Source organism: Salvelinus alpinus, chromosome 35, assembly GCF_045679555.1.
Source record: "Salvelinus alpinus chromosome 35, SLU_Salpinus.1, whole genome shotgun sequence".
Lineage (NCBI taxonomy): Eukaryota > Metazoa > Chordata > Actinopteri > Salmoniformes > Salmonidae > Salvelinus > Salvelinus alpinus.
In genome coordinates, this window is record NC_092120.1 from 22730000 (window position 1) to 22874178 (window position 144179).

The 144179-nt window shown below is 43.9% G+C and overlaps 4 protein-coding genes and 1 long non-coding RNA gene across 7 annotated transcripts; 4 read left to right on the top strand and 1 right to left on the bottom strand.

Moving 5' to 3' along the window:
* Positions 1–16278: 16278 nt before the first annotated feature.
* LOC139564522 (uncharacterized) lies at positions 16279–16926 on the top strand. Its single transcript, XR_011672765.1, has 2 exons — positions 16279–16595; positions 16691–16926. It is a non-coding gene; the product is annotated as an uncharacterized lncRNA (long non-coding RNA).
* A 2673-nt stretch (positions 16927–19599) lies between these two features.
* mms22l (MMS22-like, DNA repair protein) lies at positions 19600–55101 on the top strand. 2 transcript variants are annotated; one of them, XM_071383652.1, is made up of 25 exons: positions 19600–19681; positions 20077–20344; positions 21078–21203; positions 21328–21380; positions 21590–21677; positions 21883–22060; positions 23006–23099; positions 23328–23458; positions 28649–28762; positions 28982–29158; positions 29396–29458; positions 29556–29675; positions 29856–30091; positions 38887–39393; positions 48283–48479; positions 48803–48953; positions 49409–49548; positions 50097–50242; positions 50933–51092; positions 51421–51566; positions 51782–51993; positions 52210–52376; positions 52536–52623; positions 52929–53096; positions 54503–55101. In XM_071383652.1, the coding sequence occupies exons 2-25, from the start codon at positions 20169–20171 to the stop codon at positions 54576–54578; spliced, it is 3714 nt and encodes a 1237-aa protein (XP_071239753.1). In that variant the 5' UTR covers positions 19600–19681; positions 20077–20168; the 3' UTR covers positions 54579–55101. The 2 variants fall into 2 exon arrangements, with proteins under 2 accessions (XP_071239753.1, XP_071239754.1); XM_071383653.1 differs by lacking the exon at positions 19600–19681 and adding an exon at positions 19701–19859.
* A 2944-nt stretch (positions 55102–58045) lies between these two features.
* Positions 58046–102911, bottom strand: LOC139564601 (kelch-like protein 32). Its single transcript, XM_071384261.1, has 11 exons — positions 102698–102911; positions 79617–79714; positions 78371–78551; positions 67104–67211; positions 65484–65582; positions 63759–63974; positions 61319–62045; positions 61169–61227; positions 59882–60074; positions 59491–59585; positions 58046–59274 (listed from the first exon to the last, which is right to left on the bottom strand). The coding sequence occupies exons 2-11, from the start codon at positions 79637–79639 to the stop codon at positions 59113–59115; spliced, it is 1863 nt and encodes a 620-aa protein (XP_071240362.1). The 5' UTR covers positions 79640–79714; positions 102698–102911; the 3' UTR covers positions 58046–59112.
* A 22379-nt stretch (positions 102912–125290) lies between these two features.
* Positions 125291–130773, top strand: LOC139564327 (calcium homeostasis modulator protein 6-like). 2 transcript variants are annotated; one of them, XM_071383779.1, is made up of 2 exons: positions 125291–125458; positions 128132–130773. In XM_071383779.1, the coding sequence occupies exons 1-2, from the start codon at positions 125306–125308 to the stop codon at positions 128567–128569; spliced, it is 591 nt and encodes a 196-aa protein (XP_071239880.1). In that variant the 5' UTR covers positions 125291–125305; the 3' UTR covers positions 128570–130773. The 2 variants fall into 2 exon arrangements, with proteins under 2 accessions (XP_071239880.1, XP_071239879.1); XM_071383778.1 differs by lacking the exon at positions 125291–125458 and adding an exon at positions 126509–127105.
* A 1568-nt stretch (positions 130774–132341) lies between these two features.
* Positions 132342–135051, top strand: LOC139564343 (calcium homeostasis modulator protein 5-like). Its single transcript, XM_071383809.1, has 2 exons — positions 132342–133050; positions 133328–135051. The coding sequence occupies exons 1-2, from the start codon at positions 132508–132510 to the stop codon at positions 133670–133672; spliced, it is 888 nt and encodes a 295-aa protein (XP_071239910.1). The 5' UTR covers positions 132342–132507; the 3' UTR covers positions 133673–135051.
* The last annotated feature ends 9128 nt before the right edge of the window (positions 135052–144179 follow it).

Genomic DNA, 144179 nt, shown 5'->3' on the forward strand with positions numbered 1-144179 from the left:
CAGTGCAGCCACACACAGTATGCCGTTTAGGACCTCTTTTCCCGAAGTTGAGGTTACGTAGAGGGTTGTAGAGGTTTATGATTTGATTCCACCTGAGCTAAGTGGAGAAACGAGAGCATATCATGAAGATACCCTTTTGCAACCCTTGTGACCCCTTCCACAACATGATTTCGACATTTACCCTGACCATCTGTCTCTGTAGTGGAATTGTTCAATGAGGTGGTGGTGCTAAAATCAAATAGCCCACATTTCATCTGGCCAAAACCCAGGCTTTTCATTTCCAAGCCTTATAAACTCAAACCTTTTGACTCGCCTGGGAGACCGAACTAAGTGAAATCTACTTTGTGGCAATTGTGTGCCTTGTACGAGAGGGGGTTGTGTATGTGGACTGTGTGTGTGTGTGTGTGTGTGTGTCTCTTGCTGATTCTATCTTCCTTCAGTTTCATTCTCTCCTATTCTCTGTCCCCAAGGTACATCAGGCCCGAGACTGCCGAGTAAATTGTCCCAAATTGAGTTCCTTTTCCTTGGCAGATGCAGGCTACATCCCCACCGTTTAGAGAGAGAGGGAGAGGAAGATGGAGAGAGAGAGAAACAATATCACAACACACGCTTGCGCGCTTAACAATTTCCTCTAATTTCTCCTTCTCTCCCCATCCCTTTTTCTTCAACATTTTTCTCCCTCCCTGATTTCCCTATTGCCTCTCTTTCTCTTCCCTCACACTATTCTTATCCTCCTCTCTCTATATATCACCCCCCTACGTGCTCTCTTTATCTCCCACACCATGTATCATCTCAGACTTCCCTCCCTCTGCTCCCCCCCCCCCCCCCTCATGAGTCAGTGTTCTCTACTCCCTGTTCTCTCTCTCCTCCTCCCTCTCGCCCTCCCAGGCTGGCTGTACTCAGTGACACACTACCCATCAGTGCAGACCCCCCGGGCAGCAGAGTCCCGCTCTGACAATAATCACACGGTAAGTTTATAATGCTGGCAGTCCTGAGCCCAGCTGAGCTGTACTGAGTCCATGCGCCTCCCCTGGCTCCTGTACACTCCATTAGACCCAGTGGGGGGCAGGCTGGAAAACGGGGACTGCGGATGGAGCTGACTGGGGCCGGCGAGTGAACTGAGACTATAGGATGGGGATGACTAGGGCTGAGGATAGAGTTTGGGATAGGAAATAGGGATAGGGATCAATGGGGATGGGGATAGGGACGGATATGGATGGGGCTGGGTATGACTGGGGCTGGTGATAGGGTATAGAGCTGGGGTTCTGACTCAGGCTGGTGCTGTACGCGAGCACACCACATGGAAGCCAGCCTACATGACACAAAATGACTGCATCCATCTCCCGATGACTCCCAGCAAAACATCCCTACCCAATCCCGCCAAAGTAAACCCAGCCGCCCTGCCAGGGCAGGTTCAGCGGAGAACAATATGAGGACAATCAGAGTTGGAGTTGGTTTGGATCTTCCCCCTGCTAATGAAGGCACTTTGAGAAGGTCATCTAATTCTCCAACAGCAATTAAAGCAGGGAGAGACTTGTCACTATCAATTATCCGCTCCTTCACTCATGTCCTCCAGTGTGGAAGTATAAGGCATATCTTACTCACCCGCAGTATAAGGCCTGCCTTATACACGCACGCACGCACACACACACACACACACACACACACACACACACACACACACACACACACACACACACACACACACACACACACACACACACACACACACACACACACACACACACACACACACACACACACACACACACACACACACACACACACACACACACACACACACACACACACACACACACACACACACACACACGCACACACACGCACGCGCACACACACACCGATGAGAGAGAACACCAATCACGGCAGACAAAGCCTCTGTCCCTACAACCCTCTCTATGTGTTAACACGTCAACTTATCTCATAACCCATCAGCCAACGTATCAGTCCAGCTTCAGGTCGTGTTTTAGTCTGGAGTCGTCAAAATGACGTGTCGTCTCGATAGCCTGATATTGATAGCTCTGTATCTTAAGTGGTGTGAAGCAGAACAGTATAGTAGTGGTCTTGGCCTGCACGGGTCCTTGATGTTTGTGTACTGTATATTAATACAACACGAGCTACATCCTTTATTCTCACAGGGCGACAGCCAAGGACTGACCTCTGCCGTCCAACCAAACTCTCAGCCTTCGCCCTCTGATCCTAGTTTAGAGAGGATACAGCTGATGCTGTGTGTAGAGCACTTCACCTCTCTCCCCTAGACCTGAGCTATGAAAGAAGCACGTATTTCTGCCAGTCCCTCTTTAAGAGAGAAAGGAAAATGTTGCTTTTTTAAAACCTGAAAGAAATCAAATTTTTATTTATGGAGGTGACCTTTTGCAATAAGAACCACCAAGGGGGAAAAAAATATTCACATTGCATAATGGGCAGAAAAAGGTATCCTTAATTGAGTGTGTGTGCGTGCGTCCGTGCATGTGCGCGTGTGCGCAACGGCGTGTCTGCCTGTGTTTATCTATGTAGCATTTAGGTATCGAAACCGTCCTGATATGCTTCTTTATGTGTGTGCGTTAATCAAAGCTTGAAGTCACTGCTCATCATATGCATCACAACATACAGGTGTAGGACCTTGATTTGTCGCCTCATCAAGTTTTTCTGCGCTACAGGAAATGCACACTTGTAGTGTTTTCAAGGTTTGAAAAGTCTTCTAAAGTTTGTAATTTCAACTTTAAAATGTCGGCCTTGATTTGCCCTAATGAAAAATGTATTAACCCTGACATGAATGTCCATTAATTATAACCCACACAATATATTCACATTTCCTGTTGCTGCAGGATTATTTTACCGCTGCGACAAAACTGGCCAAATTAAGATGCTATATCTGTACCATGCCACTGGCATGTTGTGACTATTATCGTTACCTGTCAATCAAAATGTGCACTAACCCAGTGACTACACTACACCATCGAACCTTTTACCTTTTACCGCAGTGGCCTGAATCAAGTGTTTCTTGGTAGTCTGAAACAAATCAACTTTGAAACAAAAGAATACAGCTCACACACACGGTTATGGGCTTAAATAAAAGAAGACACCTGTACCGTGGCAGATAAAGAGTTGAAAGTTTAGTAAATTTTGACTTTGCATTCAATATTACACTTTATATACATCACAGAAGACTGACATAAAAAAAAAAACGCTTGACATAGAAACACTGGATTTTCGGGCAGGTTTTCATTAATCATGAAATTATGAAATATATTAATAACATTCCACCCGTGAGACCACTAGAGGGCAGTTTGATTATTTGAGTGCAGGAAAGGGCTACAAGTCAATGTCTTTGAGTTAACAGGTCACAATACACTGATGCGTAGCAGCCTACCTGTGACTTTATAGCTATGCCTGCCTCCATTCTAAGGCTGCGTCCCAAATGGCACCCTATTCCCTATATATTGCATTCATTTTGACCAGAGCCATATGGACCCTGATCAAAATGAGTGCAGTATAAAGGGAATAGGGATGCATCCTATATCTGCCATAGTATGGGTTTAAACAGCTCTCTGACACATCTATCAAACACGCCGCATGAGCCGCTCCCACTGACAGCCTCCGATAGACAGAGGAAGGGAAGGGGACGGCGTGGAAGAATAACAAAAACAAACAGAGACATCAAGAGTCACCGAGGCAGTGTGCAAGAGCCACGTGTGGCGGGCCCACCCTATGGAGAGAGAGAGACAGCTGGTGTGTATGCTTACTGCTCTACAGGGGTTTAGGCCTGTGGAAGCCAATAGAAGCCATAACTAAGAGATACGACCAGGTGTGTGTGTGCATCTGTGTGTGGAGAGAGGGAGAAAGATTGTGTGTGTGGTGGTGGTGGTGGGGGGGGGGGTGTAATGATGCCCTGTTGGATGGGGTAGGTGGCGTGAGCAGTGATGTCTTGTTGGCTTCAGGGTTGGTAGAGAAATCTGGGCTATGTAGTTGGACAAAGGTGTTTTAGATGAAAGTCTGCTCTGCTGCTAACACAGAGGGACGGGTGGTACTGTGGTAGTGGTTTTGAAACCTCTTTATATCGCCCGCTAATCTAGAGTCCTCCTCACACTGCTTATCCACTATGGTGAAATATTCATTCATTTCTGCCTGTGGTTGGATGAACAATAAATGATGAGCAGAGGAAGACAGCATGCTTCCTTACACTGACCAATCTGAATAGAGTACCATTAATACGCTAATACACTGACCAATCAAAAACACAGAATGTCCTACATGATTAACCCACCAACGAATCAAAATGACCGTTACATGACTTTTACATCACACAGTAAAAAAACAACTTTAATCTAACAAAAATAAAGAATTTAATCAGGTTAGTGTATGTCTTAGTTTTCAGTGCATTTATTTAAGTCTAATTTCTTCCAAATATCACCATTATCTACAGAAGCTATCACAATGCTAAACCCCTTATACTAAAAGGTCTTTACAGCAATATCGCTCATTGCAAGTCTATTTCCACATAGCCTAAGTGCATTGTGTGAGTAAATGTGTTTGTGTGTTTCTCTCTCTCTCCCATCCCCTCTCTCTCTCTTTCCCTCTCTCCTCTCTCTCCTTTTCCCTTTCCTCCTCTCTCCTCTCCTTTCTCCATTTCAATATTGAAGAGAGTTTTATTAAAGGCTGGACTCGGGGGTGCTGAGGCGCTCTCAGTCATTTTCCTACAAAGTGCTTTAATCCATCACACGGCCAACATGTGGCCTTTGCAGCCATACATCATCTCAGCCTAGAGAGAGAGAGAGAGAGAGAGAGAGAGAGAGAGAGAGAGAGAGAGAGAGAGAGAGAGAAAGAGCGAGAGAGAGAAAGAGAGAAAGAGAGAGAGAGAGAGAGAGAGAGAGAGAGAGAGAGAGAGAGAGAGAGAGAGAGAGAGAGAGAGAGAGAGAGAGAGAGAGAGAGAGAGAGAGAGAGAGAGAGAGAGAGAGAGAGAGCACCCAACATAAATTCTGCTCTCCTCGTCCTTCGTTTCTTCCTGGCATTCCCACCTGGAAGGGAGAGACTGGCATCGACATCTTCCATAGTCAGAGACTACTCTTTGCCTCTTTTTTTGTGTCTGTCTGTCCGTATTTCCTCCCTGTCTTTACGGCTGAGCGTGAGGCATGAGTAGGACAGGTGGGAGAGGAGTTAAGAGTGAGTAGATTTAAAATAAACATGGTGCCTTTTATAGTGTGCAGCTGGTGCAGCGGTGCCCACCCTCCTGCCATGGCTATCACCTGCCTCCATTACACACACACACACACACAGAGAAAGAGAGAGAGAGAGCGAGAGAGAGAGGAGTGAACCCTCAGCCCTCTAACTAATGGAATGGGGCCTCACTCCTAGCCATTAGAGTATTGGTGTTCCTCTCTGTGCCCCTAAGTGCCCTGCACAAAGAGCAAAGAGAGGGAGAGGACACAGGAGAGAGGGAGGGGTGGATGGAGGAGGGAGAGGAAAGAGAGGTGTGCCTTGGAGTCTCTTCCATGCCATAGAGAAACCTGGTCATTGCATTTCAGCCACCATGCATATGAACACATGGGGAATGGAGATCGTTCAGAAGACTTACATGTCCATTACTTTGAAACCTTCATAGAATATGTTTAGTTGTGTATTTACCAGAATTGTCTAATAATTTAGCCAGATACTGCCAATATTGTATCTGCTTCAGCACACGTAAGCAGCATTTACGTTTGTCTGCAGTACGCATTTTACATGTCCTGGTTTGATATTGCACGCTCGCTCGGTTGACTGGTCAGTCTGTAACTCGCAGCTTTGTATCTTTTGTTGAAAGGATATTGAGATTCTAAATGAGGTACAGTATACAGACTAAGCCCTGTTCAAAGGTCGTTTTAAGCGTGATTGACAGTCGAGTTGACTGATCTCCGAGCCCTCTGATTTCATTTAGCCCAGTAAATCCAGTTCTCTACATCAATTACATGTGCTTTACTCAGATAGAAAACACACCTCAAGAGTACATGTATGACTGGTAGAGAGAGACAGGTGGAAGGTAGGGTATGTCTAAAATAGGCATGGGAGGGGGGGGGGGGGGGGGGTTGAATCTCTTGATGAGCTGATACAATGTCCACAGACACTAACACAAGCTGTGCTTGGGTAATGTTATGGTAATGTTATGGTAATGATATGGTAATCTGGCAGCAGTATTCCACATCACTAGAGAGAGGGGAATTCTGGGAGGCCTTCCACCACTGGGTGGAGTGGAGGGACTTCCTGGTCTCAGAGTACACAGCAACAACAACACACACACACCACCCACACAAACACACACACACACACACACACACGGTCATATATACTACTATCACATATACACACTATATAGAGTCAGTGAAACAAATAGGACATAACATGATACGACACATTTGCAAATACACATGCAGAATGCATTTGCGCATGTGAGTGCGAGGGCTCTTAAGCCTGTACAGTATTTTGAGTCAGTCTGATGTTCTGTGTAATAAAATGAGCATGAAGAGATTAAGGGGAGTGTGTGTGTGCATGACAAGCTTTCACACCTGCCGGGGGCCATGAGAAGTGTGTGTGTGTGTGTGTGTGTGTGTGTGTGTGTGTGTGTGTGTGTGTGTGTGTGTGTGTGTGTGTGTGTGTGTGTGTGTGTGTGTGTGTGTGTGTGTGTGTGTGTGTGTGTGAAGTGGTTGAGAACGATCCTGTTGTTTTCCATGTCTGAAACCTCACACCAGTAATGTCTGCTATTACCTACCCTGTCTGAGCGTGCTCTTGTCACACACACACACACACACACACACACACACACACACACACACACACACACACACACACACACACACACACACACACACACACACACACACACACACACACACACACACACACACACACACACACACACACACACACTCACGGCTACACAACACAATTATAAACAATGGACAACTGCAATCGTATACTACATGGGTTTCGAAGAGTACCTGTATCACATATTCGGACAATAATCCGTCCTGAGTACACACAAACACATGCACGAGGGAGTTTATGATACTACAACTCACATCCTGATCCTCTCTTGAGAGAACTAAAACTAACTTAAAATGTGTGGGGTTTTTTCTGTTCTATATTTTCACTGCGCCTCAACTGAAGATTTTCTGACGTTCAGACATCTAAAGTACAGGCTTGGTGACGGTTTTAATACCACCCTTCAAATGAGAGGAATCAGCCTCTTTTGAAGCCCCTTTTGAAATGACTGCTCAGGTAAAAATCTGGGAGCCGGTAAGAGAAAAACAACATAATGATGTTTAATCATGGTTTAATCATGATGTTTAATCATCATCCGAAACCAAAGAAGAGCACTGAGAAATCTGGACAGCAAACTGCAAGTGTCCTCTTGAATCTCCCCAGTGACCGACAATAAATTAAATCAAATCCAAAATAGGAAGGTGAATATTCTGCTATCAGTGTTGGGGTCAATATTGCTTTTCAGTCAATTCAGGAAGTACACAGAAATTCTAATTCTTATTTTAAAAATTAAGCCACTCGAAAGCAAGAAGGGAAACTAGAATTTGGAAATGTCAGTTTACTTCCTGAATGACTACAATCTACAACCCTGTCTGCTATGCTGTATTATACAAAGTAAAGAGGCCTATAGTGCATTGTTGTAAAATATATCATGTCAAAAACGCTGTCTCTGTTTTTACCTTTCTGCTTCTTTTTTTTCTTTTTTATATCCCAGTTGAAATGAATATGTCAAGCCAGTACAATACAATACACAGAAACCTGATGACATTCTCCTAGGAGCGCTACTAAATCAAAGAGACCACCGATATGCTGAGTGCTAGCGTCAAGAGACATTTGATTCCCATTCCGTTCGTACAATATTACCACTGGAATGCCAGAAGCAGATATCATCCTCCTCCAAAGCCTACCGTGCTGTCAAACTCTTCATTTCACTTCAATGTTTTCAAAAATATCACAGTCAATTGTGAAGTGCCGGTCTTGATATACAATATTGTATGCATGCAATGAGCAAATCACCGGTGACACAATTAAATTGGATTTGACTTTAACAAAGGGATTTAATGTCATTGACATTTAGCATCAGCCTGTGGCGACAGGTAAAACAGGCCAGTCAGCAGATTGGAGGAGCTACAGGAACCTGACATGGTTGGCTTGGCGTTCCTCTGCTGCTGAGTCCAAAGTTGCTGAGACTATAATATACACAAATAGAGAGAGAGAGAGAGAGAGAGAGAGAGAGAGAGAGAGAGAGAGAGAGAGGTGATTCAAGACCGATCCCACTCTCATTAACCGATCCCACTCTCATTAATACCTGAGAAGAGAGGCTACATTTACACGTGTGTGTGTGTGTGTGTGTGTGTGTATGCGCCCGTGTGTGTGTTCGAGTTCAAGATGGAGGGGCACTGTCCAATAAACTCCTGATAAAGGTCAACTCAATGTATTATTCATGGTCCAGGCAGCAGCGGCCAGAGCCAAGGCTGAGATGTGCTTACGTCCTCAGGGTGAGCATTAGGGAGTCGACCACCAGGGCAAAGGACACGTCTCTGATCACTTATCAATAACCTCACACTCTCGCACCCTCTCCTTCAATTGTTTGACCAGGCAAAACCAGAACTTGGAAACACCATATACTGTACAACACTAGCACTGTACCTCAAACTACAAAAAAAACTGAATATCTTGGCGCATTGACATACAGAATCTACTAAGCCACACAATTACAAAACTTGACTCAAACTCACGTCCCCTCAACATCGATTACATCAGAAACACAAACACTCTGAGTAGGCCTAGACACTTTACAATAGACGGTACTGATATGGTACGAATCAGTCATACAGACAGATGGACAGACGACATGGAAGCCAATAGGCCTAATCATTTCTAAAGACATTCAACTGGATTTCTGCTGTCAGAATTTTAGTATAGGATTCCAAGGTTGGCCAGTGACGGTAAGAGGTAAGAGTGAAAGTGTGCGCGCGTGCGTGTGTGCGTGTGTGTGTATGTGTGTGTGTGCGTGGGTGTGCGGGTGTGTGGGTGAGAGAGGGTCTGTGATCAGATATGAAATATTCAGAAAGGCCGCTGTAATTTGATGAAAGTCAGATACCCTCAAATGGAAATGGAAGTCAGCACTTTCATACATCTCCCGACAAAAAGCCCCTCAGTAAACTGATTTAAAGAATGAAAATTGCAGGTCCATAGGATGAAGTAATAAAGGCACGTTTTAAATATGCACTGACCCGTGATATGAACTGTAGTCCGTGCTGCTCGGCCAGGGCTTGTGCAGCTCTGGTGCCTCCGTCCATCTCCACAGCATAGAAGAAGTGGTGCTTGGTGCCGGGCTGCCCCCCTGTGGTCGCTAGAGGCCACTGCAGCAGGCAGCATAGAGTCAGCAGCACAATCAACGCCCTGTCCATCAAGGCCCTGCAAACATACAGATACACAGAAACATGGTTTAACTCATGCCAAGTTCAAGCCTGAGGCTAGTTACTGTGAGAGAGCAACAACAGCATTTTAGCTTAAATGTCTGAATCCTCAATCCTCAAATCCTCAACATCAATAGTGTTTACAAGTTACACATCATTATGGTTTGTTAACCAGCACCATGCATTGCCATTTTAACTAGCTATGTAACTGCATAGCCAAAGAATAACAAAATGTTGTAACAAAATCAAAAGGTCAAAGGGTAAAACAGTAAGTAAAGTTTGACAGGAAAATGTCTCGGTCAATAAATAATTAGTTATGTATTGAAATTCAGCAATCACTTTCCAGCATCATGAATGCTTCATGAATGCCCGCTTTCAGAGAGTGTGTGACTGGGGAAATGCATGCCTGAGGGCCATCCAGCTGCAGACACAGAAATAGACAGATAGTACCGATAGAACTCAAAGTGAAGTCCTTCCTATTTGTTGCTTTACAAGCAAAAGAAGGTGCCTGCCTGAGCCTGACCGGCTCAACGTAATGAGTTATTAAGTGAGAATAACATTATAATGCATTGTAAGACTTGTCATGAGCAAGACCCCTTTATAATGGCTTATAATCATCTCGGACTAAAGAACAGCCCATTTGGGACAGTTGAAAATGTTGTGCATAGCGAGACCCTAACACATAAGTGTTGTTGTAAGACAAAATAAAGGCTCATACATACTTATAACAAGGTATAAATCCTCTCTCAGAGGCGTGGTGTAGATTTAAATAATCCACTAGCCAAATTCTTGCTGTAAATGTACTGAAACAACCCAACCTAATTCAAGCACAAGCATATAGTGTAGATGTTAGTTCCCCTTCAGCGAATTACTTTTGCGGAGTACCATAGTCCGCAAGTTGTCATATTATATGACAATGCCTATGGCTTTGTAACAATGCAGGAGCAAGGTTAGTAACAGGATCCAGCAACCTCTCCCTAGGTCTATAACATTATACTGGAACATTTAATAATAGCAAACCTTCAACATAGACCCTAATACTTCCCAAATTCACATGCATAGAGTGGATGTAGCCTAGTATACAGTATAAATACCCCCCACCTGCAGGAGCAGAAAGTGTCCGAGTCTGATCCTTCACTGGTCTCTCCCCGTATGCTGCACTGGGTTAGAACTCTGGCATAAGAGCCCAGAGCATGAAAACACACACTTTCACACACACTCTTTCCACACATTTAATCTCTTGGCCTTAATGCAAATGTATCGAATGCAGAAACACAGCACTCTCCTTCTGTGGACGTTAATCTTCATGCAAAACCAGCTCTTTATCAACCTCTTTATGCCGTCCCTCTATCTATCCTCTTTACTTGCGCCACCATTGTGTGGGGCTCACGTTATTACATTGAGTTACTGCAATAACCTACCCAGACCTGTTCACTGAGCCTGAAAGGTCCAATGCAGCCATTTCTTTTTCAATATCAAATCATTTCTGTGACTGTTTTAAACTAGCCTTTTAGCAAAGAGCAATTTCTCAAGCAAGAATTTCGCTAGGACTGTCTGGGAGTGGTCTGAGTGGGGAGGGGGAAACTGAAAACTAGCTGTTATTGGCAGAGAGGTTAAGAACTCTCTTTCTTATTGGTCTATTAACTAATTCACCAGACAGGCCAAAACTCCATCCCACCTAAACAGGCTGAAATTTCACGTAGCCTTTTCAAACAGCTCTTAGAAGGGCATTATAATAATCTTCACAATTTCACAGTATTATTCCAACCTCATAGAGTGGAAATATATATAAAACACAGGATAATCACGTGTTTTAACTGCACTAGGCCTTTAAAGGATGTATAGGAGACTTTAGACGTATCGACTGCATGGAAACCATAAGGATTTCCCAGGGAAAAATGATACATAATATATACAAAAGTATGTGGACACCCCTTCAAATGAGTGGATTCGGCTATAAAATCAAGTACACAGCCATGCAATCTCCATAGAACCATTGACAGTAGAATGGCCTTACTGAAGAGCTCAGTGACTTTCAACGTGGCTCCGTCATAGGATGCCACCTTTCCAACAAGTCAGTTCGTCTGTCACGTTCCTGACCTGTTTTCTCTTGTTTTGTATGTCTTTATTGGTCAGGGCGTGAGTGTTGGGTGGGCAGTCTATGTTTTCTATTTCTATGTTGGGTTTTGTGTTCGGCCTGGTATGATTCTCAATTAGAGACAGGTGTGTATCGTTTGTCTCTGATTGAGAGTCATACTAAGGCAGCCAGGGTTTCACTGGTGTTTTGTGGGTGTTTGTTTCCTGTGTTAGCGTTTGGGCCACACAGGACTGTTGCAGGTTAGTCACGTTTGTTGTTTTGTTAATTTGTTAGTGTTTGTTGGTTTGTCATTAAAATCATGAATACCTCCTACTCCGCATCTTGGTCCGATCCATGCTCCTCCTCGTCTGAGGAGGAGAACGACATTGACAGTCGTTACATCGTCAAATTTCTGCCCTGCTAGAGCTGCCCCATTCAAGTAGAAGGGTTGTTATTGTGAAGTGGAAAAGTCTAGGAGCAACAACGGCTCAGCCGCGAAGTGGTAGGCCACACAAGCTCAAAGAATGGGACCGCCGATTGCTGAAGCACGTAAGAAAACGTCTGTTCTCGGTTGCAACACACACTACTGAGTTCCAAACTGCCTCTGGAAGTAACTGTTCATCGGGAGCTTCATGAAATGGGATTCAATGGCCGAGCAGTCGCACACAAGCCTAAGATCACCATGCGCAATGCAAAGCATCGGCTGGAGTGGTGTAAAGGCTGGGCAGTAGAAAGTGGAAATGCTTTCTCTGGAGTGAAGAATCACTCTTCATCATCTGGCCGTCCCACGGGCAAATCTGGGTTCGGAAGCCTATCCCTGTTCATTGAGAATTTACCTGTAAAGGCGTGAATGGTTTATGCCAGGTTAGGCAGGTCCTTTCCTCGTTCTCCTCATTTTGGGAGAGCTGCTTGTCAGGTAACATGGTGTTATAGCTCTGCCATATACAATTCAGATGTGTGTTTATGGGCATTTTGCCCATTTTGCCCTGTGTTTGAGGTAACAAGAAAAGTGATTATTTTTCATATACTCTCCATACTGTATATTTTGTAAATAACCCGTCTGGATCCAGCCTTCTTCATCGCCTGCACGGTAAAATATATACAAATGTTTTGAACCTCTGACTGAGTCTGAACTCTTGCTGCCTCACATTAACAAGAAATCTTGGAGAAAAAAATGTGTTGCCTAAATGAATAATTTAGCTTTACATTTCCTAAAAGAGTAGCTTACTTAGACTATTACATTTTTTTTATGTTTGTTCTTCATCGCTGCCATTTCAACTTATCCCTCTATATTCACTGAGCAATGATGAAACACATCACTCGGGTTATGCTCGTTCTAATTCACTTCCTCTTTCACATCACTTCCCTTCAAAACCCTCAACAGTCAGCCATATGAAAACGGATACCCACACTGCTCCCCAAACTACCCCGGCAATAGGATCATCGGGGTTCAAATCTACACCATCACTCAGGCCCGATCTACAGTGAGAATACCCTAGCTGAAATCAATGACATCGCCAGGGGACTTAGCCCTAGTCAATCCCTGTGTGGGGCTGGAGGAGCCGGGTCTGCAGGGCAGAGCTGCACAGTACTCCCCCTCTGTAAGCAGGCCCCAGGCACAGGCAGGCTGAACAAGGGGCCAGATAGGTCGTTGAGCAAATGGCGTACAGGCAGCAGCAAACTGAATGCAGATGCGGCCTGGGGGCCTACTGCGACGCTGATAAAGCACCTGTACATTTTTTTATAGACAAACTACTTCTTTCCGTCCTGCATATCGGCTTGGAAAGACTGATAACTTTCTATTCCTCCCAGGCGGAAGGATGAAAGGGCCAGGGGAGAAAGGCCTTTCAGGCCTTTAATTGATCAAGCAGAGGCCACAGGGCTTTGCCGGAGATAAAAGTGACTACCACTATGCTCAGCACAATGAGGAGATCTATTTTGGAGGAGACCCAATGAAGAAGGAGAATGTAGCTCATTATGCAAAGTCATTATGAGGCACTAACTATATGGGACTCATTTTTTTTAAAGAGAGTTTTTAAAGAGAGTTTGTGGTCGAATTGAACATGATTTCTAGAGGTCAGGCCATAGGTCACGCAATACTGCCAGGGTGTTAACTTGTAGACCAGACTTGTTACTTTAAACATAAAAAAACAATGCTGCTCATTCCTTGAGCATGACAAACAGTATCTGTAGATCCCCCGAGTGTCACACCCTGATCTGTTTCACCTGTCTTTGTGATTGTCTCCACCCCCCTCCAGGTGTCGCCCATCTTTCCCATTATCCCCTGTGTATTTATACCTGTCTTCTCTGTTTGTCTGTTGCCAGTTCATCTTGTTTGTCAAGTCAACCAGCGTTTTTCATCTCAACTCCTGCTTTTTTTGTCTCTCTTTTTCTCACCCTCCTGGTTTTGTCCCTTGACTGTCCTGTCTCTGAGCCCGCCTGCCTGACCACTCTGCCTGACCCGACCCTGAGCCTGCCTGCCTGCCGTCCTGTACCTTTCCCCCACTGCTCTGGTTATTGACCCCTGCCTGCCTTGACCTGTTGTTTGCCTGCCCTGTTGCTGTAATAAACATTGTTAGTCCGACACAGTCTGCATCTGGGTCTTACCTTCAAACCTGATAGTATGAACTAGCCATGCCTGACCCAGCAGACACGGGACAGATGCGCGACGCCATCTCCTCCCAAGGAGTCATCCCGGGAAGTCCCCGACGATCCCGTTGCCGAGAGAACCCGAGGCTTCCCGACCTTCCCCGAGAGTCGCCGAAGACGGCTGAGTCCCCGCTTCCCGAGCCTATGCAACTAGGTAGAGCTGTGCTATCGCCAGGGGAATGGCAATACAGGATCAACATGAAGAGTTGTCTGTATTGCGGGACTCTTGGTCATTTTGTGTCCTCTTGTCCTTTAAAGAGATCAGGCTCACTGGTAGGAGCGAGTACTCTGGTGGGCCATATGGAGAACTTTCCTGCTTCCCTTGCTCGCACCCCTGTTCATGCTATTCTGCTGTGGGGAAGCCAGTCTAAATCTCTCTGGGTCCTCATTGACTCTGGGGCTGATGACAGTTTTTTGGATGCTATCCTGGCTTCCGAGCTGAACATCCCCACTCAGCCCCTCTCCACTCCCATGGATGTTAGAGCACTGGACAGGCGCTCAATATGCCTGGTCACTCATATTACAACTCCCATCAAACTACGTTGTCAGGGAATCACAGTGAGACTATTCAATTCCTGCTCATCAAGTCCCCTCATCAACTGGTCTACTGGTGCCATCATGGGCTGGAGGCCGTTCTGCCACACCCAGTGTCTGAAGTCAGCTCAACCTGCCCCGGGGCGTCTTCCTGGGGGCTCGGAAGGTGCCCCGGACCTCTCCGCCATACCAGCAGTACCAGGATCTTCAGGAGGTGTTCAACACTCTGACCGGGGACGACTGTACTTGCTGTCAGGACCGGAGACCAAGGGCATGGACACCTACATTGTGGACTCCTTAGCTGCAGGATTTATACGTCCTTTGTCCTCTCCCTCCGGCGCAGCGTTCATCTTTGTGGAGAAGAAGGACAAGACCCTGCGCCCGTGCATCGACTACCAGGGACTCAATGACATAACGGTGAAGAACTGCTACCCGCTCTCACTCATCTCCTCGGCCTTCGAGCTGCTCCAGGGGGCCACTGTGTTTTCCAAGCTGCATCTACGGAACTCTGGTGTGGGTCGGAATACTCCCGCAACACCCTTCCCTGCTCTGCCACGGGCCTATCTCCTTTTGAGTGTTCCCTGGGGTGTCAGCCCCTGCTCTTCCCCGAGCAGGAGGAAGAGGTCGGCATTCCTTCTGCCCAGATGTTCCTTCTGCCCAGGAGCCCGGTCGGCCCTCCTCAAGACCACGTCCTGGTATCGACGATAAGGGCAGATGGTATGGCTATCCACCCGGGATCTGCCCCTCCGGGTGGAATCCCACAAGCTCTCCCCCAGGTTTATCGGCCCGTTGCCCATTGCCAAAATGATTAGCCCCTCTGCTGTTCATCTTCTGTTGCCCCGTACGCTTCGTATACATCCCACCTTTCATGTGTCCAGAGTTAAACCCATGTCTCACAGCCCTTTGTCTCCTGTTTCCAGGCCCACCCCTCTCCTTCGCCTCATCGACGGCCAACCGGTTTACACGGTGAGGCGTCCCTTGAAGGTTCGACCTCGGGGCAGGGGGTTCCAGTACCTGGTTGACTAGGAGGGTTATGGCCCGGAGGAGAGGTGCTGGGTCCCCGCCAGGGACATCCTGGACCCAGGCCTCATCACATCCAGTACCTTTCCCCCATTACTCTGGTTATTGACCCCTGCCTGCCTTGACCTGTTGTTTGCCTGCCCTGTTGCCGTAATAAACATTGTTACTCCGACACAGTCTGCATCTGGGTCTTACCTTCAAATCTGATACCGAGCCCAGTATGGGGCAGTCAGACAGTGGAGGCAGCTATGCTTTTAGCAGCACGCTGAGCCCCGTTACGGTGGTGACGTGACCCGGATCGACAGTTGGCCTTCGCTCAACGGTCGGGGTTGTCACTGTCTAGCGAGTTTAGAAGGGGTGAGTGTAACGGAGTTAAGAATGTACCATAAGCTCCCTCCACACCTATCTTGAAATGTCGTCGATGGAGCCTTCCAAGGCTCAATCGGTTTGCACAGTGTCAAGAAGGACGGTTACCTGTGTTGTAAAACAGAGGATACTTGGTTTGAGCCCAGCATAGGGTAGTTAAACAGTGGAGGAAGCTAAGCTGTTAGCAGCGCCGTAATGGGGGTCAGCGTGCTGCTAACAGCTTAGCTTCCTCCACTCAGGAGACACTCTTATCAGTTGTCTCCACTAATTTCCATATCAATATGCATTTTCTCTATGCATCCCCCAGTACTCTCTCCCTCTCCGTCTCTCTCTCTCTCTCTCTCTCTCTCTCTCTGTGTGATTGTGTGGGCGGAGACAGGTGTGCTGGAGTCAGAGCAGATCCCCACCAGCTGCAATCTGTTCCATAATCAAGACCTCTACAAATACTCAGCCCTGCCACTTCCACGGTGCCGGATCGTAATCTCTTTTCAGTCAGTCTATGCTTCTAGCTATTTGTCACTATTCAGATCCTGTTACCCTACTGTGCCTGTTTCCCTGCTTGACGCTGTTTTCCTCTCCGCTACAGTTCTGCCCGCTCTGACTCTGGTCCCTGTCTCCTGTCCCACGTCTCGTCATCCTGCTACTCTGTCCTGGATTCCCCACTCTACTACTCCCTTGGATTCCCCACGGACCTGCTTAACCTGTCTCAAACCTTCTCGCTCCAGCCTCAGCCTCCGCACCAGGTCTCCAGCGACCCGCCCAGCTTCCCCTGACCTGCACTCCATCTTCCCCTGTGTTCCAATAAATACCTTGGTTACTTCATCCCCGTCTCCTTGTCTGAGTCTGCTCGTGGGTTCTCCTGTTCCACTCCGCGTAACATATATAGTACCTCAAAATACCCCAATTCATGTTATTAAGTTCAAAAGAATACTAGAACCTTATAGTCCCAAGCTCTTGGCATGTCTCACATGCTGATTATACATGATGATTATATTCACAAGAGGCATTTTTTTATTAAGAGGCAGCTAGGTGGCAGTTATGTCAGTCACTGTCACTCAATTAGTCCATGTCAGCTAACATTTGATAGATTGCTAGGTAAGTTAGTCTAGCCAGCTATCTAAACCTTGTAGTAATCATGGCCGAATTACTGGCTGGGCACCCAAGGCACGCACGTGCCCAGGAGCCCTGAACTCAAGGAGGCCCTCATTGATTTTGTTAGTTATTCTCACTAAGATATCATATGAACATGGCATAAGTCATAAGGAAAATGTGTAGAATTGCAGGAAATTCGTTTTAAAACGGCAACATTTTCTCTCTGTCCCATGGAAAAAGGTGTGGAATTGCATACATTTGCTTTAAAACTGTAAAATGTTCCTTATGCTGCCAAATGTTTTTCCCGGAAAATGGGCCCCCCTTAACAAATCTCGCTTAGGTACACCAAAAAATAGCTAGAAACGTCCCCGAATAAAATGACAGAATTGTTCTCACAATTAAACTACAGAATTGATCTCACAACTGAGCATCTCACAACATAATGGACCATTTGGAAAGACTTAAGTTACACACTCCCTTGTAGGAAGGGGATTTATTAATATACACACGTTGAAATTGCCCTACCCTCTCTCCAAAGAAAGGTTAGCAGAAATGATGGAACCTACCTTCACATCCAAGACAACTCTGTGTGCTTGCTTTTGGGTCTGGGTCTCTTGATGTTATGTAAAACATATTTGTTGCATCACAAGGCAAACAAATCCAATTCAATGTCTCTCGGGCCCTCTTTATTGTCTCTACCTGTGGTGTGTAGGGAGATATTCATACAAATTCGCCCAGTGGTATAAACACGCGGTTGTATGTAGACTTATCTAGCCTATAGACTCCCTAGTTCTCGAGCATGTATCCAAACGAAAGCTAATTAAATCCCGTCACAAACTACTCCAGTAAACGACAACATTCTGCCCCTGTCAAAAATTATTTTAGAAAATATGTGAATATGCATTTGAATGCAAGCGTGGTGAGACGGCGAGACACCGTTTTGCACAGACAGATCTGCATATGGAAATTAGGGTTAGCCTGGGTCCAATTTTATTTCACTGTTGTACTGTTTTTAATGAGACGGGGACACCAAGAGACGGACTGTCGGGGAAGGAAGGGCATAGGACGTGACTTTCATACAAGGCTACAAATGACATACAAATATAATGCATTACATCAACTAATACCAGGGATAGTCAACTTTGACGGAGGTGGGGGCCAGAAAAACATGAACTCATCATGAAGGGCCGCAGTTGCTCGAGGATGTGTATATCCACATGTGCATAACCCCCGACCCCACCACACCAAACCACATTGCGAGCAAAACAATTACCATCCCCCTGTTGTTGTTTTTTAAAGTTTTTGTTAATTTTGTGCAATTCTACACATTTTGCCATGGGTCAGATATGTTTTTGCAATTTTACAGCAAAGACTCTGCAATTCTACACATGTTGCAATGGGGCCGATATGTTTTTGCAATTTTACAGCAAAGTCTCTGCAATTCTACACATTTTACCATAGGGTGGAGAGAAATATTTGTTGTTTTTAATATGATATCTGAGTGAGTTTGACTAACAAAATCAATGGGGGCCCCCGGGTGGTAATTCGACCATGATTACTACATTTAGATAGCTGGCCACTAGACTAATTTACCAATATAAAAATGTTAGCTGACATGGGCTAATTCGGTGACTGTCAGTAACTGACATAACAAGAGAAAAACTGCTGATGCACAAACACATTTCAAAATTGCACTTTGTGTATTCTACTATTCTAACTTGTAAGTTGAGACCCCGAATGAGTTTAATATATATATTGATCAGATGGCCTTCAAAACAAAAACAAAGTACAATGGATAAAAATACAATTAGGCACATATAAAGAAACGTCACAGTTGTTATAAGTTGACAAGCTTTGGCGCAGACATTACATTATTGTTACCTGATAACGTTTTACATCATTTATTATTCTCATCAAGACCGTTAACATTTTCATTTTGCCTGGACAGCTGACAAAAAAATATCATCCCTAATGTCGTTGTATAACCCACAGTAAAGCAAGGTATGAGCTTCAGTTTCAATGGAACCATCGTTACAAAAAGTGCGTACACGTTTATAGGTACACGTTTATCTAGGGACGTGTTTATGTATTGACCAGTCTCAATAGCGAGAGGGACCACTGACAATGACAGGGTTCAGTAGGCTGCATACACCATTAATTATTTTTTAGATTTTATGAATTGGTTCCCAACATTGAACCATTCTTGAGAAGTTTAGATGGCTTTTTCCCCCACATGTAGGTAGGCGTATCATTATTTTATAATCTTGTTTTTTTAATAATTCGAATGATAACTGTAATGTATTTGCTACAATTTAACAGCTACATCACTCCTCCTCAAAACTTCGGACCAATCATCCGGGAGATATCGGTTGCGTTGCCGAATTTGCGCATGCGTAGCTCGTGTGCTCCTTTGCGCGGGAGAGACAGGCGGAAGTGAAAACCCCAAACAGAGCATTCGGAAAGGATTTCAGGATTTCATCTGGAGGTGAGCTAGCTCGTTAACCAAACCAAGCTTTTTTTTGACTTTGCGTTTCATTTGATGGTGTAACTGCAGTTTATTCAACAGTGCTGCTAATATAGGTGTTTTGACGATGTTATTCAGGGCATAAAGTCAAGACTCAGAGTAACTGCTTCTAGTAGTGAACCACGGCACAGATAGAACAGTGAGTTAGTTATACAAATATAACGTTAGTATTTCAGTGAACTGTAACGTTAACTAACTAGCTAAGTAACGTTAGAGGTTGGCCAACATTAGCCCTGTAAGATTACAAGGTTAACTTGGCTAACTACGTGTACGTTTTATAGATGTGTTGTTTAACTGTTTAGGTTGTCATTTGTATCGTTTCAAAAACGATTAACGTTATATTGACACTTCCCCAGCTTCATTTCTCATCTTCCCAACCAAAGTGCCATGGCCAGACTGTTGAAATGGCAGATTGTGTCTTTAATGTCGCTTCTCTAAAGTGAAGACAATGGAAGAGGACATCAGCCAGTCACTGACCCTGCCGGTGTCACCCTTCGCAGGGGAAAGCCAGTGTGAGCTGACCCCAGCCCTGCCACCCTGTTTCTCCTGTGCATCTGACCCGGGTCGGGATGACACCCGGCCACTGTCATCTGACAGTTATATTGGCAGGGGCTCCCTGAAACGGTAACGTCTCTATGAGCACACTGCTGAGGCATATCTTGGCAGGCTAATATTATACCGAACAAAAATATAAATGCAACAATTTCTATTTTTTTTACTGAGTACCAGTTCACATAAGGAAATCAGTCAATTTAAACAAATTATTCCATTCAGAAATACTCCTCAGTACTCCTTTATTCAGTGTATAATCTACTGTATAAGAGTACAGATACATTACATTAGGCACTTGTCATGGTAAATACAGAAGGAAAGTCCCGCCTACTTCATGGATCGTGTCCCACGGTGTTTTTGAATGGACTTCAAGAATATATAATCAAATTAATAAAAAAGTGGTCGTTTAAGATATATGTAATAATTATATTAGTATTTGTGGATTAATTGACTTCTACCCGATGCCTTTCATGAAGATTTCAGATTGATTTAGTAAATTAATCCACAAATATAATATATATCTTAAATTACTGTGTTTTCATGAATTTGACAATATAATCTTGAATGCCATTCAATAACAGCATGGGACATGATCCAGGAAGTAGGTGGGACTTTCATACCGTATGTGACGCATAGTAACTCAAAAGATCGTTAGATTGGACAGCTGACGACAGTGGACAGAAATAATATGTTGACCTTGTTATAATACAACAGAATTGTTACCGACAATATTGTTTGAGGAAAACTCCCTGTCTTCAGTGTCTTTTAGGCTGCAGCAGATCTTAGTTACTATTGTCTTCCATAGGCTGCTGTTACGTCTGGCCCCAGCCCCTGCAGACTATGAAGATGACACAGTGGATATCTTTGGTTTCCCATGGGTGACAGAGACTGCTCTGGTGGAATCTACCAAGCTTTTGTTCGGCCTGTTCAGGTGGGAATACAGCCAGATAATGTGGAGTATCATTCATTTATTTCAGACTATGTATAACTGCCTCACTGTCTCTAATTCTCGGGGTTTCAAGGTCAGTATGTCACAATTTGTTGTCACCTTTCAGGCAAAAGCTTCTTAAATTAGAGACCCTGGTGCAGTCCAGCTCTCATGACTTTGGTAAGCCAACTTAATGTATACCTTGCTGCTCATGGTTTTGTGAGGGGTTCATAAGTTGAAATTTGAGGAAGCTTTGTGGTAATAACCAAGTGTGATGTGATTTGATTTGGTATGGTGGTGGTTTGATTTCTTTTCCCTGGGTTGTTATGATGGGGAAATCTTGTACTGTTTTTGTTGTACTGTATATACTTGACAATGCTATGTTTCAGGCCAAGCCAGCAGCCTCCATTATGAGGCAGAAGACCTGAGGCAACAATGTGTGCTGTTTCTCCAATATGTCAAAGTCTTCCTATACAGGTAATGCTGCTGGTCAGTAATTACTGATTCTCACTGACTGTGTTCCTGGCCTAGGGCATAGGCTATATTTACTAGGCATATACATATCTAGTTCCAGTAAAACAGTGTAAGGATTTGTTTTTTGTTTTAAAAGGTCAAAGGATCAGCATTCAGGTCTGACACCTGACTTTTCTGTGGTTCCCTATGTGACCTCTGCACCCTGCAGGTACCTGGAGCCCACCTGTCGCCTGGAGGAGGGCCCCTGTCACCCCTATGAGGAGCTGGAGGCTCAGCTACCCTCTGCTCTGCTGGAGGAGCTCTTTGGGGTCACCCTCCTCATAGGGCGCCTCAAAGACCTGCCAGCCAACATCCAGAGTGCCCTCACCATACAGCACCAGGGCAAGGTAGCCCCCCCCCCCCCACATACACACACACACACACACACAAAAAGCATGAATATTGTAAGTGAATACCAGACCTGGGTTCAAATATATGTGTATTTGAGTATCTGGTATTTAATATACTTTTTCTGTGTATTTGAATATTCAAATACACAGCCCAAAACAATTATTTTTACTTGAGTATTTGAATGTAAAAAAACAAATTGTCTGCCAAATTGTATTTGACAGTATGTTCAAATACTTATTTCAATTTGACAGTATGTTCAAATACTTATTTCAAATGCTATTTTCAAATACTTGGGTTAAATGCATGAGAGTGTATTTGAGTCAGTGGATTTAAGTTTTTCAAATACTTTCCAAGTGTATTTTTTTTTTACTTGTCTTTTCAAAGAAAATATATCTCAGTACTTACTTCTGTCGTGGAAATTCTACACAGGGACACTCAAAGTCAATCTTAAATTAATCATTCTTTATTATCAGCGCCCTGGGGAGGTTCCAACCAACTCAATTCACCAAGTACACATGTCGATCAGGAGCTCTACCGGGGCAGTCCCGTTAGTTCTCTTATATACTGCAGACAAGTTATATTTGCATGTTTTAGCTTATTCATCGTTCATAATTAATTAATCATTAACGTTTGCTTCATTCATGTGACTGACCAATACTGGGTCATGCATGTGAGAGACCCTACGAGGCAACACAACACCCAACACCCCAGGAGGCTTCTTGTCTAGGCTGAGACCTTGAGATATCTTTTGTTCTCAAATCAAGGGTCTGGGCGTACTGCCAACTTGCAGATACTGATAGTGAGGGTTCGTTCAATTAGTTACATTATTAGAAAAGCACATACATAAAATGTTCCATTACATTTCGTAAGTATGTGAAAGTAATTTAGATATTTGAAAGTATTTGAACCCTGGTATGCTTTTACTGTATATCTCCCCTCAGCTGTTTCCTCCCTCCTGGCATTTGTTACACCTCCACCTGGACATCCACTGGTCAGTGTTGGAGATTCTCCACCTGCTGGGGCAGAGGATGCAAGGTATGTGTTGATTTTATTGTTGTTATTTAGGATCTCGTCTCACCTATCATAGGGTAATCTTCCAAGGCAAAACAAATTACATATGCAGTACTGCAAAAATCGAAAACGGATCTGAAATACACAATATGAAGAGAGAGGAAAAATAAGTTGAGGCTGGTGTTGTCAGGCTGGTATTGTCAGTGTATTGTAGGTCTACTGCATTCTTATTTGTCTGTTTGACCTTTGCAGGTCAGGTGGTGTACGCCCACCAGTTTGTGAACCTGACAGGGGAGAACCTGACCAACAACAGCCTGTTTGAGGAGCATCTCTGCAACCTGCTCTCTGACCTCACTGGCATGGCCATGGGCAAATACAGCAAGGTACTGTGTATGGGGTTATACATGTGTGTTGTGTTCCTTAACAACACTAACCATTGAGTAAGCCATGAGGCAAACCCCTTAAAAATGTTCCAGGGGCGCCACACTATGGCTGACGCTGTGTTCCATCTCTCTGTGGGTAGGTGGTATATTGTTGTATTTTATTAGGATCCCCATTAGCTTTAGCAAATGCAGCACTCTTCCTGGGGTACACATGAAACATTACATAATACAGAACATTAATAGACAAGAACAGCTCAAGGACAAAACGACATAAAAAAATGTTTAGGGCACACGGAGCCTACATATCAATGCATACACACAAGCTATCTAGGTCAAATAGGGGAGAGGCGTTGTGCCGTGAAGTGTTGCTTCATCTGGTTTTTGAAACCAGGTTTGCTGTTTATTTGAGCAATATGAGGTTGAACGGAGTTCCATGCAATAATGGCTCTCTATAATACTGTATGCTTACTTGAATTTGTTCTGGATTTGGGGACTGTGAAAATACCCCAGGTGGCATGTCTGGTGGGGTACGTGTGTGTGTCAGAGTTGTGTGTAAGTTGACTATGCAAACAAGATTTTCAACACATTAATGTTTCTTATAAATGGAAGAGGTGATGCAGACAGTCTCTCCTAAACTCTTAGCCAAGAGAAAGTATTTATAGCAGCCCTCTGATTACAATGAAGAGCAAGACGTGCCGCTCTGTTCTGGGCCAGCTGCAGCTTAACGATGTCTTTCCGTGCAGCACTGGACCACACGACTGGACAATAATCAAGATTAGACAAAACTAGAGCCTGCAGAACTTGCTTTTTGCTGTGTGGTGTCAAAAAACCAGAGCATCTCTTTATTTCGGACAGACCTCACCCCATCTTTACAACCATTGAATCTACAGTGGGGAGAACAAGTATTTGATACACTGCCGATTTTGCAGGTTTTCCTACTTACAAAGCATGTAGAGGTCTGTAATTTTTTATCATAGGTACACTTCAACTGTGAGAGACGGAATCTAAAACAAAAATCCAGAAAATCACATTGTATGATTTTTAAGTAATTAATTAGCATTTTATTGCATGACATAAGTATTTGATCACCTACCAACCAGTAAGAATTCCGGCTCTCACAGACCTGTTAGTTTTTCTTTAAGAAGCCCTCCTGTTCTCCACTCATTACCTGTATTAACTGCACCTGTTTGAACTCGTTACCTGTATAAAAGACACCTGTCCACACACTCAATCAAACAGACTCCAACCTCTCCACAATGGTCAAGACCAGAGAGCTGTGTAAGGACATCGGGGATAAAATTGTAGACCTGCACAAGGCTGGGATGGGCTACAGGACAATAGGCAAGCAGCTTGGTGAGAAGGCAACAACTGTTGGCGCAATTATTAGAAAATGGAAGAAGTTCAAGATGACGGTCAATCACCCCCGGTCTGGGGCTCCATGCAAGATCTCACCTCGTGGGGCATCAACGATCATGAGGAAGGTGAGGGATCAGCCCAGAACTACACGGCAGGACCTGGTCAGTGACCTGAAGAGAGCTGGGACCACAGTCTCAAAGAAAACCATTAGTAACACACTACGCCGTCATGGATTAAAATCCTGCAGCGCACGCAAGGTCCCCCTGCTCAAGCCAGCGCATGTCCAGGCCCGTCTGAAGTTTGCCAATGACCATCTGGATGATCCAGAGGAGGAATGGGAGAAGGTCATGTGGTCTGATGAGACAAAAATTGAGCTTTTTGGTCTAAACTCCACTCGCCGTGTTTGGGTAAAGAAGAAGGATGAGTACAACCCCAAGAACACCATCCCAACCGTGAAGCATGGAGGTGGAAACATCATTCTTTGGGGATGCTTTTCTGCAAAGGGGACAGGACGATTACACTGTATTGAGGGGAGGATGGATGGGGCCATGTATCGCGAGATCTTGGCCAACAACCTCCTTCCCTCAGTAAGAGCATTGAAGATGGGTCGTGGCTGGGTCTTCCAGCATGACAATGACCCGAAACACACAGCCAGGGCAACCTAAGGAGTGGCTCCGTAAGAAGCATCAAGGTCCTGGTGTGGCCTGGCCAGTCTCCAGACCTGAACCCAATAGAAAATATTTGGAGGGAGCTGAAAGTCCGTATTGCCCAGTGACAGCCCCGAAACCTGAAGGATCTGGAGAAGGTCTGTATGGAGGAGTGGGCCAAAATCCCTGCTGCAGTGTGTGCAAACCTGGTCAAGAACTACAGGAAACGTATGATCTCTGTAATTGCAAACAAAGGTTTCTGTACCAAATATTAAGTTCTGCTTTTCTGATGTATCAAATACTTATGTCATGCAATAAAATGCTAATTAATTACTTAAAAATCATACAATGTGATTTTTTGTAGATTGCGTCTCTCACAGTTGAAGTGTACCTATGATAAAAATTACAGACCTCTACATGCTTTGTAAGTAGGAAAACCTGCAAAATCGGCAGTGTATCAAATACTTGTTCTCCCCACTGTATATGTTTTGACCATGACAGTTAACGCCAAGTAATTTAGTTTCCTTAACATGTTCAACAGCCACACCATTCATTACCAGATTCAGCTGCGGTCTAGAATGTAGGGAATAATTTTTTACCAAATGCAATGCTCTTAGTTTTAGAAATGTTCAGTACCAGTTCATTACTGGCCACCCTTTCCAAAACAGACTGCAACTCTTTAAGGGTTTCAGTGACTTTATTAGCTGGGGTTGCTGATGCTTATATGGTTGAATCATCAGCATACATGGACACACATGCTTTGTTTAGTGGCAGGTCATTGGTAGAAATAGAAAAGAGTAGAGGGCTTAGAGAGCTGCCCTGCGGTACACCACACATTACATGTTTGACATGAGATAAGCTTCCATTTGAGTTCTGTTAGATAGATGGCTCTGAATCCACGATATGACAGAGGTTGAAAAGCCATAACACAAGTTTTTTTTCAACAACAGGTTATGGTCAATAATATCAAAGGCTGCTTGAAATCTAACAGTGCAGCTCCCACAATCATCTTATTATCAATTTCTTTCCATCATCAGTCATTTGTGTCAGTGCAGTACATTTTGAGTGCCCTTCTCTATAAGCATGCTGAAAGTATGTTGTTAATTATTTGTTTACAGAGAAATAGCACTGTATTTGGTCAAACACAATTTTTTCCAACAGTTTGCTAAGAGCTGGCAGAAAGTTTATAGGGCTGCTGTTAGAACCAGTTGCTTTACCACTCTTGGGTAGTTGAATTACTTTGGCTTCCCTCCAGGCCAGAGTACAGACTTTCCTCTAGGGCTCAGATTAAAGATATGACAGGTAGGAGTGTCCATGGAGTCAGCTACCATCCTCAGTAGCTTTCCATCTAAGTTGTCAATGCCAGGAGGTTTTGTCATTATTGATCGATAACAATAATTTGTCCACCTCTCCCACACTAACTTTACAAAATTAAAACATGCAATTATTTTCTTTCATTAATTGTTTTCTTGGCTCACTGTTTGTTGTTGGCATTTCCTGCCTAAGTTTGCCCACTTTGCCAATTAAGTAATCAATATGCAGTAAGTCGGCCAGTCGTATTAGCCACTCTTTTTGCCCCGTCTCTTTGAACCAATTCCTCATCAATCTATGGAGCCTTAACATTTTTTTACATTTTAGTCATTTAGCAGACGCTCTTATCCAGAGCGACTTACAGTAGAGTGCATACATTTTATTACATTTTTTTTTTTTTTTTTTTTTACATACTGAGACAAGGATATCCCTACCGGCCAAACCCTCCCTAACCCGGACGACGCTATGCCAATTGTGCGTCGCCCCACGGACCTCCCGGTTGCGGCCGGCTGCGACAGAGCCTGGGCGTGAACCCAGAGACTCTGGTGGCGCAGCTAGCACTGCGATGCAGTGCCCTAGACCACTGCGCCACCCGGGAGAACAGTTCTAACAGTCAGTTTTTTAACATGTGCACGTTTATCAATAATTGGAAGAAACAATTTCATAAATTCAGCAAGTGCAGGGTCTGGATGCTCCTTATTAATCACATCAGACCAACAACTATTTTTTTTAACATCATCCACAAGTCACAGCAAAATCTTTTGTATGATCTCTTATACACTATTTTAGGCCCAGCTGTTGGAACGTTGACTTTCCTGGATATAGCCACTATATTGTGATCACTGCATCCAATGGGTACGGATACAGCTTTAGAACAAAGTTCTACAGTATTAGTAAAAATTTGATCAATACATGTGGATGATCTTGTTCCTGTAGTGTTTGTAAACACCCTGGTAGGTTGATTTAATAACCTGAACCAGATTACAGGCACTGGTTACAGTAAGAAGCTTCCTCTTGAGCAGACGGCTTGATGAAAACCAGTCAATACTCAAGTCCCCAAGACGGTAGACCTCTCTGTGTACATCACATACACTATCAAGCATTTCACACATATAATTTAGATACTAACTGTTAGCACTTGGTGGCCTATAGCAAAACCCCAAAAGAAAGGGTTTTAGATGTGCCAAGTGAACCTGCAACCACAACACTTCAATAAGATATTCTCTAAGCATTACAGAGATATGGCTCTGAATATATATATATATATATATATATATATATATATATATATATATATATAGCAACACCTCCCCCATAAGCATTTCTGTCTCTTCTATAGATGTTATATCCTGTATTGCTACTGCTGTATCATCAAATGAATTATCCAAGTGACTCAGAAATGGCTAGGATATGAATGTTATCTGATGTTAGCAAGTTATTGATTTCATGAACCTTATTCCTAAGGCTATTTTCAGCCCTTTCCTTGGTAGCTTATCAGAGATAGACATAATAGTGAAAAGAGCAAACAAAGCAAGATAAAAAATATATATACATTCAACAGTCCATTAATCAATTGGTGTGTGTGCTGCGGGGTTAAATCTACGAACCCATAGGCTTGGCTCTCTCATCCCTTCCAGGCTTCTGTGAGGGAGGGTGGACAATGTCATGGCGGATGTAAGCAATGTGGTTGTGACTAAGAGTTGGTGTGAAGAAAAACAAAAAAAACAAATTCCTAATAACTTTTCATATGGTTATAATACTGCCTGGAAAGGGTGAAATCGATAGGTAATTTAAAACCCACAGGCGAACATTTACATCTCTGTAAGAGTTAGTAGCCTCTTCCCGAGGGTATTCCTAACGCTTTCCTCTGTTCTAGGTAAGGCCTACTGAGGCCCTGACCAGCCATCACTACCACTGCACCTGCACCAAAGAGCTGTGGATACTACTTATACACTTACTGGAACACAGGAGCAAAGTGTTACACACACAGGTGAACACACAGACACACGTGAACACTTTGTGATAACTCTATGATTCGGTGACCATTGGATTTTATCTGCATTTAATCAAATTTGACATAGGGTTTGTATTTACAACTGTGTGTGTGTGTGTGTGTGTACTTGTGTGTGTACTTGTGTGTGTGTGTACTTGTGTGTGTACTTGTGTGTGTACTTGTGTGTGTGTGTACTTGTGTGTGTGTTTCCCCCAGTCTTTCTGGAACTACATGAACACACTGCTGCGGTCTCTGATCAGTGGCCAGCCTGTAGCAGAGCAGTACGGTGTGCTCCCTACACACTGTAAAGACCCGCTGGGCTTCACCTGGTGGCTTGTCACTCACTTGGCTGAGCTGGGACAATACAGCCGCAACGGGGCCTTCCAAAACGAGGTAATCTACCTGAGATCAGGGGGCTATAAGGAGGGATGTCCTAAACTGTAAAGGGGTGTGATTTTTCCCAATGAATCAGATCTGGCTGAATTTCTGAAATGTGTCCTCCATTTATAGTTGAAACGGTCAAAAATCCAGATTTTTGTCCCGATCGCATCCCCTGCAATTTTGACTTCTTGCCAAGCTTATTAGACTGTATGTTTTGTTGGTAATATAATGTATGCTCTGGTCTCACAGAAACAGCTGGAGGACAACTGGAGTTTTGTGGGTGAGCTGCTCAAGTCCACCTGTAACCCTAAGGTAGGCTCTCGCTCAACGAGGATATTGGTTATGGATGGGCGCATGGTTTCTGTGTCCAGTTATAATTTGTTTGTTGATCGATCTGCGTGTGTTACAGAGAGCGCTACAGGAGGATCAGATTAGAATGCACGTCCACTGCTGCCTGAGTCTGTCTCTGCTATGGAAACCTAACAATAGCACTATCACCACACTCTGGGAGTACTACAGCAAAAACCTGGTAAAGAACACCTCTAACACACCACTCTAAAACGTGGACAATATGTAATGTACAGTATGTTTTGATGTGTATGAGATGTTATGTCTATTCTATACAGCATAATTATGTGCCCATTAACCCCCCCCCCCCCCCCCTAAATATCCCAATTACATTCTCCCCTCCGTCTCCCCTTCCCTTCAGAGCGGTTTGTTCACAGTGCCCTGGTTAGGGGTGTCGGGGCTCGGCAGCGTGAGCAGAACCCCCCTGGCCCTGTTGGACCAGGCCCGGAGCTGCTGCTCCCCCTCCCCCCTTCGTTCCTCCGGCCACACCCAGCTGTACCGCTCAGCCAACTCCTTTCAGATCTTCCTCAGAGTGCTGGCTCTCTACCTGGCCCAGGAGGACGCAGGCGGCGCCCCTTGGAGGCAGATCAAGGGCAGGTGAGGCGTGTGTGCGTGTTGGGATGGGTAACATGGAGGGGTACAGAAAAGGAGGCCAGTTAAACCCCTAAGGTACTCTTTAAATGGAGCTAAATTAGTTTAGTTCAATATTATGTTGATATGAAATATTGTCCCCGAAGGGGGACAGGTGAGTCCACATTCACAGGCACGACTCTCTGTGCCTTGATGTTGACGTGTGTGTATGCCTGCCAGGTGTGGCACAGCCCCTCTCTGAGGCTTTTCTATTTGCTCAGACTCCCAGGGAGAGCAGGTGTCTCAGGAGGAACCGCCACCTGCCTCTCCTCTCCTCCCAGTGGAGACCAGCCTAGTCCCACTGAGTCCCACATAAAACCCACAGCTGTTTCCCAAACTCCCCCAGTTATGGCTCCTCTTTCTGGGGGAGACCAAAGACAATAAGCCCATCCAAGCCCATGGATCCCAACATCAGAACGTGGCCTGGGACTGGCCCGGCTGGGCGCCAGCGAGGAGGATAAATCCGCCTAATGACTTCCCTCTGTCTGGAACGTGCTCAGCCGCTCCGCAGACATGAAGGCTAATTAGCTAACGAGCATGGCGGTTAATTCCCCTTAACGAAGCCGTGTTGGTTTCCAGCACGGATGGGGGTGGGCAGCGGCAGGGAGGTTGCTGGCAGGGACCGGACTGGGCTGGGCCTGGTCCAGATTAGAACACCCCCTCTCCCTCTCTCTCTGCTCCAGTTCCCTCGAGAAGAGCCGGGCATGCTTACGGCGTTCCGGCAACGTTCCCGCTGGCTCCGTGGGAGGCCTGTGGTGGCTGCATTAATGGGATCGACTGGGAGAGCGCTGATCTCTTGTGCCGGGAGTCGTGAGCATCTGCTCGCCTCCGGAAAAAGATGTCCAGGATAAACAAACACATAGACGGACTGTTTGTCTGACAGACAGAAAACACAGGAAAAAGCCTCCCAACCTGTTACAGACAAACTATAAATCCACTGCTGTTTTTCTTTTCTCTAACCACTAGGCAGGTAGCCTAGACAGGTAGCCTGACAAGGTAAAAATCTGTCGTTCTGCCCCTGAACAAGGCAGGTAACCCACTGTTCCTAGGTCGTCGTTATAAATAGGAATTTGTTCTTAACTGACTTGCCTAGTTAAAAAAAAAAGAAAAGAAATCTACCTTCGGTCTCTCTTTCTCACCTTTTCCCTTCTCCTCTTACTTTTTCTCTCTCCGTGTAACATGTAGCAGAACTTTAGAACCAGTCATGGTTAGGGCTGTTACGGTGACCATATTACTGTCACGAGTCATGACCGCAATCAAATTCCGGCCACGGTAACTAAGCTTCTCCGAGCTCTGATGGCCATTAGTAGCCTACCAAACTTGCGAACTGCCTGGTACTCAGCACTCTATTGTACCTCGAATCACTCTGACATCAATGCAAAGGTGATTAAAAATCAAACACTTAATGAGAGCTTATGTTGCTCAAGGTTTCTATAGGCTATGCAATTGTGTGAGATGGCCTCTTAAAAACAGGATCCCATCAGCTTTCTATAGGCTAGGCCTCTATTTATTTATTATCCTAATATTTAGCACATTGCTTCACTTTACAACAGGAATATAGCCTACCTGGCTGGCATGAAAATGAACCACAGGAAAAGCGTCCTCCATTCGCTATTTAAGTGCATAGATGACGGGTGCGTGATAATGGTCCATTGTAAATCAAAACTAATTTCACACATACAGTACCAGTCAAAAGTTTGGACACACCTACTCATTCAAGGGTTTTCTTTATTTTACAATTTTCTACATTGTAGAATTATAGTGAAGACATCAAAACTATGAAATAACACATATGGAATCATGTAGTAACCAAAAAAGTGTTAAACAAACATATACAGTACTAGTCTTCTTCAAAGCAGCCACCCTTTGCCTTGATGACAGCTTTGCACACTCTTGGCATTCTCTCAACCAGCTTCATGAGGAATGCTTTTCCAACAGTCTTGAAGGAGTTCCCACATATGCTGAGCACTTGTTGGCTGCTTTTCCTTCACTCTGCGGTCCAACTCATCCCAAACCATCTCAATTGGGTTGAGGTCGGGTGATTGTGGAGGCCAGGTCATCTGATGCAGCACTCCATCCCCACTCTCTTTCTTGGTCAAATAGCCCTTACACAGCCTGGAGGTGTGTTTTGGGTCATTATGTTAATCATTTCAACCTATACTGTGTGAGTTTATGTATTTCTGTGTGATCATTTAGTTGGTTAGTAATTAAATAATTAAGCCAATTTGTGTAGGCAGGGTCATCATGTAGACTAGGGTTTGTGCAAATGTATAGAATATTACGTCGTTCAGAATGAGACGGATATGAGGAAAGGATTAATGGATGACGGGTAGGATCAAGATATGCTGATATATTCTTGAGTTAATTCGGGAAACAGTAACTCCATTAAATAAACTTTTACCGTGGTGCCCCAGATTACTAATGAATTAATTGTTGCATGATTAATTGAATTGCTTAATAATTAAACGTGGTATGTTATTATTCAATGAATAGCCTTCATCACATACAGTGGGGCAAAAAAGTATTTGGTCAGCCACCAATTGTGCAAGTTCTCCCACTTAAAAAGATGAGAGAGGCCTGTAATTTTCATCATAGGTACACTTCAACTATGACAGACAAAATGAGAAAAAAAATCCAGAAAATCACATTGTAGGATTTTTTATGAATTTATTTGCAAATGATGGTGGAAAATAAGTATTTGGTCACCTACAAACAAGCAAGATTTCTGGCTCTCACAGACCTGTAACTTCTTCTTTAAGAGGCTCCTCTGTCCTCCACTCGTTACCTGTATTAATGGCACCTGTTTGAACTTGTTATCAGTATAAAAGACACCTGTCCACAACCTCAAACAGTCACACTCCAAACTCCACTATGGCCAAGACCAAAGAGCTGTCAAAGGACACCAGAAACAAAATTGTAGACCTGCACCAGGCTGGGAAGACTGAATCTGCAATAGGTAAGCAGCTTGGTTTGAAGAAATCAACTGTGGGAGCAATTATTAGGAAATGGAAGACATACAAGACCACTGATAATCTCCCTCGATCTGGGGCTCCACGCAAGATCTCACCCCGTGGGGTCAAAATGATCACAAGAACGGTGAGCAAAAGTCCCAGAACCACACGGGGGGGACCTAGTGAATGACCTGCAGAGAGCTGGGACCAAAGTAACAAAGCCTACCATCAGTAACACACTACGCCGCCAGGGACTAAAATCCTGCAGTGCCAGACGTGTCCCCCTGCTTAAGCCAGTACATGTCCAGGCCCGTCTGAAGTTTGCTAGAGAGCATTTGGATGATCCAGAAGAAGATTGGGAGAATGTCATATTGTCAGATGAAACCAAAATAGAACTTTTTGGTAAAAACTCAACTCGTCGTGTTTGGAGGACAAAGAATGCTGAGTTGCATCCAAAGAACACCATACCTACTGTGAAGCATGGGGGTGGAAACATCATGCTTTGGGGCTGTTTTTCTGCAAAGGGACCAGGACGACTGATCCGTGTAAAGGAAAGAATGAATGGGGCCATGTATCATGAGATTTTGAGTGAAAACCTCCTTCCATCAGCAAGGGCATTGAAGATGAAACGTGGCTGGGTCTTTCAGCATGACAATGATCCCAAACACACTGCCCGGGCAACGTAAGGAGTGGCTTCATAAGAAGCATTTCAAGGTCCTGGAGTGGCCTAGCCAGTCTCCAGATCTCAACCCCATAGAACATTTTTGGAGGGAGTTGAAAGTCCATGTTGCCCAGCAACAGCCCCAAACATCACTGCTCTAGAGGAGATCTGCATGGAGGAATGGGCCAAAATACCAGCAACACTGTGTGAAAACCTTGTGAAGACTTACAGAAAACGTTTGACCTCTGTCATTGCCAACAAAGGGTATATAACAAAGTATTGAGAAACTTTTGTTATTGACCAAATACTTATTTTCCACCATAATTTGCAAATAAATTCATAAATCCTACAATGTGATTTTCTGGATTTTTTTCTCTCATTTTGTCTGTCATAGTTGAAGTGTACCTATGATGAAAATTACAGGCCTCTCTCATCTTTTTAAGTGGGAGAACTTGCACAATTGGTGGCTGACTAAATACTTTTTTGCCCCACTGTATATGATAGTTAAGTCACGACAGCGGTCACTTTTGAGAATGATGTTATCCCGCTAAGTGATAGCATTTTGGTACATTTGTGCTTAAGGCCTACATTGCTGTGCATTGCTGCGCTTATAATGTGAAGAAGTAGCCTAATAGTTTATCAACGTTTCAAGCTAAATGTTCTAATCTGTTGCATCAGCCTCATTGCTATTTAAAACATATATATTTTACCCCCTTTTTCTCCCCAATTTTATGATATCCAATTGCGATCTTGTCTCATCGCTGCAACTCCCCAACAGGCTCGGAAGAGGCGAAGGTCGAGTCATGCGTCCTCCGGAACATGACCCAACAAACCGCACTTCCTATAACACCTGCCCGCTCAACCCGGAAGCCAGCTGCACCAATGTGCCGGTTGTTCAACTGACAACCAAAGTCAGCATGCAGGCGACAGGCCCACCACCATAGAGTCGCTAGAGCGCGATGAGCCAAGTAAACACCCCCCCCTGGTCAAACCCTCCCATAACCCGGATGACGCTGGGCCAATTTTGCGCCTCCCGGTCACGGCCAGTTGTGACACAGCCTGGGGTCGAACCCGGGTCTGTGGTGACACCTTAGACCGCTGTGCCACTCGGGAGACCCAGCCTCATTGCTTTTGAAAGGTTTTTTGTTGCGAGTGGTTGTATTAATTTGGGATTTATCGCATCCCACAACTGTCCCTGTGTATGTTTGGAATATTTATTTCTCGCACAAAAGGACTAGTTGACCAATAGAATAGGTCAACTTTTGTACTATGGGGGATAGTAGATTGACATAGGCTAGTGGTTTTGCTGTTCGTTAGGCCTGCTCATCTTGTTGGCTGACGAAAAGTAAATGTGGACAGTTCTAACATCTTCAATATGCGCTTCGGAATTCGGTAAGGACACGTGCAGTTGCGTCCCCAATGTGTCGGTCTTTACTTGTAGCCTACTTTGGAGCTGAGATGCCTGTGAGAAGGACCCAATCACGTGATGGGCATTGGCTAATACGAATTGATTGGCAGTCGGGAGAAGGGAATTATGATTATTATATTCAGCCCACTACGGACACTTTGGCTGCAAAAGGCATGGAATTTTATAGGGGGTATTACGGCCACACAAGGGGGATGCCGAACGGAAATTCGAGGCCTGGTGAGAATATTATCAAGTGCTTGTCATATTGTGAATGAGAGACTGATGAAGTGTGTACAGCCTGCAGAAAAAAAACAAAGCAGAGCTCGGCAACCTTTTTCAAATCATCATTAGAGTCGCATTATGCAGCCTTAGAATGGTTTACCAAAACATTTCTGTAGCATTGAAGGTCCCCAGGAACACAGTGGACTCCATCATTCTTAAATGGAAGATGTTTGGAACCACCAAGACTCTTCCTAGAGCCGCCACTCAGCCAAACTGAGCAATCGGGGGAGAAGGGCCTTGGTCAGGGAGGTGACCAAGAACCCAATGGTCACTCTGACAGAGCTCCAGTGTTCCTCTGTGGAGATGGGAGAACCTTCCAGAAGAACAACCATCTCTGCAGCACTCCACCAATGAGGCCTTTTATGGTAGTTTGGCCAGACAGAAGCCACTCCTCAGTAAAAGGCACATGACAGCCCGCTTGGAGTTTGCCAAAAGGCACTTAAAGGACTCTGACCATGAGAAACAAGATTCTCTGGTCTGATGAAACCAAGATTGAACTCTATGGCCTGAATGCCAAGCGTCACTTCTGGAGGAAACCTGGCACCATCCCTATGGTGAAGCGTGGTGGCAGCATCATGCTTTGGGGATGTTTTTCAGCGGTAGGGACTAAGACACTAGAAGGGATCAGCGGGAAGATGAACGGAGCAATGTACAGAGAGATCCTTGATAAACTTGCTCTAGAGCACTAACAACCTCAGACTGGGGCGAAGGTTCACCTTCCAACAGGACAATGATCTGCAGAGAAGAATTGGGAAAAACTCCCTAAATTCAGGTGTGCCAAGCTTGTAGCGTCATACCCAAGAAGACTCTAGGCTGTAATTGCTGCCAAAGATGCTTCAACAAAGTACTAAGTAAAGGGTCTGAATACTTATGTAAATATCCTTACTATTTTATTCAGCTATGCTACATTTTATTCTTCATACTATAAAATAATGCCACGGAATTCTAAGCAAATCTTGTCTGCTAAATAAACTAGTGTAGCCCACAGCCGTATCAGGGCCTAACATAAGGACAACTCAGAGTATGCTATTCTGTTCTGAAATAGACTATATTTCTTAGACTTACATTCTTTAGATCTGTCTAAAATAAATAATGGCTTTGTTGTGATGGTGTAGGCTATGTTAAATGGATTTATTCGATTTTTTAAAATGTACAGTACCAGTCAAGTTTGGACACACCTACTCATTCAAGCATTTTTATTTATTTTTGTTATTTTCTACATTGTAGAATAATAGTGAAGACATCAAAACTATGAAATGGCACATATGTAGTAACCAAAAAAGTGTTAAACAAATCAACATATTTTAGATTTTTCAAAGTAGCCACCCTTTGTCTTGATGACAGCTTTGCACACTCTTGGCATTCTCTCAACCAGATTCACCTAGAATGGTTTTCCAACAGTTTTGAAGGAGTTACCACATATGCTTTTCCTTCACTCTGCAGTCCAACTCATCCCAAACCATCTCAATTGGGTTGAGGTCGGGTGATTGTGGAGGCCAGGTCATCTGATGCAGCACTCCACCACACTCCTGCTTGGTCAAATAGCCCTTACACAGCCTGGAGGTGTGTTGAAAACAAATGATAGTCCCACTAAGCTCAAACCAGATGGGATGGTGTATTGCTGCAGAAGGCTGTGGTAGCCATGCTGGTTAAGTGTGCTTTGAATTCTAAATAAATCACAACAGTGTCACCAGCAAAGCACCCCCACACCATCACACCTGCTCCTCTGTGCTTCACGGTGGGAACCACACATGCGGAGATCATCCGTTCACCTACTCTGCGTCTCACAAAGACACGGGGTTGGAAGCAAACATTTCAAATTTGGACTCATCAGACCAAAGGATAGATTTCCACTGGTCTAATGTCCGCTGCTCGTGTTTCTTGGCCCAGGCAAGTCTTCTTATTCGTGTACTTTAGTAGTACAGCAATTTGACCATGACGGCCTGATTCGCGCAGTGTCCTCTGAACAGTTGATGTTGAGATGTGTCTGTTACTTGAACTATGTCAAGCGTTTTATTTGGGCTGCAATTTCGGAAGCTGGTATCTCTAATGAACTTATCCTCTGCAGCAGAGGTAACTCTGGGTCTTCCTTTCCTGTGGCGGTCCTCATGAGAGACAGTTTCATCATAGCGCTTGATGGTTTTTGCGACTGCACTTGAAGAAACTTTCAAAGTCCTTGAAATTTTCCGGGTTGACTGACCTTCATGTCTTAAGGTAATGATGGACAGTTGTTTCTCTTTGCTTATTTGAGCAGGTTCTTGCCATAATATGGACTGGTCTTTTACCAAATAGGGCTATCTTCTGTATACCACCCCTACCTTGTCACAACACAACTGATTGTCTCAAACACATTAAGAAGGAAAGAAATTCCACAAATGAACTTATAACAAGGCACACATGTTAAATGAAATGCATTCCAGGTGACTACCTCATGGGGGCGGCAGGTAGCCTAGTGGTTAGAGCGTTGGACTAGTAACCGAAAGATCGAATCCCCGAGCTGACAAGGTAAAAATCTGTGGTTCTGCCCCGGAACAAGGGAGTTAACCCACTGTTCCTAGGCTGTCATTGAAAATAATAATTAGTTCTTAACTGACTTGCCTAGTTAAATAAAGTTTTTTTTTTTTAATTTTTAAAGGCTGTTTGAGAGAATGCCAAGAGTTTGCAGAGCTGTCATCAAGGCAAAGGGTGGCTACTTTGAAGAATCTCAAATATAAAATACATTTTGATTTGTTTAACACTTTTTTTTGGTTACTACATGATTCCATATGTGTTATTTCATAGTTTTGATGTCTTCACTATTCTTCTGCAATGTAAAAATGAATGAGTACGTGTGTCAACTTTTGACTGGTAGTGTAGATGTTCCAAAGGTCTGCATCAGTGGCTTGTAGGCTATGCATGAAAGCCAGGAGATGCTAAATGTGTTTATTTAAATGAACGGTCAATTACCGTGAGACCGGCAGTTATTTGCTTGACAATCACCGGCTGCCAAACTTTCATGACCGCCACAGCCCCGGGTGGTGTGTGTGTGTGGGAGTTATTGATCTCTAACTGGTGTTGCAGTAGATTGGTTCGACTGCAGAGTGGACGACTGCGTGCCTACCGCTGAGTGTCTGACATTTTAACATGTTCTCTAAAGGCATTTGTTCACGGTGCCCGTAGGATCTAACGACGATGCGCTGGGTGTTTTTCTCACACACACACCTGGCATGCCTCTCATCAGCGCCAGAGAAGGAGTGATGGAGGAAGGTGCGGGTGGGGAGATCTACCCATAAACATTTGAAGACTTGAATTTTGGTTTGGGCAGTCTGATCTTGACTCGAGCAATGCAAAGTCTCAGTGAAAGATTACTAATATGTCACACACTCAATTTGAACTGTGCCACTACTGTCTCTTCATCTTATTATGACCAATGGGAACTCATGTCCCTTATTTCTCATCCATCCATTTCTCTCCTCTCCAGGGTGTACTCCAAGTTCCACCGGCGGCGGATGCAGGAACTATCCGAGGCTGGGCTGATGAATTTCCTGCTGCTGTTCGTTGTGGTGGCCCGGCAGGCCGAGCTGGAGGACGTGGCCGGCCGGGCCTGTGAGCTGCTGGGCCTGCTCCCTCCGGACTCCCCCCCTGCCCAGCGGAGCCTGGTGTGGAGGGGCCAGCTGGCTCTCTTGCTGCTCTTCCAGGAGAGGGGCCTTGACGTGGGGGCCCAAGCTAGCTGGCTGGCCTCCTCCTTCTCTCAGACAGCCAAGGAGTTCTACCTGAAGACCACAGAACCGTCTCGCCGCCTGGCCCTCTGGGGCCCCCTGGGGTCCTACCTAGAGGGCGTGGCCGAGGTGTTTGAGACGAGCGCGAGTCTCAGTCTGTCGGAGGAGAAGCTACTCAACGAGGGGTTCGGTCTGCTGCTGCCTGCCTGCCGCCAGTCGGAGCTGAGCTCTGCCCTGGGCTTTCTGCAGATCGTGCTGAGGGAGCTACGGTGAGGGAGGGGAGACAAACACTCAGCAACTCACTGAGACACACTTAACACAAATGCCCACACACACTATATATACACATTGACGAGCAGACAGACATGCTTTCAGGCATTGGCCTTAAACTCCAGGCTCTAGTTGTAGGGTCTTTGCTGGCATGATCACGTGAAAAAACTCCTGGCACTACCTATCAATGCTGAGATCTAGAAGCAGTAAAGGGGTCAGTTAGGCCCCAGTACTGACACCTACAAAGGCAGGATTGTGCTGTCCTCTGTCCCCCCCCTCCATCCCTACGGTAAACCCAGCCCATCCATTGTGTACAGAGGCCCCTCGCTGTCTCTTGGGACCCCGTGGCCCCCAGGTCACCTTCAGCAGGTGCTGGCAGAGGCTTGAGTATAGTTACGGCCCCTAGGGGCCCCAGTGCGGTCACCATGGGTATAGCGGCAGGTCGTGAGTATGTGGAGTGGCGGAGAGTGGAGACGAGTCTGGGTGAGTTCATCGGCGGGCCACGGGTGTTGTGTTACACGGACAAACCCGATCAGAGGTCAAAGGTTTAGAGAGAAAGGCACAGGTGAAACAGGTGTCTGTTTGGTGAGTAAAAGGGTAGGAAAGTGGCGTCAGGAGTGAGAGGGTGTCTGGTGCTATCTGAATGGACCGAACCACTACAATGTTGTGTTATTGTTCGGTTTGGATTACCCTGAGTCAGCGCTAATGTAGCAGTAAGCTGCCAGCCTGCAACAATCCTCACTCATAACTTATATGAGTGTGTGCTTGCTTTGACTCTCCTGTGTATACATGCACACATTCCCACAGACACACACACCTCCAAGGTGAAACAGTAAGTGTGCTAGTGAATCACGATACTTAAGTGCATATACGATATAAAAAAGAATTGTGCGATATTGTCGATACGATATATCGTTTAAAAAAAAATCCTGATATGTAACTGTAGATTTTTCCCCCATCACTAAAGTGTGCTCTTCTCTTATTTCAGTCCAGGCTCCCATAACGCGGGATATCTCGTTAGCTTCGCTAATTCAAGAAACTTCCCCATCTCATATCTCGGGGTTGGAGGGCACTCATTTGCACAAACTCCCAAAGGGGACAGTGTTATGGCTGAGATCATGCTGACCCATTTAACTAAATAAAAAGAGCTCTCTCGAATTCGTCCTGCCAAATTACGCTTAATTCTCCTTCCTGGCTGTACTTGGTATCTCTGTGATTAATGCGTTTGTGACACAATTAACAGGTAATTATGTAGTCCTGCAAATTGTGCCTCGCCGTCATTATGTTTATTAAGAGCAGAGCGGAATCTGCACACATTACGGGAATTATCCCGCCAGAGGCTGCGACAGAGGTGTGTGTGTGTGACAACCACTGACTCGGATGGCCGTCGCCAAGGCCGGCCGGCCGCCCGCCCAACAGCCAACCAGGAGGCTAATTCCTCACATTTCATTCCTTCCCATGATCCTGCGCGTGGGAGCTCGAGACCCCTGTGTCGCCAGAGAGTGTGTGTGTGAGGTCTCAGTGGTACACATTCAGTATTATATTGGGGGGGACAATTATCTGAGATCTTAATGAAGTGCTCTCCTCCGTATCTAGACCTAGATCTACACCTTGGCCCTCCATTGGACCTTGAGTCGCTCTCTTAAGGAGCAGCGGATGGGCATTATGGAGGTGGTGGGAGGCAATAGTTGTTTTCCCCTGTCATTATTTAAGGCCCAGTGCAATCATAAACATTTTCCTGTGTTTTATATGTATTTCCACACCAAGGTTGGATAATACTGTGTAATTGTGAAAAGAATGAAAATGCCCGTTTAGTGTAGGAGCTGTTTGAAAATACCAGCAGAAATTTCAGCCTGTTTTGGCCTGCCTAATTACATTAGTTAATAGACCAATAAGAAAGAGTTCCAAACCTCTCTGTCAATAACTGCTAGTTTTCAGTTTTTCCCTCTTCACGCAGGCCACTCCCAGACAGTCCTTGCAAAATAGTTGCTTGAGAAATTGCTCTTTGCTGAGAAGCTATTTTTGTTTATTTTTATGGATGGGTATTTTACATATTTTCACTATTACAATAATGACATTTTTTCAGATATCCAGATAGTTGAAAATAGAGGTCGACCGATTATGATTTTTCGATACCGATACCGATTATTGGAGGACAAAAAAAGCCGATACCGATTAATCGGCCGATTTATAAAATAAATAAATATATATATATATATATATATATATATATATATATATATATATATATATCATACCCACACACACATTTTTGTAATAATGACAATTGCAACAATACTGAATGAACAATGAACACTTTTATTTTAACATAATACATAAATACACACACGCACACAGCTCTGAAGTGACAATGATACTGAAGAGTCTGCTTAGGAGACAAATACTCTCAACTGTTTGAATAAAAATAGAGTAAGTTACCCGTGATGAATGTTGAAAACAAAAACTTTAATTTCTATATGCAGGAAATCCTATTTTAATAATGGGCATGGTAAGAATTGACAACCAAAGTGCGAATCATAATTCCCATGACACCTAGCAAAATCTGAAAAGCGGTTCCTTCATTTATTCCATAGGATATTTTTTAGATTCACTTAAAATAAGGTCTGTGTTTCGTGTAGGCTTACATCACCGTGCCAATTTTATAACTGTGTAGATATCCATAGGACAAGGTAACTCTGATCAATATTGGCTAAATATAAGCGAAGATAAAAAAAATTGTAGAGTGGATTTATGAAAATATGTTGACAAACGTTACCTTATCCTAGTGAGATTTACACGGGTATCAAAACGTCGAGGCGGTTTAAGCCTGCACGAAACACAGACCTTATTTGAAGTAGATCAAGACATTCTCTATGGAAGACATGAACGGTAAAATAACGAAGGAACCCCTTTCAAATTCAGCCGCAAGTTATTACAGGAATTATAATGCGTCGACCATATACCTTTGACTAATCAGGAAACTATCACCTCGAAAACAAAACGTTTATTCCGTTCCGTATTTTATCTAACGGGTGGCATCCATGAGTCTAAATATTCCTGTTACATTGCACAACCTTCAATGTTGTCATAATTACGTAAGGTTCTGGCAAATTAGTTCGCAAAGAGCCAGGCGGCCCAAACTGTTGCATATACCCTGACTCTAAATGCGTGCAATGAACGCAAGAGAAATGACACAATTTCACCTGGTTAATATTGCCTGCTAACCTGGATTTCTTTTAGCTAAATATGCAGGTTTAAAAATATATACTTGTGTATTGATTTTAAGAAAGGCATTGATGTTTATGGTTAAGTACACATTGGAGCAATGACAGTCATTGATTGATTGTTTTTTATAAGATAAGTTTAATGCTAGCTAGCAACTTACCTTAGCTTACTGCATTCGCTAACTTGCAGGCTCCTCGTGGAGTGCAATGTAATCAATGCAAGATTGGATCCCCCAAGCTGATAAGGTTAAAAATCTGTTCCTAGGCCGTCATTGAAAATAAGAATGTGTTCTTAACTGACTTGCCTAGTTAAATAAAGATTAAATAAAGGTGTAAAAAAAAAAAAAAAACGGCAAATCGGCGCCCGAAAATACCGATTTCCGATTGTTATGAAAACTTGAAATCGGCCCCGATTTAATAAGCCATTCCGATTAATCGGTCGACCTCTAGTTGAAATACTATCTAAAAATGTTTTAAACACTAACGGGGCCTCCCGAGTGGTGCAGTGGTCTAAGGCACTGCATCACAGTGCTAGCTGTGCAACTAGAGATTCTGGTTCGAGTCTGTCACAGCCGGCCGCGACCGGGAGACCCATGGGGCAGCGCACCATTGGCCCAGCATCGTCCGGGTTAGAGGAGGGTTTGGCCGGCAGGGATGTTCTTGTCCCATCGCGCATTAGCGACTCTTGTGGCCGGCTGGGCGCGATGCACACTGACACGGTCGTCAGGTGTACGGTGTTCCCTCCGACACATTGGTGTGACTGGCTTCCGCGATAAGCGGGAATTGTGTCAAGAAGCAGTGCGGCTTGGCTGGGTTGGGTTTCGGAGGATGCACGGCTCTCGACCTTCGCCTCTCCCGAGTCCGTACGGGAGTTGCAGCGATGGGACAAGACTATAACTACCAATTTGATTCCCCAAAATCAAATGTGGAGAAAAAGGGATAAAAAAAAACTTGAACTGGCTTGCAGTCTTCAACTCAATTTAGATTAAACAACAGCCTACCTGATGGTTGCTCGTTGTAGTCTACTCCTTATCGTTTAACGAACTTAATTCCGTAATTTTAATTCAACTTTGCATTGATTTAAAGATCTACGTTGTTTGCTACACATGGAGCCACTGTAGACGGTGCCCCTTTGATTAGCCAACAATAACAACAAACACATTCAACCGGTGTAGGCTACGGTATGTCTTAACTACACTGAACAAAAATATAAACACGACATGCAACAATTTAAAAAGATTTTACTGAGTTACGGTTCAAATAAGGAAATCAGTCAATTTATTTAAATTCATTAGACCCTAATCTATGGATTTCACATGACTGGGGAATACAGACATGCATGTGTTTCTCACGGATGCCTTTAAAAAATAAAAAAAAGTAGGGGCGTGGATCAGAAAACCAGTCAGTATCTGGTGTGACCACCATTTGCCTCATGCAGTGCAACACATCTCCTTCGCATATAGTTGATCAGGCTGTGAAATGTTGTCCTACTCTTCTTCAGGTCAAAGGTCAAAGGTTATTTTTAAATGTCTTATTTCACCTTTATTTAACCAGGTAGGCCAGTTGAGAACAAGTTCTCATTTACAACTGCGGTCTGGCCAAGACAAAGCAAAGCAGTGCGAAAAAACAACAACACAGAGTTAAACATGGGATAAACATTCGTACAGTCAATAACACAATTGAAAAATCTGTATACAGTGTGTGCAAATGAAGTAAGGAGGTAAAGCAATAAATAGGGCAATAGTGGAGAAGTAATTACAATTTAGCAATTTACACTGGAGTGATACAGTTGAAGTCGGAAGGGTACATACACTTAGGTTGGAGTCATTAACTCGTTTTTCCACCACTCCACAAATTTCTTGTTAACAAACTATGGTTTTGGCAAGTCAGTTAGGACATCTACTTTGTGCATGACACAAGTAATTTTTCCAACAATTGTTTACAGACAGATTATTTCACTTATCGTTCACTGTATCACAATTCCAGTGGGTCAGAAGTTAACATACACTAAGTTGACTGTGCCTTTAAACAGCTTGGAAAAATCCAGAAAATTATGTCATGGCTTTAGAAGCTTCTGTTAGGCTAATTGACATAATTTGAGTCAATTGGAGGTGTACCTGTTGATGTATTTCAAGGCCTACCTTCAAACTCAGCGCCTCTTTGCTTGACATCATGGGAAAATCAAAAGAAATCAGGCAAGACATGATCTCATACAGCTCAGTAAGGAGACGCGTTCTGTCTCCTAGAGATGAACGTACTTTGCTGCGTAAAGTGCAAATCAATCCTAGAACAACAGCAAAGGACCTTGTGAAGATGCTGGAGGAAACAAGTACAAAAGTATATCCACTGTAAAACGAGTACTTTATCGACATAACCTGAAAGGCCGCTCAACAAAGAAGAAGCCACTGCTCCAAAACCGCCATAAAAAAGCCAGACTACGGGTTTGCAACTGAACATGGGGACAAAGATTGTACTTTTTGGAGAAATGTTCTCTGGTCTGATGAAACAAAAATAGAACTGTTTGGCCATAATGACCATCGTTATGTTTGGAAGAAAAAGGGGGAGGCTTGCAAGCCGAAGAACACCATCCCAACCGTGAAGCACAGGGGTGGCAGCATCATGTTGTGGGGGTGCTTTGCTGCAGGAGGGACTGGTGCACTTCACAAAATAGATGGCATCAAGAGGGAGGAAAATTAGGTGGATATATTGAAGCAACATCTCAAGACATCAGTCAGGAAGTTAAAGCTTGGTTGCAAATGGGTCTTCCAAATGGACAATGACCCCAAGCATACTTCCAAAGTTGAGGCAAAAAGGCTTAAGCACAACAAAGTCAAGGTATTGGAGTGGCCATCACAAAGCCCTGACCTCAATCCTATAGACAATTTGTGGGCAGAACTGAAAAAGCGTGTGCGAGCAAGGAGGCCTATAAACCTGACTCAGTTATACCAGCTCTGTCAGGAGGAATGGGCCAAAGTTCAACCAACTTATTGTGGGAAGCTTGTGGAAGGCTACCTGAAATGTTTGACCCAAGTTAAACAATTTAAAGGCAATGCTACCAAATACTAATTGAGTGCATCTTAACTTCTGACCCATTGGGAATGTGATGAAAGAAATAAAAGCTGAAATAAATAATTCTCTCTACTATTATTCTGACATTTTACATTCTTAAAATAAAGTGGTGATCCTAACTGACCTAAGACAGGGAATTATTACTAGGATTAAATGTCAGGAATTGTGAAAAACTGAGTTCACATGTATTTGGCTAAGGTGCATGTAAACTTCTGACTTCAACTGTAGATGTGCAGATGAGGATGTGCAAGTAGAAATACTGGTGTGCAAAAGAGAAGAAAAACAAAAACATATGGGGATGAGGTAGGTAGGTAGGTGGTTGGATGGGCTATTTACAGATGGGCTGTGTACAGCTGCAGCGATCGGTAAGCTGCTCTGACAGCTGACACTTAAAGTTAGTGAGGGAGATATAAGTCTCCAACTTCAGTGATTCAGTCATTGGCAGCAGAGAACTGGAAGGAAAGGTGGCCAAAGGAGTTGTTGGCTTTGGGGATGACCAGTGAAATATACCTGCTGGAGCGTGTGCTACGGGTGGGTGTTGCTATTGTGACCAGTGAGCTGAGATAAGGCGGAGCTTTACCTAGCAAAGACTTTTAGATGACCTGGAGCCAGTGGGTTTGGCGACGGATATGTAGCGAGGACCATCCAATGAGAGCATACAGGTCGCAGTGTTTGGTAGTATATGGGGCTTTGGTGACAAAACGGACGGCACTGTGTTAGACTGCATCCAATTTGCTGAGTAGAGTGTTGGAGGCTATTTTGTAAATGACATCGCCGAAGTCAAGGATCGGTAGGATAGTCAGTTTTACGAGGGTATGTTTGGCAGCATGAGTGAAGGACACCTTGTTGCGAAATAGGATACCGATTCTAGATTTAACTTTGGATTGGAGATGCTTAATGTGAGTCTGGAAGGAGAGTTTACCGTCTAGCCAGACACCTAGGTATTTATAGTTTTCCACATATTCTAAGTCGGAACCGTCCAGTAGTGATGCTAGTCGTGCGGGCAGCGATTGGTTGAAGAGCATGAATTTCGTTTTACTAGCATTTAAGAGCAGTTGGAGGCCACGGAAGGAGTGTTGTATGGCGTTGAAGCTCGTTTGGAGGTTTGTTAACACATTGTCTAAAGAAGGGCCAGATGTATATAGAATGGTGTCGGAGCGACATCATTGATATATATATACAGAGAAAAGAGTCGGCCCGAGAATTGAACCCTGTGGCACCCCCATAGACTGCCAGAGGTTGTTGTCGGGAACTGGAATACCCTGTGATACACGTTGATACACGTTGATCCAGAGCATCCCAAACATGCTCAATGTCTGAGTATGCAGGCCATGGAAGAACTGGGACATTTTCAGTTTCCAGGAATTGTATACAGATCCTTGCGACATAGGGGCGTGCATCATCATGCTGAAATATGAGGTAATGACAACGGGCCTCAGGATCTCGACTCTGTGCATTCAAATTGCCATCGATAAAATGCAATTGTGTTTGTTGTCCGTAGCTTATGCCTGCCCATACAATAACCCCACCGCCACCATGTGGCAATCTGTTTACAACGTTGACATCAACAAACCGCACGCCCGCACGACGCCATACACACTGTTTGCCATCTGCCCGGTACAGTTAAAACCGGGATTAATCCGTGAAGAACACACTTCTCCAGCGTGCCAGTGGCCATCGAAGGTGAGCATTTGCCTACTGAAGTCAGTTACGACGCCGCACTGTAGTCGGGTTAAGACCCTGGTGAGGACGACGAGCATGCAGATGGGCATCCCTGAGACGGTTTCTGAGAGTCTCTGCAGAAATTCATCGCTTGTGCAAACCCACAGTTTCATCAGCTGTCCGAGTGGCAAGTCAGTCTCTGTGTGTGATAGTGGCTGCATTTGGGGGAGGGGTTAAGTGGGGTCTCTAATGGTGTGTGTACAGCTATAAGAAGCGGCAGTGGGGAGGATTAAGTGAGGTCTCTGACTATGTCTTGTACAATGAGCCTTGATGGGTGTGAAAGTCCCATTCCGCCGTAGTAACGAGGCTAATGAATTCAGACTCTAATCGATTGTCTCAGCTCTCTCTGGATTAGATGCAACCTTGCTGGAAGGCGCAGGCAGAGACGAGTGGGGAGTGCAAGGGGAGCTGAGGGGGTGCCAGTACTCACCCCTGCCTCCCTCCCCTCCATCCCTCTCTCCCTCGCTCCATCCGGGCGAATGAGGGTACAGGAGGATCATCTCCAGTCTAAATGAGATTACAGCTCCTTCAGCTGCTTATCTGGGCTAATGCCAGCCGCCGTGGTGCCAGGCAGACACAGCAGCCAGAGCCCGGTCTGTGTACAGGGGATCTGCCCTGCCCTGCTCCTCTCTACCCGGCACCGCACCGCATGACCTAATCCCCCCCAGAGATGGGAAGAGTGAGAGAGCGAAGAAGAGGGAGGAGAGAATGTGAAAGAGGAAGGAAGTGGAGTACAGATGGGGATGGAGGTGGAGAGGTGGTGTGAAAGAGAGGGAGATGCTGTGGTTCTGTTGAATAACGATGTTATTGGTGTGTGTCCGTGTGTGTTTTCTCTCCTGTGTGTGTGTGTGTGTGTGTGTGTGTGTCCTACAGGAGGGTCCATCAGTGCAATGTCCAGCCTGGCCACTCAGCATGTCCCCCCGGTGCCTGGCTGCCTCCTTCCAATGCCAGCGTGGGTAAAGACCGCCACCTAGCGGTTGCAGCAGCTCTCTGGGCCCACTTTTTCCCCTTCCTCCGCAGCCTGCGCCTTTCCAACACCCCTCCTGCCCAACTGGCTGATGCTGCCGCAGGTCAGAGGCTCACACAGAGAGTTGGAGGAAGGAGGGAGGAGGATAAATGTTCACTGTGTACAACAATTTCACACTGTGGGTTGCACACACTGACAATTGTCTTTCTCATAAGATAATATACACTGTCTGCCTTTGTTTCACTGTTTTTCTCTCTCTCGCTCTTTCTTTCTCTGTCCGTTCTTTTACTCTCAATATCTTGCATCTTTGCTTTGTCTTGACCATGCGGTGAAAAATCTTTCCATTAAAGTATGACTCTCTCAAACGTATTTTCCATGGTAGTTACCGTAAGGTAACATGGTATGAATGTTGACTCTCTTTTCCAGGATTTACACTGCTGGCCTTTGACCTTCCTAGCTCTGCCCCCCAAGACCTCCAGCCCAACCCCATCCAGTCCATCATGCAGTGCTTCAGCTGGGACGACATGCTTCACCCCCTGCTAGTGACTCGCTACCTACCCCACCTGCTCCAGAACAGGTAACATTACTCCAGTACATTACCCTAGTAAGCAGGGTCTGAACTTGTCCAATAGAAATGCTTGTTTTTATTTTCTGTTGCTAAACACTTCGCTACGGAGTGCACTAATGAATATGAACCATGTGTGGTGGCACACATTCTGAGCAAGGTGCTGCACAAAATCATAGCTCGACAAATCACCTTTGCATTCCAAACTACTATCCATCAGGTGAGCCTCCCATATAGAGATTAGCACATTTGTGCAGAGCCTTGCTCCGGTGGAACATAGAGATTGAGATCCACTACATTGCGGTCAGACTGCACAGAATCACTGATCTACAAATCACATCGCTTCCCAAACAATAACTAATTATTCGATCAAGATTATAAACTCTGTGCCTCACCTTACTCTAACTTGTGATTCCCTTGAACATATTTGTTGTCTGTTCTTTGTCAAACTGACCTCTCTTCCCCAGTGAGCTGGTGTATTCAGTGAGCTCCAGCTGTGGGGGTTCCGTGTCGGGCTCAGCCCAGACCCTGTCTGTGAGAGCCTGGTTCCGCTGTGTTCTGCAGCAGCACATCCACAAGAACCCAGATGGCACCGACAGCAGAGCAGGTACAGGACCTCAACCTAGAACCCTGGACATCCGTCCATTTATCAACCGCTTTTGTCCGTAGATACGTGGTCATGCGTGCACACACTGGCCAGGCCTCACTGGTTTCCGTTCAGCAGTCAGCAATGGAACGACATCCTCAGTCAGGCCACATTAAAACACTACACTCACACTTCTTGTCTATTGCCTATAGTTGTCTATAGTTTCCCCTTTTTTAAGTATGTGTATTTCTGTACGTTTATTTCAGTGTTTTGTTGTGGAGATGTAAAGTGTGTATGTGTGTGGCTCGGTTGGAAAGAGGGTGGCGCTAGAAACACTTAAGGTCGTGGGTTCAGGTCCCGTAAGGAACTAATAACACATTCTAAAAATGGCCAGCATTTACACAGGCAGCCCAATTTTGATATTTTGCCCAATCGGATCAGATATTTTGACAATAGATTGGGCAAAAGATCCGAATTGGGATACATGTGTAAATGCGGTCTTTGGATAAAAGTGTCTGCTAAGTGGCATGTGTGATTTATTTATGACGTGTTACTGATTTTTTCCCCAGGCAGGGCTCTGGAGGAGCAGTTGTCGGAGCTCACTAGGCTCGTATTAAGGCTCCCTGAGGTGGACTCCCTACTGCAGAGGGCCGGGCTGCAGCCTGGAGCCGGCAGCAAGCTAGTGCCCAGGTCTGCTCTGGAGATGTTCATCAAGGTACTACACACAGACACCTCATCACACACACAGTGTAACAGGGTAGCTTGTCATCTCGCACACGCATGTGCACAAAGATATTTGCAACATGCACGATACATACAGGTAACCGCCAAAATAAAGGAAACACTTGAGTAAATGAGGGATACAAAGTATATTGAAAGCCGGTGCTTCCACACAGGTGTAGCTCCTGAGTTATTTAAGCAATTCATCCCATCATGCTTAGGGGTCATGTATAAAAAAAAAATAAAAAAAAATGCCCAGTTGCCCGTTACTTTGGCTACCATGTCTAGAAGAAGAGAGCTCAGTGACTTTGAGAGGGGTCTCAAATGAGAAAAGGGGGTTTAAAGGGTGTCTGTGTCTCACTCACCAGATCTCAATCCATTTGAACACTTATGGGAGATTCTGGAGCGGTGCCTGAGACGGCGTTTCCCAAAATTGAATTTTCTCATGGAAGAATGATGTCGCATCCTTGCAATAGGAATTCCAGACACTTGTAGAATCTGTGCCAAGAAGTGTTGAAGCTGTTCTGTCTTGTGGTGGCCCAATGCCCTATTAAGACACTTTATGTTGGTGTTTCCTTTATTTTGGCATTAACATGTATATCAACAGCACACGCTGGAAGGCAAGTCTGCATTTCCATACAAGTACAGCTTAAATACGTTGTCCCTTTGTGTTTTTCTCTCTCAGGCTGTGGGGCGTGTGTACAGTGGGCTGCAGGTGTTGTCTGAGCGTTCTGCCATGGTCACCCGTGCTCTGGACTACACAGGGGACATCATGAAGTATATCAAACACTACCTGGTCAATAAGAGTCCTCAGGAGGGGCTGCTGCTGGCCTACTGGGCTGTGGGTGGGTGTATGCATCACGGAGGTCTGCCCCTATCCCCTTAGGCTGTTGTGTGAATCTCTAAGGACGGGATAGGTGTAAGGTGGAGCTATAGCCATATTGCTTATACCTATCCAATCATTTCAGATCTCTACAAGTGCATAGAAAATATATTGGCTAGAGGTCAATTTGGTATTGGGTGAGAAGGAATCGGCGTGTTTACGAGGGATCAGGATATGATCAGGATGAGCAATTCATTCTGCCCAGCGACTTGCTTCGAGCCTATCGCCTCAAACACGTTGAATGTCTGTCATCCTTGGTGTTGTGTGTGTGTGTGTGTGTGTGTTCTCAGGGTGTGTTGTGAAGCACTGGAGCCCCCTGCTTGCCACCTCCAAGGCCCAGCAGCTGCTGTTCAACATTGTCAACGGGCTGCTCCTCCCTAACTCTCTGTCTGGGCTGGACAAGGCCTTGAGGGACAGCCTGCCCCTCTACCTGCAGGTGGGCCGCATGCACACACACCCGCCAACACACACACTCCTTCTACCTAAAGATGATGTTACTGACTACTCCACTTTGGATACTTCTGAAAGTACTAGCAGAGGGTTGGAGGGGAGGAAAGAAACATCCAGAAGTATTTTCCGTGAGCCTTAATAATACTATACTAACTGACCTCTCTCTCTCTGTGTCGCTGTCTCTCATTTCCGCCCCTCCAGGGTCTGTCTATAGCAACCAGTATGTCTCAGTCGCAGGGCGCCTACCTGAAGAAGCAGCTCCGGGATGTCATCTCCAAGTACCTTGACCATTTCCTGCCTGCCACGCCATTGGTTGGAGCCATAGCCAATCACCCGGTGCTGCTGGCGGCCTGCGAGGCCACGCCCACCCCGCGTGGGGCAGCACTGAGAAGGAGCATCCTGCAGGTGATCAGGTAGAATTCTGACGCTCTGGGTAGAGATTGCTCTTAGGCACAGAATCAGGATGAGTTAACCCTACCCAAATAATTAGGTACGGGAATGCGAAGTCAAACTGACCTTGGAGCAGTGTCTCAGGACAACTTCATCCTAATCCACCTTGACAGAACATCTACTAAATGGCCAGACATTACTGGCTCAGTGTCATACCTCGTCTGTGTCTGTCCCTCTAGTGAGAACTTCCTGCATTTCAAAGGCAACGCCCCTCCTCCCCGCCTGGTCACGGTCCTGGCCTTCCTATTGGAGCTGCTGAGACGGAACAATGACAGTGACCCCGCCCTGCTCACCATGCCCCTCCCCTCTCTGCTCCGCTGCCTGAAGCTGGTCAACGAGCCTCACGGTGAGAGTCCACACACAGAAAGACACGTACACACAGTAATCATATTTGTGAACAATATGCCGAACAGGCTTGCTGCTATGGGTTGGGTTTTTTTTCTAGGTTTTTCGTGTGTGCAATGTGCGTGTGGTAACTAGTCTAAAAGCAGCTGTGCGTTCACAGTGAGGAGGACCAGTACAGAGGCCCTGCAGCTGGTGGTGGAGAGATGTTCAGGCGATGCACCATGCGACCAGATCGTCGCTGTCCTACGGTGAGTGACACCAACTGCCTTTTCTCTTCCTTCTCTCTGCATTCAGCGCTTGGGTCGTGTCTATTACTGTACACCGTAGCAAAATGTTTTCAGATGTCGGACGAAGTTCATGTAATGCTTCCCTGTTTCACTCAGTTCAGGACATTTCCTTCCGTTTCGCGTCTACTGAACACGACACTGTTCTAGGGCAGCCGGGCTTTTTGAACCATCACGTTTGGAAATGTACATGTATGCGATGCTTTGTGTGTATAAAGCGTGTACGTCGGTGTTACAGTATCTCTGTCTTGCTGTGTCTGTGTGTTCAGGTCCTTTGTGGAGGAGAACGAGGGGTTGTATGACAGACAGGTGTACAGTGTTCTGGAGACGATAGCTGTTCTGGACAGTCATGTGGTCCAGGTGCTGATCCCTGTTCTGTCGCTGAGTCTGAGGAACACAGAACACAAGAGAGGACTGGGCAAGAACACCACACTGAGGTAGAGTTCTAAACCTGACCGTAATTCTAGTCTAACCTAACCGAGACATAATCCTATTTTTAAGGTTAATTTATATTTGGAGAGATGCGGCACAACTAAGTACTGTTGCATTATGGAGGCCTTTTTTGGATGCCTTTTTATCCGTTTCCCCTCAGAGAATCTCGTCACCCGACGTGATATAACGCTACGTTGACACACACCACGAGGAATCATTATCGCACGGTGTAAAATGCGTGTTGGCCTACGTGGGGAAAACATCTGAAGTGTAGGGAATGGGACTTTCGTACAAATGTCGATTCTATTGAAATGCTTTACAGTAGTCATAAAACCATGAGGCCAGTGTGTGACATGTCAGATATCAAACCACATCACTAATAAAAGAACATAGCCCCAACACAAAAATAATTTCGTCAATTTTAGAATAAGGCTATAACGTAACAATGTCGAAAAAGGGGAAGGGGTCTGAATACTTTCCGTGTGTGTATACCGTTCAAAAGTTTGGGGTCACTTAGAAATGTCCTTGTTTTTGAAAGAAAATCTTTTTTTTTTGTCCATTTTTTAAATAACATCAAATTGATCAGAAATGTAACACTGTATGTAAATACTAGACTAGTTGAGTATCTGGAGCATCAGCATTTGTGGGTTCGATTACAGGCTCAAAATGGCCAGAAACAAAGAACTTTCTTCTATTCTTGTTCTGAGAAATGAAGGCTATTCCATGTGAGAAATTGCCTAGAAGCTGAAGATCTCGTACAACGCTGTGTACTACTCCCTTCACAGAACAGCACAAACTGGCTCTAACCAGAATAGAACGATGAGTGGGAGGCCCCGGTGCACAACTGAGCAAGAGGACAAGTACATTAGAAAGTCTAGTTTGAGAAAGACACCTCAAGTCCTCAACTGGCAGCTTCATTAAATAGTACCAGCAAAGCACCAGTCTCAACGTCAACAGTGAAGGGGCGACTCTGGGATGCTGGCCTTCTAGGCAGAGTTGCAAAGAAAAAGCCACTTGTGAGGCGTCTGTTTCTCAAACTCGACACTCTAATGTACTTGTCCTCTTGCTCAGTTGTGCACTGGGGCCTCCCACTCAGGTGTGTCAACAAAGTACTCATATTTTTCTTTTCTTTTTATCTACAAAAATGTCTAAACCTGTTTTTGTTTAGTCATTACGGGCTATTGTGTGTACATTGATGAGAGAGAAAAAATTATTTAATCCATTTTAGAATAAGGCCGTAACGTAATTTTCTTGGGGAAAAGTCAAGGGGTGTGAATAGTTCCTGAATTCACTGTGTACATATACAGTGTTCAGTGACAGTCAACTCTGTATGAAATATACTGGATCTTGTGCTGTGACATCTTTGAGTCATTTTGTGACCTCACTCTCTCTCTCTCTGCGTGTGTGACAGGAATGCTTACAGGAATTTGCTGACCCTGCTGGGGGACGGTGGTCAGGCGGAGATCATCAGCCTGGAGGAGGACTGACCCTTGACCCCCCCAGGACCAGGTCACCATGCTGTTGACCTCAACACCACTGGGCTTCATGTATATACATTATGTATAGAAATTGTCCTGTTGGTGACACAGATCATCATTTACGGTCAAGTTTCCATCTTCATATTGAAATATTTTTCAAAAAGGTGTTACGAAATACAGTAAGATCATGTGGAAGTGCATGTGTTGTATTTCAGTTTCCTAATTTCACAGGCATGGAACGAGTGTGTGACGCATATAGACACGTGTATAATATTTTGACAAATAGGATCTGTGTGTGCTCATGCACTCTTTTGTTGGCCCAACTTTATAGGCAGAACATCCTCCTTTCATGACACTGTATCCCTCAAGATACAGCCAGAATCCGAAAGATTACTTCTGCTCGATCCATTCCCTTTTTCCTTTGCAATCTTCGTGCAATCAGGCTTAATTTCGTCAGTCAGAATTTCACGCCTGGTCGAACTTGTCATAAAAATAAATGCACTCCCCAACATTAAAACATATTTTCACATGACCCTCCCCTTGTACTGTAGTTTATATGTTGTTGCATACCCTCCCCCGCATAGAATTAACTCAAAATAATGTTTAACAACCACAAATCAAGTGACTATAGCAACCATGTGTTTATAAATGTGGATGTTGACTTTTTCCATTTCGGCATGCTTTTGTGGCACAGTTGATGTCACGCAGGGCTACGGGACAGAAGGTTGAGGGTTCGCCGACCACTCATTCTCCCTGTCTGTTTTATTACACTACGATCAGAGCCGGCTGCAGACAATGATAAGCTAGGGGGAAATCTGATATATATATTTTTTTACACCTTTTTCTCCAATTGGTAGTTAGTCTTGTCCCATCGCTGCAACTCCCCTACGGACTCGCTTAACCCGGAAGCCAGCCACACCAATGTGCTGGAGGAAACACCGTCAAGATGGCGATCGAAATCATCTTGCAGGCTCCTGGTCCGCCAACAAGGAGTCGCTAGAGCGCGATGGGAGAAGGAAATCCCGACCGGCCAAACCCTCCCCTAACCCGAACGACTCTGGGCCAATTGTGCGTCGCGAGTCTCCCGGTCACGGTCGGCTGTGACACATCCTGTCAAACCCGGGTCTGTAGTGACACCTCAAGCACTGCGAAGGAGTGCCTTAGACCGCTGCGCCATTCGGGAGGCCTGGAAATCTGATAACAATTGTGATGCTATAATTCTCTAAAATATATGTAACGAATGATCCACCAACAGGTTTCTGTGCCAATGCACAACACAATCAATACGTGAAGCATACTGACTTCAGGCGCTTCAATATCATGGTTGGCTTTTTAAACACCACATTCAAATAGACTGTCATTCTCGACAAACAGAAAATAGGCCTACATCCATCCTTTACTTGTAGGTCTACCCAGTATCGAAAGCTTGGCTTGACAGTCTCGGCATGTCATTACATTTTTCTGTTTTTCCATTCATCTAATGGACACTGCACAGTTTGGATGCTGGAATTCTATTTTGGACGAAAGTGCGCAGGTAGCCTTCAGGAGACTTTTGAAGTAATCAGATTAGAACATTGTGACTGGTTGTGTGTTTATGCCACATATAAAAGGTCATTAATAGATTTTAAAAGTAAAATGACAAATATTTAGGCTATATTGAAGCGTTAAGACTCTAGACGAGCGAAGAACAGCTGCTCAGATCGGAGAGGAGGCAGAGCATGTGTTGAGCTTTCCTGCATAACTGGGCCTGCTGAGAGTCCCATTATTATAAGACGATGTGCGAGAATGATGGTCCGCAACAAGACAGCGCATCTCAGTACCAGAAGTAGATATACAGCCAGACTGACCTGCTACTGTACCTTTCGACCTTATAAACTGTCCAGAGTAGACTCACGACTTATCCAAACGGAATGAAACGTTCAAATCACAGGGCTTTTGCACCATTATTCAAATGCCATTTTCACTGCAGCCTAGGGTAGAATATTGTACCTACTTAAACAATAATGCAATTATTGATTGCATTGCGGTGTTGTAGGCTACTATAGTCTAGGTAGGAGAATTGTATTGTCCCTAAACAAGATCAATAGGGGAGTTTTTTGAGTTGCGTGTCTCGTCTATCATGCGTAGTGATGCACCTGGCCTATCCCACTTCCTATCAGCTATTCCTCTTTATGTGGATTTATTGAATATTGGTGCAGCTTTGAATGATTATGTGTGTGCCATGATTGCTAGTTAGCCTATTGAGTACCACAGTATGAGTCATAAACCCCAGAAATGGTTCCAATAGTTTTTTTTCACCATTCATTTTTCCATCTGGGATTTTAAAACTACTTCATATAAGGTCTTTGTTTCGTGTAGGCTTACCCTGACGTGACGTTTTGATAACCGCGCAAATCTCAGACAAGGTCACTTTTATCAATAATTAGATTGAGGCGAATATATTGATAAAACTTGTCCGAGAGAGAATTACACGGCTCTCAAAACCTCACAATTAATTGCATTTAATTGTAGACTCCACGATGTGAAAAATAAATGGCGGAATAAACATTTCCATTTTTTAGCGGTATTATGTGCTTCCCACAGTTGTCAAGTTGGCTACTTGGCCTTTGGGTAGGGGACCATTGTTCATACCCAGCAGCATTACAGTTCTTGACACAAACCGCTGCGCCTGGCACCTAACCTGTTCAAAGGCACTTAAATCTTTTGTCTTGCCCATTCAACATCTGAATCGCACACATACACAATCCATGTCTCAAGGCTTAAAAATCCTTCACCTGTCTCCTCCCCTTCATCTACACTGATTTTAAGTGGATTTAACACGTGACATCAATAAGGGATCATAGCTTTCACCTGGATTCACATGGTCAGTCTGTCATGGAAAGAGCAGGTATCCTTAGTGTTTTGTACACTCAGTGTATACCTGTGGTATAGTTAAGCAATAAGGCCTAAGGGGGGTGTAGTATATGGCCAATATACCACTGCTAAGGGCTGTTCTTACACACGACAACGCAGAGTGCCTGGATACAGCCCTTAGCCATGATATATTGGCCATATACCACAAACCCCGAGGTGCCGTACTGCTATTATAAACCACTTTCCAAGTAATTAGAGCAATACAAATACATGTTTTGTCATACTCGTGGTATAGGGTCTCCTATACCATGGCTGTCAGTCAAACAGAATTCAGGGCTCGAACCACCCAGTTTATAATAATAGTTAGTGTGTGGAAAAGCGTACTACATAAGGGAAGTACCAAAACACCTCGAAATAGGGGATGTGCATGCAAGCAGATGAGACAATTTGCTAAGGATAGAATAAATGAGATCGTAAATCCTGCAAAAGGGAGAATGTAAACCAGGGAAAAAGCACACTACCCTCCCCTGTGCCCAATAGGAAAAAACACAACTCTCCCAAAAGCACTTTTTTTTTTTTTTTTAACAACACTCCCCTATTTCATACTAAGACAATACAGCGGATTAACTTGCTCCATTCAACTTGTTATGGGCTTTATTTATACAGTACCTCTTTATTCTGAAAACAAGACATGTTTTTTTCCTCACATCTCCTCTCACTGCTGGAGGCTGGTGGAGTTACAGAATGACTTTTGTCTTAGTTTTTTGCTCAAAGTAAAACAAGACGTTTTGAAAATGGCATAAGACAGGGGCAACACATAGCTTAGGTTCTCCTACATACAGTATGTTGAGTATATGCACTGTACGATAACAGTGGTCAGACATTCATTGAACTGTTAAAACAGTCGTAAATCCTGAGCTTGAATAGAAAATACACGCTCAAGAAAGAGTAAGACGGGGTCCACAGTTCACACAACAGGTTTCAATTGAAATGACCTTGGATGGGTCCATTGGCTTTGGATGGAGTAGATGGGTTATGGTAAGTAGTAAGTACAGCTAGTTAGAGTGCCAATAGCCCTAGAGTGCATTAGTAAAAGAGGGAGCCATTTCACTCCGTAGAGAGCTCTGCTCCCCTTGAGTGCTCCAGCATTGCGATCTTCTGTTTTGCACCATTGACTAGAGCAGCCCCTTTACTCAACCAGTCATCTGAGCAGGGTTGGGGTCAATTCTATGTCAATTCAGGATATATTATTCCAATCGAATATCTATTATTCTCAACGCTTTTCAATGATCAAAATTGTAAATCAGAATTTCTGGTTTACTTCCTGAATTGACCCCGACCCGACAGCTGATGGAAGATCAGTCCATCATCACAGGGTAGCTGAATAGGGGAACCTCCTCAATGTCCTCTTGAGGTCCCTCCTTTCATTCAGGGCCACGTTTTTGTTCAGTTTATGGGTCGTGTCAAGGCCTCAGGATGGGCAGTGACGCCTGCACTTGGAGTGGTCAGGTTGGGATCCTGAAACTGGCGAAGACGCGGGTAATCTTACCTGGGTGGCAATAGTGTGTGAATGCATTTAGAGGAAGAGTGGGGGTGTTGTGAAGGAGTTATTTTGGGTTACATAATTGTATGTCCATAAGAGCTGCATGATGTGTCTATGTAGACATTTACTGTAGTCTCTATTAGTGTGTTAGACAGGCCCTATCCTGTGATGGGGCACTTGTAGAGTCTGGAGGTTGGGGCAGGTGAAGCAGGGGGCAGGGAGGAAACACGTTGCTATTCCATTGGAGGCGAACGGTAGAGTTGGCCCATAGAACACTTCCTCCTTCCCCTCCGTGCTCACGTCCAACACCTGGACAACAGGACGTGAAAAAAAAAAAATTCAAATACATGAAATAATAAGAGATTTTTAGTAAGATAACATTTTCTATTAATTCCCTCTTTCCTCATAATGGATTATAAGAGCATTCGAAACACCTTAAAAAAAAACGATGCATAAATTATTTATGTACAACATAGTTTAATAAGACAATTTTTCAGGTTACTTAACTCTGTCAAGGTCACTCACCTGGATACACGCTAGGGGCTCATTGGTCCAAATAGAATATCCACCGACAACATAGATTCGGTCATCATGGACTGCCACTCCAGATTCATTCTGACCTGCGGAGGATAGAGAGGAGAGAGCGAAAACAATGATTCACTGTGCCAAAGAGAGGCCATATGACTCAATGTCATCTGAGACACAGGGTGCGTTGGGAAAGTTTAGAAAATAACTCCCGACTTCACCTTGAACTTATTTGACAACTTCACGGGGAATCAAGTCGGGAGGGGTGGAGAGTCACACGGGAAAAAGGAGGACAGTGATCTTATCTAGTGTGTGTGTGTGTGTCTGCCTGCCTGCCTGCCTGCCTGCCTGTGCACGCGTATGCATGAGCGTGTATGTGCAGCCCGCCCACCCGTGAGTAGGCTGAAGGTGCAGCGGGTCCACTGGTCCATGTCTATGTCATAGGAGTCGATGTGGCGGACCAGGATGCGGTCGTTGTTGTAGTCCAGGTCATTTCCTCCCAGCACATACAGCTGCCTTCTCACCACGGCCATGACATGGTACACTCGCCTCTGTAGCATGGGACTGCGGGCCAGCCACTGGTTCTGTCAGAGAGAGAAGGAGGGGGGGGGGGGGGGGCAGAGAGTGAGAGAAGGAGAAGGTGGGGAGGAAAAAGGATGGTGGGAAGATGTTGAATAGATGGATTAATATTTTAGCGTATCCCTGCTTGGGTAATTGATGTATGTTCAGTGCTGGATAAATAATGTGACACCAGAACTATGATTTTTCCTAATGATATCTCCCCATTCCTAATAATACACTTCACCCTCTCCATTTTACACGGATGTATCCGACTGTGCACATTTGACTAAGTGTGTCAATGGTTGTTTTGTATGTATGTATGTGTGTGTGTGTGTGTGGGGGGGGGGGGGGGGGGCAGAGAGTGAGAGAAGGAGAAGGTGGGGAGGAAAAAGGATGGTGGGAAGATGTTGAATAGATGGATTAATATTTTAGCGTATCCCTGCTTGGGTAATTGATGTATGTTCAGTGCTGGATAAATAATGACACCAGAACTATGATTTTTCCTAATGATATCTCCCCATTCCTAATAATACACTTCACCCTCTCCATTTTACACGGATGTATCCGACTGTGCACATTTGACTAAGTGTGTCAATGGTTGTTTTGTATGTATGTATGTGTGTGTGTGTGTGTGTGTGGGGGGGGGGTGAGCGTACGTGACCATGTTTGTGTGTGTACGTGAGCGATTGTGTGCGTGGGCGCGCGATTGTGTATGTGTGCATGCGTCCGGGTGTGTGTGCGTATGTCTGGTAGGACCTGACGGGTGGCCATCTGTTGAGGGTAGTGTGGGTGGGGGGTTGGTGTTCCTGGCAGGTGAATGTAGCTCCACGGTGAATACAAATGAGACTTTCTCAGTCTCCTGCTCTCTCTCTCTTGCTCTTCCTTCCTTCCTTCCTTCCTTGCTCTCCTTCCTTGCTCTCCTTCTCTCCCTATTGCTCTCCCCCTTGCGCGCGGGCTCTCTGTCTCACGCGCACGCAAACACACATGTTGCAGTAAACAAGCGTATTACTCAGCTATCACATAAACATAAACTGTTCTGAAACCATGGTTTTAAATGTTTTGATGGCATTTGTCTTACTTTTTGCTTATTTCTCTGTACTACCTGTTCTTCAGTTACCTGTTCTGGGTCGTACACCATCAGTCTATTCTGGTACTGAGCTGTGTTTGTGACTCCACCTGTAACAGAGAAGAGTATTACACACAGGTGGCGTGCATGTGTGTGTGTTCAGTCTGTTATGCTCTATTCTCCATCTGGGTGTGTGTGTACCTGAGACCCAGAGCAGGTCGTCAGCCACACAGCCGGCGTGACAGGACAGCGAGCGGTCAAAGGACTGGACGAAGGTCCACTTGTTCCTCTTCGGACAGTAGCGTTCCACGGTGGGCAGCACCTGTCTCAGCTCGTTCCTCCCCCCCACCGCGTACAGGTACTGGCCCAGAGCTCCCAGGACAAAGTGTTCCCTGCACGCCTTCATGGAGGCTATCTCCGTCCAACGGTTCCCCCGGGGGTCGTACCGACAGGCGGTCCTCACCGCACACGTCCTCCCCGTGGAATGCTCCACCTCGCCGCCCGCCACAAACAGGAAGTGACCCATGACGGCCACGCAGTGGTGGCTGCGCCCGGCGGGCATGGGCGCCAGCTCGCTCCAGTTGGAGCACCCGGCCACGCGCACGTTCTCCTGGGCGGCCGGGTTGAAGTAGCGCAGCTCCCGTACGCGGCTCACCTCGCGCTTGCGCCCGCCGGCGATGTAGAGGGTGAGAGACTGGAAGCGGGGCTTGGTGTGGGCGGTCTGGCGGAGGGGTTGGGCGTAGGTGGCACGGTGGTACTCTAGAGCCTCGTCCACTAGGGCGGCGGCGGTGGCACTGGACTGGACCAGCGGGTGGCACTGTGCCACGTGGTGCAGGGCGGCCACATCCATAAGACCGTAACGAACGTGCTGTATCAGGTCCTCGGTGTACTGGTACCGACAGTCATGCTCTAACCAGCACACCACCAGCTAAAGAGGAGAGGGGGAAGAGGAAGGCAGAGGGAAGCGATTCATACTTATTAGTATTCTAAATGCCTACAGAGCAGTGTTGCAAGAACAAGACGAGTGTGTTACTGTATACACAAACACACTTATACAAAACGTGCGTACACACACTTATACAAACGTACACACACACACACACACTAGTGTGTTGTGTGCAAGCATCATGAATATCCACCGGTACATTCCTTTGTTGAGGACCGGGAGAGGAGAGAAGCAGAGAGGGGATTTAATTGAACTTGAGAGCAATCGGAGGCTGTTTAGCTGTGGCGGTGGCGTGTGAATGTGGGCGAGATGGCTGAAGATCGCTGATACCATTATCAGGGAAACAAAGTGGCTTTTAACACAATCAGTACAGAGACAGGGAACTTATTACAGCACCGCACGATTACCGAGCTGGAGCAGTTCACTGTCAGCGTCTCCTCCTGACTCGCAGGCACACTGGATACACACTGAAATCCTATTCAAACACTACGCTGGCTCGTATATGCGTTCAAACCACATTCTGTACAAACAGCACACCAAAACACACATTTACATAGACGCAGACATATTCCCACATCAATCACACACGCACTGTATATATTGTCCTACTACTGTCAATGCCACTCCTTTTTCTCTTCCTTCTTAAATACATCCTAAAATGATGCCAACACAACAATATTTACCCCCCCCCCTTCCACTCTTTGCTTTGTCCTATTCTCGGTCTTGCTATCTACACCCCTCTCCTTCTTTCTCTCTCTTTCCCGCTCCCTCCTCCTCCTCCCACCTCTGAAGTGGCGGAGGGGTGTGTGTGCTCCGGTAGGCTGACTGTGAAGGTCACGCTGGATCAGAGAACTTCCTCGGGGCAGAGAATAAATCAACTTCCCCTCCTCCCCAAAGAGAGAGACAGAAAGAGAGAGGGAGAGAGCAGCCAGAGAAAGGCAAACGCGCAAAGAAGAGGGAGAAAAAAAACAAAGACCCAAGAAAATGTGATTTCCAGAGCGTGAGACTCGGAGAGAAGTCGGTGTGACGATGATTGACGGGCAAACTATATCGGCTGTGTATTGGCGCCCGCACGTTTTTTTTCCCGGGCGGATGCCCAAATTAACCTTCTCGGCAGAGTGAAGGAGGCCCAAAGCAGCCTAATCAGGGTATGATTATGGCAGCATCGCCTGGCTAAAGGGTCAGGGTAATTGTGCCATCAGAGGCCTGATTGTTTTCAATCAGACGGGCAGCCGGAGTGACAGCTGGGGGATTGGGGCGCTGATGAAGCCGCGGTGGGCCTAATCAGAGAGGGGGGAGAGAGAGAAGAGGTGGAGAGGGGGGCCTGATTGGTGCAAATGAACAGTCAAAACACATAGCCCCCCTCCACACTTCACCCATCCATCCATATATACACACACACACACACACACACACACACACCTTCCTTTCCTATTCACTCCTATACATAAATAGTGTATTTTGGTGCAGGCAATGAAAATGGACCAGTTGATGTTTAATGACACACTGTGTGATGTAGTATATCAAAGTCTGTGTGGGTCTGGCTGTGTGGGTTTATGGTGTGCATATATATAGTGTGTGTGTGTGTGTGTGTGTGTACGTGTCTGTATAAGTGCATGCATTTGCGAACATGTGTGTGTTCCTTCCATTGTGTGTGTGTGTGTGTGTGTGTGTGTGTGAGACTGTGCAGTGTACCTGCCAGATCTCCTCCTCGTTGAGGGAGGTGAGGCGGTCGCTCTTCAGCACCTCCCTGAGGAGGCGGTAGGGGAGCAGCAGCATCTCCTCCTGGCGGCTCTGCTGCAGCTCACACAGGTGTTCTACCAGGAAGCTGACCACAGCCTCTTCCAGAGCAGGGAGGTGGAACAGATCAGCCACACGGTACAGGTCCAGGTAGTTAACACTGTTCAGCTCCTGTTGTGGACACATGGGCAGGTACAGACTTCATAAGGTAAATACATTTACATCTGAGTCATTTCGTAGCAGAGTTTCTAAACGCCACGATATATACCATCGCAACGGAGTTGAGCAGCGACGACTGTGGGCGGCCTGAACCACCGACTACATCGAGTCACTGTCAGTCGAAACACTTTTCTCAAACATATGTTAGTCCTGTGTAAAAGCGGGCCTTTCTTCGCTGAAATCCATACTTTTTCGTAAAACTTTTTTCAAATACAACCACCAACTGTTTCCTCGTATCACATGACAGTCGTCGCAAACCCAACTCCGAGATCTACATGTCGCGGAGTTGAGAAACCCAGCTAGTCATTTAGCAGACGCTCTTATCCAGAGCGACTTACAATTAGTGCGTTCATCTTAGGATAGCTAGGTGAGACAACAACATATCACAGCCATGGGACTGTGATCTTCCCACAATAAAGTAGCAGGAAAAGACAAGTGCATGTTTTTGTTTCCCCTGGGATATATTTAAGATACTCTTTGAGGAGGAACGGTTTCAAAACATTTCAGAAGATGAGCAGGGACTCCGCTGTCCTGACGTTAGGTGGAAGTTTGTTCCACCGTTTGGGTGCCAGGACAGAGAAGAAGTTTGAGCAGGAGCTGAGGGCCAAGAGACCAGAGGTGGCAGAACAGAGGTGCTCGGTTGGGGTGTAGAGTTTGAGTTAATACATACAGTAACACACACGCAGACATACAGTTGAATATCCCTCACACGCACGCACACACTCTGGGTCCCACACGTTCCTTGGGGTGTTTTTGAACTGCAGAATCTATTGAGATGAGACCACATTGTTATTCAAGCAGATCACAGAGTAAGAGAGAGAACAGGAGGAGAGGCAAGAGAATAGAACATGGAGATCGAGAGTGGAATAAGACTGCCATCTGCTGGCAATAAGCAGAACCATGTGCAATGTCCTGCATGGCTCTGAGAAATCAGCTCAAACAAACACTCGCACACAAAAATAACCTGTTCAATACCCAATTTCATACAGACAAAACACATATAGAAAGCTAGTGAATCTATATGTTATGTTAACCTGGGTCTTTTCTCTGCATCTTCAGCTGTGATCTTAACTGCTATCTTAATTGTATAATACAGTGTTTACAGTGAGCAGGGAGTATGTCTATAGGTGCAGTGAAATCAATGGTGTGCAACAGTGTCCATTTCTCTCTCTAACAGCAGATGGTGTATGAGAGCACTGTTCACCATAACATGATGTAACGGTTTGCCCACTGCCATGCTAATGTATCTTACTGGTAGTGACAGGGGGGTTTAATGTGTGGTCTTGTGTTGTTAGGAGGTACCTTGAACATATGGAGAGTAGACCCTCCATATACACAATAAATTGCAGTGTGCGTGTGTGTGTGTGATACGTATGTGCTTATTTGACTGTACTACTGTATATGACTATGTGTGAGTATGTAATATATGTGAGTGTGTGTGTCCATGTCTTGACTCCTCACCTGGACGAGGTAGTGGGAGCAAAGACTGAGCAGCTCCAGCAGCTGAAGGTGACTTCCTGCCGACAGAACGTCCTGAATCACCCCTGGCTCCAGCATTATCTGAGGAGAGGACCTGAGTGAGACCACTTCCTGTCCATCTCACACACTGCTCACCTCCCCAGGCAGACAGGTTCCCATCCCAAATGACACCATATTCCCTATATAGTGCCCATAGGGTTCTGGTCAACAGTAGTGCACTGTGTCTGGAATAGGGTGCCATTTGGGACGCAACCAAATGACAGAAGCACTCGGGGACCAGTGGTCGCTTTATATAATGCTGCTGATTCATGTGTGTGGGTGTGTGACTGTGGTCTCAGGCCAGGCGTGTTTTTCGTGCGCAATAGCATGTCAACTAATGTGATTTCACTCATGTGTTACTGAAAGCATTTGAGAGGCATTATTTGCGCTGGGTGTTCTTCAATAGACTACACGTGTTGGTCCCGCTTTATATTCAGTGTCTATAAAACATGAATTTAAAGGGTCATTACATTGCGGTTAGAGTGGTATTATACATTGTTATTCACACACACTGTTATTCTTCTTATAACTGTGATACATACCACATTTCCATGTAATTGCCATGCAAAATACATGATTTGAAGCAACATCAAATAAAAAGTACGACTATTATTTATAATATGCGTGCGTGCGTGCTCTCAGTGTAGACTATATAGCAACAGCGTGTCTGCTAACCCCATGGCCCCTGACATGTGGCCCATGGATTTCAGCAACTAGCTCTGTGGTTGTTTACTGAAATAAGCATATTGCTCACGTCTCATCATCTCAGCAGACGGAAACGGACCGGCGGCCGGCTGCTGACCTACATCAACACAACTCCCCCTGCTCATTTCCACTGTGGAAATGCAATTAGGAATAATTACGAGCTAGCCAGCCTTTCACTGCTGGGCCACAGGGCATAGATCTCCTGACTCCTCACCGCAGAGAGAGAGAGAGGGAGAGGAAGAGAAAGATGGGGGGGGGGAAGAGAGATCGGCAAGAGAGAGAGGGAGGAGAAAGAGTGGGGGGGGGTCACTGGCATACTGTAGGATCAGGCTAGGTTAGATATCACATCCATGTATAGGCTATAGCAGGTGGACTCAACCACTATTTAAGAAGGTCCAGTCACACAAATGTACTAGATGGCAACGGTCCCGGATGGATACTGTCATTTATCAGCATAGTAACAAACCCCCACATCGCGACTCATATGACCCCAAAATGCTCAAACTGTTCACATCCCTTTCCTTGGCGGAGAGAAAACTTCAAAGCATTTTAAAGCAAATTTCCTGAAATTCTACACATTTTGTCATCTTTTATGTGCGTTCATATGATACCTGAGTGACTCAACAAAATCAATGGGGGCACCCTAGGGGTCAAGTATCGGGACCGCGATCCGCCAGTTGAGTATGGCTGGGCTATAGCTTTAATCAGCTAACGAAAAGCTGAAAACTGTCACTCTTAGTTAGTGTAAGCCTGGACAGTTGTGAGATGTGTTTGTGCGTACAGTTCAGTACCTGTGTGTGACTCGAGGACATGTGGTGGGTTGGCTAGCTGCAGATGAAGGCGCTACTGTGGACTCACCTGTCCCGTGTAGGCGAAGTCTAGTGCATGTTTCAGTCCCACACTGGTCACTCCCTGAAGAGTCACCTCGTCTGCCTCACTCTCCACCATGCACAGACTGAACATGGCCTGTGAACACAGACAGACAGAGACAGAGACAGAGAGAGAGACACACACACACCTCTGAGACATAGGCACAGCAAACCTGAGCTATAAATAGGCTGCCGCACAGCTGAATTACAAAAACAGCCTCATAGATTCGGGAAGTAGGGGTGCTGAACCACCCCCTGAAATATCATAGTAATAATAAATACGAAAAATAGTGCACAGGGCCTTTACTAGTCCTATATTATTGTACCGATATAGCCATCTGTTCCGCGAAAAATAATAATACTTTATTTATTGTCTTCGAGAGAACAGAAGTTATTGTTGCTTGATCAGCACACACAAACGAACAGACAGACAGGAGACACCCCCCCAAGGGGTTGAAAGCACAAGGACTACCATGTGATTCCACACAGCAACTGCCCTCCAGTTGAAGGCCCACTCTTGGCCTATCCATAGAGTTCATTGGACAGAGATCATGTGTTTCTTTGACACCCATTTTCCAAGCTATATTTATCACTATCCGACACACAGACTGGTTACTTCCTGATCTTTTTCTGGGAAACACTGCATTAATACACACACACACACACACACACACACACACACAAACACAAAGGCAAAGTGAAATCAAAGCCCCAGAGAGAGCAGTCGCCTGGCCCTGAGCCTGCTGTGCTGTGCCTGATGCTGTGTTGTCCCCAATCAAAGCAATTGATTGGTGTCACAGTATGAGATGATGGCAGAGCCATTGATCAGGGATGGAGGAACAGGGGAAGCGGCAGGGTGATGGATTAGTCATGTCTTTAATTCACAACTAAAATAATCAAGGACTCCTAAATCACACTAGCCTGGGTACCAATTTGTTTGCGGCTTCATGCCACACCTTGTCATGCGAAGGAGTTGACATGATAGCACAAACAGATCTGGGACCAGGGCTACAGTCACACCACTACAACCTCAGAGCAGAGGATACTCCTGCCCCTTTTTTTGATTAGGACCTGTATTTTTTGGGTGTAAGCACTAGTGTTGCTCTAGGTAAATTGTGTTTCCATAGCTAACGCAGTCTCTACTCTATAAGGGATTGGGACAACCACTTTTCATTTACAAAAGCCGCAGGGCCAGACGGATTACCAGGACGTGTATTCAGAGCATGCGCAGACCAACTGTCAAGTGTCTTCACTGACATTTTCAACCTCTCCCTGACCGAGTCTGTAATATCTACATGTTTCAAGCAGACCACCATAGTCCCTGTGCCCAAGGAAGCGAAAATAGACTGTTTTCTCTGCTACCGCACGGCAAGCGGTACCGGAGTGCCAAGTCTAGGCCCAAAAGGCTCCTCAACAGCTTCTACCCCCAAGCCGTAAGACTGCTGAACAATTAATAAAATCGCCACCGGACAATTTACATTGACCCCCCCCCCCTCCCTTTTGTATACTGCTGTCTATGCATGATCACTTCACCCCCATCTACATGTACAAATTACCTCAACTAACCTGTACCCCCAAACACTGACTCTGTACCGGTGCCCCCTGTATATAGCCTCGTTATTGTTATTTTTATTATGTTACTTTTTATTTTAGTCTACTTGGTAAATATTTTCTTAACCAACAGTGCAGTTCAAGAAGAGTTAAGGGCTTGTAAGTAAGCATTTCAAGGTACATTCTACCCTTGTTGTATTCGGCACATGTGACAAAGTTTGATTTGATTTAATTTTGTGCAAATCTATGCATTTTCTTATGATTTAGTTGAGTATAATTGTGTTGTTGTCCCGGGGCTCTGTAGGGTCTGTTTGTGAACAGAGCCCCAAGACCAGCTTGCTTAGGGGGCTCTTCTCCAGCTGTATTTCTCTGTAGGTGATGGCTTTGTTATGGACGTTTTGGGAATTGCTTCCTTTTAGGTGGTTGTAGAATTTCTGGATTTTGATAATTAGCGGGTATCGGCCTAATTCTGATCTGCATGCATTATTTGGTGTTTTACGTTATACAGAGGATATCAAATTTGTCTCCACTAGTGTGGATTGGGATGATTAGTCTTTGGTTCCAAATATTGGGGAATATGCCAGAGCTGAGGCTGATGTTAGAGAGTTTAAGTAAAGCCAATTGGAATTTGTGGTCTCTATGTTTTATCTTTTCATTTAGGATACCATCCACCCCACAGGCCTTTTTGGGTTGGAGGGTATTTTGTCCTGTAGTTCATAACATGAAATTGGAGAATCCAGTGGGTTCTGGTAGTCTTTAATAGTTGATTCTAAGATTTGTATTTGTTCATGTATATGTTTTTGATGTTTTCTCTTTGTTATAGAGCCAAAAAGATTGGAGAAGTGGTTTATCCATACATCTCCGTTTTGGATAGATAACTCTTTGTTTAGAGTTTTCCCAGAGGTGGTTAGATTATATGGATTCTTCAATTACATTGAGCTGATTGCTGACGTGCTGTTCCTTCTTTTTCCGTAGTGTATTTCTGTATTGTTTTAGTGATTCACCATAGTGAAGGCGTTGGCTCAGGTTTTCTGGGTCTCTATGTTTTTGTTTGGACAGGTTTCTCAATTTCTTTTTTAGCATTTTGCATTCTTCATCAAACCATTTGTCATTGTTGTTCATTTTCTTAGGTTGTCTGCTTGACATTTTTAGATTTGATAGGGAAGCTGAGAGGTCAAACATACCGTTTAGATTTTCTACTGCCAAGTTTACACCTCCACTATTACAGTGAAGCATTTTGTCCAGGAAATTGTCTAGAAGGGATTGAATTTGTTGTTGCCTAACTTTCCTTCCATCTATTGCATTTCTTAATATTATTCAGTTCCTTTGGCTTTGATGTCTCATGATTGAGCAAAGCTCTGTTCAAGTAGAGTGTGATTTTGCTGTGACCTGAGAGCGTTCAGTCAGAGACTCTGGGCTGAGTTCAGTGATAAAGTAGTCTATACAGTACTACTGCCAAGAGATGAGCTATATGTGTACCTACCATAGGAGTCCCTTCGAAGCCTACCATTGACTATGTACATACCCAGAGTCCGACAGAGCTGCAGGAGTTGTGTTTGTTGTCATCGTTGTGTCTAGGGGGGCATATGAGGGAGGTGTTTGTCCCCGTGTGTTGAGGGTGCCAGGTTCTTGTCCAGTTCTGGCATTTAGGTCGCCACAGACTAGTACATGTCCCTGGGCCTGAAAATGGTTTATCTCCCCCTCTAGGATGGAGAAGCTGCCATCGTTAAAGTATGGGGATTCTATTGGGGGGGATATAGGTAGCACACAAGGAGATTTTTCTCTGTTGAGATCATTTCCTTATTCATTTCTAGCCAGATGTAAAATACCATGTTTCTCGTAGGATGACAATGTCTGTATTTCCATTTTCTTTGATGAAGTCTGGGCTCCTGTTCTGTAGGCCAAAAGCAGATGACCTCAGACCTTGTGTATTCCAGGATGCGATAGTAAAAGCTTTGTGTTCCATAGTGTTGTTTTCATGTGGTTCGGACCATTACAGTAGGTGTGAGCAGAGCATGTTGAGCATCTGATACATATCTCTTAGTTCGCAGGATGGAGCTTGGGCGGGTGTATTAGTGGGGGTTGGGCCTGTTGCTCTGCTTAAGGCCTAGGCATATGTGCAGCTTTATTACAGTAGACTAAAAACAGCTGCATGCATTCGTGAATTGCGATGTATTTATTGTTCAGGCTAATTATCCAAAGCTCCCTTTGTCATTCATTTGAAAACTAAAATGATTGATTGCATTTCAAAGCATGAATGTCTCGGATGCTGTGTGATGGCATGAACTGATTGATTGATTAGTACAGTAGCCTATATATTGAAATATAGGAGTAAGTAAGTTATGGTATTTCGTCTAAACAGGACTTGCTCTTAGGCCTACATCTCGATAGTGGTTATACAAAGCCTGCTATTGATAATGACATTACATATTATTATAACCTGGAGTTCTTTTTTTCTAGGCGAATATATTTCAACAAGTCCAGGCGATAACAGGGCTACAGTGATAACTCGAGCTTGGTTCCCAAGTTTCTAAACCATACCAAACCATCTTCGGTATAGTGTCTCCTAAATATTTGAATTGAGGAAATGTGATAATCATTCGAATATTTTAGCAGTCCCCAGTAGACGTCCTAAATACCCCCCAGCCTTCAGATGTGAGCTACACAGTGCACTTGCACTTGAGATGCGTTTTAAGGCTAAGGATGCGAAAGTGAACTTATCATTTCCAAACGTTTAAGTCAGTTGTATGCTGATTTGCGATCTATTAACAGCATAATTATTAGGATATTAAATAGGCGCTACAGGCGCTATATTTTTTATTGATGCATTATTCAATTCATACGCACAACAAAAATATATTAACAAAAGCATTTACTGAGAAAGTTGATACATGTATGCACTTCATATATAGGCTATGCAGAGCAACTTCGTTCAATTTATCAAATCAGTTATTGTTGACCAAAAGAAATGACAGATGTGGTGTTTTGTGCTTGTGCACATAATTACATTACCCGACCACCCCCAGTAAACTTGATCCAAATCAGTCAGGTTTCAAGACTAGTCACTCAACTGAGACTGCTCTTCTCTGTATCACGGAGGCGCTCCGCACTGCTAAAGCTAACTCTCTCTCCTCTGCTCTCATCCTTCTAGACCTATCGGCTGCCTTCGATACTGTGAACCATCAGATCCTCCTCTCCACCCTCTCCGAGTTGGGCATCTCCGGCGCGGCCCACGCTTGGATTGCGTCCTACCTGACAGGTCGCTCCTACCAGGTGGCGTGGCGAGAATCTGTCTCCTCACCACGCGCTCTCACCACTGGTGTCCCCCAGGGCTCTGTTCTAGGCCCTCTCCTATTCTCGCTATACACCAAGTCACTTGGCTCTGTCATAACCTCACATGGTCTCTCCTATCACTGCTATGCAGACGACACACAATTAATCTTCTCCTTTCCCCCTTCTGATGACCAGGTGGCGAATCGCATCTCTGCATGTCTGGCAGACATATCAGTGTGGATGACGGATCACCACCTCAAGCTGAACCTCGGCAAGACGGAGCTGCTCTTCCTCCCGGGGAAGGACTGCCCGTTCCATGATCTCGCCATCACGGTTGACAACTCCATTGTGTCCTCCTCCCAGAGCGCTAAGAACCTTGGCGTGATCCTGGACAACACCCTGTCGTTCTCAACTAACATCAAGGCGGTGGCCCGTTCCTGTAGGTTCATGCTCTACAACATCCGCAGAGTACGACCCTGCCTCACACAGGAAGCGGCGCAGGTCCTAATCCAGGCACTTGTCATCTCCCGTCTGGATTACTGCAACTCGCTGTTGGCTGGGCTCCCTGCCTGTGCCATCAAACCCCTACAACTCATCCAGAACGCCGCAGCCCGTCTGGTGTTCAACCTTCCCAAGTTCTCTCACGTCACCCCGCTCCTCCGCTCTCTCCACTGGCTTCCAGTTGAAGCTCGCATCCGCTACAAGACCATGGTGCTTGCCTACGGAGCTGTGAGGGGAACGGCACCTCAGTACCTTCAGGCTCTGATCAGGCCCTACACCCAAACAAGGGCTCTGCGTTCATCCACCTCTGGCCTGCTCGCCTCCCTACCACTGAGGAAGTACAGTTCCCGCTCAGCCCAGTCAAAACTGTTCGCTGCTCTGGCACCCCAATGGTGGAACAAACTCCCTCACGACGCCAGGACAGCGGAGTCAATCACCACCTTCCGGAGACACCTGAAACCCCACCTCTTCAAGGAATACCTAGGATAAAGCAATCCTTCTGCCCCCCCCCCCCCCCCCCTTAAAAGATTTAGATGCACTATTGTAAAGTGGCTGTTCCACTGGATGTCATTAGGTGAATGCACCAATTTGTAAGTCGCTCTGGATAAGAGCGTCTGCTAAATGACTTAAATGTAAATGTAAATGTAAAACTAATCCCATACGAATAGGGTTTAAGGCAAGGGCTGTTTCCTCGTCTCTGACGCTGATGCCTCCGCCATTGTCCTCAATCCAAATATGCTGGTTCATTTTGCTATTATGCACATAGCAACATAGGGAAAGGCGCCTATTCACTGAAGATGATGTTTCGTAACCACGGACAACGATCATATACAACGCTGCAGAAAGCTCATGTTATAAAATAATATTTGGTTGATTAGTGTTGTACCATTATTTATAATATAACCATACGCATCTTAGAAGTGACGGACTGTGCCATCCCTGTGGCCTCCGCAATGGAGTAGTCCACTGAGACATGCGCGAATCAGACAGGTGTCTTGACTAAAGAAATCTCGGTCGACCAACAGCCTATCGACCAAACAACTAAATGCCAGCCCTAAGATTTTCACATGGGGATTATTATAAAAAGAAAATGTACATGTGAAACGGAAAATGTGATTTTCAACATGAATCTATTCAAAACAGTTCCCTCGCAATGAGGTTTTCGCAGTAGGCTATTGGCCCTAAACATTATCACTGCATATTGGCTTTGCTTGAATTGCCCTGCCAATGCATTGTTGTTCTTCTCAGACCATTTAAAGAATATACAGTACCAGTCAAAAGTTTGAACTTTTACATTGTAGAACAATAGTGAAGACATCAAAACTATGAAATAACACATATGGAATCATGTAGTAACCAAAAAAGTGTTAAACAAATCAAAACATATTTTATATTCTTCAAAAAAGCCACTGATTTAATGTCCGCTGCTCGTGTTTCTTGGCCAAAGCAAGTCTATTCTTCTTATTGGTGCCCTTTAGTAATGGTTTCTTTGCAGCATTTTGAACATGAAGGCCTGATTCACACAGTCTCCACTGAACAGTTGATGTTGAGATGTGTCTGTTACATGAACTCTGTGAATAATTTATTTGGGCTGCAATCTGAGGTGCAGTTCACTCTAATGAATTTATCGTCTGCAGCAGAGGTAACTCTGGGTCTTCCTTTCCTGTGGCGGTCCTCATGAGAGACAGTTTCATCATAGCGCTTCATGGTTTTTGCAACTGTACTTGAAGAAACTTTAATAGTTTTGGGAATTTTCCGGATTGTAATGATGAACGGTCATTCCTCTTTGCTTATTTGAGCTAATCTTTTACCATGTAGGGCTATCTACAACACAACTGATTGTCTCAAATGCATTAAGAAAAGAAATTCCACCAATCTTTTTTTTAAAACAAGGCACACCTTTTAATTGAAATGCATTCCAGGTGACTACCTCATGAAGCTGGTTTGCGTGATTGACTAATATACACTACATGACATAAAGTATGTGGACACCTTGGCGGTCAGCACTCGGCTGTCCCGTTCTGTGAGCTAGTGTGGCCTACCACTTCGCGGCTGAGCCGCTGTTGCGCCTAGACCTTTTTCCACTTCATGATAACAGCACTTACAGTTCACCGGGACAGCTCAAGCAGGGTAGACATTTGACAAACTGACTTGTTGGAAAGGTGGCATCCTATGACGGTGCCACGTTCAAAGTCACTGAGCTCTTCAGTAAGGCTATTCTACTCCCAATGTCTGTCTATGGAGATTGCATGGCTGTGTGCTCGATTTTATAGACCTGTCAGCAACGGTTGTGGCTGAAATAGCCGAATCCACTAATTTGAAGGGGTGTCCACATACTTTTGTATATATAGTGTATGTGCAGATATACTGTGTAGATATACTGTGTAGATATACTGTGCATGCGGACTGTACTGTATAGGTTCCATGTCCTCCGAAGCCAGATGTGCACATTACACTGTAAGGCGGCTATCTTTCGAGTTCCGACCTAACTTTGCTTCTTTTGGCGTTTATCTTTATTTTTTGGGATGAAATGTATCCACTATCAGTTCATTATGATCGACAAGAACTTTTGAACATCAGATTGGCATTTATTAACCTCAATTCCGGCTTCAACTTCGACTCATCTGCTGTTAGTGTAATTCCGACCCAATTTTCGGGCTACCCAAGGCGAAACGCCGGGCGAAACAGATTGCAGGAGAAGGGGAGTCCTGGCAAGATTTAGGCGCAGGGATAACCGGCCACCTCTTCCCTCCATTTTATTGGCCAGACACTTGATAATAAGATGGGTGACCTCCAATCGTGAATTTGATATCAACAGGACTCTCGAACTGCAATATTATCTGATTTTCTGAAACATGGCTTTCGGGAAAAGATACCCATGGGTGGATTCTCCATTAACCGAGCGGACAGGACATTGGATTTAGGGAAGTCCTAGAGGGGGAGGGTATGACTCTTCATCAACAGCAAATGGTGTGCCGACTCTAGCCCAGTGGAAGTCTTGACACATTGTTCACCCGTCTTAGAATACCTGATGGTCAAAATGTCTTCTATCACCTGAGAGAGTTTTCAGCTGTTATCATGACTGCTGTATATATTCCACCCCAGGACAAGAAAAACAACAAGCTGGCACTTAAACTGTACAAGGCTATAAACAAGCAGGAAACCATGAACCTGGAAGCTGCTTTTTTGGTTGCCGGTGAATTTAAGACACCCAACTTCCAACTTCCATCAACACGTCTCCTTTGCCACTAGGGCTGATAAAGTCCTAGACCACTGTTACTCTACTCACAAGCAAGCATACAAGGTCCTCCCTCATCCCCCGTTCGGCAATCAGATCACGACTCTATACTCCTGCCTACAAGCAGAAGCTCAAACAGGAAGTACCCGTGACGTGCTCCGTAGATAAATAGTCCTCTGAATCAGAGGCTATGCTACAGGACTGCTTTGCTAGCGCTGACTGTACCCGGACTCGGCAGATAGCATTGACAACTAACCACCTCCGCCACCGGCTTCATTAGGAAATGCATCACCGATGTTGTCCCCACAGTGAAGGTTCGCTGCTTCCCCAATCAAAAGCCCTAGATTAACACCAAGGTTGCAACTAAATTAAAGGACAGGGCTACCACACACAGGTCTATCGCAGCCAACCCAGAGACTACGGCTGAGGACAAGAAATCCTGCTACGACCTCCGCAGAACCATCAAACAAGCAACAGGACAAAATAAAAACGAGGTGGAATCCAATTACACAGGTTCCGACGCCAGCCGCATCTGGCCGGGGCTACAGTCCATTACAGATTAGAAAGGAAGAACCAGCAGTGATCTGCCTAACGATGCGTCTCTACCAGACGAACACAATGCATTTTATACATACTTCGACAAAAACACCAAGCCGTGCATGAGGGCCCCCGCCGACCCAGAGGACTGGGTGATCTCGATCTGCGAGGCCGACGTGAGTAAGGTTTTTAAATCAGGTCACTTGCATGGCCGCAGGCCGGACAGTATTGCAGGACGTGTTCTCAGAGCATGCGCAGAACAGCTGGCAGGCATATCTACGGTCATTTTCAACCTCTCCTTGTCCCAGTCAGTAATCCCCACATCTCAAGCTGACCACCATCATTCATGTTCACAAGAACTCTAAGGCATCCTGCCATAAAGACTACCACCCTGTATCTGCTAAAGACTTGTATGTGACCAATACAATTTGATTTGAGTACTTTGAAAGGCTGGTTATGGCACACATCAACGCCATCATCCCAGACACCCCTAACCCACTCCGATTTGCATACCGCCCCAACAGATCCAAAGACGCAATCTCAACTGCACTCCACACTGCCCTCACCCACCTAGATAAGAGGAATACGTGAGAATGCTGTTCATTGACTACAGCTCAGCATTCAACACCATAGTCCCCTTCAAGCTCATCACCAAGCATGGGACCCTGGGACTGAACACCTCCCTCTGCAACTGGATCCCGGACTTTCTGACGGGCCGACCCCAGGTGGTGAGGGTAGGCAACATCACCTCCGCCACGCTGACCCACAACGCGTGGGCCTCACAGGGGTGTGTGCTTACTCCCCTCCTGTACTCCGTGTTCACCCACAACTGCGTGGTCATGCACAACTCCAACACCATCATCAAGGTTGCTGACGACATGACGGGGGTAGGCCTGATCACCGGGCGAAAATGGGAAGGCCAACAAGGAGGAGGTCAGTGAGCTGGCAGTGTGGTGCCAGAACAACCTCTCCCTCAATGACAGTAAGACCAAGGAGTTGATCGTGGACTACAGGAAACAGGGGGCGAGCACGCTCCTATCCACATCAACAGGGCACTAGTGGAGCAGGTCGAGAGCTTCAAGTTCCTCACGATTGTGCCACCTCCCCCTCGGGAGGTTGAAAAGATTTGGCTTGGGCCCTCAAATCCTCAAAAAGTTATACAGCTGCCAAACTGAGAGCAATCTTGACTGGCTGCATCATTGCTTGTTATGGCAACTGCACCACCCTCGATCGCATTGTGCTATATAGGGTGGTGCAGAACACCCAGTACATCACTGGGGCCGATCTCCCTGAGATCCAGGACCTCTATATCAGGCGGTGTGAAAGGGAGGCCCGGAAAATTGTTAAAGACTCCAGCTACCCGAGCCATAGACTGTTCACTCTGCTTCCGCACGGCAATCGGTACCGGAGCAACAAGTCTGACCCCAACAGGCTCCTAACCAGCTTCTATCTCCAAGCCATAAGACTGCTAAATAGCTAACAAAATGGCTACACGGACTATCTGCATTGACCCTTTTATTTTTGCACTGACTCTATGCACACTCACAGTACTGACTCTACACACACACACATACTCATTCTGACACTCCAACACACACACACACGCCTCATTTGCTCACACACACATACACATTACACACAGTCACATACAATCATCAAATACGCTGCTGCTACTCTGTTTATCATATATCCTGATGCCTAGTCACCTGACACCCTATACATATCTACCCTTACCACTCCAGTATCCAGCACATTGTATGGTATTGGCACTGACCCTGGATCTGAGCCTGTATATAGCTTACTTACTCTCTCCTGTTCTTATTGTTTCTATTTCTCGTGTGTTTTTGTTCTAATTTACTTTATAGTACTAGTGATATTGATTATTGCTTTGTTGGGAAAGAGCTTGCAAGACAGGCATTTCACTGTACTTGTGCACGTGACAAAACAACTTGAAACTACACTCTTAGAAAACAGGGTTCCAAAAAGGGTTATTCGGCTGTCCCCATAGGAGAACCCTTTTTGGTTCCAGGTAGAACCCTCTGTGGAAAGGTTTCTACATGGAACCCAAACGGGTTCTACCTAGAAGCTAAAGGGTTCTCCTATGGGGACAGACAAATAACAATTTTTAGTAGTGTCCTCCCCAGGTCCAAACTCACCCGGAAGTAATCGCTGCACGCCGCCAGCACTGCTTTATGGGCGTGGAACTTCTGGTCGCCGGCGACCAGGGTGACATCACAGAGTAGGCCATCCTTCCTCTGCTGGTTGAGGGCGGAGAGGACGGAGTCCTGGTGAGACTTGGACTGGCATAGCCTCTGGTCTGTTACCAGCTCCTGCCCACTGCGAGGGAGGGAGGGAGGGACAGAGGGAAGGAAGGAGTGGGGGAGAGAGAGTGAGGGAGAGATATCAGTCAAGAGGGTGGGAAAATCTCTGTCTCTCGTCTCTCTGCTCATCTCATTTGAGTCATTTAGCAGATGCTCTTATCCAGAGCGACTTACAGGAGCAATTAGGGTTAAGTGCCTTGCTCAAGGGAACATGGACAGATTTTTCACCTATTCAAGTCAGGGATTCAAACCAGCGACCTTTCGTTACTGGCCCAACACTCTTAACCGCTAGGCTACCTGCCGCATCTCATTGTTTGTCTCTCTTGTTCTCCTAGCTGTCCATTTCATATGTCTGTTAATTAGTCAACTAGCTGTCAGTCCTTTTTCCTGGTCTGCAGTTTGGTCTGTCACTACAAATAACTAAATACTATTGAAGGTATGTGAACACAAGTCTGGTGTGTGTGTGTGTGTGTGTGTGTGTGTGTGTGTGTGTGTGTGTGTGTGTGTGTGTGTGTGTGTGTGTGTGTGTGTGTGTGTGTGTGTGTGTGTGTGTGTGTGTGTGTGTGTGTGTGTGTGTGTGTGTGTGTGTGCATTCTCAGGGTTCGTGGTAGAGCACTGGAGTCCCCTGCTGGTCACCACTAAGGCTCAGCAGCTGTAGTTCAACATTGTCAACGGGCTGCTCCTCCCTAACTCTCTGTCCAGGCTGGACAAGGCCCCAAGGAACAGCCTGCCCCTCTACCTACAGTGTGTGTGTGGCCCTGACAGAGAAATACCCCGGGAATGAGGGACACGTCGCCACAGGCTGAGAGGCAGAGTCAGGATTATAATCTGACAGAGAAGTGTGTGTGTGGAGGGGGGGGGTTGACCACACCTGCCAACATGCTGCTCCACTGAAGCTCAGACCAGCCATGCTTAACCAAGGTTGGTCAGAGGTTAGTTAGCTCACCACATATACTACAGTTAACACTGCAGATGGCATTGCAAACTCTAAGGGAAAAATGAGTCTCACACCCAATTACAAAACACTGGAAACAGTTGTAGAGCTGTGTGTGTGTACGGATTCACCGGTTTACAGATTTACCTGACACAAGGTTCAGATGGCATGCTCCCGGAGAAGGAGAGAAGAGGTGGAACAGTATTCTGTGATTCCTGAGGGCTGCAGTTACTTCCTGCATTAGCCTGGAAAGAGAAACAGATGAGGTACATTTCAAATCAATCCATTTGGATCAACTAACTGCTAATCCCGAATACAAAGCAGACTGAAAATCCACTTGAAAACGGCGAGGCACTTCAGCTTAATGAATAGAATGAAGCAGACACTTTGTGAATTAGCCATCGGCCAAGAAAGACCACGACCTGAGTTTCCAACTGACTCTCTGTGGTTAAGAATAGAATATGTTTCTGAACACTTCTACGTTAACGTGGATGCTACCATGATTACGGATAACCCTGAATGAATCGTGAATAATGACGAGTGAGAAAGTTTGACGCACAAATATCAATGGTGAGAGGTTAGCGTTCCATTGGAGGTTTTTTACATTTGTTTTTATTATGGATCCCCCAGCTACTCTTCCTGGGGTCCAGCAAAATTAAGGCAGTTTATACAATTTTAAAACATTACAATACATTCACAGATTTCACAGCACACTGTGTACCCTCAGGCCCCTACTCCATCCACTACCACATATCTACAGTACTAAATCCATGTGTATGTATAGTGCGTATGTTAGCTGTGTGCCAGTATGATATTTGTGCGTCCAACTTTCTCATTATTCAGTATTCACTTCAATTCAATTCACTCAGGATTATCCGTAATAATGGTAGTGTCCACATTAATGTAGAAGGGTTTAGAAACATATTCTATTCTTATTTAAATCACACAACATATTATTTACCATTCATTTCTATTGGGCACAAAATGATCTGAAACACAACCAAAACAAACAGAAAATGCATCCAACAAATGTGTAGAGTAACACGCTTGATGTGGTCAATGCGTGCTAAGAATATAGGACCAAACACTTCACTTTTTACTACTTTAATACACATAAGTGAATTTGTCCCAATACTTTTGGTCCCCTAAAAATGGAGGGGACTGTAATTTCTAGACGGTTCACACGGAATGAATGAAAATACCCTCAAATTAAAGTTGACAGTCTGCACTTTAACTTAGTCATTGTTTGATTTCAAGTATAGAGCCAAAAGATGAAAAAAATGCTTTCACTGTCCCAATAATTATTGAGGGCACTGTCAGGGCAAAGCCACTGCATGGCCTGGCGGGGCTATTTTAGATTCAGAATTAATAAAACAATGTTTTTAGTAGCCTATTCGCCAATAATACGATGTGTGCACTTGATTCAGTGTCCCTGCATCCCGGGTAGGTGAAGTGTTCCCATTTTGAACCATTTTATTTGTCTGAAGATACAAACTCTTTAATCTCTTTTAATAATTTTATCTCCCCAGAGAGCTAAATCAGATGCACCTGTAGGCATATCGCTGGCCAATCAGATAGCTTAGATCACCGTGTCGACAGCAGCTACCACAAGCCCACAGCAAATTTAATTGGAAATATAACTTTGCCCTGTGGTTCTCCGCCCATGCACTATAGTTAGGCCATTGATCATTTAATTGATATCACACAATACACTGTAGGCCCACTTGATCTCCTGCGCCCAGCCGAGAATTGCACTTGGCTTTGCATTTTGACTAAGAAAGTGATCTTGACTAAGAAAAGGCTGTTGGCCACTGTTGTAGTATATACAGGCTATAGTATGGCCTATTATGTGTATTAATTAGCATACTGTTATAATTTACGCTTCCTTTGATGTTGTTTAATATGCAGCGTGTAACCTAACGCAAACCGGATCTACTTTGATTGGCCTCCGTGACAGTGGTTAAATTTGTGGCCGCCTAGCCTACTATCTCCTGGTCGCTGAGCCAGTGATCTGATAGGTTGCCAAGTCATAGCAGGGCATTATGTTCTAGTCTCAGTCTCATTAAATAAAGTAGGCCTATGGTTTATTATGTGTCTAGTTGCATGTTTAAATTAGGTTAGTAAGATTCCCATTAGCTACTGCGCGTGCAGCAGCTACTCTTCCTGGGGTCCACATAAAACGTACAAATACATGACAAACTACAGAGCAGTAATGGACAAGAACAACAAAAGATATTACATTGAAATAAAGAGTTACAAGAAAGTCACCAAGAGACAACAAAAAATACAATGTACACACTACTTATATACACTGAGTGTACAAAACATTATGAACACCTGCTCTTACCATGACATAGACAGACCAGGTGAATCCAGGTGAAAGCTATGATCCCTTATTAATGTCCCTTGTTAAATACACTTCAATCAGTGTAGATGAAGGGGAGAAGACAGGGTAAAGAAGGATTTTTAAGCCTTGAGACAATTGAGACATGGATTGTGTATGCGTGCCATTCAGAGGGTGAATGGGTAAGACAAAATATTTAGCTGCCTTTAAACGGGGGTATGGTAGAAGATGCCAGGCGCACCGGTTTGATTGTGTCAAGAACTGCAACGCTGCTAGGTTTTTCATGCAACAGTTTCCTGTGTGTTTCAAGAATGGTTCCTACCCAAAGGACATCCAGACAACTTGGCACAACTGTGAGAAGCATTGGAGTCAACATGGGCCAGTATCCCATTCCCTGTGGAATGGTTGACACCTTGTTGAGTACATGCGCCAAAGAATTTAGGCTGTTCTGAGGGGAAAAACTCAAAATTAGGAAGGTGTCTTAATATTTTGTACACAGTATATACACATAAGCATATTCTTATATACAGTACAGTTAAATTAGATCTTTAGAAAAAGGCACTGTGATACATGTTTTTATCCGTTTTCTTAAGCTAAACTTGCTTTTTGCCCAAGTAACCTCTTGTGGCAGAACATTCCACGATGACATGGCTCTATACATAACTGAGCGATGCATTAAATCTGTTTTTGGTTTGGAGACCGTGAAGAAACCTGTAGTGGCGTGTCTGGTGGGGTATGTACAGTGCCTTCGGAAAGTATTCAGACCCCTTGACCTTTTCCACATTTTGTTACGTTACAGCCCTTTTCTAAAATAGATTAAATAAAAATCCTCAGCTGTTGTGGATCTTTTAAATGTTTGCAAATTTATAAAAAATTTAAAACAGAAATACCTTATTTACAAAAGTATTCAGACACTTTGCTATGAGACTCGAAATTGAGCTCAGGTGCATCCTGTTTCCATTGATCATCCTTGAGATGTTTCTACAACTTGGAGTCCACCTGTCTATATATTTTGGGCTCCAGAGTGGCACAGCGGTCTAAGGCACTGCATCTCAGTAGACACATGCATCCCAATAGACACATTTACTGGTTACACTAGTGATTACACCTGGTTACACTAGTGACCATATCCCCCGCGCATCCCGCAAAGGCGGAGGTGTTGCTAACATTTACGATAGCAAATTTCAATTTACAAAAAAAAAAGAAGACGTTTTGGTCTTTTGAGCTTCTAGTCATGAAATCTATGCAGCCTACTCAATCACTTTTTATAGCTACTGTTTACTGGCCCCCTGGGCCATATACAGCGTTCCTCACTGAGTTCCCTGAATTCCTATCGGACCTTGTAGTCACAGCAGATAATATTCACATTTTTAGTGACTTTAATATTCACATGGAAAAGTCCACAGACCCACTCCAAAAGGCTTTCGGAGCCATCATCGACTCAGTGGGTTTTGTCCAACATGTCTCCGGACCTACTCACTGCCACAGTCATACATACTCTGGACCTAGTTTCGTCCCATGGAATAAATGTTGTGGATCTTAATGTTTTTCCTCATAACCCTGGACTATTGGACCACCATTTTATTACGTTTGCAATCGCAACAAATAATCTGCTCAGACCCCAACCAAGGAGCATCAAAAGTTGTGCTATAAATTCTCAGACAACACAAAGATTCCTTGTTGCCCTTCCAGACTCCCTCTGCCTACCCAAGGACGTCAGAGGACAAAAATAAGTTAACCACCTAACTGAGGAACTCAATTTAACCTTGCGCAATACCCTAGATGCAGTCGCACCCCTAAAAACTAAAAAGATTTGTCATGAGAAACTAGCTCCCTGGTATACAGAAAATACCTGAGCTCTGAAGCAAGCTTCCAGAAAACGGAAATGGCGCCACACCAAACTGGAAGTCTCCTGACTAGCTTGGAAAGACAGTACCGTGCAGTATCGAAGAGCCCTCACTGCTGCTCAATCATCCTATTTTTCCAACTTAATTGAGAAAAATAAGAAAAATGCAGAAGGAACAAAAGCATGGATGAATTTTTCTATGTTAGACTACTGCAATGCTCAACTTTCCGGCTACCCGGATAAAGCACTAAACAAACTTCAGTTAGTCTTGACTAGAACCAAAAAATGTGATCATATCCCTCCAGTGCTATCAGCAAGGGCTGATTTCAAGGTTTTACTGCTAACCTACAAAGGGCTTGACCATCTTCCATCTTTCCGAGTTGGTCCTGCTGTACATACACGTACGCTACACGCACGCCTCCTAATTGTCCCTAGAATTTCTAAGCAAACAGCTGGAGGCAGGGCTTTCTCCTATAGAGCTCCATTTTTATGGAATGGGCTGCCTACCCATGTGAGAGACGCAGACTTCTCAACTTTTAAGGTCGCAGGTCTCAACTTTTAAGTCTTCATTGAAGACTCATCTCTTCAGTAGGTCATATGATTGAGTGTAGTCTGGCCCAGGAGTGTGAAGGTGAACGGAAAGGCACTGGAGCAACGAACCACCCTTGCTGTCTCTGCCTGGCCCTCTCCCCTCTAACCCTATTACAGGGGCTGAGTCACTGGCTTACTGGTGCTCTTCCATGCCGTCCCTAGGAGGGGTGCATCACTTGAGTGGGTTGAGTCACTGACGTGGTCTTTCTGTCTGGGTTGGCGCCCCCCCTTTGGTTGTGCCGTGGCGGAGATCTTTGTGGGCTATACTCAGGATGGTAGGTTGGTGGTTGAAGGTATCTGTGCTTTGGCAAAGTGGGTGGGGTTATATCCTGCCTGTTTGGCCCTGTCCGGGGGTATCATCGGATGGGGCCACAGTGTCTCCTGACCCCTAATGTCCAGTATGTATGCTGTGTCAGGGGGGTAGGGTCAGTCTGTTATATCTGGAGTACTTCTCCTGTGTCCTGTGTGAATTTAAGTATGCTCTCTCTAATTCTCTCTCGGAGGACCTGAGCCATTCCTCAGAACTACCTGGCATGAGTGGACTGTCCCCAGTCCACCTGGCCGTGCTGCTGCTCCAGTTTCAACTGTTCTGCCTGTGGCTATGGAACCCTGACCTGTTCACCAGACGTGCTACCTGTCCCAGACCTGCTGTTTTCAACTCTAGAGACAGCAGGAGCGGTCGAGGTGCTGACCTGTTTGCACCCTCGACAACTACTGTGATTATTATTTTATCTTTATATAACTAGGCAAGTCAGTTAAGAACAAATTGTTATTTTCAATACCGGCCTAGGAACAGTGGGTTAACTGCCTTGTTCAGGTGCAGAAGGACAGATTTGTACCTTGTCAGCTCGGGGATTTGAACTTGCAACCTTTCGGTTACTAGTCCAACGCTCTAACCACTAGGCTACGCTGCCGCCACCATTATTATTTGACCATGCTGGTCATTTATGAACATTTGAACATCTTGGCCATGTTCTGTTATAATCTCCACCCGGCACAGCCAGAAGAGGACTGGCCACCCCTCATAGCCTGGTTCCTTTCTAGGTTTCTTCCTAGGTTTTGGCCTTTCTAGGGAGTTTTTCCTAGACACCGTGCTTCTACACCTGCATTGCTTGCTGTTTGGGGTTTTAGGCTGGGTTTCTGTACAGCACTTTGAGATATCAGCTGATGTAAGAAGGGCTATATAAATACATTTGATTTGATAGAGGCGTCACTACAGAACCTGGTTCAATTCCAAGCTGTATCACCACGGTCCGGGTTAGGGTTTGGCCGGAGTAGGCAGTCTTTGTAAATAAGAATTTGTTCTTAACTGACTTGTCTAGTTAAATTTGATTCACTGTTTAACGGATTTCCCCCCCAGAAAAGTGAGGCGAGCGAAAAAAGAAAAAAAAATACATTACATTTACATTTACATTTAAGTCATTTAGCAGACGCTCTTATCCAGAGCGACTTACAAATTGGTGCATTCACCTTATGATATCCAGTGGAACAACCACTTTACAATAGTGCATCTAACTCTTTTAAGGGGGGGGGGGGGGGTTAGAAGGATTACTTTATCCTATCCTAGGTATTCCTTAAAGAGGTGGGGTTTCAGGTGTCTCCGGAAGGTGGTGATTGACTCCGCTGACCTGGCGTCGTGAGGGAGTTTGTTCCACCATTGGGGTGCCAGAGCAGCGAACAGTTTTGACTGGGCTGAGCGGGAACTGTACTTCCTCAGAGGTAGGGAGGCGAGCAGGCCAGAGGTGGATGAACGCAGTGCCCTTGTTTGGGTGTAGGGCCTGATCAGAGCCTGAAGGTACGGAGGTGCCGTTCCCCTCACAGCTCCGTAGGCAAGCACCATGGTCTTGTAGCGGATGCGAGCTTCAACTGGAAGCCAGTGGAGAGAGCGGAGGAGCGGGGTGACGTGAGAGAACTTGGGAAAGTTGAACACCAGACGGGCTGCGGCGTTCTGGATGAGTTGTAGGGGTTTAATGGCACAGGCAGGGAGCCCAGCCAACAGCGAGTTGCAGTAATCCAGACGGGAGATGACAAGTGCCTGGATTAGGACCTGCGCCGCTTCCTGCGTGAGGCAGGGTCGTACTCTGCGAATGTTGTAGAGCATGAACCTACAGGAACGGGTCACCGCCTTGATGTTAGTTGAGAACGACAGGGTGTTGTCCAGGATCACGCCAAGGTTCTTAGCACTCTGGGAGGAGGACACAATGGAGTTGTCAACCGTGATGGCGAGATCATGGAACGGGCAGTCCTTCCCCGGGAGGAAGAGCAGCTCCGTCTTGCCGAGGTTCAGCTTGAGGTGGTGATCCGTCATCCACACTGATATGTCTGCCAGACATGCAGAGATGCGATTCACCACCTGGTTACATTAACATTAACATTAAGTGGATAAGGAATAACAGTACTTTACCACATTGTCCTAGGCTATATGGACATGAACAATAGGATAAATATTCGATTTCAGACTGATTTGCAGATTATTAATACACAAATTAACATTAATAAACATTCACATAGAAATTGCATTCTATTGTACATCCTATCATATTAAAACATTTAGAAAATAAAAGTAATGTATGAATGTATCAGTTCATTAATCTACTTAATTGTATAGCCTAACAAATTAAAGAATGATTGACAAATAATTGTAATCAAATAAATGTTGACGCATAATAAAGAGTTCTCTACCCGAATGCATCTCTATAGCCTAGGCATTAACAAAATGTTCATACAAATATGATTAGGCCTCTCAGACTAACCCTTGTAGAAAGAGGGTCAATCAAGTTAGGTCTGCCAAATGAATGTAGCATTGGAGAAAAAAAATACATAAATCCAGCCTTAGAGTATAACCTATCATCATCAACAACAAAAAAATGCTTATAACATGCACCATTAGAATCATCAATCTATAGTCAGCGAGCGTAACTAAATTCGAGCCCAGTAACTTCGCTCACCGCATCCTCCTTCGTTTGTCTCGTCTGGCTACCATGAAAAGCCCCCACCTTCTGATCAGCAGTGCGTTCCACTGGCGATGTACTTTGCTGGACACGCTAGCTGTTCTCGGCGGCGCATCATCACTTTAAACGCATTCCGTCGTGGTTATCGGTTGGCCTACTACTATTACTGGTAGTACCGGTAAAATGTAAGTTATGAATCGCAAATCACCATACAGCTGACACACTTCGATTTCATCAATCATTTTGACTTTCATTTGGTTGTCCAAAATACTATCAGCTTGCACTGCGTATTTGCCGATGAATGCCCTGATCTTTGGCCAGTCAATTGATTAAATTACACTGTTGTTTTCGTCTATTATATCGCTTCTAACCTGAAAATGATGCAATAAACATGAATTTAACCGACTGTTTGTTTATAACGAGGGATGTCCCACGTTTAACCTCGACACAAATAGTAGGAATTGTGCTGGCTTCAGCCTTGACAGCATGAGAGACATATGAAACATCTGCACGTGGCCTGCAGGTGCGAGGGTGTGTGTTTCATTATAAACAAAGAGCCGCATATATTGGCCAAAGAAGAACACACCAGATTTCTTATTTTTAGTATAATATTTTTTTTTGGGGGGTGGAGAAAAGAGAGGCGGGGCATCCGTTAAACAGTAGTTCAACTTTGTCCAGCCTAAAGGTTAAATTTAAAAAATATGGTCCCACAGTTGACAGTGCATGTCAGAGCAAAAACCAAGCCACGAGGTCGAAGCAATTGTCCTTAGAGCTCCGAGACAGGATTTTGTCGAGGCACCGATCTGGGGAGGGGTACCAAAAAATGTCTGCAGCATTGAAGGTCCCCAAGAACACAGTGGCCTCCATCAATCTTAAATGGAAGAAGTTTGTAACCACCAAGACGGAAGCCACGCCTCAGTAAAAAGGCAAATGACAGCCCGCTTGGAGTTGCCAAAACGCACCTAGAGGACTCAGACCATGAGAAACAAGATTCTCTGGTCTGATGAAACCAAGATTGAGCTCTTTGGCCTGAATGCCATGCGTCACATCTGGAGTAAACCTGGCACCATCCCTACGGTGAAGCATGGTGGTGGCAGAATTATGCTGTGGGGATGTTTTTCAGCGACAGGGACTGGAAGACTAGTCAGGATCGAGGCAAAGATGAATGGAGCAAAGTACAGAGAGATCCATGATAACCTGCTTCAGGAGAACTCAGGACCTCAGACTGGGGTGAAGGTTCACCTTCCAACAGGACAACGACCCTAAGCACACAGCTAAGACAACGGAGGAGTGGCTTCGGTACAAGTCTCTGAATGTCATTGAGTGGCTCAGCCAGAGCCTGGACTTGAACACGATCCAACATCTCTGGAAAGACCGGAAAATAGCTGTGCAGCAATGCTCCCCATCCAACATGACAGAGCTTGAGAGGATCTGACGAGAAGAATGAGAGAAACTCCCCAAATACAGGTGTGCCAAGCTTGTAGCGTCATACCCAAGAAGACTCAAGGCTGTAATCACTGCCAAAGGTGCTTCAACAAAGTACTGAGTAAAGGATCTGAATACTTATGTAAATGTGATATCATTTATTTTTATTTTTATAAATTAGCAAACATTTGTTTTGCTTTGTCATTATGGGGAATTGTGTGAAGATTGATAAGGCGAAAATTGTGTTTTAATAAATACGGCTGTAACGTAACAAATGCTTTCCGAATGCAATGTAAATATGTTTGAAGTGTACGTAAATAGATTAAACAAGTGGTTAGGGATTTTTTAAACTTACAAATGTTTATTAAAAAGACTAGAATAGAAGTAGTCAATTTCTCTACAACCATGAAAGACTATCATGCATGTTGATGATGTTAGTTCTGTGTGTGCAGTTAAGTGCAAGGTGTGCTGGTTTGTTTTGAGCCAGCTGCAACTTTGCTAGGTCTTCCTTTGCGGCACCTGACCATATTACCGGATAGTAATTGTGGTAATTTACAAAGATTATCCACACGCATTTCAATGTTCATTGCAAATAACTAAATAAAGGGGTACAGCCATGTACAAACGGTAGAAAACCAGAGAGCGATATACCCAACTCAACATAAGGTACTGTCCTCTTAATGCTGTGCCAACTCTGGGTGATGACATCACAGCCAAGTAAACAACAATGTCCATAATAACCATGCGCCCATGAATAGTAATACTACTATACTTCCGTTAAGTACACCACCTATTCAGTAGGAAATATTTATATAGTGTCCACACCATAACAAGACACTCCCCTTAATGTATTTTCCTCACAGGGGGACTGAAATTAAGCACACAAGTCAACAACAACCGTGCTTCCTGTTCTTTTCTTCACAATACTTTAGAACTCATGCTAGCGCTACTGCAACGGTAAACAAACAAAGGTAAGACCTTTTTCTTTCAACTATGTCTGCTTTTCAAAAACTAACCCCATGAGTCTCCTAGTCTCAACTATAGTGTCGGTCTGTCTGGAGCCTTGTGACTACGCTGTGATCTGCGCAGTACTCCTGGTGTCCCACTAGACACAGGTGAGGCGTGTCCCAGTGGAGCTGGGTCTGAGGGCACAGGAGTGGGTCAGGTATTTGAAAGAGAGTCCATCACCCTCTCCTGGAGCCACTGAATGCCGTTCCTCAGAAACTGTTAAAACTCTTCCCTGTGGTGTTTGAACTTGTGCACTATCGCCCACTTTGGAGCAAAGCCCTGTTGCATTGGTGAAGATATCCGCTTGATCATATCACAGATCCAACACTATTAGAATAGACTCTAATTGGTTGAGTGATAACCTGGGTCATGTTACAGGTATTAGTCACAGTTCCTCTTGAGCGCTTGGTGGCCTATAGCAGCACCCTAAAAGAAGAGGCTTCAGATGAGGCTGGTGAACCTGCAACCACAGCACTTCTACTTAATTTGTCATGAGATCCTCTCTGAGCTTTACAGGAATATGGCTCTGAATATATACAGCAACACCTCCCCCGTAGACATTTTATAGATGTTATATCCTTGTATTCCTACTGCTGTATCATCGAAGGTGCTGTAAAAGTGAGTCTCAGAAATGTCTAATACTAAATATTGATATTACCTAAGATTAGCAAATGACTAATTTCATGAACTTTCTTTGAGGCTACATACATAATCAGTGCACGCAACAGAACAGTGTACTGTCTACACTCGGTTTGTTGTTTTTATGAAATTGTTTTCTTTTAAAATCATAGCTAAAGTTATTGCTATGGATTCCGCGACGCGGTTAGCCTTTAACTTCTTTGGGCTGCAGGGGCAGTATTGAGTAGCTTGGATAAAAGGTGCCCATTTCAAACGGCCTCGTACTCAATTCTTGCTCGTACAATATGCATATTATTATTACTATTGGATAGAAAACACTCTCAAGTTTCTAAAACCGTTTGAATTATATCTGTGAGTAAAACAGAACTCATTTTGCAGCAAACTTCCTGTCAGAAAGTGAAAAATCTGAAATCGAGGCTCTGTTCCAGGGCCTGCCTATAAATGTGCTTGATATCTATTAGTATACATGCACTTCATACGCCTTCCACTAGATGTCAATAGGCTGTGAGAGGTGAAATGGAGTTTCTAGGTATTTCTATGGTCAAAAGAGAGAGCTTGGAATGACATGACCCCAGAATTCCTTTGTTCAGCAAGAGCATAAAGGTCACCAGTATTGGCTTCTGAAAAGCATTCGTTATAGACGTCTTATATCTCCGGCTTTGATTTTATTTGATAATATCATCGTAAAGTATGTTTTTTCAATATAGTTTTATTAGATTATTGAATTTTTTCCGGGAGTTTAGGCGTGTTGCGTTCTTTGCGTTTGGTGACGAAGGAGAGCTTAGCGCCACTTGGCTAGTTTTGCTTGCTCATTCGAGAGGGAAAAATGCCATTCTAAAACCAAACAACGATTGTTCTGGATAAAGGACCCCTTGTACAACATTCTGATGGAAGATCATCAAAAGTAGGACCCATTTATGATGTTATTTCATATATCTGTCGAACATGTTTACTTTTAGTTTGCGCCCAGATTTTGGGCGCGCTCTCGCTATAACGTAGCATGTCGTAATGAAGTTATTTTTAGAATTCTAACATGGCGATTGCATTAAGAACTAGTGTATCTATCATTTCCTATACAACATGTATTTTTTAGTAAAGTTTATGAATAGTTATTTGGTCAGAATAGGTGAGTGTCAGAAACATATATGGAGATTCTGGAAAATAATTGCTACATGGTCACATTGTATAACCACGGATTTCAGCTCTAAATATGCACATTTTCGAACAAACCATATATGTATTGTGTAATATGATGTTATAGGACTGTCATCTGATGAAGTTTATGAAGGTTAGTGAAAAAATTAATATCTTTTGCTAGTTTATTCGCCATCGCTAACGTTGAATTGAATGAATGGGGTTGTGTGGTAGGCTATTGTAGTAAGCTAATATAATGCTATATTGTGTTTTCGCTGTAAAACACTTAAAGAATCGGAAATATTGGCTGGATTCACAAGATGTTTGTCTTTCATTTGCTGTACACCATGTATTTTTCATAAATGTTTTATGATGAGTATTTAGGTATTTCAATTTGGTCTCTGTAATTGTTCTAGCTGCTTCGGTGCTATTTCCGATTGTAGCTGCAATGTAAAACTATGATTTATACCTCAAATATGCACATTTTTCGAACAAAACATAGATTTATTGTATAACATGTTATAAGACTGTCATCTGATGGTTAGTTTGGTTGGTTTTGTGCATGCTACCTGTGCTTTTTTGTATTTGGTGGTGAGCTAACATAAATATACGTGGTGTTTTCGCTGTAAAACATTTTTAAAAATCGGACATGTTGGCTGGATTCACAAGATGTTTATCTTTCATTTGCTGTATTGGACTTGTTAATGTGTGAAAGTTAAATATTTCAAAAAAATATATTTTGAATTTCGCGCCCTGCACTTGGACGGGCTGTTGTCATAAGTGTACCGACACCGGCCTGCAGCCATAACAGGTTTTAAGGCTGGGACCGCATGTTTGTGTTCCCGGATTCCTGTTAAGTAGCAGTTAGTTGCTAGCCGTCATGAAAACGAAGCAGGCTAACGCTAGCAGTGCTAGCCCACTGGTGTCTTTATCCACGGCTGGGCACAAATGCTTTAGGTGTGAGATGATTTCCACACAATCACAAGATGAAGATGAGGTGTAACTGAAAACTGGACGGGGATTTGTCAGCACTAAATAAAATCAAATGTGTCACATGCGCTGAATACAACATTCAACAGTGAAATGCTTACTTACAAGCCCTTAACCAACAATGCAGTTTTAAGAAAATACGAACACAAAAAAGTAAGAGAAGAATAACAAATAATTAAAAGAGCAGCAGTAAATAACAATAGCGGGGCTATATACAGAGGGTACCGGTACAAAGTCAATGTAATTGAGGTAATATGTACATGTAGGTAGAGTTATTAAAGTGTCTATGCATAGATAATAACAGAGAGTAGCAGCAGCATAGAGGCAATGCAAATAGTCTGGGTAGCCATTTGATTAGCTGTTCAGGAGTCTTATGGCTTGCGGGTAGAAGCTGTTTAGAAGCAACTTGGACCTAGACTTGGCGCTACGATACCGCTTGCCGTGCGTTAGCAGAGAGAACAGTCTATGACTAGGGTGGCTGGAGTCTGACAATTTTTAGGGCATTCCTCTGACACTGCCTGGTATAGAGGTCCTGGATGACAGGAAGCTTTGCCCCCGTTATGTACTGGGCCATACACACTACCCTCTGTAGTGCTTTGCGGTCGGAGGCCGAGCAGTTGCCATACCAGGCAGTGATGCAACCAGTCAGGATGCTCTCGATGGTGCAGCTGTAGAACCGTTTGAGGATCTTAGGACCCATACCAAATCTTTTCAGTCTCTTGAGGGGGAATAGGTTTTGTCGTGCCCTCTTCACGACTGTCCTGGTGTGCTTGGACCATGTTAGTTTGTTGGTGATGTGGACATCAAGGAACTTGAAGCTCTCAACCTGCTCCACTACAGCCCCGTTGATGAGAATCAGGACGTGCTCGGTCCTCCTTTTCATGTAGTCCAGAATCATCTCCTTTGTCTTGATCACGTTGAGGGGGAGGTTGTTGTCCTGGCACCACACGGCCAAGTCTCTGACCTCCTCCCTATAGATTGTCTCGTCGTTGTCGGTGATCAGGCCTACCACTGTTGTGTCATCAGCAAACTTAATGATGGTGATGGTAAATGCACCACCATCAAGCAGCTTAGGGAAGAGATACTCCGACTGCTCGCTGGGCTGCGAGAAAAGGATAACCTGCTTTCTAAGTACACAACCTTGCTGTAGCCCAGGCAAACCCAATCTCAGTTACAAAATGTATCCTATAGCAAAGCTGTTGATAAGTCGGGTGGAGTTGATATGCCCCAATCCAACAGACAGATGTTAAGCTTAACTCCGCAGCTCACAGGAGACTGGACACTCGGAAGGCGTAGGGGATAGGAAAGGCAGTCTGGCTACCCTTCATCTATCCGAGAAGATCCAATCCAGCTATCAAACAGTTTTGGCCCGCTTGAGACGGACCTACCAGCCCCAGGAGTCAGCATGGATCCTGGGAGTATACCACCAGCCGGTGGCCGCCTAGGCACCCTTCCCCCATGGCCACCACAGTTCAGGAGGTTGCTGACTCAAGACTGAAGGGTCATGTGCCATCTTCCACCTTCCTATTTTTTTCCAACGCCATCGGAATTTCGTGATCATCGTCTTGTCTCATTGCTGCAACTCTCCAACGGGCTCGGGACAGGCGAAAGTCGAGTGATGCGTCTTGCGAAGCATGACCCGCCAAACTGCGCTTCTTAACACCTGCTCGCTTATCCCGGAAGCCAGCTGCACCAATGTGTCGGAGGAAACACCGTTCAACTGACGACGAGGTCATCCTGCAGGCGCAAACGCTTGCCACAAGGAGTTGCTAGAGCGCGATGAGCCAAGTAAAGCTCCCCCGGTCAAACCCTCACCGAACCCGGACGCCGCTGGGCCAATTGTGCGCCGCCCTATGGGACTCCCGGTCACGGTCGGTAATGGCACAGCCTGGGATCGAACCCCAGGCTATGGTATGGCCGATGCAGTGCCTTAGACCGCTGCGCCACTCGGGAGGCCCATTCACGTAGGTTTTAACGACCTTCGCTTTAGGCGATCTGAGGGAGGACTACAAATATATATTTTTTAAACACCTCGCTAGCACAGGGAAGAGAATAATTATCTCCTGCCCCCTCCCGTGCTATCGGAGGGATTCGGAACATTTCAGCCGACTCGGTGCTCTAAACGAGTACCTGAAGAAACTTTGCAATGACAGGAATGTCTCCTTTTGTGACAACTTTGATTTGCTGTGAAAGCAATCAGCAGTTTTTTTTAAAAGAGACGGGATTATCCTAACCGCAGGGGTTCCAGGATTATTTTCAGTAACATCACAAACTGTTTTAGAGACTGACTAACAGGGTCTGGTAGTGCTCCAGTCCTCCCTGTCAGATTAAACCACAAAAGACTTGGAAAGCATATCAACTCCTGTAGAAATGGCACTATGGTTATTGTGAGTAACCTAATTTATGTTCCTCTAACGTCACCTTCTAGTGAGTTTATACAAATTGTTATATCCTACCATTCTGATCGATTAGAGACTGACAGAAAACATGGCTGTAATGTTCATAATTTGGTTGTTATTCCATTGGTTACCTTTCCAGGGGCAGAGTGGCCTACCCTCATTGAATATGGAGCTTTTAAATGTTAGAGAAATCACTAGTAAAACCTTTCTCGTGAATGACCTCATTACTGAGCGCAAAGTTGATTGCATGTTCCTCACAAAAACATGGCTGTCTTCAGACTGTAGTGCCACTCTTATTGAAGCCTCACACCGGGACTACAGCTTTTTACACTATCAGAAAAGGGAAAAAGGGTCAGGGGACAGCCTCTATTTTTTTTTACATTTCATTTAGCTTTGGTCTTTTGAGCATCATGCTATACTATTTAAATGACCTCATTACTGAGCGCAAAGTTGATTGCATGTTCCTCACAAAAACATGGCTGTTCAACGCTGGTCCGATCAATCTGATTCCACACTTCAAGACTGCTTCGATCACTTGGATTGGGATATGTTCCGCATTGCGTCCAACAACAACATTGACGAATACGCTGATTCGGTGAGCGAGTTCATTAGAAAGTGCATCGGCGATGTAGTACCCACAACAACTATTAAAACATTCCCAAACCAGAAACCGTGGATTGATGGCAGCATTCGCGCGAAACTGAAAGCACGAACCACTGCTTTTAACCAGGGCAAGGTGACCGGAAACATGACCGAATACAAACAGTGTAGCTATTCCCTCCGCAAGGTAATCAAACAAGCTAAGCGTCAGTATAGAGACAAAGTAGAGTTGCAATTCAACGGCTCAGACACAAGAGGTATGTGGCAGGGTCTACAGTCAATCACGGATTACAAAAAGAAAACCAGCCCCGTCGCAGACCAGGATGTCTTGCTCCCAGACAGACTAAATAACTGCTTTGCTCGCTTTGAGGACAATACAGTGCCACTGACACAGCCCGCTACCAAAACCTGCGGACTCTCCTTCACTGCAGCCGACGTGAGTAAATCATTTAAACGCGTTAACCCTCGCAAGGCTGCAGGCCCAGACGGCATCCCCAGCCGCGTCCTCAGAGCATGCGCAGACCAGCTGGCTGGTGTGTTTACGGACATATTCAATCAATCCTTATCCCAGTCTGCTGTTCCCACATGCTTCAAGAGGGCCACCATTGTTCCTGTTCCCAAGAAAGTTAAAGTAACTGAGCTAAACGACTACCGCCCCGTAGCACTCACTTCCGTCATCATGAAGTGCTTTGAGAGACTAGTAAGGACCATATCACCTCCACCCTACCTGACACCCTAGATCCACTCCAATTTGCTTACCGCCCCAATAGGTCCACAGACGACGCAATCGCAACCACACTGCCCTAACCCATCTGGACAAGAGGAATACCTATGTGAGAATGCTGTTCATCGACTACAGCTCAGCATTTAACACCATAGTACCCTCCAAACTCGAGACCCTGGGTCTCGACCCCGCCCTGTGCAACTGGGTACTGGACTTCCTGACGGGCCGCCCCCAGGTGGTGAGGGTAGGTAACAACATCTCCACCCCGCTGATCCTCAACACTGGGGCCCCACAAGGGTGCGTTCTGAGCCCTCTCCTGTACTCCCTGTTCACCCACGACTGCGTGGCCATGCACGCCTCCAACTCAATCATCAAGTTTGCGGACAACACTACAGTGGTAGGCTTGATTACCAACAACGATGAGACGGCCTACAGGGAGGAGGTGAGGGCTCTCGGAGTGTGGTGTCAGTAAAATAACCTCACACTCAACGTCAACAAAACAAAGGAGATGATTGTGGACTTCAGGAAACAACAGAGGGAGCACCCCCCTATCCACATTGACGGGACAGTAGTGGAGAGGGTAGTAAGTTTTAAGTTCCTCGGCGTACACATCACGGACAAACGGAATTGAATTGGTCCACCCACACAGACAGCGTTGTGAAGAAGGCGCAGCAGCGCCTCTTCAACCTCAGGAGGCTGAAGAAATGCGGCTTGTCACCAAAAGCACTCAAACTTCTACAGATGCACAATCGAGAGGCTCTCCAGAGGGTAGTGAGCTCTGCACAACGCATCACCGGGGGCAAACTACCTGCCCTCCAGGACACCTACACCACCCGATGTCACAGGAAGGCCATAAAGATCATCAAGGACAACAACCACCCGAGCCACTGCCTGTTCACCCCGCTATCATCCAGAAGGCGAGGTCAGTACAGGTGCATCAAAGCAGGGACCGAGAGACTGAAAAACAGCTTCTATCTCAAGGCCATCAGACTGTTAAACAGCCACCACTAACATCAAGTGGCTGCTGCCAACATACTGACTCAACTCCAGCTCACTTTAATAATGGAAATTGATGAAAATTGATACAAAATGTATCACTAGCCACTTTAAACAATGCCACTTAATATAATGTATATGTATATACTGTACTCTATCATCTACTGCATCTAGCTATCTTTGTAATACATGCATCACTAGCCACTTTAAACTATGCACTTTTATGTTTACATACCCTACATTACTCATCTCATATGTATATACTGTACTCGATACCATCGACTGCATCTTGCCTATGCCGTTCTGTACTATCACTCATTCATAGATCTTTATGTACATATTCTTTATCCCTTTACACTTGTAGTTGTGGAATTGTTAGGTTAGATTACTCGTTGGTTATTACTGAATTGTCGGAACTAGAAGCACAAGCATTTCGCTACACTCGCATTAACATCTGCTAACCATGTGTATGTGACAAATACAATTTGATTTGATTTGAAATGTCAGTCATCAGTGCTGGCCATAACCCTCTATAGGCCACCAAAGTACTGCTCTAATTTCTTTACTGATTTCTCTGAACTATTGTCCTTGAGAACTATGATAAAATTGTGTTGGGCGATTTTAATATTCATGTTGACAAAGAGACTGACCTCAAGGCCATTGAAGTTATAAATCTTTTGAGCTCTATGGACTTTATCCAACAAGTTACCTGGCCCACCCATAACAGTGGCCATACTCTGGACCTGGTTATTACCAAGGGGCTTCTATTGACATATCCTCTATTGATGATGTTGCTTTCTCTGATCACCACTGTGTATTTTTTACTACCTTGTTGCCCATAGCACAGTGTAATACTGAACGCATCATTAAGAAATGCTATCTTACCTCTGAAGTTGCTACAGATTTTATTGAGCGTATGAACAATACATCACCTATTCTGCCTTCCTCTTGTGATAATTTAGTTGATAACTTTAATAGCAAATTAAGGGCAAACATTGATGCCATAGCTATAGTAAGGTTGAAAAAAGGCCACATCGAAATTGAGAACCCCTTGTCTGAGTGAGGAAACAAATCAATTAAAGAGAAATTGCAGAAAGGCACAAGGCAGCCTACCACGCAAAGGCACAATGGAGTTATTTTCCCTGCTTGACACAGACATACTCAGGAAAGTCATATCACAATTTAAGCCTTCTACCTGCCTTCTTGATCCTATCCCCACCACCTTCAAAACAGTTTTTAATTGCATATCTGAAGAAGTGCAAGCTATTGTTAATCACTCCCTGTTCACAGGAACTTTCCCCACTGCACTAAAAACTGCTATGATGAAACTCCTTCTGAAGAAAAGTCATCTAGATTATTCAGGTCCAATCTCCAACCTTCAAAATTCTGAAGAAATTGGTTTTCAAACAGCTAAATGATTTAAGTGCAAACTGTATTCAAAAAATAATCATATCTGATTTCCGTGCCCACCACAGCACAGACAGCCTTAGTTAAAGTGGTAAATGATCCAAGAGCCAACACAGATGCCAAACAGCTCTCTGTCCTTGTATTCTTGGGTTTAGGTGCTGCATTCAACACAGTTAACCATGATGTTCTTCTGGACAGAATGGAGAGGTGGGTTGGCCTCTCTGGTCCAGTTTTAAATTGGTTTAGGACCCATTTAACAGGTCGAGAGTTTGCCACCCTGGGTGAACAAAACTCAGAGAAAATAGATATCACGTGACATTCCACAAGGTTTATTTTTGGATCCGGTACTGTTCAGTTGCACACACACACACACACACACAGTTGAAGTCGGATGTTTACATACACTTAGGTTGGAGTCATTAAAACTCGTTTTTCAAGCACTCCACAAATGTCGTTAACAAACTATAGTTTTGGCAAGTCAGTTAGGACATCTACTTTGTGCATGACACAAGTAATTTGTCCAACAATTGTTAACAGACAGATTATTTCACTTTCACAATTCCAGTGGGTCAGAAGTTTACATACACTAAGTTGACTGTGCCTTTAAACAGCTTGGAAAATTCCAGAAAAGTATGTCATGGCTTTAGAAGCTTCTGATAGGCTAATTGACATCATTTGAGTCAATTGGAGGTGTACCTGTGGATGTATTTCAAGGCCTACCTTCAAACTCAGTGCCTCTTTGCTTGACATCATGAGAAAAATCTAAAGAAATCAGCCAAGACCTCAGAAAAAAAATTGTAGACCTCCACAAGTCTGGTTCATCATTGGGAGCAATTTCCAAATGCCTGAAGGTACCACGTTCATCTGTACAAACAATAGTACGCAAGTATAAACACCATGGGACCACGCAGCCGTTATACTGTTCAGGAAGGAGACGAGTTCTGTATCCTAGAGATGAACGTACTTTGGTACAAAAAGCGCAAATCAATCACAGAACAACAGCAAAGGACCTTGTGAAGATGCTGGAGGAAACAGGTACAAAATATCTATATCCACAGTAAAACAAGTCATATATCGACATAACCTGAAAGGCCGCTCAGCAAGGAAGAGGCCACTGCTCCAAAACCACCATAAAAAAGCCAGGCTACGGTTTGCAACTGCACATGGGGAGAAAGATCGTACTGTTTAGAGAAATGTCCTCTGGTCTGACGAAACAAAACTATAACTGTTTGGTCATAATGACCACTTATGTTTGGAGGAAAAAGGAGAAGGCTTGCAAGCCGAAGAACACCATCCTAACCGTGAAGCACGGGGGTGGCAGCATCATGTTGTGGGGGTGTTTTGCTGCAGGAGGGACTGGTGCACTTCACAAAATAGATGGCTTCATGAGGGAGGAAAATTAGGTGGATATATTGAAGCAACATCTCAAGACATCAGTCAGGAAGTTAAAGCTTGGTCGCAAATAGGTCTTCCAAATGGACAATGACCCCAAGCATACTTCCAAAGTTGTGGCAAAATGGCTTAAGGACAACAAAGGCAAGGTATTGGAGTGGCCATCACAAAGCCCTGTTCTCAATCCTATAGAAAATATGTGGGCAGAACTGAAAAAGTGTGTGCGAGCAAGGAGGCCTATAAACCTGACTCAGTTACACCAGCTCTGTCAGGAGGAATGGGCCAACATTCACCCAACTTATTGTGGGAAGCTTGTGGAAGGCTACCTGAAACGTTTGACCCAAGTCAAATAATTTAAAAGGCAATTCTACCAAATACTAATTGTGTATGTAAACTTCTGACCCACTGGGAATGTGATGAAAGAAATAAAAGCTGAAATCAATCAATCTGCTATTATTCTGACATTTCACATTCTTAAAATAAAGTGGTGATCCTAACTGACCTAAGACAGGGAATTTTTACTAGGATTAAATGTCAGGAATTGTGAAAAACTGAATTTAAATGGAGTTGGCTAAGCTATATGTAAACTTCCGACTTCAACTGTATGTTCCCCTTGGCAGCGTTATCAGAAAGCATGGCATTGATTTTCACTGCTACCTAGACGATACACAACTTTACATTTCTGTGTCACCAGAGCCATTTCTATCTCAGGCTGATACAGAGAGACTCATCCATGATTTTATTACAAGCTGGCTTGACTACTTTAATGCTCTCCTGTCTGGTCTAACCAAGAAAGCCATTGGTTAACTGCAAAACATACAGAATGCTATAGACATTACACCGGTTTCAAAGTCTCTGCACTGGCTGCCTGTGCATTTTAGAATACATTTTAAAGATTATTCCATTGGTTTTTAAATCAACCCACAATTGTGCACCCCAATACATATCAGTCATGCTTTTGAGTTATGTACCCAGTAGGTAGCTCAGGTCCTCTGGCACTGGCATGTTAGCTATCCCAAAGCCTAGGACCAAGAGGCATGGAAAGGTAGCCCTTTGCACCCAGCCTCTGGAATAGCCTGCCAGAGAATCTGATGGGGGCTGAAACTGTGGACAGATTTAAGAGAGACACCTTTTTAGCTTTGCTTTTTCTTAGGGTTCTTTATTTTATTTTATTCAGTTAGCCCGTTTTTCTTGTTATTTATCCTCATGTATATATGTATAAGCTAACTTTAACCCTTTCCTGGGTAGCTTATATAACACTGAAGTCATTATAATAGGGTGTATTTCTAATGATTGTATTTCTCATAATAACAAATTCTATTTAGGATTTTATTGCAGATAATGTTCAGCAGATGCCTTATCTGGTTGAGTTCAGCTGCCGCAGGGTGCTCTATTCTTCGTGACACTTCTGCATAGATGTCTTGCTGGGCTGCTGGTCTCTTCTGACTAGGGTGTTTTCCTGTTAGCATGGGTGGGTAGTGAGGTAAGGGATGCTGTCCACTCTGGAAGGGGCCCAATTGTGTAGGGTAGAGTGGTGCCGGTCTCTCTGGGTGGCTGATGGTCATGATCTTGGAGGATGTGTGGCATACTTCCTCTTATTTTGGTTTTTGCTTTGTCCCGGAGCAGTTTCTTTCAGTTTCCTAGCAAAGACGTTGACACCTGTTTTTTTTTCAAGTGTACTAGGTCGTACATCAGCTGGGGGTGAATATCACAGTGATTGTTCTTTAGGTAAACATTGTCCAAGAGAGCTCAGCTTTGTAGCTCTGAATAACGGGGAAGGGCACATCTCCATGTGGCAACAGGGTGGACATAGTGATTTTGGCTGCCACATGCTGCATTGCAGGAGCTACATGTCCTCTCATTGCCATCAAATCCTTGTTAAATCATGTTAAATGCAAGAGTCATGGATTTACAAAGGCCTACAATACTATTTGGTCTGTAACGTGAAATCACATGTTAGATGGTTTTGTTGTGTGCGATCGAGTACATCAAGGTAGGATACGCTATTTGTGATAATTTAGTGATTATCTGTGTGCCTCATTTTTGGCCCACCTACATTTTTGCTGGCCCTGCCATCAATAGATTTCTGTCTACACCACTGGTTTACGGAGTGACCTTCAGATGCATGACCATAGGCACCAAGAGAACGAGAGAGAGTGACGGGATATCACATTACACATCTGTCCTGTCCAATTCCTGCCTTTAATGCTGCTCCAGTGAAAATGCCACTTCTCGTTTTTCAAGCTTTGGATAAGTAGCCTAGGCTTGATATATGCTAACCTACTTTGCTGAACCATATTTTATTGCCAAACATAATGTCCATACATGACTCGCGAATTGAACGATGTTTGATGGTTAACATGATATGGCCATGTTTATACGTGGATAACGTAGTCTACATCGCAATTGACATCGCATGAGAAGTACGCGCGGTAGATTAGATAGACGCAGGCCGGCGGTGGTGAGTATTTAATCAGTACGGCTTGAGCCTGTTTCAGCCGAGGAGTCCGCAGGCCTTGGTCATTCCCTCTTGAATATCAGAGCTGTCAAACGTTTCCTAGCAACAAGGCAGCGGATCGTTCGGCGGAGGAGAAAGAAAAACACGGGGTATTTGGGATAAACCCCGGTCTCACCAAAGTGTCCTGACCGCATAAACCTAGTCTCCGACTTGAACCCAAAACATATTTCCCTGTATAAATATGCACTTCTCGCATTTAATAACCATCCAAACCATGTATGCAGTAAGATTCTCCTGATGTTGCACAGCCAACGAGCTACGCACCTCATATGACTGTTCTCTGGCCCTGTCCCCTCAGCGGTTCCGTTTTGTTGACAATCTGTTTTCTCCCATTAGAAATCCGTTTCGGTTGCATTTGTGGTGAGCAGTTGAAACGAGTGCTGGTAAACAAGTTGGTCTGCGGTTTTACAGGCGGTTGTCTTGGACACTTGAGATGGTTACATTGTATTAGCTAAATTGTCACATTCAAACCCCGCCTCTTGATATGGTCACATGCATTCGGTCATGTGGTACACAGCGCCATCAAGTGGTGGAATTGCTGTATGAGTACGTCAAGTAGGTTATGGGGCTTAGCCGTTATATTTTATAGGCTAGTGATAGTCTATGGGCACAATCGAGAAATGGGTGGCATGATCCCAGTTTGCGCTCTTGATTTGAATCGATTTTTTTATTTGATTTTACCATTTAAAATACATGAAATGAAAACCAGGCAGATACATATACCTACATTGGCAATGATTATATACACAAAAAAAGTAAATACTTCAAATCAAATTGTATTTGTCAAAAGTGCCGAATACAACAGGTGTGAAATGCCTACTACAAGCCCTTAACCAACAATGCAGTTCAAGAAATACAGTTAGGAAAATATTTACTAAATTAACTAAAGTAAAAAAATTAAGAAAATGACATAACAATAAGTAGGCTATGTACAGAGGACACAGGTTAGTCGAGTTGTTTCCATTGTGGTCCTCTAGCCTACTCCGTTGTCATTGTGAAGCTAAATATTCCATAAAGAGTTGGCAAGAGAGCAGAAACAGACTGGAAACCAGGCTAAGAAACGGGGCCTATCGAAATTGGTAAGTCTTTATGTCCAATACAACGTTCACTGCAGTATGTTTGAATAGTAAGGCCTATGCTAATTACCGGTTTATTTTGTCTCCAAAATAATGTCAACCCATTTACTTATTTAGCCTAGAACTATGTGTTTGGAGAATGAGCTGACCGCCCAGCCTAGAACTGGCCTCCTGGCCAAACTGAGCAATCGGGGGGGAGGGCTTGGTCAGGGAGGTGACCAAGAACCTGATGGTCACTCTGACAGAGCTCCAAAGTTCCTCTGTGGAGATGGGAGAACCTTCCAGAAGGACAACCATCTCTGCAGCACTCTACCAATCAGGCTTTTTGGTAGAGTGGCCAGACGGAAGCCACCCTCAGTAAAAGGCACATGAAAGCCTGCTTGGAGTTTGCCAAAAGGCACCTAAAGGACTCTCAGACCATGAGAAACAAGATTCCCTGGTCTGATGAAACCAAGATTGAACTCTTTGGCCTGAATGCCAAGCGTCACGTCCAGAGAAAACCAGGCACCGCTCATCACCTGGCCAATACCATTCCTACGGTGAAGTATGGTGGTGGCAGCAGGGAGACTAGTCAGGATCGAGGGAAAGATGAACAGAGCAAAGTACAGAGAGATCATAGATTAAAACCTGTCCAGAGCGCTCAGGACCTCGGACTGGGGCAAGGTTCACCTTCCAACAGGACAACGACCCTAAGCACAAAACCAAGACAATGCAGGATTGGCTTTGGGACAAGTCTCTGAATGTCCTTGAGTGGCCCAGCCAGAGCCTGGACTTGAACCCGATCGAACATCTCTGGAGAGACCTGAAAATAGCTGTGCAGCGACGCTCCCCAACCAACCTGACGGAGCTTGAGAGGATCTGCAGAGAAGAATGGGAGAAACTCCCCAAATACAGGTGTGCCAAGGTTGTAGCATCATACCGAAGAAGACTCGAGGCTGTAAGGACTGCCAATGGTGCTTCAACAAAGTAAACTGATATCAGTTTTTTATTTTAACGCATTTGCAAAAATATCTAAAAAACTGTTTTTGCTTTGTCATTATGTGGTGTTGTATGTAGATTGATGAGGGAAAAACAATTTAATCAATTTTAAAATAAGGCTGTAACTAAACAAAATGTGGAAAAAGTCAAGGGGTCTGAATACTTTTAGAATGCACTGTAGCTAGGCTAGCTAGCTAGATTATTTATAGCTAAAAAATAATAAGGATCCACTGCAGGGAAAAATATTAACTCACTATGGACAGACCCCAGCCAATGTAAGTTAGTCTTTCAAATAATTTAGCTAGTTAGTTCCTGAACATTAACCCCTTATTCTTCATCTGGTGTGGAATTGTTTTACTGACTCTGTCTCTGCATTATCCACAGGGTCAACTTGTGAGTCTGAAAATGGACACAGGAGGTTAAGGAATCTGCATTGTTAGTATCAATTTGATGTTCACGATTATTTGTCACAACCTGGTTAGGTCGGGCTACCTGATTTGGTCGGGGTGCATTGTAGCTTTACCCTAACCTTTATCTAATTATTCTAACATGCCACATGAATTCACATACCCTGGCACGTTAATTAACTTAACCTGCTACGTTAATTATCCTTACCTGCCAATTTAGTTATCCTAACCTGTAATTCACATAACCTACCAACTTCCATTGCATTTGACATGCATTTAATTACATTTCTTGTACATACAGTTGAAGTCGGAAATTTACATACACCTTAGCCAAATACATTTAAACTCAGTTTTTCACAATTCCTGACATTTAATCCAAGTAAAAAATCCCTGTCTTAGGTCAGTTAGGATCACCACTTTATTTTAAGAATGTGAAATGTCAGAATAATAGTAGAGAGAATGATTTCTTTCAGATTTTATTTCTTTCATCACATTCCCAGTGGCTCAGAAGTTTACATACACAATTAGTATTTGATAGCATTGCCTTTAAATTGTTTAACTTGGGTCAAACGTTTTGGGTAGCCTACCACAAGCTTCTCACAATAAGTTGGGGGAATTTTGGCCCATTCCTCCTGACAGAGCTGGTGTAACTGAGTCAGGTTTGTAGGCCTCTTTGCACGCACACACTTTTTCAGTTCTGCACACAAATTTTCTATAGGATTGAAGTCAGCGCTTTGTGATGGCCACTCCAATACCTTGACTTTGTTGTCCTTAAGCCATTTTGCCACAACTTTGGAAGGATGCTCTGGGTCTTTTGGAAGACCCATTTGCGACCAAGGTTTAACTTCCTGACTGATGTCTTGATGTTGCTTCAATATATCCACACAATTTTCCTGCCTCATGATGCCATCTATTTTGTGAAGTGCTGCTGCAAAACACCCCCACAACATGATGCTGCCACCCCTGTGCTTCACGGTTGGGATGGTGTTCTTCGGCTTGCAAGCATTCTCCTTTTTCCTCCAAACACAACGATGGTCATTGTGGCCAAACAGTTCTATTTGGACTCGTTTTACTGTGGATATAGATATATAGATACTTTTGCACCTGTTTCCTCCAGAATCTTAACAAGGTCCTTTGCTGTTGTTCTGGGATTGATTTGCACTTTTCGCACCAAAGTACGTTCATCTCTAGAGGACAGAACACGTCTCCTTCCTGAGCGGTATGACGGCTGCGTGGTCCCATGGTGTTTTAACTGGCTTACTATTGTTTGTACAGATGAACGTGGTACCTTCAGACGTTTAGAAATTGCTCCCAATGATGAACCAGACTTGTGGAGGTCTACAATTTTTTTCTGAGGTCTTGGCTGATTTCTTTTGATTTTCCCATGATGTCAAGCAAAGAGGCACTGAGTATGAAGGTAGGCCTTGAAATACATCCACAGGTACACCTCCAATTGACTCAAATTATGTCAATTAGCCTATCAGAAGCTTCTAAAGCCAGGACATCATTTTCTGGAATTCTCCAAGCTGTTTAAAGGCACAGTCAGCTTAGTGTATGTAAACTTCTGACCCACTGGAATTGTGATACAGTGAATTATAAGTGAAATAATCTGTCTGTAACCATTGTTGGAAAAATTACTTGTGTCATGCACAACGTAGATGTCCTAACCTACTTGCCAAAACTATAGTTTGTTAACAAGAAATTTGTTGAGTGGTTGAAAAACGAGTTTTATGACTCCAACCTAAGTGTATGTAAACTTCCGACTTCAACTGTATATCACCATATATTATGAACAATGTATATATAGTTATATATATATATATATTTTAAAAATGTATTATTCATATATAAATATATTGACCATAAATAATCAAATCATACATACTGTTAAATATATTTGAACCAAATACAGTGCCTTCAGAATGTATTCATAACCCTTGGCTGACTCCAATATTTGAACATTATTCTTTTAAAAATTCGTCAAGCTCTATCAAGTTGGTTGTTGATCATTGCTAGACATATATTTTCAAGTCTTGCCATAGATTTTCAAGACGATTTAAGTCAAAACTGTACCTAGGCCACTCAGGAACGTTCAGTGTCGTCCTATATTTGGCCCTGTGTTTAAGTTTATTGTCCTGCTGAAAGGTGAGTTTGTCTCCCAGTGTCTGTTGGAATGCAGACTAAATCCGTTTTTCCTGTACAATTTTGCCTGTGCATTTTTTTTATTCCATTAAAAACTCCCTATTCCTTGCCAATGACAAGCATCCCATAACATGATGCAGCCACCGCCATGCTTGAAAATAAAAAGAGTGGTACTGAGTGATGTGTTTTATTGGATTTTAACCCAAACATAACGCTTTTTATTCAGGACATACTGTATATGCCATGGGTTATGCGGTATGTGTAGGTCTACTTATGTTTTTTTAAATGTATGTTTTATTGAACCTTTATTTAACTAAGCAAGTCAGTTAATTAAGAACAAATTCTTGTTCACATCAGTAGATGTCAACGTGCTATACAGAAACCCAGCCTAAAACCCCAAACAGCAAGCAATGCAGATATAGAAACACGGTGGCTAGGAAAAACTCCCTAGAAAGACAGGAACCTAGGAAGAAACCTAGAGAGGAACCAGGCTCTGAGGGGTGGCGTCCGACGGTACTCCCGGAAAGGGCCAACCAGACATGATATAACCCCACCCACTTTGCCAAAGCACAGATCCCATACCACTAGAGTGATATCAACAGACCACCAATTTACTACCTGAGACAAGGCTGAGAATAGCCCACGAAGATCTACACCACCGCATGCTCCCTCCTATTTTTGTATACAACATGTGCTAACATGAAAGACTCAACCATGGACACTCTTACTGATAGTTGTGGCTGCTTCGCATGATGTATTGTTGTCTCCACCTTCTTGCCCTTTGTGCTGTTGTCTGTGCTCAATAATGTTTGTACCATGTTTTGTGCTGCTACCATGGTGTGCTGCTGCCATGTTGTGTTGCCACCATGTTGTTGTCATGTTGTGTTGCTGCCATGCTGTGTTTTCATGTGTCTCTGCCATGATATGTTGTTGTCTTAGGTCTCTGTTTATGTAGTGTTGTGGTGCCTCTCTTGTCATAATGTGTGTGTTGTCCTATATTGTTATTTTTTATTTTATCATCCAACCCCCATCCCCACAGGAGGCCTTTTGCCTTTTGGTAGGCCGTCGTTGTAAATAAGAATTTGTTCTTAACTGACTTGCTTAGTTAAATAAAGGTTCAATAAAAAAAGTTTAAAAAAAATTGCTTTAAAAATACATTTGACTGATCGATTGATTGATTGCTCACCCAGTAGATCAGGCATCAGTGGAGCAAGGTTGGCCACTGCTGGTATGGAGTTTTTTTTTGTTCACCTAAAATGATGCTTTAGTAATACTAGCCTACTTACTACACATATTTACATACACTACCGTTCAAAAGTTTAAGGTCACTTAGAAATGTCTGTCACGGATCCCTCGGGAACTGTGTCATTACACACACCTGGTCCCCATTCCCACTGATTGTATTTGTATAAATGCGCCCTTTGTTTCACCATTGGGCTGTCGATTATTGTTCCAATGTCCGTTGGTTGTGTGAGTGAGTACCTGGGCTGTGCTGTTTTGGCTTTCATGCCACGTGTATTGCGCAGATTATTACAGGTCTCGTTCCGTGTGGTATCATTGTGCGCTTGTGTATTTATTCGAGGTACTCCTCCCTCTTTTGTTTGGGTCTCAACCCTGTGTTTTGTATACGTGTTTGTTTTGTCTTCGTCCCTGTGCCTTTACATAGCACGCTGTAATTTGGGTCAATAAAAACCCCTATTATGCATTCCTGCGCCTGTCTCCCGATCCTTTATACCAACGTGAACGAATAGTCAACCAATAATCGACCAGGGAGACAGCGGGAATGGCCCGTCCGACGATGCTGCGACTGGTCCGTCCAGCTCCACCGCAACGACTCTGTATCGGGTCCTGATCGACCCGCATTGCGTTCCTGTGATCGTCCTCGGGGCCGGTGTCGTTGTGCTGTTAGTGCAGCACGTCAGGTGGGGGGGTACTATCACGGATCCCTCTGGAACTGTGTCATTACGGACACCTGGTCCCCATTCCGACTGATTGTATTTGGATAAATGCGCCCTTTGTTGCACCATTGGGCTGTCGATTATTGTTCCAATGTTCGTTGGTTGTGTAAGTACCTGTGCTGTGTTGTTTTGGCTTTTGTGCTACGTGTATTGTGCAGATGATTACGGGTCTTGTCCCTTGTGGCATCATTGTGCGCTTGAATATCTACATAGGCGCCCAGAGACCCATTATTAGCAACCATCACTCATGTGTTCCAATGGCACATTGTGTTATCTAATCCAAGTTTATCATCTAAAAGGCTAACTGATCATTAGAAAACCCTTTTGTAATTATGTTAGCACAGCTGAAAACTGTTGTTCTGATTAAAAAAGCTATCAAACTGGCCTTCTTTAGACTAGTTGAGTATCTGGTGCATCAGCATTTGTGGGTTTGATTGCAGGCTCAAAATGGCCAGAAACAAAGAACTTTCTTCTGAAAAGTCGTCAGTCTATTCTTGTTCTGAGAAATGAAGGCTATTCCATGCGAGAAATTGCCAAGAAACTGAAGATCTCGTACAATGCTGTGTACAACTCCCTTCACAGAACAGCGCAAACTGGCTCTAACCAGAATGGGAGGCCCCAGTGCACAACTGAGCAAGAGGACAAGTACATTAGACAAGTACATTGAGAAACAGACGCCTTACAAATCCTCAACTGGCAGCTTCATTAAATAGTACTCGCAAAACAACGTCAACAGTGAAGAGGCGACTACGGGATGCTGGCCCTAGGCAGATTTGCAAAGAAAAAAACATATCTCAGACTGGCCAATAAAAATAAACGATTAAGATGGGCAAAAAAGCACAGACACTGGACAGAGGAAGATTGGAAAAAAGTGTTATGGACAGACGAATCTAAGTCTGAGGTGTTCGGATCACAAAGAAGAACATTTGTGAGACGCAGAAAAAATGTAAAGATGCTGGAGGAGTGCTTGACGCCATCTGTCAAGCATGGTGGAGGCAACGTGATGGTCTGGGGGTGCTTTGGTGGTGGTAAAGTGGGAGATATGTACAGGGTAAAAGGGATCTTGAAGAAGGAATGCTGTAACTCCATTTTGCAACGCCATGCCATACCCTGTGAATGGCGCTTAATTGGAGCCAATTTCCTCCTACAACAGGACAATGACCCAAAGCACAGCGTCAAACTATGCAATAACTATTTAGGGAAGAAGCAATCAGCTGGTATTCTGTCTATAATGGAGTGGCCAGCACAGTCACAGGATCTCAACCCTATTGAGCTGTTGTGGGAGCAGCTTGACCGTATGGTACGTAAGAAATGCCCATAAAGCCAATCCAACTTGTGGGAAGTGCTTCAAGAAGCATGGGGTGAAATCTCTTCAGATTACCTCAACAAATTGACAACTACAATGCCAAAGGTCTGCAAGGCTGTAATTGCTGCAAATGGAGGATTCTTTGACGAAAGCAAAGTTTGAAGGACACTTATTTCAATAAAAAAATCATTATTTATAACCTTGTCAACGTCGTGACTATATTTCCTATTCATTTTGCAACTAATTTCATGTATGTTTTCATGGAAAACAAGGACATTTCTAAGTGACCCCAGACTTTTGAACGGTAGTGTACAAGTTAGCTTATTTGTAAATTTTGTAGTGATGAAATGTTGATTCTTAGAAGTGAAGTGTTTAAACTTGATTTAATTGTTAAACTATTATTCAAAATGAACTAGTGTCGATGTTGATTAATCAGATATCACAATCCTGCAATAAATACGGGTTCTGTTCTAGCTCTAATGTTCTGTGTTTCTGTGTTGTATTCTCAAATGAACATTTCTTTTTTGTCTAGTTTTATTTCATTGTCACTCTGTTTCAGTATATCAGCTATCTGAATCCCTTTAGTAGCTTATCATATGACATGCATCACCAATGCATCCATGGGCCTGGCATTATGGAGATCTGTTATCTGAAGCAGAGAATAGCTGAACTTACTAACTCACTGTTTATATGTTAAGCTACAGTACCAGTCAAAAGTTTGGACACAGCTACTTATTCAAGGGTTTTTCTTTATTTTTTTACTATTTTCTAGATTGTATAATAATAGTGAAGACATCAAAACTATGAACTAACACATAGGGAGTCATGTAGTAACCAAAAAAGTTTTAAACAAATCTAAATATGTTTTATATTTGAGATTCATCAAAGTAGCCACCCTTTACAGTTTTGCACACTCTTGGCATTGTCTCAACCAGCTTCATGAGGTAGTCACCTGGAATGCATTTCAAAAGATGGCACCATAGAGATGGCAGCTTCGCTTCAAGTCCCTTAGTATCTAGTTTTTTATGTATTATTTCTTACATTGTTAGCCAAAAAAAACGTACGTGTTATTACATACAGCCAGGAAGAACTATTGGATATCAGAGAGACGTCAACTTACCAGCACAACCAGCACTACGACCAGAAATACTTTCCCAAAGCGGTCCTTTGTCTGCACTTCCCAGGGAATTTGAATTGATTCCAGAGGCCGACCCAAAACAACACCGTCGGAGGAGAGGGTGCCGGAGCGGTCTTCTAGTGAGGCTTCGGATGCACACACACCACCCACTGCTTCCGAGTATATTACTCGCTAATTTCCTGTCGCTAGTTAACAAAGTCGACCAAATTAGGGCAAGAGTTGCTTTCCAAAGAGATATCCGGGATTGTAAAGTACTCTGTTTCACGGAAACATGGCCTGCTGGGGACATGATGTCGGAGTCCGTACGGCCAACAGGATTTTCAGTGCATCGCGCCAACAGGAACAAACATCTCTCTAGTAAGAAGAAGGTCGGGGGTGTATGTTTCATGATTAACGACTCATGGTGTAATTGTAACAACATACAAGAACTCAAGTCCTTTTGTTCACCTGACCTAGAATTCCTCACAATCAAATGCCGACCATATTATCTCCCAAAAGATCTCTCCTCAGTTATCATCACAGGCGTGTATATTCCCCCGCAAGCGGATACCAAGACAGCCATCAAGGAACGTCACTGGACTTTTTGAAAACTGGAAACCATATATCCTGAGGCCGCATTTATTGTAGCTGGGGATTTTAACAAAGCTAATCTGAGAACAGGCTACCTAAACTCTATCAGCATATCGATTGCAGTACATGAGCCAGTAACACACTTGACCACTGCTACTCAAACTTCCGCAATGCATACCAGGCCCTCCCGCGCCCTCCTTTTGGCAAATATGACCATGGCTCCATCTTGTTGCTCCCCTCCTTCCGGGTAGCCTCAGACAATAACATTGACGTATACGCTGACTTGGTGAGCGAGTTTATAAGGAAGTGTATAGGAGATGTTGTACCCACTGTGACTATTAAAACTTTCCCTAACCAGAAACCGTGGATTGATGGCAGCATTCGCGCAAAACTGAAAGCACGACCCACCGCATTTAATCATGGCAAGGCAACTGGAAACATGACCGAATACAAACAGTGTAGTTATTCCCTCCGTAAGGCAATCAAACAAGCAAAGCGTCAGTATAGAGACTAAGTAAAACATTTTAACGTGTTAATCCTCGCAAGGCTGCCGGCCCAGACGGCATACCTAGCTGCGTCCTCAGAGCATGCGCAGATCAGCTGGCTGGTGTATTTATCAATCCCTATCCCAGTCTGCTGTCCCCACATGCTTCAAGATGGCCACCATTGTTCCAATTCCCAAGAAATCTAAAGTAACTGAACTAAATGACTATCGCCCCGTAGCACTCACTTCTGTCATCATGAAGTGCTTTGAGAGACTAGTCAAAGATCATATCACCTCCACCCTACCTGTTACCCTAGACCCACTCCAATTTTCTTACCGCCCCAATAGGTCCACAGACGATGCAATCGACATCACACTGCACTATCCCATCTGGACAAGAGGAATACCTATGTAAGAATGCTGTTCATTGACTACAGCTCAGCCTTCAACATCATAGTACCCACCAATAAGCTTGAATCCCTGGGTCTCAACCCCGCCCTGTGCAACTGGGTCCTGGACTTCCTGACGGGCCGCCCCCCCCAGGTGGTGAAGGTAGGAAACAACATCTCCACTCAGCTGATCCTCAACATTGGGGCCCTACAAGGGTACGTTCTCAGCCCTCTCCTGTACTCCCTGTTCACCCATGACTGCGTGGCCATGCATGCCTCCAACTCAATCATCAAGTTTGTAGACGGCACTACAGTGGTAGGCTTGATTGCCAACAATGACGAGACAGCCGAGGTGAGGGCCCTCGGAGTGTGTTGTCAGGAAAATAACCTCTCACTCAATGTCAGCCAAACAAAAGAGATGATCGTGGACTTTAGGAAACAGCAAAGGGAGCACCCCCCTATACACATTAATGGGACAGCAGTGGAGAAGGTGGACAGTTTTAAGTTCCTCTGTGTACATATCACCGACAAACTGAAATGGTCCACGCACACAGACAGTGTGGTGAAGAAGGCGCTGTTCAGGAGGCTGAAAACAAAAATTGGGCTTGTCAACGAAAACCTTCACTAACTTTTACAGGTGCACAATTACGAGCATCCTGTCGGGCTGTATCATCACCTGGTACGGCAACTGCACAGCTCACAACCACAGGACACTCCAGAGTGGTGCAGTCTGCACAATGCATCATCAGGGGCAAACTACCTCCCCTCCAGGACACCTACAACACCCGATGTCACAGGAAGGCAAGAAAGATCATCAAGGACAATAACTACTCGAGCCACTACCTGTTCACCCCGCTTCCATCCAGAAGGCGAGGTCAGTACAGGTGCATCAGAGCTGGGACAGAGAGATAGAAGCTGTTTTTCAATCTCAAGGCCAGATTGTTAAACAGCCACCACTAGCACAGAGGGGCGGCTGCCTACCTACAGACTTGATATTGTCACAACGTGGCCCTTTTGGGGTGTATATCGTGCCCCCCCCCTCTCACTCTCTCTCCCACATCAGGTTTTACAACGGTCATAAGTACCTGGTAGAAACTGCCATTGAGGGAAAGAGTCTCCTAATCCCCAAAATGGGAGAATTAAACAATATTTCTATTTTTGAGTATGTGGGAATGGTCCGTGGACACTTAAGGGACAGTCATGTCGACTGTCTTTCATTTGGTGATCTCATGAAGGCCAGGAATCACACGTAACTATGTCTCTTAATGTGTATATTTCCCAGCTGTCAGGTTTACATCTGAAGGTTGTATAAGATGAATGAATAAGTAGAAGAATAGTTTTGAAAAGATAACAATGTGATTTAGTATTCTTAATGAAAATTGGTTGTTTTATGGTAACTTATGCACAGTCAGAAGCCACGCCCAGGTGGGCACAAACTTGATGACACGGCCCTTTTCTACCCAAGTATAAAAGCCCCCGTGACGCAATTCACACCAGGCCACGCAAACCACGGAGTAAGCTAAGGTTGCAAATGGTTGAATTTCTAAGACCATACAGCGTGTAGCGTTGGCTACACGGCTAGAAATGGTTAAACTCTAAAACTAGAAATTGTTCAACTCTAAAACATTGCCAAAGAAGGAGTAAATCTTAGACGAGGTCTTTTCAGTCTGCAGCTGGAAATGTACGTAGCCTAGGACGAATAATACCGACAACCGCCGAAACACCTTTTCTATGGTGCCCCGACTTCCTAGTTAATTAAAGTGACATGATTAGTTTAAATGCATAATTAAATTACACATAGATAATTGATTTGATAATATACAGTCTTCACATTTAATGATAGTCCAGACATGACAAGATCATTGGCCACTTTAATAAATGGAACACTCTAGTCACTTTAATAATGCCACTTTAAGAACATTTATATATCTCGCATTACTCACCTCATATATATATACTGTATCCTTCACTATCTATTGCATCTTAGCCGCTCTATCGCTGCGCATCATATATTTTATACTATATATATATTCTCATCCTATTCCTCTACTAGATTGCGTGTATTGTGTTTTGTTGTGGAATTGTTAGATATTACCTGTTAGATACTGCTGCACTGTCGGATCTAGAAACATAAGCCTTTCACTAGATTCGCAATGACATCTGCTAACCATTTGTATGTGACAAATAAAATGTTATTTGAATTAACAGGTGTACCTTGTTAAAGGTTGATTTGTGGAATTTCTTTCCTTCTTAATGCATTTGACTTGTGTTGCAAGAAGGTAGGGGTGGTATACAGAAGATATCCCTATTTGGTAAAAGACCAGTCCATATTTTGGCAAAAAAAGCTCAAATAAGCGAAGGAGAAACGACAGTCCATCATTACTTTAAGACATGAAGGTCAGTCAATCCGGAAAATTTCAAGAGCTTTGAAGGTTTCTTCAAGTTCAGTCGCAAAACCATCAAGCGCTATGATGAAACTGGCTCTCATGAGGACCGCCACAGGAAAGGAAGACCCAGAGTTACCTCTGCTGCAGAGGATAAGTTCATTAGAGTTACCAGCCTCAGAAATTGCAGCCCAAAGAGATGCTTCACAGAGTTCAAGTAACAGACACATCTCAACATCAACTGTTCAGAGGAGACAGCGTGAATCAGGCCTTCATGGTCAAATTGCTACAAAGAAACCACTACTAATGGACACCAATAATATGAAGAGACTTGCTTTGGCCAAGAATCACGAGCAATGGACATTAGAGATTTTTGATTCCAACCGCCGTGTCTTTGTGAGACGCAGAGTAGGTGAACGGATGATCTCCGCATGTGTAGTTCCCACCGTGAAGCATGGAGGAGGGGGTGTGATGGTGTGGGGGTGCTTTCCTGGTCACACTGTCAGTGATTTATTTACACTTCAAGGCACGCTTAACCAGCATGGCTACCACAGCATTCTGCAGCAATATGCCATCCCATCTGGTTTGCGCTTAGTGGGACTGCCATTTGTTTTTCAACAGGACAATGACCCAACACACCTCCAGGCTGTGTAAGGGCTATTTGACCAAGAAGGAGAGTGATGAAGTGCTGCATCAGATGACCAGACCTCCACAATCACAGCAGATTTGAGGAAAAGCAGCCAACAAGTGTGACGTGGTATGGTTCGACCCAGGTGCAGAGAAGAGACCAGACGAGGAATCACAGGTTAAGGATAAACATAATACTTTACTGAGAAATAGCAAAGCTGTCATTATTGGTTGTTTAAAGGGTGGTTATTTTGAAGAATCTCAAATATAAAATATATTTTGATTTGTTTAACACTTTTTTGATTACCACATGATTCCATATGTGTTATTTCATAGTTTTGATGTCTTCACTATTATTCTACAATGTAGAAAATATAAAAAATAAAGAAAAACCCTTGAATGAGTAGGTGTGTCCAAACTTTTGACAGGTACTGTATATGTTCTCAACTTAAATTTATACCAGTAGACAATGTATATGAGGCAAACTATATACCATATTTTGTACATGCCCTTTAAGTGCTGTCATACATTTATTTAGTGCAAATCCAACCCTTGTAATTTAGGTAACAGTATAAAAATAAGGAGATGACAATTAGGCTACAGGAGATGAGCGTTACACTTAACATATTTTGAGGTTCATTTGATTTTATTCATTTTGAAAACCAGCGTGCTGCAAATGTTCTAAAATATTGCTTGTTTTGTTTATATTTTTAGGGGGCTTTCACACCAAAATGGTTTGGTGTTTTTTTTTGAACACACTAAACAACGCACCGTGGTTGGCTCAAAAAGGGTGGTCTCAGTCAGATTTAATTTGTACCATGGTGCGGTTCGTTGCTGGTGAGAACGCAGTCCTGACCAAACACAAGAAAAGAACCAGAGTACCGCATTATTATTGGTTGTTTGACTGAAACATTTTAAAGAGTTTTTGTCCAATAAACAAATTACTTGCATGGACAGACACAGGGTTTTGTTTAGGAATTTTAGAAAAAAAATACAATGTAACAAATAGTCAAACTCTGATTTAAACTATAGCTCAAACTATGTGTCAAAACACCCTTAGTCCTCACGCACTGTTGATCCTAAGGCACTAATCTGGTGAGCACCTTTGGAGCTCTGCCCAAGCAAGATATTTGATTGGTTTGACATGTTGCAAGGCATCACTGGTTCGCGATGAGACTAGAGATTTCTACCCCTAAACTTTGTTTCAACAAGTCAAAATACGTTTCTATTTACTCCTCAGATACCCTAAAATGTAATCAAAGTATAATATTTCTTACAGAATGAAGTATGTTCAATAGGAAACTTTAGCAGGTGCATCCTGTCTTCATGGCGAGCGCAAACACAAATTTCCAAGACTATGTCACTGTGCTAAAACTGATATTTCTTATTCGTTTTTGAAGTTACAAGCCTGAAAACTTGAACATAGACTGCTGGTACGCTGTGGAAGCCATATGAATTGCATCCAGGGAGCAAATTTTCAATATGACCTTTTACTTGCCTTTCTAAGAGGATGATCTCTCAACAACAAAAAAATCAGGTTGGTTTTTCTTTGGATTTTATCCTACTATATCTATTGTGTTATATTATCCTACATTATTTTAACATTTCTGCAAACTTCAAAGTGTTTTCTTTTCAATGGCATATGCATATCCTGGCTTCAGGGCCTGAGCAACAGGCAGTTTACTTTGGGCACGTCATTCAGGTGAAAATGAAGAAAAAAGGGGCCTAGCCCTAAGAAGTTTTAATGTCCATCTTAATTCTGTATTGTTCCACTTTCTGTCCTTTAACATGAAAAAGTGAATAAGCATGTCCCTCTTTGTTGTCAATTCCCCCCAGAAAATGTGGATCACTGACCTTTATATTGTCCCTGTATTACATTTTTCCTTGAAGACCGCTGCTGTGGCATTTGCGGGCCAAGTGCTCCGTCTCGTGGCATGAATTGCACACTGTATCCACAAACCTACAGTCTGCAGCACTGTGGTTCCCGCCGCTACGTTAATATCCACCAGTTGTAGCAACTCGCTCGGTGCTGGACTGAATTTTGATTATGGGGCACACTGACCCCTGCTGTTGCAGTTCTGCCACGTCCTTCGCAGCTGTCTCCATCGACTTGGCCAGCTCCACTGCTCATTTCAATGTCAATTTCAATCTCTTTTGAATATGATCTTTGTTTATACCACACACTAGTCTATCTCAAATCATGTCATCAAGTCCCAAGCCAAACTCAGAGAATTCCGTGAGTCTGCGTAGTTCAGCCACAAGTTATGCCACTAATTTTCCATGCTGCCGTACTTTCGAGTGAAATTTGAAATGCTGTTGGAGTGTAATGGTCATTCCATTTTTCCAGTAAATCCTTCAATGGAAGATGCAACAGTGTTTCTGTCTGGCACAAGTCTTGTAACATGGCATAAACTTTACCACCTCATATACTGAGAAAAATAGCCCTTTTCTTCCTGTCATTGGTCATTTAATTTGCCTCCAGTCATCCACCTCCGGCTCATATTCACTAATCTTTCTAGCTAGCTCGTTCACTGTCTGAGATAATTATTTGGTTCAACAAGTCTTTCACCCGCACAGAGCTCTGTACATCCTCGTCGCCAATGTATTAAAGTGAGAGGGATGAGTTAATTCAGTTCCACACAGTGTCTGTCTGTTTGTTATGCTTTAATGAAAATGTATCCGTATAAGGAAAACCCAGTAGTTTTCCCGGCTAAAACCAACTCTGAATTAACAGGACCCCTACACAGTTATTTACTTCTATTTAGGTGGGAGTCATAATTCCTGAATAGAAACACAAACCATTTACCACATTAGAACACCATCTATATTGGGAGGTGTGAATTGCAGACAATTACCAAATGCCATGTGCTCAGGTAGAAGCCGTTAGCCATAGCCATTAGCCCAAACAAAGAAAAACCACGTTTCAAAGTTCATAGACGTGCATCCAGGTATACTAATTTGGGCGAGTCAACTTATTTGAAAGACATTTCGTCGTCCCCATGAGGAAATCCGTCCATCCTTCCGTTAGTCACACGCGATATCTCAGATAGCACTGGCGCAATTTTTTTGGTACATAAGACTAGTACATAGAACAACATGGCTGCTATCAACCGATAAACATTCACGTGGGCGTGGTCTGACACATAAATACATAGAAATCAGTCAAGGATATTCATATTGTAACATACTTTGGTACACATGTTGAAAACACTGTCAAGACTCAACGTATGCAAGAACATTCATATTGACCACACGGTGGCACTATAATAGGCACATGTTTATATCTCTTGATCTGTTTGACTCAGAGTGCTCACACATGCTCAGGGATATGAGTCCAGCTAACCCACACTATATCTCAGACACCACTGGCCTGATGTTGATGAAACTTGTGTGAATGATGTGTCTTGCCATAGAGATCTGGCATTTACAAAATTACACTGATAGGCCCAAGGCACTATAGTAATCAACTGCAATTCCAAACTTTGAACAAGCATATATCCTGTCCCGTTTAAGCTTGAATTGTTGTCACTAATTGGCCCAATAATTGGCCCAATGTTGTGGGGGACAACATGTCTACTGTTGCCTTGTTTTATATGACTTAGTACACGTTATTAACAAAGTCTATTCCATTTGAAGTAGAAAATCGAAAATAAACTTTATTAGGCTAGGTAACACAAAATGTTTAATCATTTTGAAAGTACAGGACATAGGTTGACTTTTATGTTAAACCCCCTAGAGTTGATGTCCACGTCCCTGTGGAAATCTAATTAGCATAATAATAACATTCCCATCAAAATCCATCTGCTGGAGATCTGTTTTTTTGTTGCAGCCTTCCGCATCTGCGGGGGAAGGTGGATGAGCTACAGCAGTGTTTGTCAGACCATAAGACATGCCGATGACGATATGCCAACTTCTGTCTTTATCATCAGAATGGTGGATGCCCTCAATGGCAATGTCCATGTAAAAACAGGTTATATCCATGATGAGTCCTCTATGTATCTCTATGAACGATGCACAATTCAGGCCATTTCCAAAGACAGTACAGCATGAAGATAGGCAGAAACTGCTACTCTAATAGAAATCCCTGATCACGCTTGTAGGCGACGTTGGCTATCTAAGCTCAGGCGCAGAAACACGTCATCGGGTCTAACGGTTGTCTCGCGACGAACTGCGCATGTACAATCAATCAATCAATTAAATGTATTTTTAAAGCCCTTTTACATCAGCAGTTGTCACAAAGTGCTTATACGGAAACCAAGCCTAAAACTCCAAAGAGCAAGCGATGCAGATGTAGAAGCACGATGGCTAGGAAAAACTCCTTAAAAAGGCAGGAACCTAGAGAGAAACCTAGAGCAGAACCAGGGTCTGAAGGCTGGCCAGTCCTCTTCTGGCTGTGCTGGGTGGAGATTATAAAGCCTTGTTCACACTGCAGGCCTTAATGATCAAATCCGTTTTGTTTTTCAAATCCGTTTTGGAATACTGACTGTCCAAACATCTTATCTCAGTTACTAATTAGCATGCACCATGTAGAAAATGACTGTGAAAACTGTTAAATCCCCCGTGGATTGATGAGGAATTGAAAAATTGTATGTTTGAGAGAGATGAGGCAAAAGGAATGGCAAATAAGTCTGGCTGCACAATCGATTGGCAAACGTACTGCAAATTGAGAAATCATGTGACTAAACTGAATAAAAAGAAGAATAAACTACACTACTGTATGAAACAAAGATAAATGACATAAAGAATGATAGTCAAAAGCTTTGGAGCACCTTAAATTGTCACACCCTGATCGGTTTCACCTGTCCTCGTTATTGTCCCCACCCCCTCCAGGTGTCGCTTGTTTCCCCCAGTGTATTTATCCCTGTGTTTCCTGTCTCTCTGTGCCAGTTTGTCTTGTATGTTCCAAGTCAACCAGTGGTTTTCCTGTACGCCTGCCTTTGCTATTCTCTTTTTTCTAGTCCTCCTGGTTTTGACCCTTGCCTGTTCAGGACTCTGTACCCGCCTGCCTGACCTTTTGGCCTGCCATGACCCCGAGCCTTTCTGCTACTCTGTACCTCCTGGACTCTGATCTGGTTTTGACTTTTTGCCTGTCCACAATTATTCTCTTGCCTACTCCTTTTGGATTATTAAACATTGTAAGACTCCAACCATCTGCCTCCTGTGTCTGCATCTGGGTCTCGCCTTGTGTCATGATATAAATACAATTTTGGGGAAAAAAGGCAAACTCAGCTCCACCATTCACTGAATTAGGTGTCTCATTCATCACAAAACTGACTGAAATTGCCAACTACTTTAATGATTTTTTCATTGGCAAGATTAGCAAACTTAGGCATGACATGCCAGCAACAAATGCTGACACTACACAACCAAGTATATCTGAACCAAATTATGAAAGACAAGAATTGTACATTTGAATTCTGTGAAGTGGGTGTGGAATAGGTGAAAAATTGTCTTACAACAATGACAAGCCACCGGGGTCTGACAACTTGGATAGAAAATTACTGAGGATAAGAGCGGACGATATTGCCACATCTTCAATTTAAGCCTACTAGAAAGGGTGTGCCCTCAAGCCTGGAGGGAAGCAAAAGTAATTTCGCTACCTAAGAATAGTAAAGCCTCCTTTACTGGCTCAAATTGCCAACCAATCATTTGTGTTACCAACCCTTAGTAAACTTTTGGAAAGGCACAGATCGAGGCACAGATCTGGGGAAGGGTACCAAAAAAATTCTGCGGCATTGAAGGTCCCCAAGAACACAGTGGCCAAACTGAGCAATCAGGGTAGAAGTGTCTTGGTCAGGGAGGTGACCAAGAACCCGATGGTTACTCTGACAGAGCTCTCGGATTCCTCTGTGGAGATGGGAGAACCTTCCAGAAGGACAACCATCTCTGCAGCCCTCCACCAATCAGGCCTTTAAGGTACAGTGACCAGATGGAAGCCACTCCTCAGTAAAAGGCACATGACAGCCCGCTTGGAGTATGTCAAAAGGCACCTAAAGACTATCAGAAATTGAGAAACAAGATTCTCTGGTCTGATGAAACCAAGATTGAACTCTTTGCCTAAATGCCAAGCGTCACGTCTGGAGGAAACCTGGCACCATCCCTATGGTGAAGCATGGTGATGACAGCATCATGCTGTGGGGATATTTTTCAGCGGCAGGGACTGGGAGACTAGTGAGGATTGAGGGAAAGATGAACGGGACAAAGTACAGAGAGATCCTTGATGAATACCTGCTCCAGAGCGTTCAGGACCTCAGATTGGGGTGAATGTTCACCTTTCAACAGGACAACGTCCCTAACCACACAGCCAAGATAACGCAGGAGTGGCTTCGTGACAAGTTTCTGAATGTCCTTGAGTGGCCCAGCCAGAGCTCAGACTTTAACCTGATCGAACATCTCTGGAGAGACCCGAAAATAGCTGTGCATCAACGCTCCCCATACAAATTTACAAAGCTTGATAGGATCTGCAGAGAAGAATGGGAGAAACTCCCCAAATGCAGGTGTGCCAAGCTTTTAGCGTCATACTCAAGAAGACTCTAGGATGTACATGCTGCCAAATGGGGCTTCAACAAAGTACTGAGTAAAGGGTTTGAATACTTATGTAAATATGATATTTCTGTTTTTCTAGAAACCTGTTTTGGCTTTGTCATTATTGGGTATTGTGTGTAGATTGATGAGGGGAAAAAAATATTTATTCAATATTAGAATAACGCTGTAACTTTAAAAAAATTGGAAAAAATCAAGGGGTCTGAATACTCTCTGAAGACACTGTATATATTGTTTTGTTTCTCTGTAATACTACTAGCCACCTAGCAATTTTATGAAGTTGGCTTTCGCTAACCCAGATAGGTTCCCAATCTACAGTACCAACCTCCTAACTAGCTACCCAGAGTACATTTCAGGATATCAATCAAGTTAGAGTAGCTAGCTTGTTTAACTATCTTAGCTGGCATGCCTGCTGGAACGGTTGGTAGACTTTCTAAAAGCAAGCAATTACTAAATGTACTGAATTAGACACACATTCCTTTCCATCTTTTACCCAGATTTGAGCAGAGAAGCATATTTAGTTCCTTTAAAAAATGTACCACCAGTCAGGAGGATACAGACAGCTCAAGAGGTGTGCCTAAGATATGCAGAAAAATAAACATATATTTTTTAATTAAGCATAATGATTATGCCTTTAGATTGCAAGAAAAAAGCTGTTTCAGGTGTTTGAAAAATGCTAAATACTCCAATTTACAGATGGGGGGCAATGGGGGGCAAGCGCCCATCCTGTTCGTCTATCCTGTGACCTAAGACGAAAATTATTATCACGGTATTGTTAAAATGTGCTGGAAATTTTCAAAAAGTACTGTTAAACACTGAAATAATTTCACCAAGTTTTATATTGAAAACCAACAAACAAATAAAATTAGCAGCACTATGCACTTTCTGTGTGCATAAACATTCAACTAATAACATTAACATTAAAGATGACACCATGTGGCCATGAGAGGTAAAAGTTTCCCTAGTGCAGGTTTTAATGAACACAACCTTAAGTAAGCAAATCAAACGTGCATATTAAAGCAACACAAATAAAGCAATGTGCATGTAAGAACAATACAACCATATGTAAACAAATCATATGTGCATGTAAGAACAATACAACCATATGTAAACACATCCAATGTGCATGTAAGAACAATACAACCATATGTAAACACATCCAATGTGCATGTAAGAACAATACAACCATATGTAAACACATCCAATGTGCATGTAAGAACAATACAACCATATGTAAACACATCCAATGTGCAGGTGTTGACATTTAAATAACAATACAAAATATGTAAACAAATGAAATGAACAGCATTGGTTGTATGTCCGTTCTCTCCTTCATACAATAAGGTGCTGTTGGCCTAACATCCTGTATGTATGCATCTTTGTTCACCTGAGATTGAAATGTAAAAATGTCATCATATTTACTTTGTCCGGTTTAAGTAGTGATCTGCGAGGGGAGACAATGTGCCCGCTGGCACTGAACACTCTCTCTGATGGCACGCTGGTTGCTGGGATGCACAAAAGCTTCCCGGCAACCCTGGCAAGGTGAGGCAGCTCTGATGCATGGCCCCTCCACCACACCAGTGGACCCTCTTCTGCTAGAATGGGTGGCAGAGACAGGCAGACCTTGGATCTCTTCTCTCACTCTGTCTTCTGGGGTGGTCGGAATCTGACCCTCTTTACCTCAACAAGGCAGCAGAGAGGGGCTCTTTCTCAGCAACCCAGCCAGGCCTTTCCCCTCCGATGCCGCTGTGGGGGTGTTAGTGGTGGAGGTGCTCCTGGTGCTTGTGGTTCTTCCCTGACTTGTGCAGCTGCCAGCTTCAAGGCCTCCTGGACACAGCTGTCAGTGTAAATTTTTGCAGCCTCAGGCTCATCTAAAAAGCTCCTTTTGAAGCGGGGGTCAATGAAACAAGCCATGTGCATGACTCTCTTTGCCTTCTCGTTAAGGTCTTTTCTCATTACCCTTTTCATCTCCTTGGTCAGGGATGGCTCTGTATCCTTTTCCACCAGAACATCACGGGTGATGTGGTCCAGGACAGGCTTGATGGCTGAGAGTGTCACTCGTGTCTCTGAGATAAGTGCATCTGTAAACTTGCTCAGAGGTTCAAGGAGCTGGCACAGTTGCTCCATGACACTTATGTCAGTATCCTTGGGCATCAGATGCCATGTTCCTCTTTTTCCACCAAGTGTCGCACAAACTGGCTGCTGTTGGCTGAGGAAACGCTCAAGCATCTTGTGTGTAGATCCCCATCGGGTCACCACATCATGAATCAGAGCCTTCTGTGGCATGTTGAGGGCAGCTTGCTTTTCTCTCAGTTCTCTCCTTCTCTTCCAGCTCCGTGAGAAGCCTTGGACCAGATGACCGCAGACCTTGACTGCTGTGTCAACTCTCTAAATTTTCAGAACCTTTGAGATGGCCAGGTTCAAATTATGGCCAACTTAAAAAATAAAGGAGAGCCGCACACGCTAGGAGCTCAGATGCAAACATATTTATGTCCAACGTTTCAACAGACAAGCTGTCTTCATCAGGGTATAATGACAAACACTGCGGGATGACTCATTTATATAGTGTCAAAAGACCCACACAGGTATCTGTAATCATGGCCGGGTGTGGCCTGATATCATTGGTTAATTCTCATATGTTAAAATAGCATACAAAAAACATAAATGGATAGCGTACGATCATCAAATTATGACATGCAGTCTAAGATACAGGACAAGGGAGGGGGCAAGCATCTTCGTTTTCTTCAGTTGGAACAAACAGTGCTTGTCCGAGATTACTTGGGAGGAGAGAGAAATGGGTACCCGGGGTTGTGAACAGGGTACTTGGTCCTGTAACCTACTTAGTGCAGACTGAGGGAAAATTGTGTAAGATGCAACACAATGAAGGAGAAGACCTGAATGTGTCAGAGTGGAACGTTTCTGATTGGGACTTGGGAACTACGACTGTGACAGGCACACATACAGAGACACAGATTGTGCCAGGCCGTGAGCCTGAGGCCCAGAGCGTCGAGAGGCTGAAAAGGGTAAGAAGGCCTCCGGACCGATTGGATCTGTAAACAGGTTGTATATGAGTTGATAAGTGAAAAACTGTTTTAGAAAACCCATGCTGTTCATCAAGGATGTTTTCAGAGGAAGTGAGAAGTGTGGTGTATTGAGAAATGCGTTAACGAGTTTAGAGGAAGTCACAGTGATGCCGAAACGTTGGTAAATACCCATTCAATTGCTGGGAGATGACACATAGAGTGTGCGACTTTCTTTATTTTGATAGCTTAATGAGTTTAGATGTAAAATGGTTGCAAATAGCCAATGGGATTTGTATGCAGGGTTTGAGTTATTTGAATTAACAAATGATAATGGGGTTTCCGTTCTTGCACTGAAGGGATTGGATTAGGAGATGCAAGGGCGGTGTAACGGCTTTCTTCTGTGGACGAAGGAGAGGACCAAAGTGCAGCGTGGTTAGTGTTCAACATGTTTAATAAAGACGATAAACGTGAACACTACAAAATACAAAAACAAATGTGAAAAACCGAAACAGTCCTATCTGGTGCATAGACACAAAGACAGAAAACAACCACCCACAAAACCCAACACAAAACAGGCTACCTAAATATGGTTCCCAATCAGAGACAATGACTAACACCTGCCTCTGATTGAGAACCATATCAGGCCAAACATAGAAACGGGACAACTAGACACACAACATAGAATGCCCACTCAGCTCACGTCCTGACCAACACTAAAACAACGAAAACACAAAAGAACTATGGTCAGAACGTGACAGGCGGTAAAAGTTCAATGATGTTTTGGTTGTGTTGGGCTGAAGACACTGCAGATAATAGTCGACTGTAATGTGTTCAGGAGAACATTAAAAAAATCTATTCCGTTTATTATAAGTACGCTTCGGAGTCTTCAGTAAAAGAACCCAGCATCTTAGGATTCAACAGTATTGTCCATAAATAAACTGTAGCCTAATGAAGTGAGTCACAGCCTGAGTTGAAGGCGCGCCAGAGAGGACAGGGGAACTGAAAGTATAGCTGTCACGTCCATTTATATGCTTCCCATGACTTGCTATTAGCAGAAGTGCCTGTGAGTCCTGTGCGTCCTGTGCGTCCTGTGCGTCTGGAATGATGGATAAGTTCAAAACTGTTCTTAAAATTGTTGAGAAACAGCAGACTAGTCTTGGGTTTGGTTTAGTTGCATTGTTAACTGCAGGCGGGGAACAGATATTTTCGTCAGTGGTGTTCAAATGTCCTTGCAGTGGCTGGAACTTTTCCTACGGCATGGTGTTTCTCTTAGTGCCTGCTCTGGCACTGTTGGTGTTGGGTTACGTCATGAGCAATAAAACATGGAAATTGTTTACAGGTTTGTGTTTACGCAAATCCAAATTGTGTAATTTTAAATATTTTTGCGCCTGTGGGGTGGTCTGCTTTCAGATCACCACGACAGCAGTAGTTGCACCTGTGAGTTGGATTGCAGTCGCTCTGCTCAATGGCAATTACTTCGAATGCGCCATGACTGGTATCAATGTAACGGTTTTCACAAACCACCTTTGCGATGGGAAGAGTCCGCAGTGCCTGGATGAACTTTATAAATTCCCCTGTGGGAGAGCCACACACGTGCCACTATCTGACAGCAATGATGTGCTCGCAACCATCCGCGCTGAGTCGCAGGTGAGATAATATTCACAGTAATAGAACCAAGTTATGGTTTGAATTATAATGTTTTTATCATATCTTCTTTGCCCCATTTTACATACTTCAATGTGTTTTAATGGGCTATCTTTGTTTTTGTCGACGGCCTGTTGGAGTGTAGGTGATGTAGGTGGGTAGGTGGAGTGTAGGTGACAGGTATCAGATTTCCGCTAACAGTAATTGACACCCCTGGGTGTGTTCTGCCAGCTAAAGGGGTTGTAATATATTTTAAACTGAGCCTTTGACATTATGAAGTACACATTTTTGCTTTGAAGGCATTTGTTGCGTCACATTTCATTTGGAAATTCCAACATTGAAATGCCCCAAAGCAAAAGTGCCCCAAAGCATAGGCTACTTCCATTGTTATTAAATAGCAGTTCCTCAGTCTGACTCAGTTTCTGTATGACTTGTTCTCATTAATGTACAAAACTTCCCTATAGTAATTTAGCAGTGAGCAGGCATGGTAAAATGTTTTCAGTGTAAATTTAAAAGGCGTAAACCAGATATAAAGTATGTAGAACAGATAATGGAGCCCCCATTGATTTTGATAGAATGTTTGAGTCACTCCGATAGCATAAGAATACGGCACAAGCCCCATGACAACATGTGTAGAATTGCAGGAAATGAGCTTTAAAACAGCTGAATTGTTTCTCTGCTCTAAAATATATTGTCGGAGATCTCACCATTGGCCACACCCACTACCACGCCCTCCCTCCTATGCTAACTTTGCCACCGCTGCTGAAAAAAATCCTAAGGGAAACACTGCTTCCTATGTAAAGAGGTGATGGATGAATTGCTGACCAACACACACACCTCTGAATCTACCGTTCCTTATACAGTATGCTTCCCAAATACACTCTCCTGCTATATTTATAGATATGGTTGGAGTTTGAGCAGTATACTGTATGTGGGCAATTATAACTGTGACATTAACTCAGGCATTCCAGGTAAGGGGTTAAGCAGAATAGTTGAATATTGTGTTGAATGTATTGGTTTTGATTTCAGGTCCTGGGTTGGCTACTGATCGCCTCCATCATGGTCTTCAACCTCCTGCTGACCTGCGTTGCCCGGTGTAACTCCCCAGTCAGCTACCTGCAGCTGAAGTTCTGGAGGGTCTATGCCCAGCGGGAGAGTGACCTGCTGGAAAACTACACGGCAGATCACGCCGAAAAGCTTGCAGAGAGGAACCTGAAGAGCTTCTTCCAGCAGACGCCTCCAGAACCTGTCACGACCCCATCTAACCGGGCCTGGGAGAAGATCTCGTCCCTCTACAGGTTCAGCACCAGAGACCACTACTACAGCATCCTGCACAAGTACGTGGAGAAGTGCCATGACTCTGCAGAGGCCAGGGACCACAGGATGTCATCTGTCAGGTCAGACGGTCCAGACACTGCTAATCCAGCCGTGCTCGCCTTTGTGGATGAGGGCAAGATGATGCTGTGAATGGGCATGCATATGATCATAGGAACAGCAGTGACAGCATCACTATCATGACATTATCTGTAACCATCCTTATTTACTTTTAGCATCAAAGTTAGGACTCATTATAGAGGATTGTTGTCAGCATTATACTCTTCGTCGTCATCATAATCATCAGTGTGCATCAGGGGATTTTTCAGTAGAAAGACCAATCACATCTGATTAACCACTCTCAGGTCTTTGCTTGAATAACAATAGTTCCCAATTTTATATTGTAATTTTATACAAAACTGCTTGCAGCTTTTTATTTGAAATTCTATGCTCAGAAGGGATTCTTTTTAAAATAGTTGATCATACTTTCTTTCTCTTTTACTTTTCTGTTTAGTATTTTTATGCCCCTCAGACTTGGCCTACATACGGGTGGTCTGTGGCATTAAACAGGAAACAGGAAACAGGAAACGCATGGTCTGGTTCTATAAAATAAGGAGCTAGTTTGTGCACTGCGAAGTACTTTCAATAAAAGCCTGTTACCAGTGTACATGTAGCATCTTTATGACAGTAACCCACAATAATATTCAGTTTGACCTTACAAGCTTGGTCTCCAAAGTATTTATGCGCTATTGTTATTTATATTATTTGCACTGTAGACCGACCATTGCCACAAGTGAACTGCGATGAACATCAGCTCTGAATTGAATGTAAAACTTAGCGTAATTGTTAGATTCGTATCTCTGTGTAAAGCTTAAGTAGTACTAGTCAGATATCGGCAGTATTGTATTTTTGACATACAGATTTCAATGACTTTTGTGTATTATATACCTTTTTATTTGTAACAAGATACTTCAGAGAATGGTATTTTGTATTTTCAAAATACTAAAAATACTTTTCTCCCAAAAAATGTATAGTGGTTCACAGTTTTGTGGCCCAATATCACGCCAAATTTGCTGCATTGGTATCAGAAGTCTGGCCATGGGAGCTGTTGTTGGATAAGTGGAGGAGGTTGAAAGAAAGTTAAAGCACAAGTATTCACTTTAAGTATGAGGATAATGCAGTGAATTTGGTCCAAAAGGGGATAGTAAACTTTACTTCGAAAGGGCACAAACACACTGTCACTGCACTCATTCACTCTCATTCAGGAAGTGGGTCCTGTGCCTCGACTTTCTTTCAAACACCTTTTCACCTCCACCAGCACATCTGATTACGTCACACTCACAGTATCTAATTTCTGACACCTATGCAATGAATTTGAGGTAACGGCGCCACGAAGTTCCCGAAGACGAACATATACACTCAGCAAAAAAAGATACGTCGCTTTTTCAGGACCCTGTCTTTCAAAGATAATTCTTTAAAAATCCAAATAACTTCACAGATCTTCATTGTGAATGTTTTAAACACTGTTTCCCATGCTTGTTCAATGAACCATAAACAATTATGATACAGGATGGCAACAACAACTGCCTGAGTTACACCAGGAACGCACAATCTCTCCATCGTTGCTCAGACTGTCCGCAATAGGCTGAGAGAGGCTGGACTGAGGGCTTGTAGGTCTCACCAGACATCACCGGAACAACGTCACCTATGGGCACAAACCCACTGTCGCTGGACCAGACAGGACTGGCAAAAAGTTATCTTCACTGACGAGTCGCGGTTTTGTCTCACCAGGGGTGATGGTCGGATTACAGTTTATCGTCGAAGGAATGAGTGTTACACCGAGGCCTGTACTCTAGAGCGGGATCGATTTGGAGGTGGAGGGTCCGTCATGGTCTGGGGCGGTGTGTCACAGCATCATCGGACTGAGCTCGTTGTCATTGCAGGCAATCTCAACGCTGTGTGTTACAGGGAAGACATCCTCCTCCCTCAATGCTCGTTCTGTGCGTGATTTCCTGCAAGACAGGAATGTCAGTGTTCTGCCATGGCCAGCGAAGAGCCCGGATCTCAATTCCATTGAGCACGTCTAGGACCTGTTGGATCAGAGGGTGAGGGTTAGGGCCATTCCCCCCAGAAAGGTCCAGGAACTTGCAGGTGCCTTGGTGGAAGAGTGGGGTAACATCTCACAGCAAGAACTGGCAAATCTGGTGCAGACTATGAGGAGGGCATATTATTCCATTTCTGTTAGTCACATGTCTGTGGAACTTGTTCAGTTTATGTCTCAGTTGTTGAATCTTGTTATGTTCGTACAAATATTTACACATGTTAAGTTTGCTGAAAATAAACGCAGTTGACAGCGAGATGACGTTTCTTTTTTTGCTGAGTTTACATTGGTCTTTAGGGATTTTTTTTTATTTTGTAACAACATACATTTTGATGTAGTACATTAGGTGCCTGATGTGGCTAGTACAGCCCTGATAAAAGCTTCTCTGTGGGAGAAATCAATGCACTTGTCACACCCTGATTTGGTTCACCTGTCCTTGTGATTGTCTCTACCTCCTCCAGGTGTCGCTTATTATCCCCGGTGTATATATCCCTGTGTTTCCTGTCTCTCTGCCAGTTTGTATTGTTTGTCAAGTCAACCAGCGGTTTTCCTTGCGCCTATTTTTTTCCCCCCAGTCTCTGTTTGGTTCTAGTCCTCCTGGTTTCGACCCTTGCCTGTTCTGACTCCATACCCGCCTGCCTGACCACTCTGCCTGTTCTGACTACCAGCCTGCCTATCCCCTTGTACTGTTTTGGACACTGATCTGGTTTCTGACCCCTGCCTGGCCTGACCTCGAGACTGCCTAGTGTCTGGTACTGTTTGGACTCTGATCTGGTTTATGAACTCTCGCCTGTCCCCAAACTGCCTTTGCCTACACCCTTTGTTATAATAAAAATCGGAGCTCTACCATTTGCCTCTGTGTCTGCATTTGGGTCTCGCCTTGTGCCCTTATAGCACTCAGAAGCCTTTTAGCGTGAGGAGAGTATAGCTTCCTCCTGTGGGAATTGTAGAGCATAGAAACTCATAACGGGCTTCTATAGGAAGTGGGAGAGGAAACCCTTCTCTTTACCAACCACTAACTCCGAACACATGTTTGATCTGCCCATTTCTCCTTTTTCTGAAACAATAGTAGGTCTTGAGCAAGTCTAATGTAATGTCCAGCTAGCTATATGATTGTCTATAAAACTGTTGTGCTCTGTGTTATATTTTTGGGTATGCATGATATGCATCTACGTGAGGTTGCATAGCTCAGTATTAACATTTTTGCAACTGCTTATGAATGCACTGCAGCTTTAGTGCCGAAATTCCACGTTACGTCGTGTGTGCGCGTTTCGTGCATGGAAGGGAAAAAGAGGGCGAGAGAGAGCAAAGAGTGATTTTCATACACTGTATAATGTTGTATCTGGGTCAAGCTGTATGTGCATTTAATACAGCTAATAAAGCATGGTGCTGAAATCAATGTGCTGAACTGCTCAAATAACTATCAAAATGAATCTGGTTAAAGTGAAGTTGTTTCTTTTGACAGTCTGCTGCTTGTCATATGACATCACTCTGAGAGGACAATGGCAGCTGCATGGCCTGAAGTCAAAAACCAGATCTGCAGGATCTCAGCCAGTTTAGTCACTTTTGTTTTATTACCTACGCATAGGAAAGGAGGGGGGGGGGGGGGGGGGGAGAAGGACATTTAGAAGGAAGAATCAGAGTGGGGTTTCGAGAGTTGGAGAATACAATCTCATTGGATTAAGAGTTCGGACAAGGGTGGGAAAGAGGGATAAAGTGAGGAAAGGAGGGAGGAGTCGGTGAGAGAGGAAGATTAAAAGAGAAAGAACAAGAGGGAGGGAAAGGGAGGGGCAGAAATAGGCTCAGAAAAGCTTCAGTGTGCTTGTGTTCGTCTTCGGCTCAGACAGCACAGGAAGTGGAGTGAGTGTTTGAGACGCAACCCTTTGCGTCAAAACTATTTCACTGTCTTATTTTTCCTCTTTGAATTCTTCATCCTCTGTGCGTTATTTTGGTTTTTGCTGAGCGTGCGTGAAAACTCCTTGTCGACACCATGGATAACTTCCAGACCGTCCTGCGCTTTTTCATGAACCAGAAGGCCACCATTGGCTACAGCTTCATGGCCATCCTGACCATCGGGGGAGAGCGGATCTTCTCCATGGTCTCCTTCCAGTGCCCCTGCAACCACGACCAGAACTTTGCATACGGCCTGACCTTCCTGCTGGGCCCTGGCCTGGTTCTGCTGGTGCTGGGTCTTTTCTTCAGCAGCAGGCTGTGGCGCCTCTACACTGGCTGTTGCCTCAACCCCGTTAAGCTATGCCCCGGGGGCAACTGTTTCACCTGCCTCAAGGTGTTTGTCAAAATCTTCTCCGGTGCCTGTGTGGCCCCTATCATGTGGCTGTGTGTGGCACTGTTGAACGGGACCTTCTACGAGTGTGCCGTCAGTGGGCTGGATAATAACCTGGTGCTGGATATGTTCTGTAAGAACAGGACTTTGATGTGCCGGGAGGAGCTGGCCCGTGTGCCCTGCAGCAAGTCCAAGCTGCCCAGTGACTTGAACATGGAACTGTTGCTCATGTTCCGGGCTCAGTCACAGGTGAGTGCAAGCAGCAGTCAGGCCCTGTTTGTGACTTTTGTATGGTGGAACGTCATATTTTTCAATGTCATATTTCACAGCTGCAAATGCTGGTACGAGTCAGACCAAAATGAAGGCGTGATTCATTGATATACTTTACTATCTGTAATTCAGTTGGCTGTAAGCAACACTATTGGAGTTTATTACAAACAATTATTATTATTATTGAAAAAACGGTTGGCATTCTTTATTCATTTTATGTGAGCGTGAGTTTTGGTTCCTGTCTGTACATCCCCAGATACTAGGCTGGTGTATTATCATCATTTCAGCCGTACTAGGGCTCCTCGGGACCTGCTACACCAACTGCCGCTCGAAGGTGAGCTACCTGCAGCTCACCTTCTGGAAGTACTACGTAGAAAAGGAGAAGGAGCAGTTCGACACATTCGCTATGGAGTACGCATCCAAGCTGGCCGAGAGGAACCTGAAGAGCTTTTTTGAGAACCGCGAACCGGAAGTATTCCCATTCCCCAACCACAAGGCCTGGGAGGAGATCTCGGCCCTCTACACCTTCTCCAAGAGTGAGCAGTACTACAGCACCCTGCAGAGGTATGTGGAGCGTGATGACGAGAGACTACTGCCCTGAAAAAAGACCAGTCATGGCGCTGGACCACGACACAGAGATGAGCTGAGAGAGGCGTGGATAATGTCATATAAATAAATATCCAGAGAAGAATGCAGATGTATTTCACGAACACTACATTGGGGACATTGTTTTAAACTTTTTCTATTGACAGTGTATGAATTATAGTATATCCTATTTGTTTGACCTTTTATAAATGACATGCAGTATATACTATAGATTTAACTCACAGACTGAGGAGAGGCGTTGTTGCCTGCATTTTCCCCCAAAGCACTGATCTACACAGAACACCATTCAGGAAGTTATTACCAGTGACACAGCAGTGATTACCAAAGAATGCAGGCATTGCAGAAGTGGTAAAGCAGGAGGGCTTCTTGTCTGCTGATTTGAAAAAGTCTCCTCTACCTCTCTTTGACATGCCTTTGAGGCATTTCGTTCACTTTACTGGTAGATAATGGTAGGAGAGATATTGTAATTGTGTAGTTTTAATATGGAATTTTGTATGTAGTATTGCACCACACCATGAACGCTACATGCATGACAGAGTTGTAACATGCAATTTGATTGAAATGTTTACACAGCTCAATGTTTATAGAATTATGACAACTTGAGCACAATCTTAAAGTGTCTTTCTATGACGGTACAAGTGAAGCAGCTCACTTTATGTTGTATGGTAATTTGGGGATAACTAGTCTTGTCCAAGCAATACGTTTCGGTCTGCCATTACTGCCTTCCTGTTCAGTTATTAATGTCAATAGTAGTCAGTAACTCACAAATGAAGAGGTAATAAATCATGTATGACATACGGGATATTCTCACTGGATTCTACAAAAGATTTAGTGGCCCCTGTTAGTTTTTTTGTAATTTACATTTACATTTAAGTCATTTAGCAGACGCTCTTATCCAGAGCGACTTACAAATTGGTGCATTCACCTTATGATATCCAGTGGAACAACCACTTTACAATAGTGCATCTAACTCTTTTAAGGGGGGGGGGGGGGTTAGAAGGATTACTTTATCCTATCCTAGGTATTCCTTAAAGAGGTGGGGTTTCAGGTGTCTCCGGAAGGTGGTGATTGACTCCGCTGACCTGGCGTCGTGAGGGAGTTTGTTCCACCAATGTAATGTAATGTAATGTAATGTGTAAGCACTAAATTAACCTGTACATAGAACCTTATTTGGATATGTTGCATTATGCCTGATAAAAACCATTTTAGGGTGGTGAGTTTGTGTGTTAAAACTGTCCACATTCCACCATGTTTGACTAAGGGGAGAATGTAGCCACATCGGTGTAGTTACAGTGCCTTCGGAAAGTATTCATACCCCTTGACGTGTTCCACATTTTGTCGTGTTAAAACCTGAATAAAAACGTGTTCAATTGATGTTGTTTCTCACCTGTCTACACACAATACCCCATAATGACAACATGTTTTTATAAATTTTTGCAAATGTAATATAGAAATATTCGAATTTACATAAGTATTCACACCCCTGAGTCAAGACTTTGCAGAAGCACCTTCGGCAGCGATTACAGCTGTGACTCTATCTGTGCAAGTCTCTAAGATTTCCACACCTGGATTGTGCATCATTTGCCCATTATTTTCAAAATTCTTCAAGCTGGTTGTTGATCATTGCTAGACAACGATTTTCAGATCTTGGCATAGATTTTGAAGTAGATTTAGGTCAAATCTGTAACTTGGCCACTCAGGAACATTCACTGTCTTCTTGGTAAGCAAGTGTAGATTTGGCCTTGTTATTGTCTTGCTGAAAGGTGAATTAATCTGCCAGTGTCTGGTGGAAAGCAGACTGAACCAGGTTTTCTTCTAGGATTTTGCCTGTGCTTAACTCCATTCCGTTTAGTTCTTATCCTGAAAACTCCCTAGTCCTTAATGATTACAAGCATACCCATAACATGATGCAGCCACCACTATGCTTGAAAATATGGCGAGTGGTACTCAGTAATGTGTAGTATTGGATTTTTTTCCCCAAAGATAATACTTTGTATTCAGGACAAAGTGAATTGCTTTGCCACATTTTTTGCAGTATTACGTTAGTGCCTTGTTCCAGACAGGATGCATGTTTGGAATATTTATATTCTGTAGAGGCTTCCTTCTTTTCACTCTGTCAATTAGGCTAGTATTGTGGAGTAAATACAATGTTGTTGATATATCCTCAGTTTTTTCCTATCACAGCCACAGTGACTGGGTGTATTTATACACCATACAAAGTGTAATTAACAACTTCACCATGCTCAAAGGGATATTTGTCATTTTTTTTGTACCCATCTATCAATAAGTGCCCTTCTTTGCGAGGCATTGGAAAACCTCCTTGGTGTTTGTGGTTGTATCTGTGTTTGAAATTCACTGCTCAACTGAGGGACCTTACAGGTAAGTGTATGTGTGGGGTACAGAGATGGCAGTCATTCAAAAGTAATGTTAAACACAGATTGAGTCTATGCAACTTATTATGTGACTTTTTAAGTACATTTCCACTCCTGAACTTATTTAGGCTTGCCATAACAAAGTGGTTGAATATTTATTGACTCGAAGACATTTCAGCTTTTCATTTTGAATTGATTTGTAAAAAATTGAATAAAAACCTAATTCTTTGACATGATGGAGTATTGTGTATGGGTCAATTCAGGGTGTAACCCAACAATGTGGGAAAAGTCAAGGTGTGTGAATGCTTTCGGAAGACACTGTAGGTGTACACGTTAAAACCTGCCTTCCCAGGGCCTCAGGCACCAAGTGCCTCTCATCTCAGCTCTCTACAGTATATGTAATGGATAACTTTCATTACCGTTGACTGCTTTGTTTCCTCAGTCTTGGAAGGTCAGAAGGCATTTTTTTTTAAAGAACTATACACTGACTGTACAAAACATTAAAGACACTTTCCTAATATTGAGTTGTACCTGGTCCTTTTGCCCTCAGAACAGCCTCAATTCGTTGGGGGCATGGACTCTACAAGGTGTCGAAAGCATTCCACAAGGATACTGGCCCATGTTGACTAGTACTGTAGATATGTGGTGGAGTAGGGGCCTGAAGGCACATAGTGTGTTGTGAAATCTGTGAGTGTATTGTAATGTTTTCAAAATTGTGTAAAAATTGCTGGACACCAGGAAGAGTAGCTAATGGGGATCCATTATAAATACAAATACAAATGCTTTCCCACAGTTGTATCAAGTTGGCTGGATGTCCTTTGGGTGGTGGACCATTCTTGATACACACAGGAAACTGTTGCGCAGGAAAAACCCAGCAGCATTGCAGTTCTTGACACAAACTGGTGTGCCTGGCACTTATTACCGTACTCTTTTCAATGGCACTGAAATCTTGTGACTTGCCCATTAACCCTCTGAATGACACACTTACACAATCCATGTCTCAATTGTCTCAAGGCTTAAAAATCCTTCTTTAACCTGTCTCCTCCTCTTCATATACACTGACTGAAGTGGATTTAACAAGTGACACCAATAAGAGATCATAGCTTTCACCTGGACTCACCTGGTAAGTCTAGGTCATGGAAAGAGCAGGTGTCCTTAATGTTTTGTACACTCAGTGTAGATCTATGGGCCAGGAAAAGCTGTATTCCATGGTTCGGTCTTCTTTAATAAACAGCCACTACAAACTTCGGCTAACTTTTGCCACAAGGTAACAGTCAAAGGGAATGGAGCGTGTATTTTTCTAATGGCCAAATCAGCTGAAATCAACTCAAATGAACTCCATATTTGGTTTAATTTTACTAATAGGCAGGGCACTGAATAAAAATAAATCAATCAGCACGAATGCTCCCAAATTAAAAAGGTTAGGAGCACAACATAAAATTCAGGAACAAAATTGATTGAGATACTGTATAGCCTATATTGGGCCTATATTAATTCCAGCTACATCTGAAGCACGTGCCCTAGAAATGAATATGTAACCCTGTTAAGACATTTGTTTAGTACAAAAGCTAATGTTGATACAAATACAGTTGAAGTCGGAAGTTTACATACACTCAATTAGTATTTGGTAGCATTGCCTTTGAATTGTTTAACTTGGGTCAAACATTTCAGTTAGCCTTCCACAAGCTTCCCAATATGAGTTGGGTGATTCCTCCTGACAGAGCTGGTGTAACTGAGTCAGGTTTGTAGGCCTCCATGCTCTCACACGCTTTTTCAGTTCTGCCCACACATTTTCTATAGGATTGAGGTCAGGGCTTTGTGATGGCCACTCCAATACCTTGACTTTGTTGTCCTTAAGCCATTTTGCCACAACTTTGGAAGTATTCTTGGGGTCATTGTCTATTTGGAAGACCCATTTGTGACCAAGCTTTAACTTCCTGACTGATGTCTTGAGATGTTGCTTCAATATATCCACATCATTTCCTGCCTCATGATGCCATCTATTTTGTGAAGTGCACCAATCCCTCCTGCAGCAAAGCACCCCAACAACATGATGCTGCCACCCCCGTGCTTCACGGTTGGGATGGTGTTCTTCGGCTTGCAAGCTTCCCCCTTTTTCCTCCAAACATAACGGTGGTCATTATGGCCAAACAGTTCTATTATTGTTTCATCAAACCAGAGGACATTTCTGCAAATATTACGATCTTTGTCCCCATGTGCAGTTGCAAACCGTAGTCTGGCTTTTTTATGGCGGTCTTGGAGTAGTGGCTTTTTCCTTGCTGAGCGGCCATTCTGGTTATGTCAATATAGAACTCGTTTTACTGTGGATATAGATACTTTTGCACCTGTTTCCTCCAGCATGTTCACAAGGTCCTTTGCTGGATTGATTTGCACTTTTCGCAGCAAAGTACGTTCATCTCTAGGAGACGGAACACATCTCCTTCCTGAGCGGTATGACGGCTGCGTGGTCCCATGGTGTTTATACTTGCATGCTATTGTTTGTACAGATGAACGTGGTACCTTCAGGCATTTGTAAATTGCTCCCAAGGATGAACCAGACTTGTGGAGGTCTACAATTTCTTTTCTGAGGTCTTGGCTGATTTCTTTTGATTTTTCCCATGATGTCAAGCAAAGAGGGACTGAGTTTGAAGGTAGGCCTTGAAATACATCCACAGGTACACCTCCAATTGACTCAAATGTTGTCTATTAGCCTATCAGAAGCTTCTAAAGCCAGGACATCTTTTTCTGGAATGTTCCAAGCTGTTGAAAGGCACAGTCAACTCAGTGTATGTAAACTTCTGACCCACTGGAATTGTGTTACAGTGAATTATAAGTTAAATAATCTGTCTGTAAACAATAAATTGTTGGACAAATTGCTTGTGTCATGCACAAAGTAGATGTCCTAACCGACTTGCCAAAACTATAGTTTGTTAACTAGTCGTTATAGTCGTTCTGCCCCTGAACAAGGTAGTTAACCCACTGTTCCTAGGCCGTCATTGAAAATAAGAATTTGTTCTTAACTGACTTGCCTAGTTAAATAAAGGTTAAATAAATAAATAGTTTGTTAACAAGAAATTTGTGGAGTGGTTGAAAAACGAGTTTTAATGACTCCAATCTAAGTGTATGTAAACTTCTGACTTCAACTGTAGATAGGAAAAAAAGAAGCAGACATTGAATATCCTTTGAGCTATGGAATACCTTTTGAGCATGGTGAAGTTATTAATTACACTGTGGATGGTGTAAATACATCCAGTTAATACAAATATACAGGCGTCCTTCCTAACTCAGTTGCCAGAGAGGAAGGAAACCGCTCAGGGATTTCACCATGGTAACTTTAGAACAGTTACAGAGTTAAAAGGCTGTGATAGGAGAAAACTGAGGAAGGATCAACAACATTGTAGTTACTCCACAATACTAACCTAATTAACAGAGTGAAAAGAAGGAAGCCTGTATCGAATACAAAATACAAATATCCTGTCTGCAACAAGGTACTAAAGTAATACTGCAAAAAATGTGGCAAAGCAATTAACATTTTGTACTGAATACAACGTGTTTTGTTTGGGGTAAATCCAATACAACACATTACTGAGTACCACTCTCCATATTTTCAAGCATAGTGGTTGGTGGCTACATCATGTAATGGGAATGCTTGTCATCGTTAAGTACTGGGGAGTTTTTCAGGATAGAAAGAAATGGAATGGAGCTAAGCACAGGCAAAATCCTAGAGGAAAACCTGGTTCAGTCTGCTTTCCACCAGACACTGGGAGATGGATTAACCTTTCAGCAGGACAATAACCTTAAACACAAGGCCAACTCTACACTGGAGTTGCTTATTAAGAAGACAGTGAATGTTCCTGAGTGGCCAAGTTACAGCAAATTTTTGTGTAAACAAATTAACAACAGACTTTCAGCATGCTTATAGAGAAGGGGACACAACATTTTTTGCATTGACACAAGTGACTGATGAGTGGTTGAAAGAAATTGATATTAAGAAGATTGTGGGAGCTGTACTGTTAGATTTCAGTGCAGCCTTTGATATGATTGACCATAACCTGTTGTTGAAACAATGTGTTATGGCTTTAAAAAAAAAAAGGAAAAAAAAGCTATCTATCTAATAGAACAGAGAAGGTTGTTTTAAATGGAAGCTTCTGTCACGGTTTTCTTCCTGGGATGAAGGAGAGGACCAAAATGCAGCGCGGCTAGTGTTCAACATGTTTAATAGACAATAAACAGTAACACTAATACAAGTAACAAAATAACAAATGTGAAAACCGAGACAGCCCTATCTGGTGCAGACAAAACACAGAGACAGGAAACAATCACCCACAAAATCCCAACACAAAACAAGCCTCCTATATATGACTCTCAATCAGGGATAACGATTGACAGCTGTCTCTGATTGAGAACCATATTAGGCTGGACACAGAAACAGACAAACTAGACACACAACATAGAATTCCCACCCAGCTCACGTCCTGACCAACACTAAACAAGCAAAACACATAAGAACTCTGGTCAGGACGTTACAGCTTCTCTAATGTTAAACATGGAAAGTGTGGTGTGTCGCACGGCAGCTCTCTTGGCCCGCTACTCTTTTCTATTTTGACCAATGACCTGCCACTGGCAATAAACGAAGCCTCTGTGTCGACGTATGCTGATGATTCAACCCTATACGTGTCAGCAACAACAAATAGTGAAATCACTGCAACCCTAAACAAGTAGTTGCAGACAGTTTTAGAATGAGTAGCCAGTTATAAACTGGTCCTGAACATCTCTTAAACTAAGAGCATTTTATTCGGTACAAATAATTCCCTAAGTTCTAGACCTCAGCTGATTCTGGTAATGAATGGTGTGTCTGTTGAGCAAGTTGAGGAGACTAAATTCATTAGTGTTACCATAGATTGTAAACTGTCACAGTCAAAACATATTGATTCAATCGTTGTAAAGATGGGGAGAGGTCTGTACGTGACAAATAGATGCTCTGCTTTTTTGACACCAGACTCCACAAAGCAAGTCCTGTAGGCTTCATTTGTATCTTATCTTGATTATTGCCCAGCCATATGGTAAAGTGCTGCAAAGGACGACCTAGTTAAGTTGCAGCTGGCACAGAACAGAGCGTCTCGTTTTTCTCTTCATTGCAATCAGAGGGCTAATATCAATAATATGCATGCCAGTCTCTCTAGGCTAAAAGTTGAGGAGAGACTGCATCGCTTCTTGTTTTTATAAGAAACATTCCTATGTTGGAAATTCCAATTAGTTTGTACAGTCAACTTACACACAGGACTGACACACTTACCCCACCAGACATGCCACCAGGGGTATTTTCACAGTCCCCAGGTCCAGAACAAATTCAAGGAAACGTACAGTATTATACAGAGCCATGATTGATTGGAACTCCCTTTCATCTCATATAGCACAAGTGAACAGCAAACCTGGTCAAAAATAAATAAATAAATCCACACCTCACAACACTTATCCCCCATGTGACCTACTTGTTGTGTATGTACTGACGTATGTATAAATAATAGATACAAACACACACGCCCACCACATGTTGATATTTTTAAATGTACTGTATGTAAATTGTCAAGTCTTTTTTCTGTAGTGTTTTTTTTTTCATTATTTGTCGGACCCCAGTAAGACTAGCTGTCGCCATTGGGGATACTAATAAAATACACATTTGAAAAAATATATTAATGTATAAACAGTATAGATGTTTAGACTGATACAACAGAAGAAAAGTGGTTGGCTCTCAGATGATGTTGAACTCGCAGACAGACGCCTTCTCAGCACGACAGCTCTCATCAAACCACTTTCCATTGGCAGTGGTGGAAAGGATGGCACAGTTGTGGGTACGTCCACTGTCTGGTTGGTTGGTAATGTCAGTCTCCCAGTTCTTAAAGCGCAGGTTGGTGCCCGCCTGGTCGAGCCATTCCCCCTCGGTCAACATGTCATTGATGCCCAGCCAAATGTGTTCCTCAGGGCCCATGCTCCAGCGGATGTAGTCGACGAGCTTATCGTTGTCATCCCCTGTCAGAGGGGTGCTGATTGTGCCCCTTTTAGTAATGCAGTCATACAGTTTCTAGTTTCCCTGAAAGGCATCAAGATTTTTGGCAAGTGTTTCCTGGCCGACGCCGCTAAGAAGATCTAGCTTGTCGTTGTCATTCCCTGTCAGAGGGGTGCTGATTGTGCTCCCTTTAGTAATGCAGTCATCCCCTGTCAGAGGGGCACAATCAGCACCCCCTATATTAAAGTTGGATTTGATAGACATCCCAATGTCCACAACATCGTCACAGAAAACTTTGGATTAAAATACAAGATAATGACAGAGACTGTGGCTCCCAGATCCGTTCATATGTATTGTACTGCTGTACAGTGCTTTCAGAAAGTATTCCCACCCTTTAACTTTTTCTACATTTTGTTGTGTTGCAAGCTGAATTTATAATGGATTACATTTAGATTTTGTAGCCACTGGCCTACACACAATACCCCATAGTGTCAAAGTAGAATTGTGTTTAAAAATATTTTTACATATTAATTAAAAATGAAAAGCTGTAATGTCTTGAGTAAATAAGCGTTCATAAATAAGTACTCCGCGCATTCAATTATCTGTAAGGTCCCTCAGTTGAGCAGAAATGGAATAGAGCTAAGCACAGGCTAAATCCTAGAGAACACCTGGTTCAGTCTGCTTTCTACCAGACACTGGGAGATGAATTCACCTTTCAGCAGAACAATAACCTAAAGCACAAGGCCAAATGTACACTGGAGTTGCTTACCAAGACAACATTGAATGTTCATGAGTTACAGGTTTGGCTTAAATCTGCTTGAAAATCTATTCCAAGACTTGAAAATGGTTGTATAGCAATGATCAACAAGAAAATTGACAGAGCTTGAAGAATTTAGAAAATAATAATCTGCAAATCTTGCACAATCCAGGTGTGGAAAGCTCTTAGTGATTTACCCTGAAAGATTCACAGCTGTAATTGCTTCCAAAGGTGTTTCTACAAAGTATTGACTCAGTGGTATGAATACTTATGTAAATTAGATATTTCTGTATTTCATTTTCAATAAATTTGCTAACATTTCTAAAAACATGTTGTCACTTTGTCATTTTGAGGTATTGTGTGTAGATAGGTGAGAGAAAAACATATATTTAATCCATTTTGAATTCTCGCTGTAACACAACAAAATGTGAAATAAGTCAAGGGGTATGAATACTTTCTGAAGGCACTGTATCTGTAAGGTACTTTGGTCAAACAGGGAATTTCAAATAGATTCAACCACAAAGACCAGGGAGGTTTTCCAATGCTTCGCAAAGGGCACCTATTGGTAGATGGGTGAACATTTTAAAAGCATACAGTGAACATCCCTTTGAGCATGGTGAAGTTAATAATTACACGTTGGATGGTGTATCAATACACCAGTCACTACAAAGATACAGGTGTCCTTCCTAACTCAGTTGCAGGAGAGGAAGGAAACCGCTCAGGGATTTCACCATGAGGACAATAGGGACTTTAAAACAGTTACAGAGTTTAATGGCTGTGATAGGAGAAAACTGAGGCTGGATCAACAACATTGTAGCTCCTCCACAATATACTAACCTAAATGACGGAGTGAAAAGAAGGAAGGTTGTACAGAATAAAAATATTCCAAACATGCATCCTGTTTGCAACAAGACACTAAAGTAATACTGCAAAAAAAGCAATTGTCCTGAATACAAAATGCTAAGTTTGGGGAAAATCAAATCCAATACAACACATTGCTGAGTACCACTCTTCATATTTTCAAGCATAGTGGTGGCTGCATCATTTTATGGGTATGCTTGTAATCGTTTCGGACTGGGGAGTTTTTCAGGACATAAAAAAACAAAACTGAGCTAAGGACAGGCAAAATCCTAGAGGAAAACCTGGTTCACTCTGCTTTCCATCAGACACTGGGAGAGGAATCTTTCAGCAGGACAATAACCAAAGGCCAAATTTACACTGGAGTTGTTTACCAAGAAGACAGTGAATCTTCCTGAGTGGGTGAATTACAGTTTTAATTTACAGTAAATCTGATTGAAAATCTATGGCAAGACTTGAAAATTGTTGTCTAGCAACTACCAATTTGACAGAGCTTGAAGAATTTAGA

Excerpts from the sequence above, each read along its gene's own strand:
- mms22l (XM_071383652.1), top strand. The coding sequence starts at position 20,169 with ATGGAAGAGGACATCAGCCAGTCACTGACCCTGCCGGTGTCACCCTTC. Across the intron at positions 29,676-29,855 it reads AGTACTACAGCAAAAACCTG|AGCGGTTTGTTCACAGTGCC; the intron begins GTAAAGAACACC and ends CCTTCCCTTCAG. Across the intron at positions 39,394-48,282 it reads ATCGTGCTGAGGGAGCTACG|GAGGGTCCATCAGTGCAATG; the intron begins GTGAGGGAGGGG and ends TGTGTCCTACAG.
- LOC139564601 (XM_071384261.1), bottom strand. The coding sequence starts at position 79,639 with ATGCCATCTGAACCTTGTGTCAG. Across the intron at positions 67,212-78,370 it reads CGTGCAGCGATTACTTCCGG|GCCATGTTCAGTCTGTGCAT; the intron begins GTGAGTTTGGAC and ends CTGTGTTCACAG. Across the intron at positions 60,075-61,168 it reads TGGTGTACGACCCAGAACAG|AACCAGTGGCTGGCCCGCAG; the intron begins GTAACTGAAGAA and ends TCTCTCTGACAG.
- LOC139564327 (XM_071383778.1), top strand. The coding sequence starts at position 126,560 with ATGATGGATAAGTTCAAAACTGTTCTTAAAATTGTTGAGAAACAGCAG. Across the intron at positions 127,106-128,131 it reads CCATCCGCGCTGAGTCGCAG|GTCCTGGGTTGGCTACTGAT; the intron begins GTGAGATAATAT and ends TTTTGATTTCAG.
- LOC139564343 (XM_071383809.1), top strand. The coding sequence starts at position 132,508 with ATGGATAACTTCCAGACCGTCCTGCGCTTTTTCATGAACCAGAAGGCC. Across the intron at positions 133,051-133,327 it reads TGTTCCGGGCTCAGTCACAG|ATACTAGGCTGGTGTATTAT; the intron begins GTGAGTGCAAGC and ends GTACATCCCCAG.